Below are 129,727 nucleotides of genomic sequence, written 5' to 3' on the forward strand. Positions count from 1 at the left end.
GATTCTAAATAGTCATTAGATAAAACTAACCATAGTGCAGTAAGAGCAAAGAAACCAAAAGAAGAATAAACGTGAAACTGAAAGGGAAGCACTAGATCACTTAAAAAAGAGAGACAAAACACTAAAAAATCTGTGCTTTGAAATCTCCTTGCTTTGTGTTGTTCCAAAGGGAAAAGAACATCTACTACACGCATAGCAGCCACTGAATACTAAATACCTACACAGCTTAAAACAAGATTCAAACCCAAATTCAATCTGACTCATCTCTGTGTTAGCGTGGTTTCATACTCGGTTCGTCCTCACCCGAAGAACTACCGATTTCTAAAGCAGAGAAGGAGGAGGTGAGGATAAAGGGAAATGTAAAATAGTAAATGTTTCAATAAGAGATTGAATTACTTGAGGAGCTGAACTTGCGGTGACACCCCTGCGTTTGCTTTTCCAACTTCCCCAAAGGAAAGAATTTTGCAAGGAGGAGCTGAAGTCACGGAGGCTGGAAGGGTTTTAAAATGTATGCATGAAGCCAGAAAAAGGAGAATTACAGAAATTAACAGAGCGCCCTGGCTCCTTTATTGCAACAAAGGGACAAAGTAGGATATTTTGGGGATGAACAATGCAGATGGAGACATCATCGTGCAGAACACTGGAGGTAATTTCGCTTGAAAGATGGAGACAACCCATTGTAATTAAACAAAGACAAGAGTAATGCAGCCCCAGCAATGACCTAGGTAGGTGGTTTGGACAATTGCCTTTGGATTTGGCTGCTGCCTTTGGGCTTAACTGGAGGTAAAAAGCACGTGGGGATGATGTTAATTAGCACCATACTGCTGGAGATTTGGTCATGTTTCACACTAACCACTTAAAAACCAGCGGGAGGCCAAATTTTGAAACCACATCAAAATTAAATTCCCACTGGATTAGCTGTTCAGATCAAAGACAACGAAGGTCAGAACTCAGGGGTTTAAAAGGAGGAAAACTATTATTTTTTTTAATCACCAAGAAATAATCCTTTCGAGACAAATATGTAGGACATGATGTTTTCTTTCCTCATAAGCGTTTTTTTGGAAGAGGGAAGAATAATCACCGTGGTGGATTAGAACAAAAATCTCTAGGATTGCCAATTTTTAATTTTTTTAATATTTTTTTTTTTTAATATAGCCCTCCCACTGATCCAAAAGAGTAAGATCCAGTCATTTCTAGGGCAGCCATAAGGAATACCCGCATGGTGGAAGTTCTTTGCCAGCTTCTGGAGCCTTCATCTGTTCGTTTCCTTCTCAAGGGTGGACCTGCTCTGGCAGGGGGTTGGACTAGATGATCTCCAGAAGTCCCTTCCACCCCATATCATTCTGTGATTCTGTGAAAAACACGCTCAGGATTCAAAACAAGCCCAACAAATCCTTCCATATTTATCCAGGCACAAGCTCCCATTCGCATCAGAGCAGCTTTTTTGGAGAAAGAACATTTCAAAAAACAGATTTCAAAAATTGGCCAACTTTCCAAACTGCACAAACCCTCCACGAAGCCACCCTTGGCCTCAAGCTTTCAAAGGAATCGATGGACAGATCACAACACACGTGCCTTTACCTTCTGCTGGGTCCTCGGTGGTGGTGTTTGGGGTTTTTTTTCTGAAATACTTACACTCTTACAATGTGTTTTAAATAAAAAACTTGCTCAATAGGGGTGGTTTTAGTCGCTGCGATGTGATACGGAGGCAAGAAAACAAGCCCAGCATCGCTCGTTGCCCCGTTAGAAAATATAGCACAGGAGGCAGTGAAAAACGACCAGTCATTTCTTGTCTCCCAAGCTGATACATATCTTATTTATTCTTTCTCGTAATGTGTGAATGCTGTGCCGTGCCCTATTTTGTCTTCTGCCTCAAAATGTAAATTTCTGCAGCCCATCTCTCTAATTCCAAACTGCTCCAGGCAGGGGAATTTAAAACTGCTTTTAATAAAACCAACTACAGATGCTGCAATGAGATTCCTTTCCCCACGTTTGAAATCTCTATTTTTTTAATAGTATTCTGTGGTTCTGTCATTGCTGTGAACTTTCCCATTAAAGCAGGATCTGGAAAGATCCAATAAATGACCCAATAAATAACAGGCTCTGTGCATATCTATTCACCCCTCCACATGCCCAAACACGCACACGCGCCTCCCACCCCAACAATTATTTATATTAACTGCTGTTTCTTTTCCTTTCAGAAGATGCAATGTAATACCCTTTGGTTTGTGTGCTCGAGCTCAAAGCCTTTCCACCAGCCGAAATCTACAACTCATCTCTCACAAAATAAGTTTTCATTTAACATTCCACAAACCTCCATGGACAAGAAGTTGGGTTGTATTCCCTAATTTTTCTCTTTCCCTCTTCCATAAATCCTATAATGTTCAGAAGTTCAGAGGTGTCCTGCTGGGTCAGTGTGCTCAAAAGGCACTCAGTTACACTGAGTTACACTCAGTTTTATAATTATGATATGCAAAATGCTCTTGAAAAGCTTAGTTCTGACATTCTGACAATTACCCACCAACCTCTAACAAACTTGACAACAGCAACTCAAAATAACCCCCCCCACCCATCACACAACCCTTTGATCACATTTATAGAAGTGGTCTGGAAGAACCAGAGGAGTTGCAAAAGAGGAGTTTTGGGGGCTGACCTGCTGGAGAGCAGCTCTGAGGAACAAGACCTGGGAGTCCTGGTGGCCAACAGGATGCCCATGAGCCAGCAACGTGTCCTGGTGGCCAAGAAGGCCAATGGCATCCTGGGGGGCATCAGGAAGAGTGGGACCAGCAGGTGGAGAGAGGTCATCCTGCCCCTCTGCTCTGCCCTGGGAGCCCTGTGGAAAGTCCCATCCTCCAAAAAAACCTTAGAGGGATTTACTGCCAAACTGAGAAAGAGAAGTCAAGGCACCCCTAAATATCTATCACATTTCTCCCAGGCAAAATCCTACGAAGGAAGCACCAAAACACTAAATTTATCCACCGTGGAGACCTACAGTATATTAATAACACGTTATGCACATTGCCAGCATCACACTTTAAAGCACAGAAGAGCCTATGGAAATTACTAATTCCTGAATATCTGGAAAACGAGGGTTTGAATCCAAAACTCCAACACAGATTTGCAAAGAGAATGAGAGGGTTCAGATCTTGCTGTGTAGCACTCACCCGGTATCTAAATTACTACTTGCAGGTCTCCTTCTGAATGTTGTTTCACCTCTGTACCTCTTGAGGATGGTTCAATTTTAATCAGATTTTTCCCCAGCAAGTATCGAAATGGGTTAAAAAGCCCAAAACCAAACCCCACAGAACCAACAGTGCCACAAGCTCATGAGAGCTCCCAGTTTGGAAACTCGATTTCCAGCTGGGATGCTCTGAAATGGGAAAAGAGAGCGGGTAATCGAGGTGGTGCTTTCTCTGCTCTCCCAGCATCTTCTCCCCAGCCCAGCCTGCAAAGTATTTTGAGTTTCAAATCCAGAAGCAACACTCACCTGAGTTTTTTAGTCAAGAAGATGACAAAGGGATAGGATTTTTTTGAGATGGGGTTCGTTCTGAGGCAGAATGAATCCGAGTCGATGCAACAATCATCGCTTTGGGGAAAATTCTGATGAAGAAGGGTGGCAATCACATATTTAAACACAAGCACCATCTCTAACATCCCAAATTATTTGAAATGAGGGCAGATATCACACAGGACCTCTGGGAAACCCATCTTGACCTGGAGCAAGAGCTGGCAGGCAGGTTTGTAACATGAAATCCCCTCCTGCCCTTACTGCAACGCAGCGCCAGGAGCCACTGCACCAGCTTGTCAGGAGCCCTTCCCATTCAAAAAAAAAAACAAAACCAAAAAAAAAACCAAAACAAAACAAAAAGTGAGAAAACTCTCCAGAAAATAATTTTCCTGCATCTTTGTTATTGCAGAAGATTTTTATTTTTTTTTTCAGGTCTAATAAACCCACAAATAATTAACGTGACCTTATAATTCTGATTTTAGAAAAGAGTCATTCTCTTTTTTTTTGGAAAGGTTAAGGACTTGCTAATTAGGTTTAATTTTCTTCTGAAAGGCTGAGGTTCTTGACATTACAAAAAAATAAAGGGTTTCTTTATGAACTTTTCAAGTATTGTTTTTGACATCCAGATCCTATAAAGTTTTGTATTTATATGCCCACATAGCATTGCAATCATTTGTGTAAAAATCACAGAATGGTTTGGGTTGGAAGGGACCTTAAAGACCATCTGGTCCCACCCCCTGCCCTGGGCAGGGACACCTCCCACCAGAGCAGGTTGCTCCAAGCCCCCTCCAACCTGGCCTTGAACCCCTCCAGGGATGGGGCAGCCACAGCTTCTATGGGCAAGAGCAAAGAGCTAAAATGCTGATTTTTAAGGGAAAGTCTATAATAACTCCTCCCATTTCCTATATCCAATATGATAAGAGTACTAAATCTAAATCTGAACATCGAGGTCCTGCTTGCTCCAATTCACTACTCGATGGACACTGCGGAGTCAAGAAGACCTGTGAAACGGAGTCTTTTGTGGAGTCTCCATCTCTGGAGACATTCCAAACCCACCTGGAGGTGTGCATCCTGCTCTGGGTGGCCCTGCTTTGGCAGGGGGTTGGACTAGATGATCTCCAGAGGTCCCTTCCAACCCCGAATCATTCTGTGAAATATTCACAGAATCACAGAATCTTCTAGGTTGGAAGGGACCTTAAAGATCATCTTGTCCAACCGTCAAATCACAGAATGGTTTGGGTTGGAAGGGACCTTAAAGACCATCTGGTCCCACCCCCTGCCCTGGGCAGGGACACCTCCCACCAGAGCAGGTTGCTCCAAGCCCCCTCCAACCTGGCCTTGAACCCCTCCAGGGATGGGGCAGCCACAGCTTCTATGGGCAAGAGCAAAGAGCTAAAATGCTGATTTTTAAGGGAAAGTCTATAATAACTCCTCCCATTTCCTATATCCAATATGATAAGAGTATTAAATCTAAATATCGAGGTCCTGCTTGCTCCGATTCACTGCTTGATGGACACTGTGGAGTCAAGAAGTCCTGTGAAATGGAGTCTTTTGTGGAGTCTCCATCTCTGGAGACATTCCAACCCCACCTGGAGGTGTGCATCCTGCTCTGGGTGGCCCTGCTTTGGCAGGGGGTTGGACTAGATGATCTCCAGAGGTCGTCTAGCACTCCTCATCTAAACTTTTCCTCCTTTCTCCCCGCTTTCATATAATAATATTCTGTGAAATATTATTGGAGTCTAGCACTCCTCAGCTAAACTTTTCCTCCTTTCTCCCCGCTTTCATTTTGCTTTGAATGCAGATGAAGCCAAGTTAACAGTCTGCTGCCCCGTGTTAAAAAAAAACACCACAACAAAACAAAAAAGATATACAGCCAACGAGACGGTCGACATTGGATTCAATGATGCATTTGAAGATAATGTGGCACAACAAAGACACAAAGCAGCCTTAACTACAAACGCTGAATAAATATCGTTTCGGCTTTTAAGAAGAACTTGCCAGGGCCAAAGGCAAATGCAAAAAGGCTGCTGTGTGAAAGGGGAAGGGAAAAGAGAAAAGCAGGAAAAAAAAAGGGAAAAGAGACTACACTGGATTGTGGTTTCCTCTGAAAAAGAGCTTTTATCCGAGAGCCCCTCACAAAGATGCTCTTATCGCACACGTATTTAAGCTGCTCAGAGTTTTTATCCCTCTCTTTTGAAGATAAAGATTCAAACCTTGCAGGTCTCACACAAACACGGCTCCCGCTGATTTCAGTGGATATTTTGGCTGTGTAAAACCATAGGGAAGCGGTGTCATCTCTCTGGGATGACTTCCTTGGAATATCATCTCTTTTCAGGAGTCAGCCAAACCATTTCCAAACCACTGGGAAGGGTGGAGGCTCACTGGGAGCCAGAGGAACCTGGACATCCCCTGTGCTAACCCGGCCGTGGTTCCAGTGGTGCTGAGCCCGGGGTGGGTTTTGGGACAAGGTTCATAATTCCTAATGATATTTGGGGAGAAGAAAAGCTCTGACACCTTGTAAAGTGACTAATCAATCAGGATGTGAAGGCTCTTAAATAGAGAGAACTCGGAATAAAAAACAGTAGAGAAAAAAAAGATGTGAACTGGCTTTGCTAAAAGTCAAGTGTGATACAGAAAGCTGGTTTTCTTGGTAAAAGCTACACCATCCATCTCAAAATCATTGATTTTTCGCTTTACAAGTCGAAAAAATAAAACAAAATCCAAACCTTCGCTGGGAAAATGCTAAATCTCTTCATATTTATGGGTCGGTAGGAAGAGCTCTTCCACTGGAGCCACCAGAGCAAGGTGTGGGTAAATCAACAGATACATCTAGGAGAGCATCTCAGGCGTTGAAAATATCTCATATTTTGACTCAGATGAATCACTTTTAGTTCCCCAAATAATTTTATCTATTCGTTTCATTTGCAAAAAAGCTTGGCCAAAATATCTCATTTTTTGACTCAGATGAATCACGTTTAGTTCCCCAAATAATTTTCTATTCGTTTCATTTGCAAAAAAGCTTGGCTTTGAAATACCTATTCCTAAACAAAGCGTTTCATTTCATTTTGCTTTTTTTTTTTTCCAGGAGGAAAAAAAAAAAAAAAAAAGCCCAAATTGTTCTGTTTTTAATGAAAGCACCATTATTGAATAGATGCAATCATCGCAGCTGTCTGTGACAACGTGGCATGAAAACAGACGGGAGGTAAGGCGCGCTCTGTTCCAGCTCCACCTGCCAAATCCCTTTATAAATATGGATTATAACATCAACCCAAATTGTATTTTACGTGAATTTATAAATCCTAAATGGCACAAATGTATTTACCTGGAAATAATATGGTTCTTAGACAAGACTGTGCGTCCTGCCACGGCTTGGGCTCTCTCCTAGATGATCTGAAGCTCCTCCATCCCCAACACAGATGTACCCACCATCCTGCAAACCCCACCCTTAGCACTGATTTTATGCAACAGATACTCAGAAAAAGTCTTCTTTTTTTTCCAGTAGCACCTACAGCATCAAAAGGGAAACTCCCAGCTCGTTTCCAAACACAACTCAACAGGTAATTCGTGCTCACGTTTGAAAACCCTTCTATTTATCCACAGAAATATTAGAAGAAGGACGTAAGCAAGGACAAGTTGTCCCCATTAAGCATCAAGTGATGGCCTCCAGGTCAGATATTGCTTCAAGTTGTGAATTATCTAAGTGTGTTGGGTTTTTTAAGAAAATCCAAAACAATGGTGCAGTGTAAAAATTGGCCCGGAACAATTTTGCTTTAACCCTTTCTCCAACGGGGTCGTTTTTCTTTTCACTCCCTTTCTACTGACACAATTAATGGGAAATCAGAAGGGGGGGGGGGAAAAAAGAAGAATGGTTTGTGATAAACAAGCTGCTTGTAGAGCGGAGGAGGAGGAAAGAGAGTGGGGAAATCATTAAAATCTTTAGTGTTTACTGAAAAGTGAATGTGGAAGCTATTTCTGGCCCACGGATCTCGTCAACAATCTCCACTACCGTCGGCCACGCTCCTTCTCTTGAAATGTCATCCTTCCTGGTGGTTTCCATGACTCTGCTCTCGCCCAGATCCCACTATCTTTCTAATTATTCCCTAACTGCAGCTTTCAGAGGCTTCTCCTAACCTTCCTGCCACACGCCAGCTTGGCCCCGACAGCCCCATTTGCATAATGCTTCACACCGGGGCATCAACGCAACCTCCAGCTCCTGCCCGGGGCTCAAAGATCACATCTCCCTGCTCCTCAGACAGCTGCTGTCTGCTAAAGAAAACCACCAACTTCTTTCATCATTGTGTCGGTGGAGAATAGTTATTCCAGCACCCACACTCACTAAATCAGTAGCATCTTAAACTTCTCAAAGGACATCAGGTTTTTTTACATGGGGAGAAAGCAGGGAGTAGTGGTTTCTCCAAGGTCTCTCAAGAAATGTTCTGTGCAGGTGGGCACCAAAAAGAATCATAGAATGGTTCAGGTTGGAAGGGATCTTAAATGTCATCCAATTCCAACCCCATTGCCCTGGGCAGGGACACCTCCCACCAGCCCAGGTTGCTCCAAGCCCCCTCCAACCTGGCCTTGAACCCCTCCAGGGATGGGGCAGCCACAGCTTCTCTGGGCAACCTGGGCCAGGCTCTCACCACCCTCCCAGCAAAGTTGTTCTTCCCCACATCTCATCTCCATCTCTCCTCTTTCAAGGTCAAACCCTTCCTCCCCATCTCTCCTGGAGCCCCTTGAGGGACTGGAAGAGGCTCTAAGGTCTCCCTGGAGCCTCGGTCATCAGGTGCCACAGACCCCACGTTAACTTCATCAACTCGCAGCTCTGAGACTCCTCCATTTGAAACAAAAAATATCACCTGAAATTAATACAATTTTATTATGCACCTATTAATAAATGATTAATTTTCAGACTTCAAACAGATCCCGTTTTGTGGAGACCTACATTTTGAGCAGCTCGGCGCAGCAGAAGTCCAACTGATATTTTGTACAATAAGCAATTTCTAAAAGGCAGGTTCAAAAGTTAAACGTAAAGAAATTAAAATTAGCCTATGAAAAAAGAGCCCAGCTCCCAGCGCTGTAAAAGACTGTGCTAATTGCATTCTGGTTAAACAGGACTGCAGACACACAATTTTCTAAGCCAAATTTGGGGGAAAATGTGATAGAACCATGGAATTGCCCAGGTTGGAAGGGACCTTTCAGAGTCCAACCATCAACCCAACGCTGACAAAGCCACCACAAACCCATGTCACTCAGCACCACATCTGCCCAGCTTTGAAATACCTCAAGGGATGGTGACTCCACCACTGGCAGCCTCTTCCAAAGCTTGGTGACCCCCACGCTGTTCTTGACACAGGCCAGGATGCTGGTGGCCTTCTTGGCCACCTGGGCACGCTGCTGGCTCATGTTCAGCCAACAGTCGACCAACACCCCCAGGTCCTTTCCCACCAGGCAGCTCCAGCCACTCTGCCCCAGGCCTGGAGGCTCCATGGAGTTGGTGTGACCCAAGGGCAGGACCCAACACTTGGCCTTGATGAACCTCATCCCATTGGCCTCAGCCCATCCATCCAGCCTGTCCAGATCCCTCTGCAAAGCCTTCCTACCCTCCAGCAGATCAACACTCCCACCCAACTTGGTGTCCTCCGCGAACTTTCCGAGGGTGCACTCCATCCCCTCATCCAGATCATTGATAAAGCTGTTAAAGATCATGAATAAAGATTATTTATGCATATTAAATTAAACCACCAAACCATAAAGAGCTCCAGCAGTTTTTAAATATCATTTCAACTCCATTTTACAAACCTCGGCGTTCCTTCGGAAGATATTACGTCCTCCACGAAAACAAATTCAAGTTCACCATTTCTTCTCTTCCGTATAAAAAAGGTGGTTAAAACCAGCCACGGTTGTATCTTAATTGGCCTACGGCTATGCTTTAATTAGAGAAGTGGTGACAAAACGGCGCTCACAAGCCCCGTGCTGTGCATATCTAATACCCCTCCAAGGTTTAAAAGGGAGTGAAAAAAATAATAATTAAATAGTTTTGAAGGACACGGATGGCTGACATCTAACTAAAGTCAAAGTTATTTCAAGTAGTTCAAAATCTGAACGTGTTTTTATTATTTTTACCCTGATGGGCAGCGGTGGTTTCAGATACCTGTAGCTGCTGCAGCTGAGAAAAAAGCTGAGGGTTTGCTGGGGCGATGCGGTCGCTCTCTTCAACATCTAATATTCAGTAAAATTGGTATTTCCCAGAAATATGAAGTGCCTGTGAGTCTCCCAGAGTCCAGCCCCGTGCCTATAACCAGATTTTGCCCCGCAATATGGAATTACAAGAAGAACAAAAGGGATTTTGCTCTTGGAACCATATATCTAAATATACTTATGAAAAAGGAACTCGTGTTGAACATCTCCCTTGGGCAGCGGGGGAAAAAAAAATTAAATAATAATAATAATAAAGAAACCCTGTTATTTCAAAAGCTGCAATTATTTAGCAGTCGTAGAGAGTTCCGGGCCAGCTTGTTTCCGCGGTTCCTATGAAGGATGATGCAGCCGGTGTCTAAATTGAGTTGGCTCTTTCCCCCGGCACCACAAAGTGTTTGTCTCCGCTGATAAATGTCCATATTAACCCAGCCACCTCCTAGGAAGCCTGTTCTCCACTCGGTTCAATATTTTCTACTTAAACTCATCGGAATCATTTGCTCAAAAAGGGCTTGGGAGAACCTCTCCCTCCCAACTGGAATATACATAATTCACCGCCGGAATTTCATAGTCTCCAAGTCCCAAGGGGTTTTTAACAGATCACCCCCTTCCACAAGAGGTAAATACTTCCCCCCCCAGTACCACCGAGGCCAACAGAAAAGATTTTTAGAAACCTGAAGAATAACAAAAAGATGGAAAAAGTCACTGGAACAGCCCTAGGTACGTTCGTTACGAATTAACGGGCAGTTTTCACTCTGGGAAACTCTCCTGCCTTCTTTCTTTCATAATTGAATTTTGGCAGCTGCATTAATTCCTGTTAACTACGTGCTTTAATGGGAACGACTCCCTAACTGAGTGCACTTCCCCATTCATTGAGTTGAGGACCTTTTCCAACCATTAATCAAACCGGTGGCCAAATCGTTCGGAATCGACCCGGAGCCAGAAGGCAAAGGGAACCAAAAAAAAAAAGAAAAGAAAAGAAAAAAGGTGTATTGAAGGCTGCCATTCATCTCCTGTGATAAATAGGGAGCGCAGAGAAACTCTGCCCTAAAGATGTGACATTTCAGGAGCACAAAAAAAACCAAAGAAAGAGATTTTTGCCTTCCATCAACAGAAAAACTCTACGAACGGTGATAAACATCAAGCTGGAAGGGAACCTGAGAACCCACAGCCCACATGGCAGCATCTGCTTCCATCTACATGTGCAATCACAGAATCACAGAATCTTCTAGGTTGGAAGGGACCTTAAAGATCATCTTGTCCAACCGTCAACCCAACTGACAAAAATAGACACCCACACAACAAACAAGGAGCATCATCACTAAACCAGACCTCCCAGCACTACATCAACCCGTCTTTTGAACACCTCCAGGGATGGGGCCTCAACCACCTCCCTGGGCAGCCCATACCAATGGCTGAGAACCCTTTCAGTGACAAAATTGTTCCTAATATCCAGCCTGAACCTCCCCTGGTGTAACTTGAGGCCATTTCCTCTCGTCCTGTCACCTGTGACTTGAGAAAAGAGACCGACCCCCACCTCTCTACACCCTCCTTTCAGGTAGTTGGAGAGAGCAATAAGGTCTCCCCTCAGCCTCCCCTTCTCCAGGCTGAATAACCCCAACTCCCTCAGCCTCTCCTCATAAGACTTATTCTCCAGACCCCTCACCATCTTTGTCGCCCTTCTCTGGACCCGCTCCAGCACCTCAATGTCTTTTTTATGGTAGGGGGCCCAAAACTGGACACAGCACTCGAGGTGAGGCCTCACCAGTGCCCAGTACAGGGGGACAATCACCTCTCGGGGCCTACTCACCACGCTGTTCCTGACACAGGCCAGGATGCAAGGGCAAAAGAAACCACTTCTCTCGTTCCAATATATATTCACATCATTCTCAATTTAGAGTACAGGAGATAAAAGGTTGTCCCTCAGAAATAACCCACCTCTAGGCTCCTCTCTCCACCGAGACCGAGAAGCTACAAAGTCAGAGCTGAGCAGCCAAGGGTCAGGTTAAGTATTGGGAACCGGTGCTCTCCGAGGAAGCTTTCTGCTTATAACGTATTTTTTCTTAAAAAAAAAAAAAAACTTTGTTGTTTTTTCTTTTTTAAAACAAGCTGTTTAAAGTATACTTAGGCATCTGTTGTTTTTATTTTGCAAATCCAGCCAGCAATATGGGGAAACTCACATTTCATTCGCATCCTCTTTACTTCTTTTCGATTTTTTTTGGAAAATATAGACCATCCTCTCCTTATGGAAAACAGCTCAGTGCTAAACCGTGCTTATATAATAATTATATGAGATTATATGAGAATATATATTATGTATATTATGAGATGTCCCCAGAAACAGCTGAATGCTACAGGTGGATGCCATTGCTGAGGAGCTGCAGAGGGAAAGAAAATACATTTCTTTTCTGCATTTCATTACTTTTTGTCTTAATCTTGTTTAATGCTCAGAAAAGAGACACCTAATTAATACTTAAAGACTAAAATGCAGTAATTAGTGCTACGCAACAATTGCACCGTTATGAAGGAATAAGGCTAGTGCTTTTGAAAAAAAAAGGGTATTTATAAAGAAAATATGTTGGTTTTTTTTAATACCAGTATACATCAGAAGTTGGTGAAACAGCAGCTTCTGGTATCACAAGTGGCTCAGTCCCATCACTGAAGCGTTTCCTAATCGCTCTAATTTAAAAAACCCACATCCTCCACTTCATGCATCAAAAGTCTTCCCTAAAACACCATTTCAAAGGAGATATTTGGGGGAGAAAGTCCAAAAAACGCACTGGACCTACAACTGATTCTCAAAATGGGCACTTCAGCTCCCAAACCTCAGCGAAGGTCAAGTTGACCCACAAGTGCCAACCCAAAGACTTTTCATTGAGTCCCCATTAACAGTGACTTCTGCACACCCGATTCACGGCTCCTCTTCGTGTAACTCAACTCAAGGTCAAATTTAACAAACCAACCAAGAAGCAAGCAAGCAAATGGAAAAAATAATAAATATTTCAAGGTCTCCAAAGGGTAGGAAGCTTCTCAGTGTCGCTGTGGGTCAGAATTGGCTCCCAAAGTTAATTAGGCACTTTTTCCACAGCGAGAACAGTCAACCATTGGAATAATCTCCCCAGGAAAGTGGTGGATTTCCAAACATTGAACACTTTTAAGATGCAGCTGGACAAGGCCATCTTGTCTAGACCATGCTTTTGCCAAGAAAGGTTGGACCAGATGATCATAGAGAGTGGTTTGAATTGGAAGAGACCTTAAAGACCATCCAGTTCCAACCCCCTGCCCTGGGCAGAGACACCTCCCACCAGACCAAGCCCCCTCCAACCTGCCCTTGAACCCCTCCAGGGATGGGGCAGCCACAGCTTCTCTGGGCAACCTGGGCCAGGCTCTCACCACCCTCCCACCAAACAAGTTCTTCCCCACATCTCATCTCCATCTCCCCTCTTTCAGTGTCAAACCCTTCCCCCTCATCCTACTTTTTCATTGAGTCCCCGTCAACAGTGACTTCTGCACATCCGATTCGCGGCTCCTCTTCGTGTAACTCAACTCAAGGTCAAATTTAACAAACCAACCAAGAAGCAAGCAAGCAAACGGAAAAAATAATAAATATTTCAAGGTCTCCAAAGGGTAAGAAGCTTCTCAGTGTCGCTGTGGGTCAGAATTGGCTCCCAAAGTTAATTAGGCACTTGTTCCACAGCAAGAACAGTCAACCATTGGAATAATCTCCCCAGGAAAGTGGTGGATTTCCAAACATTGAACACTTTTAAGATGCAGCTGGACAAGGCCATCTTGTCTAGACCATGCTTTTGCCAAGAAAGGTTGGACCAGATGATCATAGAGAGTGGTTTGAATTGGAAGAGACCTTAAAGACCATCCAGTTCCAACCCCCTGCCCTGGGCAGAGACACCTCCCACCAGACCAAGCCCCCTCCAACCTGCCCTTGAACCCCTCCAGGGATGGGGCAGCCACAGCTTCTCTGGGCAACCTGGGCCAGGCTCTCACCACCCTCCCACCAAACAAGTTCTTCCCCACATCTCATCTCCATCTCCCCTCTTTCAGTGTCAAACCCTTCCCCCTCATCCTATGGCTCCCCTCCCTGATCCAGAGTCCCTCCCCATCTCTCCTGGAGCCCCTTGAGGGTCTGGAAGGGGCTCTAAGGTCTCCCTGGAGCCTTCTCTTCTCCAGGCTGAACCCCCCCAACTCACTCAGCCTGTCCTCACAGCAGACAGGGTCCATCCATGGATCATGTCCGTGGCCTCCTCTGGCCCCATTCCAACAGGTCCGTGTTCTTCCTTAAGGATCCTAAATGATCCTTGAGGTCCCTTCCAACCTGGTGTTCTATGATTCTAAACCCCATTCCATTTATGTCCAGAAGCAAAAGTCCATCTTAAATATATGCCAAGCCCTACAGAGCCTAGACCTCCACTAGAAAACTTCACTCAGAGCTGACTGAAGGTATCTGGGGTGACAAAGCGTGGCTGGTGGGATGGGGAACCTCTCCCTTGGTCCCATCCTCATGGGACCATGGTTCAAGAGTGACACTAACAGGACTGTGCACGGGAGGAGATCAGTTTGTGGTGGCCCTCCACGTGAACGTACCACCACGCATGACGCTTCTGGCACCAGCAAAGCTCCCTCTTGGTGTTCGTGGTGGCTCTCCACGTGAACGTACCACCATGCATGATGGTTCTGGCACCAGCAAAGCTCCATTGCAAGACAGAAAAGAAATTCTATATAAAATTAAAAAGAATATAAAATTCAAAGTTCAAAAATCAGCCTATGGATAGATCTGGTGGCGTTTGCTTTCCAACATTCCTTCTCCTGTGGCTTCAAAAGGGGGTTTGTAGGACTATTTTTCCCCCCCTTAAACATAAACCTCTAGATCAGAGCCAGACACAGCAATTTTCTCTCTGATCAGCCAAGTGCGCGTCGCTATCGCAGAGCTTGTTAGGTGTATTTATTTTTAATAGGATTGAATTTAAACACCATTATCAGAAAACAGCAACACTGGAGTTTCACTCAAGTGCTTTTTTACAAGTGGCAGGTGCTGAATAAGGATTTGATCCTCGGGATGCACTGACAGGAATTACAGTCCCGGAATGGCCTGAATTAGGCACTCGACTCCCATTCCAGCGGCGGCAATAAAAATTAGCCGACTTGTCCTTCAATGGCAGAGCCATTACTGGGATGAGCTTCCCTTTATCTGCCAGTCGGCGGTCACCTCGTTATTCACAGCCTCCATTAAGGGGAAATTGCTCAGAACAAATTCTTCAGAGGGCTCAGAAAGCAAAAGAAGATCTGGAAGAAAAACCTATATGGAAATTCTCAAAGCTGCATTGCCAGCAGGTCCAGAGAGGTCATTCTTCCACTTTACTCTGCTCTGGTGAGACCTCACCTGGAGTATTGTGTGCAGGTCTGGAGCTCTCAATAGAAGAAGGACATGGACCTGATGGAGAGGGTCCAGAGGAGGGCCACGAGGATGATCAGGGGGATAGAGCACCTCTGCTACAAGGACAGGCTGAGGGAGCTGGGGTTGTTCAGCCTGAATCACAGAATCTTCTAGGTTGGAAGGGAAATACACACAAAAAAAAATATAAAAAATTTATATATACAAAGGATTAACCCTGAAGTACACGCACTTATATAGAAAGTTAACCCTAAGTTCACACACAAATATATAAAAATATATATATACACACACGTTTTCTACCTATCTATAAAAACACACACAGAGAGAAGAAAATCTATTGAAATCCTGTTTTCTACAGTGCTTGTATCCATTAAACCCATCCCAAAGCTTGACTCAATCTCCAAATCTGTCGTGCCCAAAGCTATACCCTGATAGGGAGCCCCACAGATTAATATATCCCCGTTTATAAATGCAAAATAAATAATTTAATGGGCTTTAAATATGCAGCAGAAGTGCCTGCTCAAATATTTCATCTGTCTCGAGGGCTTTCGGTCCTGACATGAGGTTCTTGACTCATTGAAGGTGCCGGATGAGCCAGTGGTTCTGCTCGGTTGAACTGCTTTTTGTAGTTTAAGATTCTATTTATTTTTTTGAAAAATAAAAAGCATCAGAATGTCAAGCATCTTCAAACATAAAAGGAAAAAACTGCAAAAAATTGCTGCAGAACTCCTCCGAGCCCAATATTTACGCTGACTCAGCAAGCCTGCAGAAGCGCCGGGCGTTTAGCCACGCAGATGCTATCGTGTAGCCATCTTCAAGCCTCCTAATTAATAAATTACTCTTTCTCATCAGTCCCAGAGAGGAAAGCCCTTTCCCCCAACCATCCTTTCAAACTCTTGCCACCCTTGTGTCGAAACTCGATGATTGGAAGAGAGTTGGAAGGGTCCTTCCAACTCTAACCATTCTATAATTCTATTTTTTTCCCTGCTAGTTATGTTTTTTCGCTGCTAGTGCTATCATTTTTAATTTCTTAAGTATAATTAAAACCTTGAAGGCAGGAGTTAAGGTTTTGGGATCAGGCATGAGGTAACCCCAAACCATTTGACTTGTATTTAGGACCACGCAACCGCCCCATGCTCTCACCAACGCGACGGCGGGTCACAGATTTCCAAGGGAAATGTTTCACCTTCACTTGCATAAAATTCATTTTAAATACTCTCCAAATCTATTTTTCCTGGACATAAACTACAACTGGCTTCTGCGAAGCCATTGACTGCTATTGATTAGGTAATACATTTTTTAAATCCTCTAAATAAAGGGGAGTGAACACAAGAAAGAGTTATCGATCCATCCGGTCCAACACCTTCATCTACAAAAGCCCGATGACTTCAGCAGGTGAACCTGGTGTTTCCAACAGGGTTTGGGCTGCCTGGCCCACATCAATACCCTGAAGAAGAAGTCTCTTCAAAAAGCTTCATTTAAATATTTGACTTTCAGGTTTTCAGGAAGCATTTTCTCCCATCTCAGTGAGAAAGTGGTATCTCAGCTCCATCAACCTTCTGGGAAAGGGTCTAAAACCACCATGTTTTTGTATAAAAACACCATGGGTTTATGTTCTGGGAATAACCCCCTGCACCAGGACAGGTTGGGGGTGACCTGCTGGAGAGCAGCTCTGAGGAACAAGACCTGGGAGTCCTGGTGGACAACAGGATGTCCATGAGGCAGCAATGGGCCCTGGTGGCCAAGAAGGCCAATGGTATCATGGGAGGCATCAAGAAGAGTGGAACCAGCAGGTGGAGGGAGGTCATCCTGCCCCTCTGCTCTGCCCTGGGGAGGCCCCAGCTGGAGCACTGGGTCCAGTTCTGGGCTCCCCAGTTCCAGAAGGACAGGGAACTGCTGGAGAGGGGACAGCAGAGGGCTACAAAGATGAGGAGGGGCCTGGAGCATCTCTCTGATGAGGAAAGGCTGAGGGACTTGGGGCTTTTGAGTCTGGAGAAGAGAAGGCTGAGGGGGGATCTGATCAAGGTCTATAAATACTTGAAGGTTGGGTGTCAGGAGGATGGGGCCAGGCTTTTTTCAGTGGTGCCCAGGGACAGGACAAGAGGAAATGGGCACAAACTTGACCATCAGAAGTTCCACCTCAACATGAGGAGGAACTTCTTCACCTAGAGGGTGGCAGAGCCCTGGAAGAAGCTGCCCAGAGAAGTGGTGGAGTCTCCTTCTCTGGAGACATCAGAGCTGCTGCCATGTCCATCCACTGAAGACCTGACTGGTTCAAATAGTGGAGAATCTTCTGTATTTTGGAAATGATTTTCCAAGAACGAGGTGCGTTTAGAAGCCACTTATCTCACACGGTCTCCCCTTCGATGGAGCTTTTCCTTCACGGTGGCAAACAAAACTAGTCCTTAAACCACTTCTTATTAAAAACTCTCGGGTAAAAGACATTTGCATAGAAAAAAAACAACCAACAAACGCTTCCAAATTACAGTTTGGCAACAACAACAACAGAACTTATACATATGGATGGGTGGCAAAAGTCAGCAACAGTGAGTTTTCTGCCTACGTTGTCTTTCAGATCCAGGTTTTTGGGTTTTTTTTGCTTTTTCCTACTGCTTTCTCTTACTTTAAGCCTAAAAGTCTCTCAAACCAGCATTCCTGGTTTGAAATCTGTTCCCCTCTCTGTTCCTCCTCAAAAGACATTTTAGAAAAAGGAAAATAAAAATAAAAGGAAAATAAAAATATGTGACCTCAATCTTAATTTGTTTAAGAATAACCGCTCGATTCAAAGGCATAAGGGGATGGAAACCTTTTTTTCTGGATTTAGGTCACTTTCAGGACATTTAGGGCGTTGGGATAGGGGAGGTTCTCTGCTAATTAAACTAAGCAGACTTTGAGTCTCAATTAAAACATGAAATAAAAAAAGCTATATAAAAAAACCCCTCAGAAGCCAAAAGGGAACAAGCCCAAAATACACTTCGGAAAGCGAGAAAATATTTAGAAAATAATTCTATTTGACACATTTAATCATCTTCAAACATTTCTTTTAACACTAAATTCTCGACGGAGCAAGTAGATTAATTACATAAATGGTAACCAGGGTAATCTGCACTGATTTACATAACAACCAGGGTAATCTGCACCGATTTATATAGCAACCAGGTAATCTGCACTGATATATACAGTAACCAGGGTAATCTACGCCCATTTATAGAGTAACCAGGTAATCTGCAGTGAATTATATAGCAACCAGGGTAATCCACGCTGAATTATGAAGAAAAAAAGGGTAATCTGTGCCCATTTATAGAGTAACCAGGTAATCTGCACTGATAAACCAGGGTAATCTGCACCAATTGATATAGTAACCAGGGTAATCTGCACTGAATTAGAGTAACAAGGGTAATCTGCACTGATTTATATGGTACCCAGGGTAATCTGCTCCAATTTATATAGCAACTGGATAATCTGCATGGAATTATATAACAACCAGGATAATCTGCTCTGATTTATATAGCAACAAGGGTAATCTGCACCGATTTATATAGAAACCAGAGTAATCTGCACCGATTTGCACAGCAACCAGGGTAATCTGCACTGAATTATACAGTAACCAAGGTAATCTGCACCAATTTATATAGTAACCAGGTAATCTGCACTGATATATACAGTAGCCAGAGTAATCTGCACCAATTAATACAGCAACTGGATCATCTGCACTGAATTATATAGCAACCAAGGTAATCCACACTGAATTATAAAGGAAAAAAGGGTAATCTGCACCAATTTACAGAGTAACCAGGGAACCAGCACTGATAAACCAGGGTAATCTGCACTGATTGACATAATAACCAGGGTAATCTGCATTGATTTATGCAGCAACCAGGGTAATCTGCGCCGATTTACATAGTAAGGAGGGTAATCTGCACTGAATTTTACAGTAACCAAGGTAATCTGCACGGAATTATAGAGTAACAAGGGTAATCTGTACTGATTTACATAGTAATCAGGGTAATGTGCACCAATTTATATAGCAACTGGATAATCCGCATTGAATTATATAGCAACCAGGATAATCTGCTCCGATTTATATAGCAACAAGGGTAATCTGCACCCATTTACATAGAAACCAGAGTAATCTGCGTTGAATTACATAGTAACGAGTGTAATCTGCACTGAATTATACAGTAACCGAGGTAATCTGTACCAATTTATATAGTAACCCGGTAATCTACACTGATTTACATAGTAACCAGGGTAATCTGCTCCAATTTATATAGTAACCAGTGTAATCTGCACCAATTTATATAGCAACTGGATAATCTGCACTGAATTATATAGCAACCAGGATAATCTGCTCTGATTTATATAGCAACAAGGCTAATCTGCACCCATTTATATAGAATCCAGAATAATCTGCGCCAATTTACATAGCAACCAGGGTAATCTGCACGGAATTATATAGTAACCAAGATAATCTGCACTGATATATATAGTAACCAGGTAATCTGCACTGATATATACAGTAACCAGGGTCATCTGCACCAATTAATACAGCAACTGGGTAATCTGCACTGGATTATATAGCAACCAGGGTAATCCACGCTGAATTATAAAGGAAAATGGTAATCTGCGCCCATTTATAGAGTAACCAGGGAATCTGCACTGATAAACCAGGGTAATTCGCATTGATTTATGCAGCAACCAGGGTAATCCACGCTGAATTATAAAGGAAAATGGTAATCTGCGCCCATTTATAGAGTAACCAGGGAATCTGCACTGATAAACCAGGGTAATTCGCATTGATTTATGCAGCAACCAGGGTAATCCACGCTGAATTATAAAGGAAAATGGTAATCTGCGCCCATTTATAGAGTAACCAGGGAATCTGCACTGATAAACCAGGGTAATTCGCATTGATTTATGCAGCAACCAGGGTAATCCACGCTGAATTATAAAGGAAAATGGTAATCTGCGCCCATTTATAGAGTAACCAGGGAATCTGCACTGATAAACCAGGGTAATTCGCATTGATTTATGCAGCAACCAGGGTAATCCACGCTGAATTATAAAGGAAAAAAGGGTAATCTGCACCAATTTATACAGCAACTGGATAATCTGCATTGAATTATATAGCAACCAGGATAATCTGCACTGAATTATACAGAAACCAAGGTAATCTGCACCGATTTATATAGTAACCAGGTAATCTGCACTGATTTATACAGCAACCAGGGTAATCTGCACGAATTAATACAGCAACTGGGTAATCTGCAGTGAATTATATAGCCACCAGGGTAATCCACGCCGAATTATAAAGCAAAAAGGCTAATCTGCTCCAATTTATATAGCAACCAGGGTAATCTGCACCTGACCTCTTCATTTTCATTACACAGGAAGACGTGGCTAAAACACTGCCAAAAGGCCAGGAGAAACAATTAAAATTTATCGAAATATATTACCTTTTCTGGCAAATTCACCTCTTGCAATTTCAGGCGGGTGCCCGACACAGGAGGGGTTATTTTTAGCTCTTTTAAGAGAACTCCCAGGAACTCCATTGTGAAATATTCTCCCTTTCTTGCAAACAGGCTCATTATTTAAAAGATCAAAAGCATCTCGGAACCACGTGCTGTAACTACCTTTGATCTGATGTCGTCTACTCAACCCTTCAGAGGAGATCATTATGGGGCTGTTCAATTTTTGTTGGGCTCTGACTGCAAAAAGCTCACTTACCCATCCCCCCTTCACCCCACGGATACATTAACAATTAAAGGATTACATCAAAATTCCAAAAAATGGGAGGTTTGCAACAAAAAGCTGACAAGAAAGTCAGAGTTTGGTAAATCAACGAGCGTATGGGCTCTGTGGAAACTCAGAAATATCTGCATTTGTAGAATGAAAATTAAAAATATCAATTAACTATCCTCTTTAGGAGAATTAATTATTCTTATTAATTTGGAGAATTCTCTTTATGGCCACCTTCTCCTCAAGACCAACATCTTCCATCTTTCCTATGGGTCTGATTTCACCCTTGGCACTCTCTTGGTGTTGTCTTCTCCTCTTAGAGATTTTCATCACCCTTCCAGCCAAAGGTAGATGGGTTACAGACTGAACACAAACAGGAATATACTTTTAAAAGGTACATAAAGAACTCAGATTCTAAAATTCCTCTTAATCTTCCTGGGACCTACATGGTCAGAAATTATCTAGGCCCTAATCCAGTGGCTCTTACCCAGGGATATCGCAATCTATTTTTGGGGGGAAATATTAATCTGATTTATTTCTACTTCTCCGACAGCAATTATTCACCCACCACACACAAGATTTAAAAAAATCAACGTATTTCAAGATTTCGGGAAGGCAAATAAAATATGCTGCCCAACAACTCACCTGCCTTTCCAATATTTGATCCCTTACAATGAAAACAATTTCATAATCAACCAAAAAATCAACGTATTTCAGGAAAGCAAATAAAATATTCTGCCCAACAACTCACCTGCCTTTTCAATATTTGATCCCTTACAAAGAAAACAATTCCATAATCAACCAACTCCCACAATTATAAAACCACCTTTTTTTTTCATTTTTACCCCGTAAAACAATATGTTTCATTAATGCACCTAAAGAAAGCCAACTGAACCCTCCATCACTGCTAATTATTATCTTTTATTACGGCTTGATAAAAGGATATTGTTATACAAGCACCCAATATCCTGTGATGCAAATTAAGGCTCTGTTCACTAATGAAGGTATTTTTTAACGCAGGAGCTTTAAAGCCAGAATGTAAAATGAACAACACAGGGAAATATATTAATATTTGACTGAGTATTAACCACGTCCTTCTTTAGATCTCTCTGAATAACGCTAACGTTCTCCGCTGTTCTTCTTAAAAATAAAGTAAAAAAAGGGAAAAAAAAGGCAACTACTGAATTTATACGTATTTTGGATTCCATTAATGTTTGCCATCGGGAAGGAATTGGGGGGGAAAGCAGGATTTAAGAGGGGGAAAAGCAGGATTTAAGAGGGGGAACCCTCCGAGCGTCGCTGCTGAGCGAGGACTTCCATAAATTTACTTGGATTTTTTGATAATTGGGCGAGAGGGTGCTAAATACATTGATTTTTCTTTTCTTCTCTTACCATATCGACTTCTCATGAATTAAAAAAAAAAATAAATACATCCAAAAGTAGCTACAAAACAGATTTTCAACCTCTTGCCCTCACGGGGCACAACGGGGACACCCCCTTTTCCCCTTCCTGAGGTCATATTTTGGGCGTTACAACGGGGACATCTGCTTTTCCCCTTCCTGAAGTCGTATTTTTGGCGTTACAACGGGGTGCCCCCGTTGTAACGCCAAAAATACGACTTCAGGAAGGGGAAAAGCAGCAAAGTGAGTGATTCTTGTACTCACCCATCACCGAGAGCTCCGCCGAGCCACTGCTGTTCTCATTTTTGTAGGTGACCACGCAGGTGTACGTCCCCGAATCGTCGTCGGTCACGTTGGATATCAACAAGTTGCTGCCGGCCAGTAAGGAATATTTTCTGGACCTGGATGAGTTATTGCAGCAGAGAAGAGAAGAGAAACATTATTATAGAATCATAGGATTGTCCAGGTTGGAAGAGACCTTTCAGATCATCAAGTCCAACCATCAACCCACCACTAACCCATATCCCTCAGCACCACATCTGCCCAACTTTTAAATCCCTCCAGAGATGGTGACTCCACCACTTCCCTGGGCAGCCTCTTCCAAGGCTTGACAACCTTTTCCATGAAGAAATTGTTCCCAATCTCCATCTTAAACCTTTCCTGGCTAAAAACCGCAGCGAGAGCTGCTCCCCATCTCTATTTTCTCTTCTTCCTTCCCCAAAATTGCATGCAGAGACAATTGTTGGAGTGAAATATTTATATTCCTATTAATAAACATTTCTATTAATTATTATATTATAGATATATATCATTTTTTCCCCTCTTCTCTTATTCTGCCTCTTTCTAAAAGATATTATATATATATAATTTTTTCCCTCTTCTCTTATTCTGCCTCTTTCTAGAAAGTCCTAGAAGAACCTTACATAGATGACCATCACGAGGCGGAAAATCTCATGGCCTCCAAATCCCCCCCCTGAATTTAAAGCATTATTTGGTGGTTTAGAGGTATTTTTCCTAAGGAAATATAGCGTTGGCCATGCCACCCACGAAGGTCTGAGCTACCTGAGGGGGAGGACTTCATCTCCTCGCAGCCACGTGAAGGTGGGAGGTGGGTACCCCGAAACGCAGCACTCCAGAACGGCGTCCTTCCCTTCCATGGCCACCACGTTGGACGGGCGTTGGAGGAAAAACTGCTGCCTGTGCAAACCTGGATCTACGAGAGCAAAAAGGAGCCAGTCATCATCCATTTCAACCAACAAAACAAAACAAAACATCCTTTTTTGGTGGGGATGGGGAAATAGAAAAGGACTGATCAATAAGGGACCCCGGAGAGCGCAGCTTTCACAGATTCTTACTGATGGCTAAAAGAGAAAAAAATCACAGCAGAGAAATATAAAAAGTGTATCAAATGGCAATCGCGGAGCCGCTTACAGATCGAACCCAAGGGAGCAATTTGAGGGTTGAAAAAATACCAGCTTTTGGGGAAAAAGTGAGAAAGGGCTGTTTATAGCCTGGTATTAAAGTCAGGTCTTGGAAAGCCAGAGGAAAAAGAGGAGAAGGCGAGGAGAGAGAGAGAGATACACAATGAGGTGAAGAGCTGGATTAACGACGGTATTTTGGAGTCACAAGAGGTGAGTTCATAAATATGGCAGGTGAGAGAAGACAAGGAAAGCTTCAAGTCTGGAAAGCACAGACAGCAAAGAACAAAATAACTTGAAAAATCGAAATTGGGAAGGAATAAGTAGAAAGATGAGCACTCCTTTGCCTGACTGAAGGTGTCCTGCTTCAGGATGGGCTAAATCTCCGCCGCTGACTGCCATGAGGGCATCACCACCTGACCTTCAGGTGACGACCTACACCCAAATCCCACCTCTTGCATCTGAAATGCCAGCAAACAGAGCCCAGAAAACCAGTTGGGCTTGTTTTTTAACTATTCCTTCTCTTGAAAATGACTTCATTTTCTTCTCCCAGATGTTGAACCCAAACGTGCTGGAGCGCGGCCATTAAACACGACGCCTCGTTTCCCAACACAAACATCCAAATTCCATAGTAGAAAAGGGGTGAGTTGTTGGAGGATGAAAACAGCTGTGCAAAACCAGAAAGCAAATCACAAACTAAAAATAATATCCAGATTTTAATATGGGAGAGTCTCCTTTCCCTTCAAAAGCACTCAGTTCTGGAATCACAAAGAGGTCGTCTCCGATTAAAATAACGATCCTGGTTAGGATAGAAGCTGGCAGAAGCAGTAAAAAGCAGAGCAATAAAAATATAAGGGGAATGACATCCATGAAGATTAAATTTCGAGTTCGAAAAGGGAGATGATTGATAATTGAAAGCGAAGGCTTTAGGAGAATACATTTGGCTGAAAGGGTTCTTCAAATACATCCAAAATAAATGGCATTTCGGAGCTGAATCGTAGACGAAGTTGCAAAAATCCTAACGCACAGAAATATCTGGTTTTGGGCTCAAATTTATCTGATAAAACTCCTTGCTGTTGCACCAGTGCAACCAGTTATTTCCAGCTGAGAAATAAAAAGAGATCAGTCCAGCAAATTAGATGTTTTACATTAGGAAGGAAAAATGAATGAGCTGATTTTAAGACCAAAAGGCCGTTAAATCTTGTTTCTTGTCTAAGCCAGGACCCAGAATCACACCCACCCGGAGCTCAAAAGCCTGTCTCCATGAAGTGCGTCCTTCAAGAAGACACCCCGTGATTATGAAGAGATCCAAGGTCTCGTTAAGCCCTTCTCCACTTGATTAAAGAGCACTTGGTGTGTTCTCCCCGACAAGGTACTTGTACACCATAATGGAGTCCACATAATCAACCAACTATGGGCCAGCTTCAGCAGATGAGACATTCTTTGCATGAAGCCCCAGCTCCGTTGGAGTCACCGACTTCATTTCAGCTGTGATTTCATCTCTTACACAGCAACGTGGTCTTTGGGGCTTAAACTCACAGGTCACATCCGCGGGGAGGTGATGGGACATCTCTTGGTCTTCTCCAGGTTTAGCTTTTCAAGGAAACTCCTCAAGTGGGTCCATGTGGAGCGAGATGTTCCCACCTTCATACTATTGACCCCCTCACCATCTGCATCCTATGGTGCTATGTTGACTTCCCACGGAATCACAGGATGATGTGGGGTTGGAAGGGACCTCTGGAGATCATCTAGTCCAACCCCCTGCCAAAGCAGGTCCACCCAGAGCAGGTCCCACAGGAAGGTGTCCAGGTGGGGTTGGAATGTCTCCAGAGAAGGAGACTCCACCACCTCCCTGGGCAGCCTCTTCCAGGGCTCTGCCACCCTCACAGCAAAGAAGTTCCTCCTCATCTTGAGGTGGAACTTCTGATGTTCAACTTTGTGCCCGTTCCCTGTTGTCCTGAACCCATCGCGTTGTCGGCTTTTGTCGATTCTATTTTACATAATAACGTCCAAGAATGAACAGATTCGTTCTCGAATCCAATTATAAAGCAGTGAGCTGGAAGAAGTTATTTTCCCCAAACAAAGCAAAACCTCTCCTTTTGTATTTAGCATTTTTCTCGAGCGCAGTAACGACGTCCGGCTACACACGTCTTTTCCCTTCCTCGTTAAGTCAATGACACGTAGTTGAAATGCAAAAACCACAAATAGGATTTGCAAACGAGTAGATGATTTCGATGCTCCCCATTACGCTGATATCTGAGAATTCTTTACTATTTGCAAAAAAATACATACTTTCACAAAGCCTTATTAGGATGAGTCTTTTCATCTCCTTTTTAGAGATACTCAAGGAGTAATTGAGATATTTTGTGATTTAACTAAGGACATCTATCTATTCTGCAGCAGGGAAAGGTCCCAAATTAGGTTTTTCTCATTCTTATGTTCAAGGCAGAGCTTCTGGCACATTTTACCAGCAAATTTTATAATCAATCCCCGATCGTTTTGGCAACAAGCCCTCAGATTTGGGTCGATGGGCATCGATAAGAGCTGGGGATGCGTTTATTCTCCCACCAAGCGGAACTCAAGATGATGCCATTCATTTCCATCTTCCCAAAAAAATGAAGTTTGCTGGGATTCAGCCCTACAGACCCAGCTCTTGGGCTCTCGAGGAGAAAAACTTGGCTTAATCCCAACGAGAAAGCCAGGGTTGTGCGTGACGGCGTTAAGTCCGTCATTAAAACGATACCCATCTCTCAAAATACAGAATTCATTAAAATATATAACCTGGTTGTAGTTACAACTTTGGGATTTTGCTTTTTTTTTTTTTTGTCCTAGCATTTTTCTGCTTCAGCCCTTCCATCCTCCTCCTCCTCCCCAAAACCTGGAGCCCAGAGCTCTGGGCCACGACGGGACCAGGAGCATCTAAATAATAAGGACACGCAACGATCGGAACGTCGGCACCGATACACGTCGGGGACGTGAGGATCATTCTTCTTCCTGTACTAACTTCAAAAGACATTAAGGAAAGTGCAAGGAAAACTGTGCCAAGTCGCTGCTGGAACGTGAGACTATACATCAGGGGTCCTCCTTCCAGCTTTAACGATGATTTCTTGCGAGATGCTCCGTTTCCTCATCCATAATGAAGACAAAAATATTTACAACCCTTTACCTTGTTCTTTGAGATAAGATTTATTACTGCGGGGGGAGAGGAGGGACACTGCTGGTTTGGATTTACAAGGCAAAAACGAGGATGCTTTTTCTCTAAGCATTAAAGTTTCAGAGGCAAAATTGAAATAGAACGAGGAATTGCTCCACAGCTACATTATCCCCTCCCCTGAAAATTGAGAGAAAGCAGCAAGGCAAGAAATCCTCCCCAAAATCTACTATAACGATACCAATCATCGTCAAAATTATGTTGGCATCCTCTGTTTTCATACACGGGTATTAATTGGTTTAATTGTATGGTCCCATCCTATTCTTTGGTGTCTTGAAGATGCCTTCTGTGTCTTGAAGACGCCTTCTGTGTCTTGAAGACCCTCAAGGGTTGGGTGGTTCGTTCCACACCGCTGGAAGCTTCAGTATTCAAAATTTATAGGCAGGAGTTAATGGTCCTGAGAATTTCTCAGCTCCGTTTTTATTTGGATATAATGACCTGAAAACATCTGGGTTTGGACAAGCTTTTTAAGCCACTCCTGTCAAGATTGTACTAAATTGTTTATTTTTTTTTTTATATATATATAAAAATACCACATTATACATACAAGCACGTAGATCTTCAAACATTAGTTGGGCTTATTTTTAACTCTTCTGCCTTGTAATTACTGAAACAAGTTCTACCACTTTCACCCGTTCATAATAAATATTATTTCTGAAAAAAACTGTACCCTGAACTTTACAAATTCTTGACATCTTCCATGTCTCTGATTCCTGGTTTTTAATTCATAATGACTATTATCGGATCCCTTGCTCCAATTTTTACATCTTCTTTCTCATTTCTTTCTAATCAAACTGCTGGGGAGGGGGGGGTTTCAATTACGTATTCCCTTTTCTTTTAGTGTTATATTATTTTCTGTATATATAAAATGTATTTGCAATTCCATTTGATTAATTTCCCTTAAATTCTCTCGCTGCTGCCTTGAGTCCCACGCAAGGGAATTGTCTTCTGCTTTAAGAGACAACTTCATGAACCATAGTAGTGAGGAGACAGTTGGGGTTGGCTTTTTTCCTCACAAAGTGGGTTGAAGGCAGGAGAGGAAAGCGACGTCTTTCATGGAATTAAAGAAAATCAAATCAACTGAACAAATGAACAAGAGTCCCCCCAAAAAAACCAAAGCAAAAACTACAAGTTTATAAAATACCAAACCTGGATGCAACCTCCAGTTGCGTGCATCATCTCTGATGTTTAGGATCTATAATAGTTCTTGGTTCACTGGTAATTGATGATGATGATGATACAATACTCCATATTAAAGCTCTATTTCCACTATTTAGCATAAAACATCTCAAAGCGGGAACGCAAAGCTTGTTCCAACACCACAAAGTCCCTTTTGGTTTGAAATTCTGCATCAACTGCATTTTGAGAGTAGAATTGGTGATAAACTTCATGTGAACTACACCCTGTTCTTCTCTCCAACCCCAAATTTGCAAATGGGTTGGAAGGGACTTCAAAGACCATCCAGTTCCATCCTGGGACACCTCCCACCAGACCAGGTTGCTCCAAGCCCCCTCCAACCTGGCCTTGAACCCCTCCAGGGATGGGGCAGCCACAGCTTCTCTGGGCAACCTGGGCCAGGCTCTCACCACCCTCATCATGTTCTTAAGGTCCTTGTTCTCAACTCAATCTACGCTCCAAATCCAAGTACTAAAACCAATCCCCGAAAGTCTTCTGCATATTTAATAAAGGCAAACCCTAACGTGGCCACCAGCCAGGGCGTGCAGAGCACACAGCTCTTCTTCAGTAGATATTAATTAATTTCTCTAGTGATTGCATTGATTTTGAGACCAGCCTCATGCTAGGAGGACACACTGTATGTCCGTCCATCCATCATCCATCTTGATTCCCAACCAGAGAAGCTGCTCTAACGTAGGAAAACTGACATTTCTATTATTATGCAAGAGATTACTTCAGCACTAATCAGATTTATCGAGGGGAGAGAGGCAACACACGGCTCATTCCGCAGGATTACTAATAAGCATTTTAAATTTAACATTTTTTTTTTGTTAAAAAAGGTCAGACTAGAGCTGGCTTATCAAGTGACCTCAGCAACGGTAGTTGGTTGGGATAAACCCCTTGTGTAATGAGGAATTTACCTTCTGAGGATACTCATGGGCAGATGATGGCACGTCTACACGCCCTCATGCTGCTGGGCCTTGTCTTCAAATTTGACTTTAATAAATAACACCTTCACAAATTCTATTTACCAAACAAGAAAATATCTTTTTTCCCCCCAATCCATCCAAATATCACCCATAATTAAATAAAATAATAATAATTAATCAGAGTAATTACACTATTGCTAAGTAACAGAGCATGATGGCATCTTGGGGGGCATCAGGAAGAGTGTGAGGTGGAGGGAGGTCATCCTGCCCCTCTGCTCTGCCCTGGGGAAGCCCCAGCTGGAGGACTGGGACCAGTTCTGGGCTCCCCAGTTCCAGAAGGACAGGAAACTGGTGGAGCATCTTCTACTTATTCAAAAGCTAAAACTTCATGCCCACCTTTTAGACACATTAAGCACCTACAAACCAACTCTTTGGTTGTTGGGGTTGAAGGCTCAACTATTCCTTCATTTCCACGGCAAGTTCATCTACAGCCTTGGGTCTGAAAGGGTGAATTCTACATTTTTTTATCCAGGAAACCAGCAATTCCTTCATCCAAATACTTTCTTTTTCTAACCTTTATTTTTCCTGTTGGATGCTGAATTTTTATGCCTATCAGGAGGAGATACAGATATCTCCAGACCCGCCGTAACGTCAAATCAAATATTTAAGCCGCAGGCGCTTGGACTAAACAAACCTAAATGACAAAAGATGTTTATCCCTCGTTCTTGCTTTCTCTTTGGAAGCCGTAGAGAAGATCAGACATTATTTGCTGGGGATGGTGGTCAGTTTGGCCACAAATCCTCCCAGATAAGCTGCGTGTTCAAACAAATCACTGTAAAAACAGCAGCACTTGAAAAATCGAGAATTATGACATACTACCTGCGCTTTTTTTTTATTCTTTTATTTTGTTGCTTATTCCTTTGAATAGGATTTAAGACTTTTTCTTGGGTTTTTTTTTTTTTTCTCCTCCCTAACCAGGGGAAAAAGGCCAACGAGAGTTTTCTGCCTTCACTAATTACGGAAGAGGAGAGCAGCAACTGAAAACACATTTCTACCAACGAGCTGAAAACAGGAGAGGCAGAATTAGCAGGCGAGTATCAGATAGCTCCAAACCATCAAAGCGTGCACAGGAGAACAAAACCTCCCAAGAGGCTCAATAAGATCTGAATTTCTGTTTCAGGAGCACCACTCAGTTCTTATAAGAGCTGCTGTCTGCTCGCATTATTCAGAAATGAGACCTTGTGCTGCCTTGCCCTAAGCCAAAGTCGGACGGACTCCGCTCGTTCCTTGTTATCTATTTTCCTCATTATTTGCTCCAGTGTTTTCCCTGGTAGAAAAATTGGAACGTGGTAGGGAAAAGAGAAATTCATTCCCCTCTCTCCTAGAGACAGCCCGAGAGAGGCCATTTAGCCAGGATGTTAACGACCAAAACTTGGGAAAAAGGAAAAAAACATCAATCCGGCCTCAAACCATCAGAAATGTAGACAAATGGCAAATTAACAACGCTCTGAGGAGCTGAGAGAAATCTCCCAGCTCTGCCTAAAATACAAACTTTTGGGATTTTCTTGATTTTAATCAAGACATCTAAAAAAATATGTGATTTTTCCCCCCCATGGCTCTCATTGTCATTAATAAGAGACCCTGGCCCAGGTTGCCCAGAGAAGCTGTGGCTGCCCCATCCCTGGAGGGGTTCAAGGCCAGGTTGGAGGGGGCTTGGAGCAACCTGGTGTGGTGGGAGGTGTCCCTGCCCAGGGCAGGGGGTTGGAAGGAGATGGTCTTGAAGGTCCCTTCCAACCCAAACAATTCTATGATTCTATAAATGCAATATCGTAGCACCACACAATGCCTAAGGACAGCACAGGGCTCTAAGGATCACGATGATCCTGGAAGCCCCCAGGAGCAACCAACCTTGGGCAACCCATTAGATAAACCAACACCCGGGGAACAGGTCCATGCTACAGAGGTGGGGCACAAACTCCAGTCCCCAAAAAGGTAGGGAAAAACCCATAGGTGATGTGGTCTTCCTCTGTTGATGGGTTTTTTGGCTGTTATTTTGCTTTGCAGCTCCATAAAGGATCAATACCTACTCCTACAGGTAGCGAGGACACGGCTTCGGTTCATAATCCTGGCTTTAGAGGTTGTGGGGGTTTAGTTTGTCTCTTCTGGCATCAAATCACAAACGTAGAAGGAACTGTAATCCCCCAAATTCCACTGCAATAAAACCCAGAGCTATGATAAAGCACTCCTAGAAGTGAGGATGAACTCATCAAGTTGGAACACGGACACTTCCCCAGGACTGATCCCAGATTTCCTCATTTCTGTAGCATTTAGACCATCTCAGAAGTCTGAGAGTCCTGCTCAGTCACCTCTCGGGGAGAAATCACGCAAAAACAACATTTGTCTAGAAAATCCACATCTAAAAATTTTCTAAGACGACAATATCTCGGTCCCATTTAATGAGTGGTTAAATGTCAGCGTGTAGAACTAGAAGGGAAGGAGAATTTTCAGCAACACCTTTTTCAAACCATTCTTCTGGTACCGTAACTGAAGTAGGAAACCATCAATTTAACCGATGAGTGGATGAGGAGGAAGAGCAAGATGCTCACTTGGCACTGAATTTAGGAACATTCCCTGTCACAGCTGAACTGTGTCAGATCCCAAACTGAGCTCTGGGCAGATGACACCAGGCATGGAAGTATCCAAGCAACCTAACTTTGAGTAGGTCACATTCAGCAGCTAGTCCCACCAGATCGCTTTTCCAATCAAGGGAGCGAGAGGAGCTCTTCCAGAGGTGCTCCAAGATGGGAAGTACTTCTCTCTCTCAGTTGACTGTGTAGAAGAGACCAGCTTCCTAAAGATCTAAATTTGGGACTTGAAGTTAGGCAGCGTGAATAACTTCCTACGGTGTCAACCTTTGCATCCAACTTCTTCTAAAGGTCTCCAGGTTCTTCCACGTGAAGAAGAACTTGGAAGCTTGTAGAAATAACAGGAAAGGAAGTGGGATAGATCAACCTAGCTGCCCCAGGAGGAGTGACTACTCCCCGTTGACTGTGTAGAAGACACCAGCTTCCTACCTACAGATCTAAATTTGGGACTTGAAGTTAGGCAGCATGAATAACTTCCTACGGTGTCAACTCCTCACCTTTCCATCCAACTTCTTCTAAAGGTCTCCAGGTTCTTCCACGTGAAGAAGAACTTGGAAGCTTGTAGAAATAACAGGAAAGGAAGTGGGATAGATCAACCTAGCTGCCCCAGGAGGAGTGACTGCTCTTCAGAGGACCAAAGGACGTGACCAGACGTGACAGAAAGGTGGTGTAGAAGGATCTAGAGATCTTACCTGCCAACACTCTGACTTCGGCATCGTTCCCAGTTCTCGAACTGGCTGGATTTTTCGCCAGGCACCTGTAGATCCCGCTGTCCCCGTGTTGAACCCTGCTGATCTGTAGAGCTCCGGAGGGCAGGACGGCCACCCGCGGGTCACCGGGGCTGGGGGACAAGTCCTCCTGGTTTCGTTGCCAGTGGACCACGGGCATGGGCTCCCCAACAACTTCACACTTGAGCAGGATCGTGTCTCCGGCAAAGGCCGTGACAGAGTCTGTCTGGGAAAGAAACCTCAGTGGACCTGCAAAAACAAGCAAATAATAAAAAAAACAATTATAGAGTTGCTGAAAATTGAATTTGGACACTGTTTCCATGCTGATTTGGAATTTGTTAACAATCCTGAGGAAATAAGTAAATAAATTAATAAATCGAAACACAAGGACCACGTCCTTCCTGAGAGACAGGAGAAACACCTGGTCAGGACAGGACATGGTCTGCAAAATTCAAAGTACAAGTGAAAGATGATGTCCAGATTGCAGACTTTATCAAAGAAGAGGAAAGGAAAAAAATCAGCCCTATTTCCAGGCAAGCATGAGAAGGACAAATCAAGAAGACAGGCTGAAGCAACTCCTTGAGATGGTACAGACGTATTTTGGGGACCTTCTCTGGCTCTAGTCCTGGCCAGTCCCCTAGAAACAACCCCACCGGCCCCTACGTTCACCTTACCAGTAAATACCATCACTCAGAAGGGTGTGCAAACATTCACCAAGTGGTGACAGAGTGAAAAACTTACAAGAAGACACTGAAAGCCACCAAAATTATGTAGGAACCAAGCACCTTCTACATTACATCAGCCAGGCTTTCAAGAAGGACCTCTCAGTAGGGGCTATTAATGAGCTGAGGAAGCCAAGAATAAAGCCCTCAACTTTCCAGACACTAAAATGCCACCCAAATATTCAGAGTATTGGGGAATGCTCGTGTATTGGACAAGACACTTGAGTGGGAGCCCCACATTCATTCCCTGGATCAAGCACCTATTTTCTGGTGTGATTTTGGCCCCCCAATCTCTTGTCTCTCTTCTCCTCCAACACCTTGCTCCCGTCTCCTGGAGCATCTCCAAGGATGAGGTCTCTCCCAACCCACGAGTTGAAGCAGGGAAACTCTTTAGCAAGACAAACCAGCCCAGCAAAGGCTTCCTAAAGGCATTTCCACCCGTGAAAAGAGCCGATGTTGTGTGGGATGGGGTGTTTCCTAATTATTGTCTTCATCCATCATCCCTGGAGTGAAGAAAAGGTGGTCCTTCCCAACACCCTCCACCCAGGGAGGATGCTACTTTCCAGCCAAGCTACTGGCACAGACGCCCAAGGAACAGCTTTTTCACCCCCAGCAAAGCTGGTGCAGGCTAGAAAAGAGAAGCCTTCAACACTTCAATTAAAAAAAAAAAGAAATATATATATTTAATTGAAGATAAACGCAGTGCGAACCGTGATGGAAAGCTGTTGAAAACTACAGACTTTTCCAGGAGGAAAAAGAGCTAAATCTGACATTTTACTGTAAAATCCAGGACTAAAACAAATTGCCATAAAGGGACTTTGCTTTTCTTCCTCGAAAATCCATGTAATAATCCCAACAGCTTCCTCCTTAGGCAAGGAAAATAGTGATAAGTATTAGTTCTAGTGCAGACTGACCATGAGCACAGTACCCAGCTGGAGCTCTGGGACCAGTTCTGGGCTCCCCAGTTCCAGAAGGACAGGGAACTGCTGGAGAGGGGACAGCAGAGGGCTACAAAGATGAGGAGGGGCCTGGAGCATCTCTCTGATGAAGAAAGGCTGAGGGACTTCTTGGGTCTTTAAGTCTGGAGAAGAGAAGACTGAGGGGGGATCTGATCAACATCAATAAAGACTTGAAGGGTGGGTGTCAGGAGGATGGGGCTGGTCTTTCTTGGTGGTGCCCAGGGACAGGACAAGAGGAAATGGGCACAAACTTGAATAAAAGAAGTTCCATCTCAACAGGAGGAGGAACTTCTTGACTTGGAGGGTGGCAGAGCCCTGGCAGAGGCTGCCCAGAGAGGTGGTGGAGTCTCCTTCTCTGGAGAAATTCCAACCCCACCTGGACACGTTCCTGCGGGACCTGCTCTGGGTGGCCCTGCTTTGGCAGGGGGGTTGGACTAGATGTTCTCCAGAGGTTCCTTCCATATCATCCTGTGATTCTGTGACCTAATCCTAATGTAGATTCACGGCACGACTTCTTATTTCTCTCGACATCCCCCTGCCCCATCTCTCTTCCTGTGGATCTCCCAACCCTTTTTCTTTGAAAGCTTAAAAAAAAAGGTCATAAAATCTATACATAACAGATCGGGATGTTCCAAAAACCCTTTTGTTGTGCTCCCAAGGAAAAGACACTACCCACCTTTTCCCATGGTTACCTTCAAAACTCATCCATTTGTCCTCAAGACCATAATATATTTGAGATTTTAAAAATACCACTGGGGCTTTATGGGTCTCTTGGCTTACGCCCATGTATTTTAAATATGTTTTTTGGAAGCTACACGCAGATGTTTGGGTTGTCAGGACCCAGCTTGAGGGAACAGACCACCAAATACATTCTGAGAAAGTGACTTTCCAAGAGGAGACTCTGGAATTAAACATTGCAGATCCACGGCGATGGCTAAAAAGGGGGTGCAAGACACCCCCTCCCCTGCATTAAACCCAAAAACCTCGTTAGGAAACTTAATTGGAAGCCGTCCCCGACACCGATTTACCACGTAGCCTATCAGGATGCCCATCTCTCCTTCCAGAAGACCCAATTATTAAGCAATTAAAGTTCACTTAATCAAAAAAAAAAGAGCTTATCATTTGGGGGACAGACCTCAGGGTCTGCAACACGTTTAGCTATTAAATATTCAGCAATTTAGCAGCGCTCAGTACAATCCCCCGGAGAAGAAAAGCTTTAAATGCTTTGTTTGTTTCAAATTAAAGGCTGCAAGGTTACTTAACACCAAGACAAGACCTTTTTCTTAGTTTTTTATTTTTTTTTTCCCCCACATTCAATTCACATAATAGCTGAAGGGCAAGAAAGCAAGGTAATGAAAAAGAGTGATTTCCTTCTGCTTCCTTGGGAAAATAGGAAAGGGAGCGGGCACGGGTGAGTGAATTTGGAAATGTAAATATTTTAGAAACTGCTGTCTAATTCTCTTGTCCACGGGCTGGTTTCCAAAAAAGTGCTATACTTTAGTTACTCTCTATATTCAGCAGGAGCATCGGAATGAGACCGACAGGTTCCACCAAATCATCCAAGAAGAGACGTGAAGCTCGGGTTCCTTCCCAAAAAAACAGGAGCTAAAAAACCTCTTCCCCTTCTTGTTGCAAACCCCATCTTAAGGGAGAGGAAAAAATACAGCTTCCAGGAGCTGGGTGCTCAGATTTTTGATTTAGAAGGAACTAATTGGGGAATAAAACAAGTTACCAATGTGGATTTAGCAATATTTTAAAAAGTATTGGTAGTATAAGGTACCAGTGCCAGCCCAACCAGAAGGATTTTAATATTCCAATAAAATGAATATTAATATGAGATTTTATGCCTTTGCATTTTTTTTTTTAATATATGAAATGTGGGCAATTAAGGTTTATAGAGATGGAATTGCCACGGAGGGCACCTCGGTGCCAAGTGAAGGAGAGGAAGGTGCCTCCTCGTCCAAGAAGCCAAGGATGGAAACCTGGTGTTTCAAGAGCAGATGAGGCCAGAAGATGACACGTTAAATAATTATAGGTCTATTTACTATTAGCTATTTCTAACAGGGGAAAAATTCAACTGCTCCTCAAACTTCTGTCTGATACTGGAAATACAGGAGTGGGGCTTCCCTCCAGACCAGTAGAGAGGAATCCCCTCTTGCCTTCACCTGGTGGGGAACCCATGGGGATTACCAACATTAGGTGATTACATGTTAAATTGGATTGATATTCAGATGGGATTAATCAATTAAGAGCTCGATCTCTCTTTATCTTAAATTATTTTTTAAATACAAACCACACCTCAGATGGGATTAATCAATTAAGAGCTCATGAGTGCTACAAACAAGGCAGGATCTCTCCTTTTCTTAAATTATTTTTTAAATACAAACCACACACAATATTCTGACTACACAGAGTGTATTTACATCCCATCAAACTTCACCTAGAGTATCCCAGGTCATATATATCAAAGAATCATAGAATGGGTTGAGTTGGAAGGAAATATTTACATCCCATCAAACTTCACCCAGAGTTTCCCAGGTCACTTAGATATCAAAGAATCATAAAATGGGTTGAGTTGGAAGGATCTTAAAGATCATCCAGTTCCAACCCCCTGCCATGATCAGGGACACCTCCCACCAGCCCAGGTTGCTCCAAGCCCCCTCCAACCTGGCCTTGAACCCCTCCAGGGATGGGGCAGCCACAGCTTCTCTGGCCAACCTGGGCCAGGCTCTCACCACCCTCACACCAAACAAGTTCTTCTTGAGATCTTCTCTAACTCTCCCCTCTCCCAGTTTGAAGCCATTCCCTCTCATCCTGTCACCACATGCCTTTGTAAAAAGTCCCTCTCCAGCTTCCTTGTAGGATACTGGAAGGCTGCCATCATGCAATCAACCACATCCTAAACTTCTCCGTCAAAAAATAAGACATTAAAAAATAACTGGAAATCCTTGGAAATTATCCATCCTTGGAAATAAACTTCTACAACTCGAATTTGCCATATTCTCTTTTCTCGGGTCTCAGGTGTTAGTTCTGTAGAAGCCCAACAGTCACCCACCATGGAAACCCTGTGGAGATACCAAAATGGAGGTGTCTCTGCCGCCCAACATCCAGCACCATCAGCCCAAGGGAGAACAAACATGGGTTTTAAGGTCTAGAAGTTTGATTTAAGAAGTCAGGCTTCAACAAGGATGACTCTGCTCTCCAACCCCAGCTGCAGGAGATAAGGATCGGCGTGGGCTTGGCATTCCAATTGTCTACTGAGATCCAAGTCATTACTTAACGGACCATGGTGGCAGGAGAGTCCAAATAGCTCCAGATTAACCAAAGTACGGCTAGTTAGAGAGTTATGTACACAATTATTTCAATTAATTACTGTAGGAGTGTGTGTCTAGATAAAAACCCGAGTGCTTCACCGCCTTTAATTTATATTCTTATGTAAACAAGAGATAATATCATTTCCATTTCCCAGATGGGGAACTGAGGCTCTAAAATACAGGTCTAAATAGTGAAAGGCATCAACGCCTTTCAACGACGATCATCTCCAGATGGTCCCTTCCAACCCCACATCAGTCTGACCCCCCAAAGAGAAACACAGCTCAGGGAGTAGCCAAGGGGAAAGGGAAAGTTAAGTTTTTGCTGAGTTTGCAGTTTTTCAGCGGCAAGGAAAAAATACCCTCGTTAGGGAATGAGCTTAAAGAACAATTCCAGCCTGTGGGCTCCACCAAAAAGGGGTTGCAAAGCTACCTCCAGTGAAGAAAACTTAAGGACCACCCCCACCAGGTATCCTAAAAACAAAAATACAAGGGCAGAGCTTAAACAGCCCCCATTGTGTTTCATATTAATTGAATGAGCGTTAAAAAATAATAGTAATATCCACTTCTCAAGCTTTTCTGCTGCCCTCTTCGCCGGTGTCGCATCACTTTTGGATGAAGGAGCAACTCATCCCAGGAGAATGGAAGAGGCTTAGATGTTTTCAGCCAGATTCATCCCAAAATCCCTCCAAACAAAGGGTCTGGCTTCCTTTCAGGAGATCCAAACCATGGAAGCTTTTTAAGCCTGCACGTTTAATGGAGACACAATTATTTCTGCCACCGGTAGTTAACTTTCCATTATCACCCTGGAAAAATGCATCTTCCTTGCTGGGAAGTCTCAGCCCAGCCCTTCCCAGCTCCAGCAGGAAGGTGGAAAAGGGGCAAATCCCTGCACTTCTCTCTCTCTTTCTGGGAGGAGGATAATTTAGTTGACCTCAAATAATAGCACAGCTCCGGAGGGAGTCTCTCTACTGGGTCAGCTTATGCCAAAGTCAAAGAAACAAGGCACAGATTTTATAGTCGACTGTAAAAGCAACAATATCTGTATAAATAGATATAAAAAAGAGGATTCAGGGGAGAGTTTAGGCTCAAACACTTAATGGTGAGTTGCAACCCTGATGCTATTTCGCCATGGAAGTGTCCCAGATCCTTGAGCATCCTCACCTTTTGAGGAGGTTTTAATCCCAAGAGTTAACTGTTAAATCAGGAAAGCCACCATGTCTTCTCTTAAAGCACACGGAGAGGAAGGGTCACAGATATGGGGTTGGAAGGGACCTCTGGAGATCATCTCCTCCGACCCCCTGCCAAAGCAGGTGCGCCCACAGCAGGTCCCACAGGAATGTGTCCAGGTGGGGTTGGAATGTCTCCAGAGAAGGAGACTCCACCACCTCTCTGGGCAGCCTCTGCCAGGGATCTGCCACCCTCAAAGTGAAGAAGTTCCTCCTCATGTTGAGATGGAACATCTTATGGTCAAGTTTCTGCCTGTTCCCTCTTGTCCTGTCACTGGGCACCACCAGAAAAGACCAGCCCCATCCTCCTGACACCCACCCTTCAAGTATTTATGGACCTTGATCAGATCCCCCCTCAGCCTTCTCTTCTCCAGACTCAAAAGACCCAAGTCCCTCAGCCTTTCCTCCTAAGAAAGATGGTCCAGGCCCCTCAGCATCTTTGTAGCCCTCTGCTGTCCCCTCTCCAGCACTTCCCTCTCCTTCTGGAACTGGGGAGCCCAGAACTGGACCCAGTGCTCCAGCTGGGGCCTCCCCAGGGCAGAGCAGAGGGGCAGGATGACCTCTCTCCACCTGCTGTCCATGCTCTCTTATTGTCCCACATGAGACCACTGGCCTTCTTGGCCACAAGGGCCCATTGCTGGCTCATGGGCATCCTGTTGTCCATCCGGACTCCCAGGTCTTTCTCCTCAGAGCTGCTCTCCAGCAGGTCACCCTGGTTCCACTCTTCCTGATGCCCCCCCAGGATGCCATTGGCCTTCTTGGCCACAAGGGCACATTGCTCTCAGAAGAAACTCCTCCTCAATCAGCCCTACCCTCACATGGACACCTTCACAGAAGTGCTGTTGAACTCACCGAGGAGGAGACAGAAACCATAACCATGTAGGAACAAAATTCCCCATTTTCAAGTAGAGGGACACACCGGGGTCTCCTCCAGCCCAGCAATTTTCTCTCCCAGCAGGTACAGTCCATTACTACTATCACAGCACCAATTCTTGGCAGCAATCTAATTCCAACCACCAAGGGCTCGCTGAAGGAAGATGATGCCTCCTACCTATCACAGGAAATAAATGAACTTATTATTCTGAAAAAAAAAAAAATAAGACTTTTCCCTAACCTGTGTTACCCGTGTCAGTTCAGATTATCAAAAAGGCAAGAATTTTAAAACCTAATTTACTTGTCACCTTTTCCACGGCGCGCTTGTTGGCTTCGCTCGGCGTAACTCATGGAAACAATCTATTTTTTCCATCCACATATTTATGCTGGAGGGGGATTTTCATCAAGGATTCAATGCCTCCGTGGTCACTTCTACTTAGTCTCCGCAGATCTTTCGCCCTGATTTCAAGCACGAGCAGAAAGATGTAATGCCTGAACGTCCCACACATGCAGGATACGTGGAGAACAACAAAAAATTTCAATTTTGAGCAAATCATTCAAGTACAACCCTCCAGATTGCTTATCTCTTCGTTCGACATGTTCGTTGGCGTTTCAGAGTTGATGAGAACCAAACCTGTCATTCTTCAAGGCGACGACTTGAAACTATGACCTTCTTATAGCCACAGGGAGAACATGAATCTCCAGAGCTCCACACCTATAGCTCCCTATGGCTGGTGAGGCAACGGGGTCCATCTAGTTCCCCTATCACTATTTTTAAAACATACAGCTTAAGGGTGTCTCCCTAAGAAGGGGGAAAAAATCATAGGATCACAGAATAGTTTGGGTTGGAAGGGACCTTAAAGACCAGGGATAGGACAAGAGGTGCCCAGGGACAGGACAAGAGGAAATGGGCAAAAACCTCAATATAAGAAGTTCCACCTCAACACAAGGAGGAACTTCTCTCCTGTGAGGGTGGCAGAGCCCTGGAAGAGGCTGCCCAGAGAGGTGGTGGAGTCTCCTCTGGAGACATTCCAACCCCACCTGGACACGTTCCTGTGGGACCTGCTCTGGGTGGCCCTGCTTTGTCAAGGGGTTGGAGTAGATGTTCTCCAGAGGTCCCTTCCAACCCCATTATCATTCTGTGACCACCTAGTTCCAACCCCCTGCCCTGGGCAAGGACACCTCCCACCAGACCAGGCTCCTCAAAGTCCTGTCCATCCTGACCTTGAATTTTTCTAGGAATGGGGCATCTCCCACCTCTCTGGGCAACCTCAGAGGTGTCTCACCACCCTCACAGTGTAGAATTCCTTCCTTCTATCGAGCCTGAAAGCACAGGAGATGTTGCAAGCACCAAGACTGCTAATATTTATTAAGAAACCTACATGAAATACTGAATTTTTAGGAGAGTAACTCCATGTCACTCACGATCCACCTACGTCAGGAGAAGAAATACTACCCTAAGCTTTTATCATCCACCGACAAGCCCACCCACTGCTTTGCCCCCGTTAATACGCAAATCAGAGGGTGTAAATCTCTTCATCTCTCTGTCGGCCGCTGGTGCCAGCGCTGGTGGCCTGCAGCCAGCCAGGAGAACAGGCTCCCCGCCAGTGGCCAAGGAAAGCATCAAATCTGCTCCTCAAACAGGAAAAAAAGCAAGAAGAAAACAGGCCCTTTTTGTTTTTATGGCGCTGAAGAATTTTAAAAAAAGGACCGTATTTCAAAATCGCTAATTAAAACAATAAAAAAAAGAAGGAGGCTCTCTCTGGGAGTTCACTGGTGCTACCATCGTTTAGTCCCTTCTATTTAAAGCCCTCTTGGACTGGTGACTTTGCTTTCATAAAGCAGCATGAAGATGCCCTGAACGGACCGGTGACCTCCTGATGTGACAGCCCACAAATGGAACGTGATGGTTTTGTGACTTGCCCCGTTGAAGCTGCTTGGGCACCACCTTGAAAAGACCTTCAAATTAATTAGGCGGAACTCCAGCCACACCTCCCGATAAATGAAGAGTCTTCAAGGAGGACAGAGGCATCCCTGGCACTGGAAGAAGGAAGAAGCCACCGTGGAGACGCTCCTGGCTCCAACGAGCAGGTGGCCCTCCTGGGCCACCACCGAGTCAAGTGGCACCATGGGACAAGAGCAGCCAGAGCCAAAACCCCATGGAATCGGCACCCAATGCACACCCAAACCATTATCCAAGAGAAGCTTGCACAGCACGACTGGTTACCCCAGAAGACCCAGTAAGGGTATGGTGTAGGGGAGGACTTTGTAGAGTAGGGTAGATGGTTGGACTCGATGATCCCAAGGGTCTCTTCCAACCTGAATGATTCTATGATGGTCAACCTCTTCAGAGAAAGGAGGGGTAGAACTCTGCTGCCATGAATGACAGAGACAAAGACAATAATTAGGTACGTCCATTTCTCCTCCCCTAACCCACCTCATGGACTATCCTTCTACAAGCTTTGAAGATGTAGAAATTACTACTAATAGCACAACTCCCAGCAAAAAGCTTCTTCTCTGCTCCCTCCTCCACTTTGATCCATAAAAGATCAAATCAAGCTCAAGGCCTCAGCCCTCGAGTTCAAGGCACTTAACGCCACGTGGTTAAATATCTATTTAAAGAAGATCGATTCAGACCTCTCCATTCTCAAACACCACTCATCTTCAGCAGACGGTCATCTCTCCTGTGCTGGAGACCAGCCCTTCTCAAGGATCAGGACAGACCGTGGGGCAAAAAGAAGAAAGATTCATCAGAGATTTCAGAAGCTTCAGATGGGAACACCAGGGGCAATTTATTTTAACTCATGGAGTGCAAGCGTAGGGAATCTCCAACATGCAGGGCACAGCGTAAGTGTGAGAGGTCTGTGTGGACCTTCCCTAAAAGCCTGAATGGACAGACAGGACAAGAGGTAACGAGCACAAACCTGAACATAAGAAGTTCCACCTAAACATGAGGAGGAACTTCTTTCCTGGGAGGTTGGCAGAGCCCTGGAAGAGGCTGATGAAGAGGGAGATTGAGATGAGATCTGGGGAAGAACTTCTCTGCTGGGAGGGTGGTGAGAGCCTGGCCCAGGTTGCCCAGAGAAGCTGTGGCTGCCCCATCCCTGGAGGGGTTCAAGGCCACGTTGGAGGAGGCTTGGAGCAACCTGGTCTGGTGGGAGGTGTCCCTGACCAGAACAGGGGGTTGGAACTAGATGGTCTTGAAGGTCCTTTCCAAGCATATGCTGTGCTGCCAGTTCAGGTCATACCTGAGCCCAGCTCTGTGTCCTAATTTGCCACACATCAGCCACTAGGTCTTGGACCATGGTAGCTTCTACCTCAAACTTCAGCTCTTCAGGAAGCTGGAGTAGAGGAGAGCTCATCTTCTGCTCCCTATCAGCTGTGGGATGGTATAAAACAGCCTCTTCACCTCCTCCCACCCTTCCTGGGCTCTAAGTTCCTTGCCCCTATCTGTGCAAAGACCATCTGCTTCAAGCACGATTGAAGTTGGCTTGTTTGATGGTGGCAGAAGGACAAATGGTTCCTACCACCAGGTTGCCCTTTCTTGTTGGAGCAGCGAGTGAAAGCCCTGGAGATGCAGTGCCTTGAAGACAAGCAATAGACTTTTTAGCAAGAGCCTGGGAAAAAATAAAATCTTTGGAAACAGAGTTAGGAAAAAATAAAGTATTAAAATTATACCAGGAGAAACCATCTAACACCAATTCATAAACTGCAGAATAATCCAGTCCCCGATGCTTTCCTGCAGGCTTTATCTTCTGCTGGCATGTGTCCTCACACAGAGCATCTTCTCCCTGGGAAAAGCCACTGGCTACTCTTCAAGGTCTCAGAATCACAGAATCTTCTAGGTTGGAAGGGACCTTCAAGATCATCTTGTCCAACCGTCAACCTAACTTTGACAAAAATAGACACCCACACAACAAACAAGAAGCATCATCACTAAACCAGACCTCCCAGCACTACATCAACCTGTCTTTTGAACACCTCCAGGGATGGTGCCTCAACCACCTCCCCGGGCAGCCCATTCCAATGTATGCAAGGAGTCAAATCCCGCTTTATTTAGGGACATATTCTCCATGACCTAAGTGCTACTGACTTTAAAGAGATGCTCCTTTCCATCACGGTCTGGTTTCTTGCCCGTAGCACCGACAAAACCTCTGCTGATAAAAATGGTCTGTTCTGACAGGGCTTAGCCCTTCTCTGAAAGAAGAAAAAGAAGAAGATAAGGATGATAACGGCAAGAACGTCGCTGGAAACCGGAATCTATTAAAATAAAACAACCTGCTAGCTCCATCCGGGTTGAATCTTGGCTAAATCAGTGGTAGCCTTCAGCATTGATAAGGAACTGGAATATTTTAGAGGCGTAGCATCTCCCCCACTTCAACTTTGCTTTTCATCAGAGGTGACATCCAACCCAACTGCCCCAGCGTTGACGTTTTTGGCACCGTTATCCTCATTTCCCCTCTTGACGGCCCCTCTTCTCCCAAGTCACAGGTGACAGGACAAGAGGAGGTTCAGGCTGGATATTAGGAAACATTTTTTCACTGAAAGGGTTCTCAGCCATTGGAATGGGCTGCCCAGGGAGGTGGTTGAGGCACCATCCCTGGAGGTGTTCAAAAGACGGGTTGATGTGGTGCTGGGAGGTATGGTTTAGTGATGATGATGCTCCTTGTTTGTTGTGTGGGTGTCTATTTTTGTCAGTTAGGTTGACGGTTGGACAAGATGATCTTGAAGGTCCCTTCCAACCTAGAAGATTCTGTGATTCTGTAGAGAGAACACTATATGCTCCGTGTCCATATTTCCCTGCTCCGTATGACGGGGTGAGACAAGGATGAATCGCCGTGGTACTAGAGGTTCTTAGCTCAAAAATAAAGGAAGGTGACCCCAAACACAGCTTGAGTCAATTCAGAGGAGAAAATGGTAAAACATGGGAAAAGCAGGTTTTTTCCCCTCCCTTCCCCAAGCGGGAACGGCACCATTTGGGAAGGAGCTGCTCCAAAATGAGCCTTCTGACATCAAAAAGGATGTGAAGTGCAAATAAGAGAGAGAAAACGGGATAAAAGTAGTTAAAAGGCACCTTTACAGCTCCTGCACGGCGCAGTCACACAAAGCTATTTATCCACTCATCTCACAATAATTGATAAAGTGTTAATTGACTCGCCGAGCTCCGCGATTTCCCCCTGGGAGAAAAAGGAAAAACACGATTTCTATCACGCGATTTCTCACATGGTCGGTGGCCATTCTGCAGAGGACAGGCCTGGATGGAGATGAGGTCCCATCGGCTCCTCCTGGCCACCACCTCACAGGCAGGTCAGGAGCTGCAAGGCCAACACTACTGAGCCCTGCCATGTGATTTATTCCAAGACAGAGACCTGGAGTGTGTCCCCAGAACCCCTCTCAACATCACAAGTCTACAAGCACCAACTCCAGACGCACCAGAAGGCAAGATCTGGACATGCTGGAGAAGAACCAAGTGAAGTTCTACCAAGTCTAGGGTGCTGCACCTGGAGAGGAAGAACCTCCTGCACCAGGACAGGTTGGGGGTGAACACCAGAAGGCAAGATCTGGACAGGCTGGAGAGGAACCAAGTGAAGTTCTACCAAGTGTAGGGTGCTGCACCTGGGGAGGAAGAACCCCCTGCACCAGGACAGGTTGGGGATGACCTACTGGAGAGCAGCTCTGAGGAGAAAGACCTAGGAGTCCTGGTGGACAACAGGATGAGCCAACAATGTGGTCTTGTGGCCAAGAAGGCCAATGGCATCCTGGGGGGCATCAGGAAGAGTGAGACAAGCAGGTGGAGGGAGGTCATCCTGCCCCTCTGCTCTGCCCTGAGGTGGACCCAGCTGGAGCACTGGGACCAGTTGTGAGCTCCCCAGTTCCAGAAGGACAGGGAACTGCTGGAGAGGGGACAGCAGAGGGCTACAGAGATGGTAAGGGGCCTGGAGCATCTCTCTGCTGAGGAAAGGCTGAGGGACTTGGGTCTTTTGAGTCTGGAGAAGAGAAGGCTGAGGGGGGATCTGATCAAGTCACTCCTCTGTGTTTCCTTTTCTCCCCCTGGGATGAAGGACAGGAACCTCGCTGATAAAACATTGTGCCACCTCCTGATGAAAGGCATTTCCCAAGATTCAGGGGATCCTATTTCCACCCCAAAACCACAGGACGAAAAAGAAAAAATCAACATTTTTCTACTCAAGACGCTTAACTCTGGGGGTACCAGTCACCGCCGAACAACGCTGCCTATTGTGCAACAATTTAATTGCAATTAAAAGCCAGAAACACGCTGCTCGGGTCGTGCTGTTCGTTGGCACCTGCCAGAAGGCAGAAATCCCCCCGTTCCAGGAACGCCAGAGTGATGGGCACAGAGAAGGGGGAAGTTTCCTTCCAATTTGCCCTTGGCACGAATCCCACCCCGGCCGGAGGCGAGAGAGGACGCGCTCGACCACAGGGAAACTTCAGGACCAAGGGAATCCAGAGCAACAACACCCCCCGATGCCTCTCCCTTTAATTTTATCTTTATCATCTTGCAGGAAATTAAATTCGCCTTGACAGTTTCAATCACATTTTGCGTTCGCTCACCTCCATCCTCATCTTAAAAACCCCCAAAAAAGATGTGCAAAAGAAGCACTCCCTGGCTCCGGAGAACACGATGGATAAACATAATTCTATACCCCAACCTCCAAAAGTAGCTTTTTTTTTTTTTTTAAATTGGAAATGCTCTTTTGCCATGAATATGAAACATAGCCACAGGTTTGAGTTCAGAAAGGGAAGAATTATGATGATGCTGTACTAATGCCAGATCAAATAGACGTGTTATTGCAAGGTTTGGCAGATAAAGGTTTCTAGTTCAGAAAACACAGAGTTATAACTAATGAAAAGAAAAAGCAAGCTGCAAAACCTTGCTCCAGAACTTCAGGTGTCCATAACTCAGAGTAAACACCTTGGACCTGGGCGTCCTGGTGGCCAACAGGATGCCCATGAGCCAGCAATGGGACCTTGTGGCCAAGAAGGCCAATGGCATCCTGAGGGGCATCAGGAAAACTGGGACCAGCAGGTGGAGGGAGGTCATCCTGCCCCTCTGCTCTGCCCTGGGGAGGCCCCAGCTGGAGCACTGGGACCAGTTCTGGGCTCCCCAGTTCCAGAAGGACAGGGAACTGCTGGAGAGGGGACAGCAGAGGGCTACAGAGATCATGAGGGAACACAAACATTTCTCTGATGGGGAAAGGCTGAGGGACTTGAGTCTTTTGAGTACTAGAATATCTCTCTGATAAGGAAAGGTGAGGGACTTGGGTCTTCTGAGTCTTTTGGAGAAGACTGAGGGGGGATCTGATCAAGGCCCATAAATACTTCAAGGGTGGGTGTCAGGAGGATGGGGCCAGGCTTTTTCCAGTGGTGCCCAGGGACAGGACAAGAAGGAACGGTCACAAACTTGACCATAAGAAGTTCCACCTCAACCTGAGGAGGAACTTCTTTCCTCTGAGGGTGTCAGAGCCCTGGCAGAGGCTGCCCAGAGAGGTGGTGGAGTCTCCTTCTCTGGAGACATTCCAACCTCACCTGGACACGTTCCTGTGGGATGTGCTTTGACAGGGAGTTGGGTTCCCAACCCCTTCCCCATCACTAACCTCAAAGTCAGGTACATACACCCTCTTGCCTTTACCACAGCAGAGCTGCTTATTGTCAAATTAGCTTTAAATCAACCAAATTGTTCAAAAGTCACCATTAATAAAGGGAAGAACAGATCTGGAACGTCTGTTCCTTAGGAAAAGGTAAAAGAAGGAATAGATGCTATTCAGCATCTACCAGCATCATCTTCACCTTCAAATTCCCTAATCTCTTTCTGCATTTCACCAGAAAATACCACCACATCACCACACTTCACACCCAAATCACACTTCAGAAGACTCAGCTGATTCTTCCCTGCAAGAAAAAAAACCTAAAATACTAAAATTTCTCTTTATTTCTTCCCAATATATTTCATCTATCTCGCAACTTATTCAATTACGTGCTCCTTTAGAGCAAGGATTTAGTTATTTACGCTCGATGTTGAGTTCTTTAACTGCAAGATTATTATTATTATTATTTTCTTATTGGTACTTATTTGGCTCATTAGAGCTCTAATCACTTTTCTTTGTCTTGGGGAGAGCTGATAACCTTTTTAATGACTTTTCTAGGAGTTATTTATTACTCTGCTTTTAAGACAGGACTTTCTTCCCCCCGGGAAGGTGGACACAGAGCACCTTGGACACCCAAGAAGGTTCCACAGCTCTCAACATCCCCTAGGACAAGGGGTTCCATGGGGAACCAAAGCATCCAGAGGCACGACGTGCCCCTAAATCCCCAACCAGGCTGTTGGGGAAGGAGCTTGCAAACAAACTGCATCTCATCACGCCTGGTGATCGCTCAGGACGTCAACCCTACGTCATATTTGTGGCTCCATAAGACTACAATATTTGATTTTAATTATACAATATTTCACCAAAGCATCTAGAGAGGAACCCATCTAACTCCATCCAGCTTATATCTTCTTAATGCTCCAGCCCTATCAGCACCAGGACACTCACAGAATCCTGCCTGAAGGCTTTTGATATTTTAAGAGGCAGCAAATCACGTACCCGAGTCGTCGCAGGAGTACATAGCGTTAAGATTACCATCTCTATTATTTCCAAAACAAATCCAGGAAAAACCACAGAGTAATTTGGTTAGCGTGCTTCTCATTCTCATATTTTCTAAGAGAAGTCACTAAAACCCCCTTTTACAGCTCCATCTGTATCAATAACACATCTGTACATCACCCAGCACCAAAACTTTGCAGGGAAATTTGCTTTATTTCTTTTGCCCAAGCACTGTTTATGTCCCTATAGCTACTTCCAGCAGAACATGGATTTTTTTTCCCTCCACTTCTCACAAAACTTTTAATTTAAATCAACGTTCCGAAGAAAGAAAAACCCAGAGAATGTATTATTCTCCTCCTGAAGTGGTTCATAGTCTGAGTTTTTAATAAGAGAACAAGGAGGCAACTGCTCAAAGGGAATAGTTCCCAATGTCCTTTCACTGAACACAATTTAATCCCTTCTGTGGTCCCACAGAAGTCACCGCAGCGAGGATTAATACTTGGTGGAAATCAAGGTGGCAGAATATCTGGAGAAACGTAGTAAATGCCTGCTTTATTCTTCTGCAGACAATTTATTTTCTGTAAACCGATAATAGAAAAGAAGCCCTCAGCAGTGGAAGCTGGGCAGGAGGGGTTGGAGTAGACAAAAGCTCGACATGGATTATAAAGTAGATTTTATTCCTCGTTGACCACTCGTGGGCTGAAGATGCATTTACCTTCTGTAAATGGCTGTGCGAGACCTGGACAGGCTGGAGAGTTGGGCAGAGAGGAACCTGGTGAACCTCAACCAAGGCAAGTGTAGGGTGCTGCACCTGGGGAGGAATAACCCCATGGACCAGGACAGGTTGGGGGTGACCTGCTGGAGAACAGCTCTGAGGAGAAAGACCTGGGAGTCCTGGTGGACAACAGGATGCCCGTGAGCCAGCAATGGGCCCTTGTGGCCAAGAAAGCCAACGGCATCACACTCATCCTCAAGAACAGTGGAACCAGCAAGTGGAGGGAGGTCATCCTGCCCCTCTGCTCTGCCCTGGGGAGGCCCCAGCTGGAGCACTGGGTCCAGTTCTGGGCTCCCCAGTTCCAGAAGGACAGGGAACTGCTGGAGAGGGGACAGCAGAGGCTGCAAAGATGATGAGGGACCTGGAGCATCTCTCTGATGAGGAAAGGCTGAGGGACTTGGGGCTTTTGAGTCTGGAGAATAGAAGGCTGAGGGGGGATCTGATCAAGGTCTATAAATACTTGAAGGGTGGGTGTCAGGAGGATGGGGCCAGGCTTCTTTCAGTGGTGCCCAGGAACAGGACAAGAGGGAACGGGCACAAACTTGACCATAAGAAGTTCCACCTCAACACGAGGAGGAACTTCTTTTGTGTGAGGGTGGCAGAGCCCTGGCAGAGGCTGCCCAGAGAGATGGTGGAGTCTCCTTCTCTGGAGACATTCCAACCCTAGATCATCTCCAGAGGTCCCTTCCAACCCCATAGCATTCTGTGATTCTGCCCCAGGGACAATTTTAGCAACTGGTGATCCAGGAAGGATTGGGGACTGACGGTGAAGACACCAAACTCACATCTTCATTAGCTTCTCTCCACCGGTGACATCCCCAGAAACCCCGTGGGACATGACTCCCACTAGAATCACTGACAACATCATCCCAGACTAGTTTTACACAATCACTTCTTCATCCCTTAACATAACATTTAACTCCCTTTTTTCTTTTAATAAGAAACCAAACAGCTTATTCATTAACATTAACGACTCTTCCAAGCTAATTAAGATGAAACTTCCCCCTTGTCATCCCCCAAGCGATCAAACCGTCACTTGCTTTTCAAACAAATCTGCACTGAAGGCAAAAATAAAAGCCAACTCAAGTTAAATAGAAAAAAAAAAAAGGAAAAAAGGGAGGGTCCACGTTAGCAATTTAAAGCACCTGAAATCGTTCAAATATTTAACATATGGACAAGTATGAGAAGACAAGATGGTCAGGGATTTAAAGGCAGGGAAAGAACCATGAGAATGAAAATTTGAGTCAAAATAGTTGTTGTCATCACAGATGGACAAGAAAAACTTGAAATTTTAATCAGGTTGTGGATACCAGAGGGTGCCAGCATCATGAGCTTGCGGGTACACAAGCATCTCAGGGGCCACCAAGGAAAAGGTCTGCTCCACTGCTGGAGGTGATACTGGGACTGCCACATCTTGAGCCATGAAGATGATGGGAGGGCTGGAGCCCCTCTGCTGGGAGGACAGGCTGAGAGAGTTGGGGGGGTTCAGCCTGGAGAAGAGAAGGCTCCAGGGGGACCTTCGAGCCCCTTCCAGTACCTCAAGGGGCTCCAGGAGAGATGGGGAGGGACTCTGGATCAGGGAGAGGAGCGTCCCCAGATGGTCTTTACGGTCCCTTCCAACCCAAACCATTTTGTGATTCTATTAACTGCATCAGCCTTTGGGTTCCCAGCTGATTTTCCTCCGTAGTGTTCCTCTCCCAACCCAAAAAAATCTCACAGATGTGCTCCTTCAAGAACATTATTTACTGTTTTCTCCTTCACCCCCTCTGACAACACCAACAAATGTATTTACTTCCCCAACCAAACACAGATGTCACATTAGAAAGGCAGCGTGTGAACAAAGTCACTCTGCAAACAGAGATATTAATCACCACGAGTAGTTTGGAAACAGAGAAATAAGTAAAACGACATGGATGAAGACTGAGCCACTTCGAACTACCCAAAGAAAATTGTCGGAAAGCTTGAGCATTTTTAACAGCATCTAAATTTCTTCTCTCTCTCCTTTTTTTTGGTTTTTAATGTTAAATTTGACACTGGAAACTCATTTTATGCTAAAACACCATCCTACCAACCCTCGCCATTCCAGTACCCAGCAATTTCATGGAACATTGAAAGGAGGTTCATATTTTCTGTAAACAGCCTTTCCCCCTGTATTTATTAAATGGCTATTTTCAGGCTGTTACAGAGAACACCTGAGCTTTGCGTGCTGAAAGCACCGAGCTCGTTTCTCCCTTCAAAGATAATTTGGGGGGGCTCGTGGGTACTGTGGAAACAAGTCACCCAGAAGCCTTTTCGTAAGAAAAAGGGGAGAATTTAATTTGGAAAGATACGACCACGAAGCAGAAGTTAAATTGCATCTTCTAAGGCAAGACATTTGGTCCCAGAGACGAACGTCGACTCCGTACCTGGCTGAGGGCCCAGTGCTTACTCTGTGCCTCATAATTTTAATAGGATGCATCAAGTCCTAATTTTTATCAAGATGTGAACTCGGGCTGAACTTCAGTTAGCAAATTCCACAAGTTTTACTGTACCCAAGGGAGGGGAGCTGGTTTTGACACGAGGATCCTTGGAGGTTTTTCCTGGCACGTATCCACACCCGTCCTGCTCGGTATCAAAATCATCTGTTTACTCTCATTAATCGATAATTTATTGCCCGTGAATTAGGCAAAATAAAGCAGTATCTTCCTAAAGTCATCCTAATGAAGTGACCTCTCTTGAAAGACCTTTGCTAAAAAAAAGATTGCTGAAAGTCTACTCTTGCAGCCTTAAAATCATCGTTAGACTGTGAATAAGCAGTTAAAATATTACTAGGAATCTCATTTCAAAACAGATTTTCAAGTTATAGACTACTTATGGTTAGGAGTTATGGAAGTGATAAGTACCTAAATTAATTAACTGCCCTCCCCAAGAACTGGGAGTACCTCCAGATCTCCCAAAGAATCACGGCTGCGCTTCTGGAGAAAATACAACCTAAAATCCTTCCCCCATGAATAAATCTCAGAGATGCCTTCTCATAATTTCAGTTTAAACACAGAAATAAATCCCAGGCACAATCATCTCACATCACTATTAAGTGACTGGAACTTTGAACCTCAACAGCTAAATAAAATACAGGTGGGGAAGAGCATCCCAAACCAGATCCAGCAGAGCCCCGGGGGATCCAGGAACCATGGAGGTGGGTACCCTACATGGGGAAGTGGTTGGGACTAGGAAAGGGACTACTGGGAATTAAATTTAAATTTGATTTGTTTCAGTTTAACAGTGGAGGTCACAAAGGTCCCCTCTAACTGGGGACCACCTCTACTGTGGTCTCATAAAGGTTGGTAACTATAAAGGTAAGTATGGTGGTCACCATAAAGGCAGCAGGGACCGACACGGGTGGCAGTGGCAGGAGCACATCAAGAATCATAGGGGTTGGAAGGGACCTCTGGAGATCATCTCCTCCAACCCCCTGCCAAAGCAGGGCCACCCAGAGCAGGTCGCACAGGAACCCATCCAGGTGGGGTTGGAATGTCTCCAGAGAAGGAGACTCCACCACCTCTCTGGGCAGCCTCTGCCAGGGCTCTGCCACCCTCACAGGAAAGAAGTTCCTCCTCACGTTGAGATGGAACTTCTTATGGTCAAGTTTGTGCCCATTGCTCCTTGTCCTGTTGCTGGGCTCCACTGGGAAATGCTTGACCCCATCTTCTTGCCACCAGCTCCTTAGCTATTGCTCAACATCCCTCCCCTCAGTGGGAGGTTGGGTACCACTTGCTTTGGGCACTCAACATGGGGGACCAATAAACGAAAAAATAATGAAAATATAACACTTTAAAAAAGGAAAGAAAGAGAGGAAAGGAGCAAAAAGGAATGGAAAGGAACAGAGAGAACTTCCCTCTCCCTAATCAAGGTATAACAGCACCATTTATGAGCCGACGCACAAAAAAAATATATATATACTCTATCACCTATAATGCTGTGGGTGATTTCAACTCATTTAGATTTAAGCATATTTTCTTTTGTTCAATCATTAGGAAAATGTTTGCACGGGGCTGCTTCATGCTTCTGGTTCCCAGATTTAAGAACTGTATCTCCGACGGCGTCGGCGAGCGCGCAATTTATCTCCGGGGCGAGCAGAAGGAAGGGGGTATCAGAGTATTTAGTAAAAAACACGTAAAGAACCAGACAGCAAAGTCCTGGAGTTAGATTTGAAGTTCAACCAGCAGGTACAGGAGCATATTTAGCCCCAAGCTCCTCCAAGGACAAAGAAAAACCCAAAAATCAGGTGCTCGGCAACAGGATCGCTCAAAGTCTTAAGCTCCGACGGAATAAAACTTAAACCAATAAGATGCTAAACAAAATAATCTAATGTCTCGTTTGCATTTGGGAGGGGAGGTAAGATGCTTGAGCCCCTCAAGCCACTATTTTCCCCTTATTTGGTCCCAGAGACGAACGTCGACTCCGTACCTGGCTGAGGGCCCAGTGCTTACTCTGTGCCTCATAATTTTAATAGGATGCATCAAGTCCTAATTTTTATCAAGATGTGAACTCGGGCTGAACTTCAGTTAGCAAATTCCACAAGTTTTACTGTACCCAAGGGAGGGGAGCTGGTTTTGACACGAGGATCCTTGGAGGTTTTTCCTGGCACGTATCCACACCCGTCCTGCTCGGTATCAAAATCATCTGTTTACTCTCATTAATCGATAATTTATTGCCCGTGAATTAGGCAAAATAAAGCAGTATCTTCCTAAAGTCATCCTAATGAAGTGACCTCTCTTGAAAGACCTTTGCTAAAAAAAAGATTGCTGAAAATCTACTCTTGCAGCCTTAAAATCATCGTTAGACTGTGAATAAGCAGTTAAAATATTACTAGGAATCTCATTTCAAAACAGATTTTCAAGTTATAGACTACTTATGGTTAGGAGTTATGGAAGTGATAAGTACCTAAATTAATTAACTGCCCTCCCCAAGAACTGGGAGTACCTCCAGATCTCCCAAAGAATCACGGCTGCGCTTCTGGAGAAAATACAACCTAAAATCCTTCCCCCATGAATAAATCTCAGAGATGCCTTCTCATAATTTCAGTTTAAACACAGAAATAAATCCCAGGCACAATCATCTCACATCACTATTAAGTGACTGGAACTTTGAACCTCAACAGCTAAATAAAATACAGGTGGGGAAGAGCATCCCAAACCAGATCCAGCAGAGCCCCGGGGGATCCAGGAACCATGGAGGTGGGTACCCTACATGGGGAAGTGGTTGGGACTAGGAAAGGGACTACTGGGAATTAAATTTAAATTTGATTTTGTTTCAGTTTAACAGTGGAGGTCACAAAGGTCCCCTCTAACTGGGGACCACCTCTACTGTGGTCTCATAAAGGTTGGTAACTATAAAGGTAAATATGGTGGTCACCATAAAGGCAGCAGGGACCGACACGGGTGGCAGTGGCAGGAGCACATCAAGAATCATAGGGGTTGGAAGGGACCTCTGGAGATCATCTAGTCCAACCCCCTGCCAAAGCAGGGCCACCCAGAGCAGGTCCCACAGGAACCCATCTAGGTGGGGTTTGAAGGTCTCCAGAGAAGGAGACTCCACCACCTCTCTGGGCAGCCTCTGCCAGGGCTCTGACACCCTCACAGGAAAGAAGTTCCTCCTCACGTTGAGATGGAACTTCTTATGGTCAAGTTTGTGCCCATTGCTCCTTGTCCTGTCACTGGGCTCCACTGGGAAGAGCTTGACCCCATCCTCTTGCCACCAGCTCCTTAGCTATTGCTCAACATCCCTCCCCTCTGCGGGAGGTTGGGTACCACTTGCTTTGGGCACTCAACATGGTGGACCCCTATGCCCATACACGAAAAAATAATGAAAATATAACGCTTTAAAAAAGGAAGGAAAGAGAGGAAAGGAGCAAAAAGGAATGGAAAAGAAGAGAGAGGACTTTCCTCTCTCTAATCAAGGTATAACAGCACCATTTATGAGCCGACGCACAAAAAAAATATATATATATACTCTATCACCTATAATGCTGTGGGTGATTTCAACTCATTTAGATTTAAGCATATTTTCTTTTGTTCAATCATTAGGAAAATGTTTGCACGGGGCTGCTTCATGCTTCTGGTTCCCAGATTTAAGAACTGTATCTCCGACGGCGTCGGCGAGCGCGCAATTTATCTCCGGGGCGAGCAGAAGGAAGGGGGTATCAGAGTATTTAGTAAAAAACACGTTGGGCTCCACTGGGAAATGCTTGACCCCATCTTCTTGCCACCAGCTCCTTAGCTATTGCTCAAGCTTGACCCCATCCTCTTGCCACCAGCTCCTTAGCTATTGCTCAACATCCCTCCCCTCAGTGGGAGGTTGGGTACCACTTGCTTTGGGCACTCAACATGGGGGACCAATAAACGAAAAAATAATGAAAATATAACACTTTAAAAAAGGAAAGAAAGAGAGGAAAGGAGCAAAAAGGAATGGAAAGGAACAGAGAGAACTTCCCTCTCCCTAATCAAGGTATAACAGCACCATTTATGAGCCGACAACATCCCTCCCCTCAGTGGGAGGTTGGGTACCACTTGCTTTGGGCACTCAACATGGTGGACCCCTATGCCCATACACGAAAAAATAATGAAAATATAACGCTTTAAAAAAGGAAGGAAAGAGAGGAAAGGAGCAAAAAGGAATGGAAAAGAAGAGAGAGGACTTTCCTCTCTCTAATCAAGGTATAACAGCACCATTTATGAGCCGACGCACAAAAAAAATATATATATATACTCTATCACCTATAATGCTGTGGGTGATTTCAACTCATTTAGATTTAAGCATATTTTCTTTTGTTCAATCATTAGGAAAATGTTTGCACGGGGCTGCTTCATGCTTCTGGTTCCCAGATTTAAGAACTGTATCTCCGACGGCGTCGGCGAGCGCGCAATTTATCTCCGGGGCGAGCAGAAGGAAGGGGGTATCAGAGTATTTAGTAAAAAACACGTAAAGAACCAGACAGCAAAGTCCTGGAGTTAGATTTGAAGTTCAACCAGCAGGTACAGGAGCATATTTAGCCCCAAGCTCCTCCAAGGACAAAGAAAAACCCAAAAATCAGGGGCTCGGCAACAGGATCGCTCAAAGTCTTAAGCTCCGACGGAATAAAACTTAAACCAATAAGATGCTAAACAAAATAATCTAATGTCTCGTTTGCATTTGGGAGGGGAGGTAAGATGCTTGAGCCCCTCAAGCCACTATTTTCCCCTTGCTTAAAAAACAACAATTAAAAAAACACTGAGAAAAGCCGCTTACAAAGCGCGTCAGCCTACACGGGTATTTGATTAGCGAAGCTGGAAACCAGCAGATAAATCAAACAACTAGAACCTCCAATTATTTATTCCTTTCTTTTTCCCCCCACCATTTTACTGCTGGAATTCAGAGAAGCCAAAAGAACTTGCGGGTTTGACATATTTTCTTCGCATTTTCATTTTTTTGGATAAAATCTCAATCAAATTCCTTACCGTGGCTCTTACCCGAGTGTATTTTCTGGCCCCAGTAAACTTCAGTCACCATTAAAAGCAACAAGAGGAAGACACATAGAATGATATTTTTAATTTGCTTCTCAAGATCGTTATATTAATATAATATTTAAATTATGAAAGGAAATATAAGTGCTGAAAGGAAATATAAGTGCACAGACAAATATACACACAGAGTCTCAAATTGGTTAGAGACCAGTATAACCGATACCTAACTGGGATATCCAACCAGCACTCCCTTGGGGCTGACTGGTGGCAGATCTCATGGAAGAATCCCCTCTATACATCTAAAATTGGGATTTTTTTTTAAGGTTTCAGCAGCTTTTAGGAGCCACCCAGTCATTTTAATCTTATTTATACTCCAGTTGACACCAGCAGAAAAACACGGGCATATTTATGGGAACTCTTAGCTTTCTGTACTTTCTGAATTAGTGAAGATTTCATTAGAAAAATCAGTCTGATTACAGAAAATCAGTACTAATTCTCTTGGAGATCGGGTCCCAAGATGACAAACCCTCCACTTTTTGTTCAGAGCCTGAAACTGAAGCAGCAGCATCGTCCCTTCCCCTCTAACAACTTGCCCAGCATCACCGAGGGCCAAATTTTCCAAATTAAAAGGCAACCCTGAGATTAAAAATTCTAATATTTCTATCCATTCAGACCCAAAAAGCCTTTAGAGGGAATAACGCCGCGTTGGAAACAAGCACAAGGGGAAATGAAGAGCCAGATGCTGCACGAGGCGCCTCTGAGAATAAATAGTCGAATAAAAAAATACCTGCTCGGAGAATTAATTTGGAATCAAGCTTTAAAGTAACAAGCAGCATCCAAAAGTGATTGGGTATAAAAAGGGCTTGTATGAGCCTATAAGTTTCCTTCGGTTTCATGAGGATGATATATATTATGTCAGCTATCTTAGGGCTGCTCCCCATCAGAGCTTCATAAATAAATTGATTTCTTCCAGCTTCGATGAATCACGCCGCGGCAATCTGAGGGATGAGAGAGCACGGGGTTCATAAAACTATTCTTTTAATAAAGTATAAAGTAGGTATATTAAAAGCAGCTGAAAGCTGAAAATTAAGTAAGTTGGTGAAAAAACAAGGAGAACTTGGAAAGAAGGGAAGATTTTTCATGGCTAACTTGGACTGGAGAAAAATGCTGTTGGCTCTGGGGGACCCAAGTGAAGGTGACCATGGAAGGTATGGCTGGAGAAGAAGGGACTGGGGTGGAGATAAGGAGTTTAAGAGCAAAATGGAATGGTAAAAAGATCTGGAGGAAAAAGCAGGAGGAGATATATATATATATGGATATAGGGAGCCAAAGCTGCGTTGAAGATGACCCCTTGGTGCCGTTTACAGCGACAGAGCAGATGACCGTGGCTGGTGGGTCAAATAATGGACCAATATATCAAAGAAAACCAGGAATTTGGTCTCTTCAGAATAATTCAGCACTAATCCAGCAGGTAAAATAGATCTTTCCTACTCACCATGGGTCTCATAGGTTTGTATCTATATAAGGGGAGACCTTAGAGCCCCTTCCAGTCCCTCAAGGGGCTCCAGGAGAGATAGACTCTTGATCAGGGATTGGATCCATAGAACAAGGTGGAACAGTTTATAAACTGAAAGAAGTGAGATGGAGATGAGATAATTGGAAGAAATTCTTCACTGGGAGGGTGGTGAGAGCCTGGCCCAGGTTGGCCAGAGAAGCTGTGGCTGCCCCATCCCTGGAGGGGTTCAAGGTCAGGTTGGAGGGGGCTTGGAGCAACCTGGGCTGGTGGGAGGTGTCCCTGCCCAGGGCAGGGAGGTTGGAACTGGATGGTCTTGAAGGTCCCTTCCAACCCAACGCTTCAGTTTTCACAGTTTCAGTTTATGAATGAGCTTGAAATTAAAAGTAATTCATGCTGGAAAGACTTCCTTCTATGCTGTGTTAAAAAAAAAAAAAAAAAAAAAGGGAAAAAAAAAAAAGTTTTCCGTTTTAATAAGGAATGCTGAATTGCTGTGTTAAAAAAAAAAAAAAAAAAAAGGGAAAAATAAAGAAGTTTCTCAGCTTAATAAGCTGGATTTTGAAAGTTTTAATTGCGTGGCTGTGTTTTTTTCCACCAGATGGTATGTATTCAACACTTAGGGCTTTTTTTCAAGTCTATATTTGTGTGACAGCGTGATTTATTCTTTATTTTAAACACAGAAGTATGTTTTCCCTATGGCACCCCAGCGTTTTGGTCCAACTTTTCTTGAAGTGACACAACAATTCCGCTCTAAAACATGGGGCATCAAGACCATCTTCCAGGCACCTACTCAAATACGAAGAACACGCAGCAGATGAGTGTAAAATTCATCAGCGAGAGGTATTACAGATGGTTAGAAGCATCTGGTTCAGCTGCAAGACTCCAAAGAGTCTGAGAGCTGATTAACTATTCATTAAAGAGATGTTAACCAGCCATTTAACCCTTTGTGAAGCACGGATGGAGAGAAAGTCCTCGTTAAGCGTCACCGGCTTCGCAGGGAGGTTGTTTCCAACGTGAACAGGTATTTCTGTGTGCACCCTGGGACCCACCTCATGAAGAAATGCCCAAAAGGGAACTGAAGAGAGGAGGATTAAGAGATTAAAATGTCCTAATGGACATTAAACAAGTTCGGATGTTCTCTCACCTACCTACTGGGAATTGACTTGGCATCTTCCATTAAAGGTTGCCATTAAGACCTCACCTTCTGCTCCCAAGAGTTTAAGGCTGGTCTCTCCGACCCCAGCAGCATCACAAAGATAATACAGGTGAATTATTTCTTCCAACGTATTAAACACCAAAAAAAGACTTTTTTCCAGCATCCTGCCAGCTTCTCTTGCCGTCAAAACCTTTCTTCAAAAGCATCTTTAGCGCCAGCAATGAGGCAAACTTCACTGGTGGTCAAGGTCCACTGTGGTCCACTTTTTCCAGTCCACACTGGGGAGGACACGATTAGATGAGCTCGTGTGTGTCACACTGCAGTGATTTATGCAGGTACGTGCCTTCCTGGGCTGAATCAGAGGGTGGCAGTTTAACCTCACCCCAGAAAAAGGACTAAATTCACCTCCTGACAAGTTCTCTCTTATCCCAAAAGGACAGAGGACACGAGACAGCATTTTGTTGCAATAGATTGTTTTATCAGAGAAGCCACGTTTTTGGAATGACACTTCTATCCTGGCAAAGGTTTTGATGGAGAAGACCCTCCTCACCTTCCCCCTTTGAAGTGCACTGACCCAGGAGGTACCAAAGCCGGGCTATGGTCCAGGAGATGTCATTCTGGCACAACTCCTATTCTTGAAAAAAACGTATTTTAATACATATTTGGTTGTTTCTGAATAAAAAAAAAGAGATTCTAAAAACTTTCAAGCTGTAGGAAAAAGCACCAAAGTCTTCCTGCTGTCCAGGAGGGCTCTGAACATCCAACTTCTCTCTCCCCCTCAAGAACGTGCTCAACCTGAGCCCACCACGTCCCAAGTGACCCTACGATAACGACGCAGCACAGGCAGGGCTGAAAAAAAAAATAAAAAAAAAAATTCCCCAAAACAACAATTTCAGGAAGGGATGTCCAGGTTTTGCTTCCAAATAAATAAATACTAACTAAAGACAATGTGTTTCCTTCATTTGTTTCCAAATCTATCAGGCTACGGAATTAATCCTCGAGCAATCGGTCGCAAATTATTCCACTTCAACTACTCAAAATAGATATTTTGGAAAACTTTCCAACGGCCAAGACAGCAGTGGGGTGGGTTGAGCCCAAATCTTCCAGCCAACATCCCACCAGCTAATGACTGTGTGGGACTAAAACAACAATTTCAGGAAGGGATGTCCAGGTTTTGCTTCCAAATAAATAAATACTAACTAAAGACAATGTGTTTCCTTCATTTGTTTCCAAATCTATCAGGCTATGGAATTAATCCTTGAACAATTGGTCGCAAATTATTCCACTTCAACTACTCAAAATAGATATTTTGGAAAACTTTCCAACGGCCAAGACAGCAGTGGGGTGGGTTGAGCCCAAATCTTCCAGCCAACATCCCACCAGCTAATGACTGTGTGGGACTACTGGATGTCACTGGTGATAGCTTTACAACTCATCGCTAATTAGCGCTGGAGAGAAAAGGTTCCACCACCCAACCTTCACTTGAGAGAAGTCTTGGCCTTTTTTGGCATCTTTTAGCTGTTGGGAGGCTGTTTCCTCCACTGTTTATTGCCGGTAAAGCCTGACATAAGCACACACACACTGAGCCACCCCTAATTAAAGAATTACTTCTGCCTCAGTAAATTGTCTCCAAAAATCTGCTTCGTCTTCCAAACGTGCAGAGACAGCACATATGTGTTTTCATAAGCCGAGCGCTGCACTTGATAATACACTCCAAAAAGACTTCCCTACATCTGATTTCTGTTCCTCAAGATTTTAATCTGGCAAACTTCAAGAAGAAAAAAAAATACAAACCAGAAGAACTGTTTTTTCACATACTAAACCACAATCTGGTGAGGAATCACAAAGTACAGGTTAAGCCTCTGCTAGGATACAGCTGGTAGCAAAAGAGCAGATGTTTTCAGGTAAACACCACGTGGATATTTGATATTACAGAATCACAGAGTGATATAGGGTTGGAAGGGACCTCTGGAGATGATCCAGTCCAGCCCCCTGCCAAAGCAGGGCCACCCAGAGCAGGTCCCACAGGAACCCGTCCAGGTGAGGTTTGAAGGTCTCCGGAGAAGGAGACTCCACCACCTCCCTGGGCAGCCTCTGCCAGGGCTCTGCCACCCTCACAGGAAAGAAGTTCCTCCTCATGTTGAGATGGAACTTCTTATGGTCAAGTTTGTGCCCATTCCCTCTTGTCCTGTCATGGGGCACCACCAAGAAAGACCAGCCCCATCCCTCTTGGCACCCACCCTTGAAGTATTATAGGCCTTGATCAGATCCCCCCCGAGTCTGCTCTTCTCCAGCCTCAAAAGACCCAAGTCCCTCAGCCTTTCCTCAGCAGAGAGATGCTCCAGGCCCCTCAGCATCTTTGTAGCCCTCTGCTGTCCCCTCTCCAGCAGTTCCCTGTCCTTCTGGAACTGGGGAGCCCAGCACTGGACCCAGTGCTCCAGCTGGGGCCTCCCCAGGGCAGAGCAGAGGGGCAGGATGACCTCCCTCCACCTGCAGGTCCCACTCTTCCTGATGCCCCCCAGGATGCCCTTGGCCTTCTTGGCCACCAGGGCACATATTGAATCAGAGAATAAATAAGACATTGCTTTCATGGAAAACCCGGCAGCAAGAAATACACATCCTTGCACATGCACAAACCCCAAACATCCCATTTTTAACCAATATCTGACTCATTTCCCTTCTCCCTTCCCAAAAGCCTTTGGAGATGTTGGCCACTTGCAACAGGCCTGAATTACAGAGCTCCAAGAAAACAGACCCAAAAAGTTTGAGGAACAAGAGCTTCCTAGACCAAAACAAACACCGCATCAAGCTGGAGAAGCTGCTGTTTGAGGTAACACCACACAAACACATGGGCCAGGTCCCATCCACATACCTGGGAGCACCCACAGAAGATGGTGACTGTGGCCCGGCGCAAAAGTGACCTCCAGATAGGCTGGTGGTGAGGCACAGGGGATGTACGCTCTGCAGAGGAGTCTTTCCTACTACTCTTCCCATCAATTCCAAAGGTAAGTAAGAAGCATGATCAAAAACCAGGAAAAAGAGCGATACAGGCTACAAAGGAGTGGGACAGCCTGGACCACTGAAGCAGAGAGTTGGACACAGCCAGGGAAGCAGGATGGTCCTGTGTCGGTTCTTGATAATGCCGTAAGTCAAAGAGCAACTACAGCATGCCCCATAGTACTGCATCCAACTCTGAAGCCACCAACATCAGAAGGACATGGACCTGTTGGAGTGGGGACAGAGGAGGCCATGGAGATGATCCATCTCACTTCTCTCCACAGTCCTTCCACACAATATTTAGGCCACATTTGAGTGCTTAAAAAGCAGATTTTTCAAGCAAAGTAACTCGCAGGCCCACCTCTACCTCACCCACACCTGCCTCCAACTGAAAAAACCCACTACAGTGATACCTCACAGCTTCTCAGCTGTCACAATGAGCTAAAATAAAAGTAAAAAATAAAATAAAAACAGGGGTTTTTTTCCCTTTACCTTGTGTTTTGGCAGGCGATGCGAAGGCCCAGTCGACAGCCTCTCCCCTGTGAGCGCTGTGGAGCAGCCATGACGCAGCCACTCTTTTCCTCTCACAAACCAGCCCAACTGCGGCTGAGGGGTCATTAAGGAGCTCTGGCTCGTTAAGGCTGAGAGGAGGGGCTTGAAATGGCACCAGGTGAGGGCCTTCCTGGCAGGGAGGGGCCTGATTGCCCTGAGCAGCCTCACCTGGGCCTGACTCCCTCAGCCCCTCCCAGCTGGGGTGGCCATGGACTCCAGGAAGGCCCCATGGGCCAAGGCCTCATGGGCCCCAGAGGCTCATGGCCACAAACCCTGAGGGGGGACACAGGTCCCTCACCCTGCAGGGTGCCACCACAAGCTCCACTGACATTTGCTGTGTCCTGGCAGGCACTGAGGTGACACCCCCAAACACACACGCCACCTTCACTCATTGGCATCTATTGTGTTGTTTGTTTTGTTTTTTTTTTTAAAAAAAAAGAGATGTTGGGGGCCACCAACAGCAGAAGGACCTGGATCTGTTGGAGAGGGGCTCAGAGGAGGCCATGGAGATGATCCGTGGATGGAGCCCCTCTGCTGTGAGGACAGGCTGAGAGAGTTGGGGGGTTCAGCCTGGAGAAGAGAAGGCTCCGGGGAGACCTTAGAGCCCCTTCCAGACCCTCAAGGGGCTCCAAGAAAGCTGGGGAGGGACTCTGGATCAGGGAGGGGAGCCATAGGATGAGGGGGAAGGGTTTGACACTGAAAGAGGGGAGATGGAGATGAGATGTGGGGAAGATCTCCTTTGGTGTGAGGGTGGTGAGAGCCTGGCCCAGGTTGTCCAGAGAAGCTGTGGCTGCCCCATCCCTGGAGGGGTTCAAGGCCAGGTTGGATGGGGCTTGGAGCAACCTGGTCTGGTGGGAGGTGTCCCTGCAGAGAGCAGCCCAGCTGTCAGATCATAACGTGGATCTCCAATATTTATGTCCCACTTGAAGCACCACGTGTGTGTATATATACACATGGAGATACATCTATGTGTATATGTCATCATCAAGAGATAAAATTCAGAATCCATTTCCAGAGCACTGGTTTGAGCTGGACCACTGTAGTTTACCCCACGCATTTTGGTCCGATCTGATGGGGAACAGATTTTTTGACAGTGGAAAAAGAGGAGACAAGGCTCCAAGAGCTAAACTGATAGCCCCTGGAGAAGAGTGGGAAGAGGAGGAGGAGGAGAAGGAGGAGGATCTTCGAGACCAAAACAACAGGCTGCAAAAACCCAGTTATTTGTGCAACCCTCCTGTGATGTGGCGGGTCAAGCAAGACTGCATTTGTAAAGGTCACTGCAAAGAGAAAGGAGCAACGATCAGGATTCGGATGATGCTGCAGGGAAAAGAGAGACTTTGAAGAATAACATAGTTAAGGCAAGGAAAGAATTCAGACCTTTACATGAAAGGGATACGGTCAAGCATTTTGCTTAGATGACAAGCTTAAAATAGGAAAATAATTTCACCGAAGTCGAAACAGTCACCAACCCTGAGAGAACGGGCACACGGGGCACCGACCCTGCGGTGATGGGTTCAGCTGATGAGTAAAGGGCAAAGAGAGGGATGAAAATCCCATCGACGAAACCAAGAGAGCAAAGGGCAGGGGAAGAGATGGAGCCGTCAGCTTCCCACGTGTGAAGAATCCCAGTTATACCATTCACACACAGAAAAAGCCAAAAAAAATTATATATTGGAGAAGTAAGATGTTAAAGCGCGTTATGTGATACCCACATGAAAGCTTCAGCATCCTCCTCACTGTTAAACAGTATTAAAAATAGGGGAAAAGAGTCCTAAAATGACATTTTCCTATTTATATGTGACAACCACCTCTCCTTTTTGCCCCAAAAACCCCACTTTTCTTTCCCACTCAGGGTGTACATTAGTCCCAATTCTACCATCAAACATGATTTTTTTAACCTAAGAACACTCGTTGTGTATTTTCTTTAATATGCTCATAATAACTGATAACTGATAAATATGGACGAGAACAGCGAGATCTTTTCACCCAAGGGATAAATTATGCTTAAGGAAAATATGGAAAATATTATGCCTAAGGATAACACATTTTTTGTTTGTTTTCAACCTCAGAAACAATTAAACTTGAAGCTCATTGTGTGGCTAATCGCAATTATTTCGAGATCATCGGAAAATTAACCTACGAACTCCCCATTTCTCCAGCAATTTTATCAGAAAACACCCACTCGGCCCCACAGATTAAAAAAAAACCCACAGAATTTAAATTCTGGTCACTCCTTACTTTCCTCTAATGCAGGCAATTACTATCTAAACCGACTATTATTTTTATTTCAGAAATTAATATTCAATTCCACATATGAAAGAAGGATATAGGCTTAACCTACGATGGTACAATTTTAGGCTGCGTTCCAGTTCCTCACCTCCAAGCATTGCTTGAATATTCAGAAGTTTGGAAATTTTTGAGATTTGGAATTTGGAAATTGGATTTTTGGAAAATTCCAATATTTCTTGGAAATTTATTTCGGATTTATGTAAGAAATTTATTAGTTTTACAGGAGGCTGAACATCCATATGAGTAAAATATCATAGAATCGTTTAGGATGGAAAAGGTCTTTAAGATCGTCAAGACCATATATATAATTATATATAGTTCATATATATGATGATAATAAATATTTGAGGTTTTAAGTATCCTTTGCATATAGGGACTATCTTATCCAAAAATAAAATATAATTTTATTTTAATGCTTGTAAATAATGAATGTATTTAGATTTAGTAGAATGAGATTCCCCACTTGAAACAAACACTCATTTCTCGATGAGAAAAGGCTGACCATTTAGTTGAGTTTTGGCTTCCAAAACTCATGTTTCTCTTCCTCCAAAGGTAGAAAACATGATGCCCAGTCGCTCTAAAATCAACATTCTCCTCTACTATAGCCCAGCTCAACCTTGAACCACGTCGCTTGCCTAGAAACCTCCTATATTAAAGAAAAAAAAAAGCCTCTTCAAGTATTTAACTACTGAACATTTGGTTAAGTATCCTTTTCATATAGGGACTATCTCATCCAAAAATAAAATATAATTTTATTTTGATGCTTGTAAATAATGAATATATTTAGATTTAGTAGAATGAGATTCCCACTTGAAACAAACACTCATTTCTCGATGAGAAAAGGCTGACCATTTAGTTGAGTTTTGGCTTCCAAAACTCATGTTTCTCTTCCTCCAAAGGTAGAAAACATGATGCCCAGTCGCTCTAAAATCAACATTCTCCTCTACTATAGCCCAGCTCAACCTTGAACCACGTCGCTTGCCTAGAAACCTCCTATATTAAAGAAAAAAAAAAGCCTCTTCAAGTATTTAACTACTGAACATTTGTGCTTTGAGTTGGGTTGTTTTTTTAAACAGCACTTAAATACTACTCTTATTCCAATTTGCAACATCAAAAAAACCCCGACAGCCTCAAACTGTGATACATTTCACCTGCTCGGAGATCAGACGGCGACGTTTCTTTTTGACAGGAAATTAAAATGCAACGTGGCTTTTACCTTTTAATTTATTCTTTCGCTCGGGCGAAGCCAGGATGGTTTTGGGGATGTATTATTTCTTCCCAGAATGAAGGCGCAGCTGATTGCAACCTTTTTTTCCTTTCCTGAATGCCGCATTGTGAAGAACATAAAGATTCTCCACCAGGCAAGGAGGAGACTAAGTTTTCAGAGAGATGAAAAATATGACAGAAAAAAACAAATATCCCTCAGTTTTCAGGCAAAGCAATTAAAGCAATGAACCTGCCATGGAACTTTCACTGCAATTTATGTTTGCTGGCAGTTTTAATATTTTCTCTTTAACATCATCATGGGCTTTGGGAAACACCAGTCTTCAAAGATGATGAACATCTGTCTTCCCAGGATGCCCATGAGCCAGCAATGGGCCCTGGTGGCCAAGAAGGCCAATGGCATCCTGGGGGGCATCAGGAAGAGTGGGACCAGTGGGTGGAGGGAGGTCATCCTGCCCCTCTGCTCTGCCCTGGGGAGGCCCCAGCTGGAGCACTGGGTCCAGTTCTGGGCTCCCCAGTTCCAGAAGGACAGGGAACTGCTGGAGAGGGGACAGCAGAGGGCTACAGAGATGCTGAGGGGCCTGGAGCACCTTTCTTAGGAGGAAAGGCTGAGGGACTTGGGTCTTTTGAGTCTGGAGAAGGGAAGACTTAGTTAGAATTACAGAATCATAGAACGGGTTGGGTTGGAAGGAATAGTTAGAATTACAGAATCATAAAACGAGTTGGGTTGGAAGGGACCTTAAAGACCATCTGGTTCCAACCCCCTGCCCTGGGCAGGGACACCTCCCACCAGACCAGGTTGCTCCAAGCCCCCTCCAACCTGGCCTTGAACCCCTCCAGGGATGGGGCAGCCACAGCTTCTCTGGGCAACCTGGGCCAGGCTCTCACAACCCTCCCAGTGAAGAAGTTCTTCCCCACATCTCATCTCCATCTCCCCTCTTTCAGTGTCAAACCCTTCCTCCTCGTCCTTTGGCTCCCCTCCCTGATCAAGAGTTCCCCCCCCCATCTTTCCTGGAGCCCCCTGAGGGACTGGAAGGAGCTCTAAGGTCTCCCTGGAGCCTTCTCTTCTCCAGGCTGAACCCCCCCAGCTCTCTCAGCCTGTAAATTAGCGATAAAAATAATTAGATTCAATTTCTGAGAGTGTGATGGCAACTGTTTGTATGTTTTCCCCCCACTCCTCATTCCCAACTACTCCAACGTTTCATCCCGTTGCTAGAAATCTCCTTTTATAAAACATACTCTTTTCCTACTCAAAGCAACAAGTTTGCTCAATGGGTTCTTCCAAACAGACGAGAATTCTCCTGAATTGGCTTTTTTGTTGTTGTTTTCTAATTGATCTGATTGTGCATATACATAAATTCCTCAACTCTTTCTTTAGACCACTTGGGTTGCTCCTCTGCCATCAGAGGACCGCAGCTCATATCTTCTCTCCATTGGGGTTGGTGGCACCATCTCTCCCCAGACCCAGTTATGGACTTAGGGGCCACCAAACACCAAGGGGCCACGAGTCACTTCCCAACCACAACATCCAGGGGAGAGTTTTAAGCAATACAAAGCATTAGTGGCCATGGCAACCATCACGCAACGACCTTCGGGCTATTTTATTACAGCCTCAATCGATATTTCTGCCTTGGGAGGAAAAACTGGGGCAGTCCCCCGTTGGCCTTAGAAGATGCATCTAAGAGGGGAATATTATGATTTATTATATTTTTTTATTTTATTTTTTTTCATACTAAGGAAGATTAGAAATAGTTGTTATGTAACAGGATGAGCCTTTAGTCGCTAATGGAAAAAAAAAATATAAAAATACAAAATAAATCAAATTCTTCAACTTGCACCTCCGTTAAAACCCAAAACCGAGCAAAGGTTGGGGGATAAGCAACTTGTTTGTGTCGGGAGTTTGTCAAATTACACAGTGCCCCGGGATTATTACGGAGCTTGTCAAAACTACTCCGGCGGCAGAAGGGGAGGATTAATGGCGGGGAATTGACTTCCTCCTACTGATTTTAATGAAAAGTCAGATTTCTGAGACAACCTTATAATAACGCTCCCAACTTCTCCCCGCAGCCTGGAGCTGTTTTCCACCCTCCTTCCCTCCCTCTCTTTTTCTCCCCTCTCTGTTCCTAAGCTGATATCAGGGCTTTGATGTGCCTTTTTTACTGCTGGAACTGGTCCGGCCCCGCCGCACGACGTTACCGTTGCCAGCCCATAAATACCACCGTGTTGGGTTGATCAAAGTGTGGGGCTGTCATCTCCTTCTGACAATAAAAAATCAACCCAAGCAAGCAGCCGTTTCCCCTCGCTCCGCAACATATGTAGGACATGGAAACGCTCAGCTATAAAATTACTCATCTTAAAGACTGTAATAATCAGGCATGGCTGCTACAGATAGCCTGTTATTAGACGTGTGTTTAAAATTCAGATAAGGAAGGGCTTGTTATTACTTTTCCAATCCCACACAGCAGAGTGGTTTCCCCCCAGCAGCGTGAACCCCCCTGTTTTATATGGGGACTCCGCTCCTCCTCCTCCTCCTCCAAGGATATTTATACCAGGGTTAGACTGTCATCTCACCCAGGAGAGAAATGCCTCAGCAGGGATAAGTGGAATGTATTCCCACCTTCCCCGCTCCCTTTTATCCTTTAATTGCTACTTTTTTTCCATCCTATACGTCTTTACGTATAGATACGCACCCGTCCTCAAAGCTTTATGATGAGTTGCTGTGGTTTCGTTGAGGGTTTTTCGCGTTCTTTGGGTGTTCTTAGCACTAGGTGGACCTAATGTTTAGATTGAACATTAGGAAGGAATTTTTCACTGAAAGAGGGGTCGGGCATTGGAACAGGCTGCCCAGGGAGGTGGTTGAGTCACCATCCCTGGCTGTGTTTAAGGGCCGTTTAGATGCAGTGCTGAGGGACATGGTGTAGGGGAGGACTTTGTAGAGTAGGGTAGATGGTTGGACTCAATGATCCCAAGGGTCTCTTCCAACCTGAAGGATTCTATGATTCTATGACCTGCTTTGGCAGAGGGTTGGACTAGATGATCTCCAAAGGTCCCTTCCAAACACCACGTGACTCTGTTTTCCCTGGTGTGGGGTTGGTTTTTTTTCTAACAGCAAATTTTGGGAAGCTGGCATCAGGTTTCCTCGTGTCCTCCTCGCAGGGTGCATCAGGAGATAATCCAGCAACACGGGCAGAAGAGCTTTTATTCAAATTCAGGTGGATGCTATCACAGACAGAATTAAAAAAAAGCTTCCTCACTTTGAGGATAACTATCCTCATTTTTTGTCATCTATTTTTTTCTTTAAATAAGTGCATTGTCAAATGTGTTTAAGGGCATAGACTGCAAGTACAGACCCTTCAGGCTTGAATTTGTTATCGAGGTGATTTGCAAGTGCAGCTCCACCGAGGGCTGCCCCTCAGGCTTTGCCACCATCAGGACTCCCTCTCCCCTCATCTCTCCTAACAAATTCACTTTCCCTTCTTCTTACTGGGTACGTAACGAGCTGTTTGGGTTTTTTTCCACAAGGAACCTCGGAGCACGCCACGAGGAACCAGCACCTGGTGACACACTGGGGACTTCCAGCTCCACTTTGCCTGGGGTCTGGAAGGGAAGAGCAATCTGGTGATGCTCTACCAGGTTTCACTGTGGGATGAGAAGCCCAGAATCATGGAATTATCCAGGTTGGAAGGGAGCCCAGTGTCACTGTGGGATGCAAAACCCAGAATCATGGAATTATCCAAGTTGGAAGGGACCTTTCAGATCATGGAGTCCAACCATCAACCCAACACTGACATAAACCACCACTAACCCATGTCCCTCAGCACCATGTCTGCCCGGCTTTTAAATACCTTCAGGGATGGTGACTCCACCACTTCCATGGACACCCAGTTCCAAGGCTTGATATGGAACCAGCTGTGAACTCAAAGGTAGCTGGGATTTGGAGGACACACCGTGATAATGATTTCTGCCTCTCCTGTGCTCCTGGCCTCCCAAATTACCCAGCGCTTGATGAAAATTGCCAACTTTTTAAAATAAAACAAACCACTAACCATATTGAGAAATAGTTTTGCACTCAAAGCCATTGCTGAAGAAAGACATACCTCAAGCTTTGAAGGTGTGCACTGAATTTCCCACTTAAAAATATTCTCAAAAATACCCTATTATTTATACTACACAGTGACTCAGGCTTTAACCATGAACCAGAAACATTGGCACAAAGGTGCCAATGCCAAACGTTCATCCCAAAGACAAGGAGAGTTGGTGGCACGTAGGGAAACCTTCTCTGGTGCGCAAAGAGACCCAAGAGGAGACTAAGTGTTTCCGTCAGATTTACCACCCGAAAGAGCTATTTTCTCTCCCAACATGGCTACAGGCTTCTTTTAATCCAGCCCTCATGGTAATTCATGAGGTTTTGCATCTCCTGGGTCAATCAGGAGCTACAAAAAGTCAACTTGTATTCTCTCCTCCTTCTCCATCACCTGTTTTACCAGCCCCAACATCAGAACGCCATTACATGATCAAGTCCCTGCAGATGCCAACCCACCCAGCAAACTCCAAATCTTTTGTCTCTTCATGATGACAACATCAAGTTGCAAATTAAACCCTCCTCTCAGGGACTTGAATTACTCCACCATCTCCACGGTAGTCCTACTGAGCAATACACACCACCACGTCACTACTATTACTATCTTCTATGTGCGTAACACAAAGGACTCCCTCTTTGCTTCACCCTCTTAAAGTACGTAGAAAGAACTTAATGTTCTTTTTTTTGTCACTGAAGATATAACTCCCACTTCACCCTCTTAAAGTATGTAGAAAGGACTGAACATTCTTTTTTTTGTCACTGAAGATATAACTCCCAACTTTCATAAAGAACACGGTTGTTTAGTCAGAAAAGTATCATTTTGACACAATCACTTAATCAGGAAGAAAGATGCACTTTCAAGATATTGCTCTCAAGAAGCATCGATAGAAAGGCTTCCTTTGTTGACATTGTACTACGTGGTTTGCAGAACAGAAAATACAGTCTGTAAACAAATTTCTACCTTTGGCAGCTCTGGTCTAACTTTGGATTTTCTTTTAAGATACTGAAGGCATCGTCCCTTTGCCAGGCTTCTGCCTTCATCAGGTGTTCACACCAAAGGACATCACATCCTGCTTATCTTCAAGGAGAAATTTAAAAAATCCTTTATTTAAGGGATTGATTTTTTAAATCAGGATTTTTTTTTTTCTGGGTAGCATGAAAGGAAGGAAATATCCCTTACAAACAACTCCTTCCATTCTTTTAAAGTCTCCTTTGTCCTACCCCAAGAATTTTTTTAGAATTATAGACACCGAACCAGAAGCGTTTGCTGGGGCAACACAAGTCCATATCCAGAAGATATTTCTTGAGCTAATAAACACAGGCTACTGAAGCATTTCCTATTTATAAAGAATTTATATGGGCACCCCACACCTCCTGGGCTACCCTGGGTTTGTAGCCCATCGGCTCAACCTGGATGGTCGTCTTTTATTTGCCTAAAATTTCTTTGCTGTAACATTTTCCTCAATAAATAGAGCCCATCCTCAATAAATAGAGAAGGAAAACTCGTTTGAAAAGAACTGAAAGTACAAAGTCCTGCCCTGAATCCCATCCCAGAAGCTGCATCTATAAATAATAAAGGATGAACACATGTAAAAACGTTCAAAGCCCAGGCTACAAATTCAGAGGATTAAAAGAAACATTTCAGAGATAGATGAAAAACATGAAAATAGTATGGAAAAAATTCGGGCCAAATTCCTGGCCTCTTCCAATAGCATCAAAACATTTCCTCAATCTCAGAAACTAGCAAGAGGAAAGACAGATTGCAATGGAAATCAACTCATTTCAGCCAGTTGTGGATGCTGCCACTACTGTTTTTCATGAAATAAAACAAAAATTACGTCCATGGAAAAAAAAAATATCTACACCCACAAGCAAAACCAGCTACTCTTTAGTTCTGATCCGAATTTAAAGAAACGGATTCTGGAAACAAGAACTTGAAGGAGATCTTCATTTTCTTTTCTTCTCTCTCAAAATCTATTAATTCTCATCTTAACCAACAACCAGGTAATCCTCTATTTTGAGTTTGGATCCCAGAGAGCTGCCAACTTTCCTGTTTGATTGGATGTTCCTGGAAAAATCCTATATATTTTAAATTTTTAGTTTCTCAATATCTACAAATGTGATCAGACACCACAATTTGTTAATTTATGAACTGTACGTGCTCGCTAGCTGGATAAAGCAAGGCAAAAGAAAGAGTTAAGCAAATTGCTTATGCCCCTATTCTGCCTCCCAAAAAATAACCAAAATATTTCTGTCTTCCACAATTCAGTTCCAAAATCCAGGTCAAATTTGTCAAATTTGCCAGAGAACAGCCTGGAAGTTGTGATTACTCTTCCTTACTCAACAAGTCCATGTCCTTAACCCCTTCATAGAATGGGTTGGGTTGGAAGGGACCTTAAAGACCATCCAAGTCCTACCTCCTGCCCTGGGCAGGGCCACCTCCCACCAGCCTAGGTCCTAAACCTCAATGACTCATTGTCCAGCCTCGAAGCAGTTGTTGATCCCTCCATCCACCTCGACGTGCAAAACCACGCGCCGTGTACCATAAATGTGTCCGAGTTGGCTTTAAATGAGGCAAAGAGGGAAATAAAGTGAGAAAAAGAAACCAGGTTGGAAACCAAAAGATCCCCACTGAACTTTTCGCTTCATTCCTTACTCCATAACCCGAGGCGTGATTCTCTCCCTTGATTTTTCTTCTCCAAGATCCAACGAGTACCCGAAAGTCACTCCCAACGAAAAAGAGACTCAAAAAATGATGTGTTCAAAGTTTCAAAGTTCAAAGTGTCCAAGATCTCAAGCTCTGAGGAAGAGAGACAACATCCCTTTTAAGATTCCTAGTTCATTTAGCTTTAGCCCAACACGTTATTTTCCAAACGTGTGAAATGCTCATTTCTGACCCAAGATCTGGGATGCCAGGCGCCGGCCCAAGTGAGTTTTTAGGACTGAATTAGAAACTCAGGAAAATCGAGTTTATAATGGGAAATGCTGACAGACTCTCAGCTACAGGAACGGCCGTAATAAAGCCAACGCGATCGCTCACCTCCTTTTACCGCATTTTATTGCCGGAGAGAAAATTAAAGAACTTAACAACTCGCTCTCCTCTAAATTGCTTTTCCTTCCCCGGACTTTTCCGCGTGCCCTTTGTGATACCACTTACTTGTCAACATCCTCATTTATGTCTGTGTGGTAAAACACATGTGTTTAGCCCCTTAAATTAGGATTTTTTTTCCTCTCTCTGTAGTGTTTAACTTCCTATCTGGCCACTTTATTCGGAATCTTATTCAAATCAAAAGCAGGCCTATTATGCAAGGCACAAAAGTTCAATTTGAGGAAAATCTGGGCAGGATTTTCTTTTTTGCATGAAAACAACAGCATAATAAATGCTAATCATTATAATCTTTTCAAAGGGAAAGCTTTTCAAGAGGAGTTTTGCATTTCCGAATATAAAACACGCTTCCAATTTACATGCTAAAGGTTCGCCCAGAATCCGAGATTAGAGATGGAAGAGACCTAGATGTCATCCCTTCAATCCCCTGTCAGCGTTGGATTGTATCATCTGCTGGTAAATATGGAATAAGAAGGTTTAAGAATTATACATTTTAGCCTGGTAAACCCATAATCATCCTCCATCAATCACGGCACGCGGAGAAATTTGGAAGCCTCCATCTCTGTACTGCTCACGTCCATCAACTCCTTCCCTCGGTCAGATGGGGGCACCAATTAGGGTAGAGAAACCTGACCCTTTTTAATTAAATGGCTGGGACGATGTGTTTTATGAAATTTGAAGATTGACTCGGCTAATTTAAAAATCTCTCTCTCCCCTCTGGTGACACGGCGGCATCACAACTGACCTACTTCTCATTTGCCCAACAGAAGGTCATCAAGGACAAATGAGAGGGTTGTAAACAGCTCCCCTCATCTTATTAAACATCACTTCAGAAACGCGTATGGATTTCGAGCGAGCAGGGTCAAGAAACCATTAGAAAGGTTAAACTGGAAACAAGAGATGGTCACAAGACTGTTCCAAGCCAGAAAATTAAATTAACCTAAAGAAATCCCTAAAGGTGACTACGTCTTCATTGCTTTTATTAGGGACAAAAATAAGATCAAGAAATAGGAGAAGATCTATTGAAACAAAAAAATGATACAAATCATCAACTACCACCTCCATCATCACGTTTGCTCCATGATTCACGTTGACTTCTCGTGAGCTGCTGTTCTACCAGGGGGAACGTCAGCGCCCGCTCATCCAAAAACCGGGATGAGAAGGATACCCCAGGCAAAACAACGCTTGGACATCTAAAGAACACGCTTACTCAGAACTTGGGCAGCTAAACGAGACAGGGAGGGAGCCAAAATCACTCTGCAGGACCCACTTAAGCAAAAGCAAATTACTTATGCCCCTGTTCTGCCTCCCAAAAAATAACCAAAATATTTCTGTCTTCCACAATTCAGTTCCAAAATCCAGGTCAAATTTGTCAAATTTGCCAGAGAACAGCCTGGAAGTTGTGATTACTCTTCCTTACTCAACAAGTCCATGTCCTTAACCCCTTCATAGAATGGGTTGGGCTGGAAGGGACCTTAAAGACCATCCAAGTCCTACCTTCTGCCCTGGACAAGGCCACCTCCCACCAGCCTAGGTCCTAAACCTCAATGACTCATTGTCCAGCCTCGAAGCAGTTGTTGATCCCTCCATCCACCTCGACGTGCAAAACCACGCGCCGTGTACCATAAATGTGTCCGAGTTGGCTTTAAATGAGGCAAAGAGGGAAATAAAGTGAGAAAAAGAAACCAGGTTGGAAACCAAAAGATCCCCACTGAACTTTTCGCTTCATTCCTTACTCCATAACCCGAGGCGTGATTCTCTCCCTTGATTTTTCTTCTCCAAGATCCAACGAGTAACAAAAAAGAGACTCAAAAAAATGATGTGTCCAAAGTTTTATGCAAGATCTCAAGCTCCAAGGAAGAGCTTTTAAGGGATGTCTTCTTCTTAAGACATCCCTTTTAAGATTCCTAGTTCATTTAGCTTTAGCCCAACACGTTATTTTCCAAACGTGTGAAATGCTCATTTCTGACCCAAGATCTGGGATGCCAGGCGCCGGCCCAAGTGAGTTTTTAGGACTGAATTAGAAACTCAGGAAAATCGAGTTTATAATGGGAAATGCTGACAGACTCTCAGCTACAGGAACGGCCGTAATAAAGCCAACGCGATCGCTCACCTCCTTTTACCGCATTTTATTGCCGGAGAGAAAATTAAAGAACTTAACAACTCCTCTAAATTGCTTTTCCTTCCCCGGACTTTTCCGCGTGCCCTTTGTGATACCACTTACTTGTCAACATCCTCATTTATGTCTGTGTGGTAAAACACATGTGTTTAGCCCCTTAAATTAGGATTTTTTTTCCTCTCTCTGTAGTGTTTAACTTCCTATCTGGCCACTTTATTCGGAATCTTATTCAAATCAAAAGCAGGCCTATTATGCAAGGCACAAAAGTTCAATTTGAGGAAAATCTGGGCAGGATTTTCTTTTTTGCATGAAAACAACAGCATAATAAATGCTAATCATTATAATCTTTTCAAAGGGAAAGCTTTTCAAGAGGAGTTTTGCATTTCCGAATATAAAACACGCTTCCAATTTACATGCTAAAGGTTCGCCCAGAATCCGAGATTAGAGATGGAAGAGACCTAGATGTCATCCCTTCAATCCCCTGTCAGCGTTGGATTGTATCATCTGCTGGTAAATATGGAATAAGAAGGTTTAAGAATTATACATTTTAGCCTGGTAAACCCATAATCATCCTCCATCAATCACGGCACGCGGAGAAATTTGGAAGCCTCCATCTCTGTACTGCTCACGTCCATCAACTCCTTCCCTCGGTCAGATGGGGGCACCAATTAGGGTAGAGAAACCTGACCCTTTTTAATTAAATGGCTGGGACGATGTGTTTTATGAAATTTGAAGATTGACTCGGCTAATTTAAAAATCTCTCTCTCCCCTCTGGTGACACGGCGGCATCACAACTGACCTACTTCTCATTTGCCCAACAGAAGGTCATCAAGGACAAATGAGAGGGTTGTAAACAGCTCCCCTCATCTTATTAAACATCACTTCAGAAACGCGTATGGATTTCGAGCGAGCAGGGTCAAGAAACCATTAGAAAGGTTAAACTGGAAACAAGAGATGGTCACAAGACTGTTCCAAGCCAGAAAATTAAATTAACCTAAAGAAATCCCTAAAGGTGACTACGTCTTCATTGCTTTTATTAGGGACAAAAATAAGATCAAGAAATAGGAGAAGATCTATTGAAACAAAAAAATGATACAAATCATCAACTACCACCTCCATCATCACGTTTGCTCCATGATTCACGTTGACTTCTCGTGAGCTGCTGTTCTACCAGGGGGAACGTCAGCGCCCGCTCATCCAAAAACCGGGATGAGAAGGATACCCCAGGCAAAACAACGCTTGGACATCTAAAGAACACGCTTACTCAGAACTTGGGCAGCTAAACGAGACAGGGAGGGAGCCAAAATCACTCTGCAGGACCCACTTAAGCAAATGAAGCGGTGGAGATGACTAAGCCACCGCCAAAAAATGTACTTTAGTACCTAAAATGACATCGTTGAGTATATCCCAAAGCTTTTCTCCTCCAGCTGACCCAGCTCCCTGAACTTTTAGGAGTTTTAATGCTCCTTGAGATAACCAAAATTCACAGCACTGACATTTCCAGGCACGCAAGGAAACATCTGACGAGTCCAAGGTTGCTCTACAGTCATTTCCATTAAAAAGGGGTCAAAACAGGCCCCATGGTAAGCTCTCGCAAACCGGCCTTTTGGGGGCTGTGTTGCAGTTTCTCCAGATGGATACAGAGATTCTTCTGGAGAATGGGCACAAGGGGGTCACACCCCACCACCAAAACGGGTCTGAAACTCAAGTCTCCCCGTTCGTTTGCACGAATGTCAACGATTTCTTCCTCTAACGAAGCTCTACCAAGACGGATCATTCCACCAATGCCCCAGATGCCTCCATCATCCCAGATGTTTCTTCTGTTTGAAGCACAGAAGAAGTTTCCAGCTCCGGAGCCCCATAAGGGAAGGAGCTGAGACCATAGACACGTTCCTCCTCAGCGGATGTTGGCATTCAACGCGTTGCCTCCTACAAATCTCCCTCTTTGGCACTTAATTCTCCCCGTTCACCGTAAATGACACTCGGGATCCAAAATGCTATTCCAAGAGTTGGGTCCCAAACGTTCAGGCTACGGAAGGTGAGCAATTTCAGTCTTGGTTCACTGTGAACTCCAGGTATTATAGTCAACTACCCCAAAACGACATGCCACCCAGTTGGAAATCTAAGGAGTAAATTATACTGAACTGCTCACGGTTAAGAAAATAACACCTCGCAGCAAGCGTAGCCAAAGGCTTTTTTTTCTGAGGAAATAAGATTATAGAAGAAGAGAGAACTATAAGACAAATACAGCTATTAAATGATCAATTTTTTTTTTCGGCTTTTCTGAAGAAAAAGTGTGATTATTTGTTCTATATTAGATGTATATGCAAGATGTCTATTTTTCCTGCCCTGGGGAGGCCCCAGCTGGAGCACTGGGTCCAGTTCTGGGCTCCCCAGTTCCAGAAGGACAGGGAACTGCTGGAGAGGGGACAGCAGAGGGCTACAAAGATGAGGAGGGGACTAGAACTTCTATCTTAGGAGGAAAGGCTGAGGGACTTGGGGCTTCTGAGTCTGGAGAAGAAAAGACTGAGGGGGAGATCTGATCAAGACCTTGAAATACTCCAAGGATGAGTGTCAGGAGGATGGGGCCAAGCTTTTTTCAGTGGTGCCCAGGGACAGGACAAGAGGAAATGGGCACAAACTTGACCATAAGAAGTTCCATCTCAACATGAGAAGCAACTTCTTCACTTTGAGGGTGGCCAAGCCCTGGCAGAGGCTGCCCAGAGAGGTGGTGGAGTCTCCTTCTCTGGAGACATTCCAACCCCACCTGGATGGGTTCCTGTGGGACCTGCTCTGGGTGGCCCTGCTTTGGCAGAGGGTTGGAGTAGATGATCTCCAGAGGTCCCTTCCAACCCCACAGCATTCTGAGATTGTGTGATTTTAACCCTCAGAAGTAATAATTGCACTGCACATTGCCTGGAAGAACAATTTGAAGAACCTCCTCACAACATACATTGTTAAAATATATACAAATATACTTCACTTCTTTCCGACTGCTAATGACACACACTAATGACAACGCTGTTGGATAAATGTATATAATCTGGAAAACCAACTAAGTAACCATCAAGAGATTTGGGAAGATGATGTATATGTCACTTTAATCAAGTTTTAATCAAGTCTATTTAGTCTAGAAAAAGTATAAGTAGGGATAAGGGGTCTAAGCAAGAGGTTCAACAGATTTTTAACGTGAGTTAGAAAGTAATTAAAGAAATTGTGATTCTTCTCTTCTTTATGGTCGTAAGTAGAAGGATTATATCAGATTCCTTAATATACATGTAGGTTGTATTAAGAGGAAAAAGGTAAATCAATGTCTCCTTCCCACAGGGCTGAGAAGTGAGAGGCCCCCAAGTTCTCACACAAGGGATGGAGCAACCAGACCCCAAGGAACCGCAGAGGCCAAAACGGCCATAACTTTGGGCTGTAATTGCTTCCACGGTCAGAGAGCAACCAAGCAGGAACTTCAGGGCAGCAAATTCAAATGTCAGCATCTAAGAAGGAGCAAGCCTTCATTTTTTCTTTATTGCTTTTTTTTTTAAAAAATAAATAATTTATTCTTTATTTATTTTCCCCAGGCTCATAGGGAATAGAGGAGGAGAACTTGGACATCTGCAAATTCAGGTGTGAGCATTGCGACTTCCAGAGAATAAATAAAAGAGCATAAAGAAATGATAAACCATAATTTTTAAATGAAAAAAAAATAAATTCTTCTTGCCTAAAAGACTAGCAAGTCCAGGCCCTTTGGAAATGGAGATTCTCCAATAATTCCAGCACGGTGGATGGAGCTCCATGGTCCACCTCAGACCCACAGCCTGCCCGGCTGGGAGCAAGAAACCCATCTGGGGCAGGGGATTTGTTCACAGCAGCAAAAGAAAATGTTCCTAAATGAAAAATACCTTCAACAGCCTCAACTTGACAATGACAGGGCCAGGAACTAAATGCAGGTAGGTCCTTCTTCACTCAAGTGACTCCATCAGCTGTTGCCTGTTCTGTCACAGCAGCCTCAGGAACATCAGCAACTTGAAAAATACTTTCATATCAGGAAAAAAAACCCCAAAAAGTTAGTTTATACCCCAAAAGAACTTAGAAGTCAAGTGCTTGGTTTCAGGCTTAGACCATTATACCCTGGCGATGAAGGACAAAATGAGGACACCAGGAAAACTGAGGCTTGATATCCAGAAAACACTTCCTGATGGATCTATGAGACGGTAGGACACGGCCCCAAGGGAGGAGTAGGAGTCTTGGGGACTGTAAAACCAGAGCAGAGGGATGACGAGCAAATTCCATGTAGGAACAATCCTCTCCAGAAGGTAAACTGGGTCGAGGATCTGCCAGTTGACGGCCACCCCCAGTGCTATGATCTATTACACCCCATTATTTTAATTCACTGAGACCGCGTGGCCTCGCTAACCGAGGCCGCTCCTTCTTCAATCCAATCTCCTCCAAGTTCAGGTTAATTAAATCTCTGCCAGGCACTAAAAAAAAAACGGGCCAGGAACTAAATGCAGGTAGGTCCTTCTACACTCAAGTGACTCCATCAGTTATTGCTTGTTCTATCACAGCAGGCTCAGGAACAAAAGCAACTTGAAAAGTACTTACATATCAGGAAAAAAGCCCCCCAAAAGTTAGTTTATACCCCAAAAGAACTTAGAAGTCAAGTACTTGTTTTCAGGCTTAGACCATTAGACCCTGGCGATGAAGGACAAAATGAGGACACCAGGAAAACTGAGGCTTGATATCCAGAAAACACTTCCTGATGGATCTATGAGACGGTAGGACACGGCCCCAAGGGAGGAGTAGGAGTCTTGGGGACTGTAAAACCAGAGCATGAGGAGCAAACACCATGTAGGAACAATCCTCTCCTGAAGGTAAACTGGGTCGAGGATCTGCCAGTTGACGGCCACCCCCAGTGCTATGATCTATTACACCCCATTATTTTAATTCACTGAGACCGCGTGGCCTCGCTAACCGAGGCCGCTCCTTCTTCAATCCAATCTCCTCCAAGTTCAGGTTAATTAAATCTCTGCCAGGCACTAAAAAAAAAACAAAAAACAAAAGCAAAACCTTTTTCCTAGATGAAATTTGCTAATTGAAGCCCAGTTTCTCTGCAGCGCGGGGTTAGGAAGAGCAATCGAAAGACACCAAGCACAACAAAGAGGAGAACTGAAGACCCTCAAGTCTTGGAAGAGGCCACATGTAAAATAGACTAAAAAAACTTGCTTATATCCAAAGATATCTCCTGTTTCCATGTCAAAGTGAAGAGAGATGGATGGCAGGTGAGAGAACAAGGTGAAGCCATGAGACAAGACCACACAACAGAATGAGAATCGCCCCAGAGCTCTTGCTCCAGAATTCATGTGTCTTACTGCTAATTAGGGTGTTAATGAAGGACTGTGGAGTATGGGTAGACATGAAATACGTGCAGTTACAACTTCCAGAAGCACCAGTACTGCAGATGTCCAGCCATCTCCTTGGAGTAACCTTCCCAGCAGAGCTCCAATCCCTGGCTAGATGATACACCAGCTCATGGGTAGGAACTGCCCAAGCCAACTGGAGAATCAAGGAACAGTTTGGGTTGGAAGGGACCTTAAAGATCATCCAGTTCCACCCCTCTTCCCTGGGCAGGGACACCTCCCACCAGACCAGGTGGCTCCAAGCCCCCTCCAACCTGCCCTTCAACCCCTCCAGGGATGGGGCAGCCACAGCTTCTCGGGGCAACCTGGGCCAGGCTCTCACCACCCTCCCAGCCAAGAAGTTCTTCCCCACATCTCATCACCATCTCCATCTACCCTCTTTTAGTTTCGAAGCCTTCCCCTTCATCCTGTGGCTCACCTCCCTGATCAAGAGTCCCTCCCCAGCTCTCCTGGAGCCCCTTGAGGGACTGGAAGAAGCTCCCTGGAGCCTTCTCCAGGTTGAACACCCCCAACTCCCTCAGCCTGTCCTCATAGCAGAGGGGCTCCAGCCCTCACAACATCTCCATGGCCTCCTCTGGACCTGCTCCAACAGCTCCATGTCCTTTTGATGTTGGGGACCCCAGAGCTGGAGGCAGCACTGAAGGGAGGGGTCTCAGAAGATAGCACCGAGCAACTGGAGAAGCAAAACAGGTACAGGGAAAGACTTTCATAGAATCATAGAATGGTTTGGGTTGGAAGGGACCTCAAAGATCATCCAGTTCCAACCCCCCTGCCCTGGGCAGGGGCACCTCCCACTAGAGCAGGTTGCTCAAGACCCCATCCAACCTGGCCTTGAACCCCTCCAGGGATGGGGCAGCCACAACTTCCCTGGGCAACCTGTTCCAGTGTCTCACCACCCTCAGTTTGAGGAGAGGCAGTTAAAAGCATCAATATAAGCTTGAGGAACACCCTTTGCTCAACTAAAAGCGGAAAATAAGCCCATGAAACCCTAAGTTTAGCTCAAAGCATCTGTTCCCCAGCACTGGGTCTCTGCTCAACCCTCACAGGGGAGGAGAGGAGGACGCAGGGCAGAGCCTTGATGGTTATGAATCCAGAAGAACCTTTGCTGCGGTGACAGAACGGGACCGCCCACCGCCTCGGGGGTCCCCCAGGACTCGCCGCATGGATGCGGATGAACCGATAGCATTTTATTTTTGTGTTAAATATAGCCTTAATTATTCCTCCTCCTGACAGAAAGAGTACCCAAGAGCAACGCGCATGGATACACATCAAGAGACGCGCGACTGGAACGGTCCTCGGGAGTCCCCGGCTCCCAAGTCCCTCACTGGAGTTATTTTCAAGTCAACAACAACAATAAAATTAAGAGCTGATGAGAGCATTTCTGCTAATTATTTGTGTTGGCCTTCAGGCACTTGAACGTAAGGTGGAATATTAGCAAAGACATCTTCTTCAGACATGGCCTACTTCTGCGCTCGCTACTGGTGGGACGTTATGGTGGAGCTGTTCCCAGTTCACACTGGTGGGGGGAGCAGATCAATCTTTGTGGGATAAATCCAAGCAAACAAAAAAACCCCAGGAAAACAAATGAAGAGCGGGGAGGCTCTACAGAGTTGGAATAGAAAAACGAGTGAAAGTCAAATTATGTGTTAATTGAACACCGTAGGGGCTGTCACAGACGAGCTTCTCTTCGCCCTCGTCTCCAAGGGACCCCCAAGTCACATTTGAAGAGACTTCACTTCTATATAATTTTTTAGAGCAAAGTAAAATACCTGTTTATGTCACTGTAGTATTTTTGTTACTTTTAAATATTTAAGTAGCGTGTATAAAGTGAAGGTTAAGCAAAACATCTTTTAGTTGTGCCTTATCTAGACTATATTTTCCCCAAAATAATACCCAACATCATGCTCAGCATTCTCTACCTCTTGCCATCTGGGCTCACTCTCTATCCAATTCTTCACCCAACAGGCTCTGATCCCTGGCTCCAAATATTCCAAAGCTTCTTTTTCCTTCCACCTGTTCAGAATGAAGGATTTGCTATTTTTGGTGGTGGGACAGAAGTTGCCTGCCCCGTTTCGCTTGGCTCTAGAAGTCAGTAGATACATATCATGAGAAGTTGCTAATTCTCTTCAAAACCACTTGGTGCTTAGTCATAAATGATTACCAAGAACAGTTGGTCACCAAAAGGAACCAGTTACTTATTCCTGAATATTCACTGGAGAGAATATTCTGGATACAAGTGTTCTGATGGACAATGGTCAATGAAGGATTGTCCAATACAAGGAGGAGTATCTTCCCTTCTTCCACGTCTTAAAGCTACTCCCAAGAAGTAAAACCATCACCTACAGCTCTTGGTCCTGCAATGAGAGATCCCATCTTGATGTACCAGGGGAAAGTCAAGCGACCTCGGGTGGTTGGACTAGATGATCTCCAGAGGTCTTTTCCAACCCCAAACCATTCCATGACCTGCAGCAGGTCTGTATATGAGGCACCTCAAGTTCCACAAGACTAAAGTTGGAGCAAATACATAGAATCACAGAATCTTCTAGGTTGGAAGGGACCTTAAAGATCATCTTGTCCAACCGTCAACCTCACTTTGACAAAAATAGACACCCACACAACAAACAAGGAGCATCATCACTAAACCATACCTCCCAGCACTACATCAACCTGTCTTTTGAACACCTCCAGGGATGGGGCCTCAACCACCTCCCATCCACATGAAGGAATTAAGGATACAACTCAAAGAGAGAGTACATGGTCAAAGCACTAACCACGAACAACGCCGCAAACGACCATTTCAAGGCAAAAAAAAAAAAAAAAAAAAAAATCGGTGATGGTATCAAAAGGGCAACTACCTTATTAAATATGCTAATAATTTTGATTGGGTTTTTAATTTGCTTATCTCCCTACACCCTCATTTACATCATGGGGAAGCAGGTGCATTTTATGACACAAAACAACAATAAAAACTCGACTAAAAGGAAGAGCGGCACGGAAAGAGTTAAATATTTACTTGATTTCCTGCTATTTCCTTTCACACTTCAGACCTGTTGGTTTTGTGGTGGTTTTTTTTTTTAAGTAGAACCTCGCTAATGAGCTTTAATGGTGTGAGAGAGCACACGTCTGTGCACGAGTGGCGCGTGTGGAGCTTCCAAACACCACAAAGGAACATTAGGCAGGGGAGAGCGGGGAGCGAGCGACGGGGGAATCGGCCCTTCCATTAAGCAAAGAAACCATTAAGCGCTAAAAGGTCGACGAGTGATGTAAAAAATGGTCCCACAGGCATATATTATTATGGCACGTAATAAGTTTGGGAAGGAAGTGGAGTTTGGTTTAGGTTTGTTCCCTTATTATTTACACGAAACAGCCTCGAATTTCCTGTGATTAGGAATCGCTAAAAGTAGGAACAACAACAAAAAAAATATGATTAAATCAGCGTCGGCTGATTCTAGTTGTTATCAATCAAGTTATACCCCCCAAAATCTGATTTCTCAAAGTCGTTTCCCTCCTTTATGAAAAAAGAAAGTGATCATAGACCCAGGGAATGAGAATTATGGAAGACTTCAGATCACATTTCCTTTACTCTGTCCAATAAAATAACTCCTAAATTTTAGTATTGCGGATTTCCTGCGTTTATCCCATAATTTCTGAAAAGAAATCTCTCCTTGTGTCACTAAACTATTCCATTTCACCCTTAGTTCATTAAAAACCCCAAATACTGGCAGGCAATAGTATCTAGTATTTGATTTCATACTTTCTGTGTGCACTTAAATAGATCTTTTAGAATTATCAGTGGATTTAGATTTAAAAAAAATTAATTTAGGAAAACAAGGAAGCTGTAACAGTAATTGGGATGAAAATTTCTCCACATCCACAAGATTTTAACCTCGGGTTCAACAGCTGCCCTGGGAAGGAGTCTCCTGGTACTTGAAGCCTGGTAGATCTGTTACAGAAAGGGCAAACCAGAATAAGGTGCAATCACAATAAATATAGGACCGTTTTTTTTTAATTCCAGTTATCTTCTCTCTTTAGAAACTGCTGGTGTTCTGTCTAGACAAGCAAACAGCAAAAGTTTTGATGAATTATTATTATTATTATAAAACATACCCTGGATTTTTTAGGAAACATACCCCTGATGGTGTCCAATACCTTCTAAAAATATCTTTTAAATCATTTAAAGCACTTGAAGAAATAAGAAACAGCAGAACGGACTCCACTTTGTGATCCCAAAGGGACTCAACCCCAATTAGATGGTGTTTTGTTGTGGCATTTTTCTCCCTTCTCCAAAATAACCTCTGATTTGAGCCAGGACTGAACCAACGGCATCATACCCACGGCCCCAGATCCATATGGGTTAAGGAAGACAAACACATGGTTTAGAAACTGCTGGTGTTCTGTCTAGACAAGCAAACAGCAAAAGTTTTGATGAATTATTATTATTATTATAAAACATACCCTGGATTTTTTAGGAAACATACCCCTGATGGTGTCCAATACCTTCTAAAAATATCTTTTAAATCATTTAAAGCACTTGAAGAAATAAGAAACAGCAGAACGGACTCCACTTTGTGATCCCAAAGGGACTCAACCCCAATTAGATGGTGTTTTGTTGTGGCATTTTTCTCCCTTCTCCAAAATAACCTCTGATTTGAGCCAGGACTCAACCAACAGCATCATACCCACAGCCCCAAGTCCATATGGGTTAAGGAAGACAAACACATGGAAGAAATAAAAAAATGTAATGAAAAGGCACTTAAATGTCCAAATGCTACGACTCACGACTCAATTTACTGCCAAGAATATTTAAGGTGAACTGTACAGTTACACACTGTTCCTACAGTCTCTAGACATCAACTGTTGGTGGTCACCAAAGCCAGGACATTGGTCAACATCAATCTATAGCTGTGTGTAGCTTATCTACTGTTTGGTTGGGTTGATTTTTTTAAAAGAAAAAAAATAGATTATAAACATTTCCAGCGTAAATAGTTCTCTAGTTATAAATTATTATGACCACACACAGAAATTCTCATCGTGCCAGAGAGCTGGTCTTCACCAAGGGGCTGGATGCTGAAGGGTGGAATTTCACAGAATCATAGAATCATAAAATGGTTTGGGTTGGAAGGGACCTCAAAGATCACCCAGTTCCAACCCCCCTGCCCTGGGCAAGGACACCTCCCACTAGAGCAGGTTGCTCAAGGTCCCATCCAGCCTGGCCTCGAACCCCTCCAGGGATGGGGCATCCATAACTTCCCTGGGCAACCTGTTCCAGTGTCTCACCACCCTCAGAGTCAAAAATTTCTTCCTGAGATCTAATCTCAATCTTTTTTCTTCCAATTTCAAACCGTTTCCCCTTGTCCTATCATTCCCCTTCCTGGCAAAGAGTCCCTCCCCAGCTCTTCTATTCTTCTATTTCCCTCTAAAAGAACCTTGGATTCCACTTTTTAATCATCCTCTGCAAGAGTGACATTTCAGAGGAACACTAAAGCCAATACCTTTGAAGGACTGACCCTGCAACAGTCCATAAATAGAGATACAACACAGGGTAGTGGGATTTCTAGCTGAAATCCTACCGATTACTAAAAATACCAATAATCAGCAGTCTGTTAAATTGGGAGGTTTAATAGGAGGCTGGAGAAGGAAGCAGCTCTTAGTTTCTCTCCGGTGCTCTCATTTCCATCTCAGCCAGGAAAGCTTTTACGGCTGGAGCACGGCGGGGCCGTGAGGACCATGGAGAAGTTCTTAGACACGGTGTTCTTCTCCCCCATCCCCAGCGACTGCTTAAAACCCTTTTTCATTTGCTCCCTTTTCTTCAGTGAAAGCACTTTAAGCCATGAAATCACAAGGGGAAGGGCTTGAAAAGGGCAATATACTTTGAGTACCCCCGAGCAGACCGTTCCACGTGGAGTTGATGGTTACCTTTTAGCAGTGACTGCCTTTATTGACTCTTAATGCTTTAAAAAGAGCAACGAGACCACGTTGGGAGTCTTTACTGCAAGAAAGATATATGCCCCCTTATGCAACAGCAGCAGTTTGGCAATTGTAACCTCCAAAAGACATCAAATGTTGATGTATTCGACGTTGCCAAACAGCACGGGAAGGACTTAAAACGCCGTGAACAGCCCCATAGTTTAGAAGTGACACTACCCGAGATTAGATTGTAATTCAGGGAATGAATCTCTTCCTAAAACCTGCCTGAAATATTAAAGCTCGGGATCCTTTCCTTGAAAACCCTCCTCTCTGGAAAAGGGAGGCTTTTTCGGAACACGGGGAGTTTTATTTCCTTCGCCAAGCGATGATTAACACAACATGCTGGAGTGAGAGACCTTCATTTCTCCTCTTGCCCTCTTTTCCCCTACTCTCTCCTGTTTCCATCTGCCAGTGCCTTAAGTCAATGATGTTCTGCCAACATTGCACGGTGACTCCCTCAGAAGAAAAAAAAAAAAAAACAACAAAAAACAACAAAAAAAACCCCAACAACAACAACAACCAACCCAGTGGAATTCTGCTCGCTCAGGAACACGTGTCCTTCAGAGACCAAAATACTTCTACTTGAAGATTGAAGAACTTGGTGCTGCTTTTAAATGCCATACACCTTGTATTCCACCTTACAAATCGAACCGTTTTCACACAGTGAGGGGAAAAAAAAGTAAGAAAATCAAAATCAACAAGGTCAGAAGGCACCTACGGAGATCATCTAGTCCATTTGTTGCTCCTTTTAAATGCCATACACCTTATATTCCACCTTATAAATCGAACCGTTTTCACACAGTGAGGGAAAAAAAAATAAGAAAATAAAAATCAACAAGAGCAGAAGGCACCTACGGAGATCATCTAGTCCAGCAGAAAGTAGGGGCAGCTACCAACAGGCTCTGCTGGGTTGTGTCCAACTGGATCTTGACTATCTCCAAGAGGGAGACTCCTCTTTATGGGCAAAATACTTATCTTTAAACTAACATCCAATATCTCAGCGTTGCGCGCATCGTCCCTTGTCCTTCCCACTGATTTTTTCCAATTAAGAACTCTTTATCAGTTCTTCCAGCTTTGGCCAAATTGTTCTTGAACAAGGGTCCTGTCCTCCCCCTCCCAACGTCCCTGTAGGGATACGACCATCAGGACCTTCCTACAAAACACTCAAAATCACAGAGCTGTGCAACAGGGAACGCTCACGTACGTGCGTTCGCTTGAAAAGAATTAATTGGAGTGATTTTATGAGTTAGTGGTTGCCAACCACCAAGATCAAGGCCAAGGAACAACTTCAACTGGCACAAAGCCCTGCTTGGCAAAGCGCAGCTCTGCAGGGTCCCTCCCGGGCCGATTCCGTAACAGAATGGCCAATTTCTTGGCATCTTGGAGGGTCTCCATCGCTTTGGGTGGGAATCACAGCACAGGACAACATACTAAGACTTATTTCCTGTTTTAATTGGGTATAATAAGAAAAACCACCTTTTCTAGCTGGTAGAGAAGAGTTTGGAAGAGGAGAAGTAGAGTTTAAAGGACCTTAAGGCTGGAAAAGGCACCAAAGTTGATGAGGGACACCAGAGAGACCAGCTGAAGCTGCCTGAACCCCCTCCCAGTATAACCAGTGAGAGATTGAGATAACACAGGATGGGAAAAGGCTGTAGGATATTTTATCCTCTTTCCCCAAGGTTACTAAGAAAATCCCAGTGGATGGATCACAGAATCACAGAATCTTAGTGGTTGGAAGGGACCTCTGAGATCATCGAGTCCAACCACAAAAACAAAAACAAAAAAAACCAACAAAAAACACCACACCAAACGCCCACCAAAAACACCGCACCGACCAACTAAACCCCACACTCAACACCTCACCATAAACCAATAACCTTGGGCACTAGAGCATGCCCTGAAGAGCCATGTCTATACGTTTCTTAAATCCCTCCAGGGATGGTGACTCCACCACCTCCCTGGGCAGGCTCTTCCAGTGCCTGACCACCCTCTCAGTAAAGTAATTCTTTCTAATATCTAATCTAAATCTCCCCTGCCCCAACTTCTGACCATTTCCTCTGGTCTTGTCGTTCGTCCTTTGGGAGAAGAGGCCAACACCTGCCTCTCTACACCCTCCTTTCAGGGAGTTGTAGAGGGCAATGAGGTCTCCCCTCAGCCTCCTCTTCTCCAAACTAAACATGCCCAGTTCCCTCAGCCTCTCCTCAGAGGACTTGTTCTCCAGACCCCTCACCAGCTTGGTGGCTCTCCTCTGGACACGCTCCAGCACTTCAATGTCCTTCCTGTGGTGAGGGGCCCAGAACTGAACACAGCACTCGAGGTGAGGCCTCACCAGTGCCCAGTCCAGAGGCACCATCACTGCCCTACTCCTGCTGGCCACGCTGTTCCTGATACGAGCCAGGATGCTGGTGGCCTTCTTGGCCACCTGGGCACACTGCTGCCTCATGTTAAGCCTGCTGTCTACCAACACCCCCAGGTCCTTTTCTTCTGGGCAGCTTTCCAGCCACTCTTCCCCAAGCCTGTAGCGTTGCCTGGGGTTGTTGTGACCAAAATGCAGGACCCAGCACTTGGCCTTATGCTCAACCCTTGTCCAAGAAAGGCAACCAGGTCTAGAGCAATCAGCAATACGCAGTAGTTCCAACCACGAAAAGAGAGCAGAAACCAAAAAAAACCCCAAATTCTTAAACAATGATAATAAAAAAAATAATTTTCTGACCTCTAGCACATTGCAGTGATTTTGAGTTTCTTTGTACCTTTCAGTCGAACCGTTTCCAAATATTTTTTCCCCCCAATAATTAGATTAAGGACTCACGACGTCCTTCCACAGACCAACCAAGAGGCAAAAAAGGCCCCTCATAAAACTTCAAACATCTGACAGACAAAGGTATTTGTTAAGTGAACATGAAGCCCTAAATGTTCTCAGCTGCCTGGTAATAAACTTCTGTTCCTTCTGCCGTTTACCTACACAAGAGCTTATAAAATGAAATACAAAGAGGCTGCTGATTCCAGCAAGCTGCATAATGAGTTCTTGTCTCTGAAAAAAGTTCCTAAACCATCAAAAATTCGTACATTCAGTGCCCTACAGAAGTTTGGCATTGTTTTTTTATTTTTTTGTGATCTTCAATTCATCAGAAAAAGCAGTTAATTCCCAACTTCAGAGGTTTCATCTAGGTTTGAAGACAATAAATACGCGGGGAAATAACTCGCGGCAACAAAGAGGTGATTAGACATATTTAAACAAGAATAATACCTTGTCAGAAAGAAATTACCGTCGCGCAAGTGTCATATCGAGCTTTACTTCTTTTGAAGAGGGGGAAAAAAAGAAAACTCGAAGCACTTCAAGTGCTTTTATGTAGGTTTTTTGCTCTAAAAAAGCAGCTTTTCACAAACTATTTCCAGCAAACCACAAGGTGAGAAGGTTTGTGCCTACCTGCTACCATGACCTTCGCCGTCCGACTGATGATGGCTCCGACGCCTTCTAGGGATGCTTCACATTGGTAGAGACCTTCATCCGGCTTGTGGTGCCTGGAGTGGACGATGTTCTGTATCAAGAGCGACCCGTTGGCCAATTGCTGCCTCCTTTCATCTACTGCCAGGTTTAAGAAGACGGCGTCTTTCTTCCATTTAATAACGGGGGCTCCTCGATCCGATTCTGCGACGCAGTTCAACAGCACGTTGCTTCCTCGCATGGTGACGGCATCTGAAGGCTCCGTCAAGAACCTCAACGATGTAAAAGTCTTGATCTGTGAACCTGGAAGACCAAAAGCATGAGATACAGAATAAATATTGGTCGTACGTTACTATGGAGGAAGAAACATACAATATTACAGATATACAATATTACAGATACAGAAACTCAATGTAGGGAACCCCCAGAGGCACCATAGATATGGCTGGCAAATATTCTAAGAAATTAAGCTATGATTCTCCACTAATTGCAGTTGGTAAACAAGTAGGAGGAGAGCATGGAGGAGTGCAGTCTACCCACCCACCAGGAACAGTGCCAAGACTTGAAACCTGGTGGATCTTCTTCCACCTCATCAAGACCAACCTGCTCTCCCCGCCAAGACCTATAAACATGTGGGAGAAGAGCATGGAGGAGCACAGTCTACCCATCTACCAGGAAAAGTGCCAAGACCTCAAACCTGGTGGATCTTCTTCCACCTCACCAAGACCAACCTGCTCTCCCCGCCAAGACCTCAAACCTGGTGGATCTTCTTCCACCTCACCAAGACCAACCTGTTCTCCCCGCCAGGACCTCAAACCTGGTGGACCTTCTTCCACCTCACCAAGACCAACCTGCTCTCCCCACCAAGACTTCAAACCTCATGGACCTTCTTCTACCTCACCAAGACCAACCTGCTCTCCCCGCCGAGACCTCAAACCTCGTGGATCTTCTTCCACCTCGCCAAGATCTCACACCTGGTGGATCTTCTTCCCCCTCGCCAAGATCTCACACCTGGTGGATCTTCTTCCCCCTCGCCAAGATCTCACACCTGGTGGATCTTCTTCCCCCTCGCCAAGATCTCACACCTGGTGGATCTTCTTCCCCCTCGCCAAGATCTCACACCTGGTGGATCTTCTTCCCCCTCGCCAAGATCTCACACCTGGTGGATCTTCTTCCCCCTCGCCAAGATCTCACACCTGGTGGATCTTCTTCCCCCTCGCCAAGATCTCACACCTGGTGGATCTTCTTCCCCCTCACCAAGCCCAACCTGCTCTCCCCGCCAAGACCTCAAACCTGGTGGATGTTCTTCCATCTCACCAAGACCTCAAACCTGGTGCATCTTCTTCCACCTCGCCAAGATCTCAAACCTGGTGGATCTTCTTCCACCTCACCAAGACCAACCCGCTCTCCCCACACCAAGACCAACTAGCCTGGCCGCTGCTCTCCAGGAGGCAGGAAGAGAAAAAAACCACGAGGATGTCCTTTATGTAGAGAAGAGGCAGGAGAGGCACTCAAAGTGCCAACTCTACCAGCTACACACCATCCCTGAAGCCACTGAGACCCGAGATGTCCACCTGCAGCAAGAACGCCGAGGCCAAATTCTTACATGTAACAGGATGCTAATCAACTTAGTGTAATTAGGAGATAAATCAGACTGTAAAGGGAGAAGGAGATGCCCTCAGAGCACAGCTACAACATAAGGTCTGCTAGAGAGTAGAACAATCATTAACATGCTTGAGAACCTGTAGATGCAACACACCAAAGGGCACAACTCAACATCAACAGTCCTTCTCCTTCACTGCATCAGGTATTTTCTAATAATTTCAGAGTAGTTTCCACTGTATCATAATAAAAACCCAAGTTTCTGCCCCATCACCCGTTGCCCATCCCACCCTCCCTGGGGGGCTGGCACCTCTGAGGGCCTCCAGGTTTGGATCTAGACCTCTGGTTCCCAGAAATATCGGCTGCTCCTCATCCTCCAAACCCTGTCCCAGTGACAGCGCTGCCGTTCTGCCCTCCAGGGCACGAGGAACACTTTGGAAACAGCTGATTATGAACACAAAAACTGGCTCTTTTTTATTCTTCACCATCAAACGAATCCCTTTATCTCGTTAGAGCAAATAAAAACAAAGCCTTATGCGATAAAAAGATTCAAAAAACCTTTTTAGTCCTAAGAAAAAGATGAATTATTTCTATTTTACACCTCAAACCAAAGCTTTCTATGAATAGCAACGCATAAACAACCGCTTGGATTTTTCTTTATAGAAATTAATTTTATTGTCGAGCGCTTGGTTCCACCTCTACACGAACCAAAACAGCCAGGTACCAGATTTTAAGTTGAAACATATGGAGAATAAAAGTTGTGACTTCAAGAAATTAATAAAATTTAACAGAGGAGAAAGCAAGAGCTGGAAGCCTTAACTTGTAGAGCGTTTCAGGCACAAGAGCATCATAAGAACTTAGAAAAACTTAGAAAATATTTTCTTTTTTTCCCATTTTCTGATAACACAAGTAGTTAAATCCCAATTTGTTTTTCATTTATCTTAAGGCTCCCATTTCAATTACTGGAAGAAGTAGAGCAGAATTAGGTCCAAAAGCCCCACGTTGGCCCAGGGCAACGTTGCCATAAAACACGGCTAACAGTAAAAAGTTATATTTACAATGCATAAAACCATAATTATTTTCAAAACCATGTGTTCCCTTTTCCTTCCCCTTTCTCCCAAAGGCAAGTGTGTTCTGTTTGCAACTCCCAGCTCCTCGTTGGGCACTTTATTTATGCCACCACGGTTGAAGGCAGCTGTTGATGACAGCGTGTTAATGATTTTATGTGGCTATTATGGCAAGTAAATAATCCCCTTCTGCAGGAGGAAATGGGGTGACGACAGCTTCCACTGCAACAAATGCAGAAATTCCAGAAGTCAAACAAAGATTAACTTTCTTTTCATGCAATTACCCTTGCAGTTTGGTTGCAATTTCGGCTATTCGCGTCCTTCGCAAAAGGCATATTTAACCTAAATTGCTTTACGACAGAGGAGCCCAACAGCTTGAATAACCTGGAAAGCTTTCTGAATGGGAGGGAAGGAAAAAAAATATATAAATAAATAAAATCTTCTCAGAAATATTATTTCTGGAGGTACAAGTAATGGCGACATCTTAAAAAGGGAAGAAAATGACCAGGTATTTTCAGAAGAGATTACGCGGAAGGATAAAAATCTAATGGCTGTGTCTTTGTAGGATGGAGGTGGGAAAGGGAGAGAAGTATTGGAAAATCCTATTAGTATTTATTTGCATATTTTCATATTTACTCTTCTACCTCAGTCTGGAAATCCATGTCACACCTGAAGTTGGGGCAACCTGGAGAGCTTTCCCGTAACGTCGTCATCTCATCGCCCCCTTGACTTCCCCAAAGTTTTCTCCCCAATTTCTACTTCAAGCAGCAAAACACTGAACCTGATGCCTCTAGACCAGGTTGATAAGGAGGGATGTGCTACACTTAACCATAAATTTATTTCAATACCTGAAAAAAACCCAAGGGATTTCATGATATAACCAGGATAAACAAAGTGCCTTTTTTGGATTAAGGGAGAGAGAAATCCCAGGCTTGACCAGATCCCACCACATCCTTCCCTGTGCCTAAAATTAAGGATTCTCACCTCAAAAGAAATCCAAAATATCCACATAGAGAATTAAGAAAGCTTTGAAACTTTATTCACACTCAGAAACCAGACTGAGCTGACGTGGGGTTATGTAGCAGATTGAACGTTCTCCAACCAGGCTGATGGAAATTCCACCTCTTCAAGTGGCTGTAAGATACAGCCCAGTTTCTAGAAGACCAGGAGCAACCTTTCCAGGCTGAAAAAATCAGGCTTCTGAAGGAGAGCCATCTCTCCAGCTGCCTATTGCACAGCCTTTCAACAGCTGGAAACATAAAAATGATGAAAACAAAAGAAAAAAAAGGGTTATTTAACATCTCTCCCACTCTTCGAGCAGCTTCCTTGAGGTTGAGCGGTCCAGTTGGTGTCCCATAGCTGGAAGAGCTACAAGGTTTTTGTCAACGCTCTTCATTTTTCATCTTACTCTCAATCCTTCAGAGCTCTGAGACATTCAACAGCTTAAAAAAAAAAAGGCTACGGTGATTAACAGTCACCAAGTCATGGAGAACACCCTCATTAATGGTTATACCCAGCCCTGGTTTGATGCTCCCTGGTATGATTTCCAAAAAAACAGCCCTTCTGGCTTTCTTCTGTCACCTGCATCCCAGTGAGGACATCCTTGGGACACCCTGCCTTCCCTGGGACTTGTTTCCAGGCTTTAAAAGTCACAACAGGAGAGGGAAGTGCTGTTACAGCTGCTTTATCCATCAAAGAAAAGACATTGACACACTCACAAGCATCATTTGAGGTCCAGCACCCCCATATATTTGAAGAAAACAGACTTGAAGGACATTAAGAGTCCTCCAAACCCAAGGCTGCTGAAACCCGTGGGGTCAGGGCATCTTTGGGCTTCCTTTTTCCTCTCCGTCTACGGCTCCAAGCACAGATTTATGAGCTCCAGGGCTTAACTACAAACTTAGTAAAAGATGAAATGCCTCCACCCCCTCCACAAAGCCACCCTTTCTCTCAGCTATTCCGAGCACATCCACATCATCAAACGAGCCCGGAGCGCCCGCTCGAAGATCTGAAGCTCCGAGGTCAAGGAGAACGCTCTTGGCAAGAGCCCAAACGTTCCTTTAGCCAAATATTAAAAAAAAAGAGAAGAAAAAGGGAAGCTTAAAGACCCCATTCCTCCATCCCCTCGCTGCTTGAGCAACCGAGACATTACCCTACGCGATGACCTGCTTTGTGATACCGGGATGACAACTAATGGGTTCCTCTCCCTGCCAGGTAACATCACAGCAGCTTCAAGGTTATCGTTCTCCAGGCCGCGGATGGAATTAACATTTCAAAAGCTCATCTCTTGATGTGCCCTTCTTAATCAGTCCCTCGCTTTGAATCCTCTGCCTTTGCAAAGTCTAAGCTGCCAGGGTGGGTTGGTGGGGTTTTCTCTGTCCCCCCCCCAACTCCTTCTTGTTCTGCATCAGTTGCTTCCATTATAGAGAGGGAAGAGATGTCACAGTTAAAACAGCTTTTGACTGGGCCACCCCTGGTGCTTTCTTCTTCTTTTTCAAATAAACATTGAGAAATAAGACTTTTATCACAACCAAGTGTATTTATGGACCCTCAGAATATCCATTTTCTCAGAGGGTTCTCCCCCAACCCCCTTCATCTACACACCCTGCATCAATTACCTTAATGGCCAGGCTAATAAGCATTAATTTACATGCTCAGGTAACGCAGAATATACAGCAAAACTTTATTTACTTGCACAAAAGATGCTAAAAAGGAGCTTAATATATATTAAAAGGAAAGCTCTTGTTAGACAGTCGCTATTACAACTTATGCGTTGAAGTTCATCCAGTTCCACATTTCATCTCAGCCTCTATGAAATTTTGAAACAATTCTAGCCTCGCGCCCGCAGTTGATGTTCAGATGTGGAAAGAAAAATTCCCCCTCCAAGAAACGCACAATGTAACACACGAGGGTGTATTATGTGGAAGCATCATTCAATTTTTATATATAAAAAAAGAACTATATACTTTTTATAGAAAACTTTATATAAAACTTTCTCAAGTGTTCCAAATCACTGAATTTTTAAATGGTGTTATCACAGGATTTTGGACTGTACTGAGGCAGAATTTTTACAGAATCCCAGAATGATATGGGGTTGGAAGGGACCTCTGGAGATCATCTACTCCAACCCCCTGCCAAAGCAGGCCCATCCAGAGCAGGTCCCACAGGAACGTGTCCAGGTGGGGTTGGAATGTCTCCAGAGAAGGAGACTCCACCACCTCTCTGGGCAGCCTCTGCCAGGGCTCTGCCACCCTCACAGGAAAGAAGTTCCTCCTCACGTTGAGATGGAACTTCTGATGGTCAAGTTTGTGCCCATTTCCTCTTGTCCTGTCCCTGGGCACCACGGAAAAAAGACTGGCCCCAACCTCCTTGAAGTATTTATAGGCCTTGATCAGATCCCCCCTCAGTCTTCTCTTCTCCAGACTCAAAAGACCCAAGTCCCTCAGCCTTTTCCTCATCAGAGAGATGCTCCAGACCCTTGATCATCTTTGTAGCCCTCTGCTGTCCCCTCTCAGAGATCAGCCCGGGGCAGCCGTAGAGCTCTTCTCCAATTTAGCTGGTTATTCCAAATATCATTGCTGGGGAAGGAGTCAAAGGGGTCCAATCAATAAGTAGTACTTGTGAAGACCTCAGTAGTCAGAGGGGTAGAGGAGAGGAGCTCTTATGATCTCTCTTATGCCATCAGTGCTCGTTTAACATCCACGTAGAATGGTTAGAGTTGGAAGGGACCTTAAAGATCATCTACTTCCAGCCCTCTTGCCCTGGGTAGAGACACCTCCCACTAGACCAGGTTCCTCAAAGCCTAGACCAGAAGAAAATGCAGAAGAGACTACCCAAGAAGTGTCTGGCCATGGGTACGGGACTAAATAAAGCAAAGATAAGTTGATTTGGGGTATATAACTAGACACAGAAAATAAAACCACTGAAACTATTAGACTGTTACAGCTGCTTTATCCATCAAAGAAAAGACATTGACACACTCACAAGCATCATTTGAGGTCCAGCACCCCCATATATTTGAAGAAAACAGACTTGAAGGACATTAAGAGTCCTCCAAACCCAAGGCTGCTGAAACCCGTGGGGTCAGGGCATCTTTGGGCTTCCTTTTTCCTCTCCGTCTACGGCTCCAAGCACAGATTTATGAGCTCCAGGGCTTAACTACAAACTTAGTAAAAGATGAAATGCCTCCACCCCCTCCACAAAGCCACCCTTTCTCTCAGCTATTCCGAGCACATCCACATCATCAAACGAGCCCGGAGCGCCCGCTCGAAGATCTGAAGCTCCGAGGTCAAGGAGAACGCTCTTGGCAAGAGCCCAAACGTTCCTTTAGCCAAATATTAAAAAAAAAGAGAAGAAAAAGGGAAGCTTAAAGACCCCATTCCTCCATCCCCTCGCTGCTTGAGCAACCGAGACATTACCCTACGCGATGACCTGCTTTGTGATACCGGGATGACAACTAATGGGTTCCTCTCCCTGCCAGGTAACATCACAGCAGCTTCAAGGTTATCGTTCTCCAGGCCGCGGATGGAATTAACATTTCAAAAGCTCATCTCTTGATGTGCCCTTCTTAATCAGTCCCTCGCTTTGAATCCTCTGCCTTTGCAAAGTCTAAGCTGCCAGGGTGGGTTGGTGGGGTTTTCTCTGTCCCCCCCCCAACTCCTTCTTGTTCTGCATCAGTTGCTTCCATTATAGAGAGGGAAGAGATGTCACAGTTAAAACAGCTTTTGACTGGGCCACCCCTGGTGCTTTCTTCTTCTTTTTCAAATAAACATTGAGAAATAAGACTTTTATCACAACCAAGTGTATTTATGGACCCTCAGAATATCCATTTTCTCAGAGGGTTCTCCCCCAACCCCCTTCATCTACACACCCTGCATCAATTACCTTAATGGCCAGGCTAATAAGCATTAATTTACATGCTCAGGTAACGCAGAATATACAGCAAAACTTTATTTACTTGCACAAAAGATGCTAAAAAGGAGCTTAATATATATTAAAAGGAAAGCTCTTGTTAGACAGTCGCTATTACAACTTATGATGTGCCTTCTGGGGGCTTGAATATTTCATCTCAGCCTCTATGAAATTTTGAAACAATTCTAGCCTCGCGCCCGCAGTTGATGTTCAGATGTGGAAAGAAAAATTCCCCCTCCAAGAAACGCACAATGTAACACACGAGGGTGTATTATGTGGAAGCATCATTCAATTTTTATATATAAAAAAAGAACTATATACTTTTTATAGAAAACTTTATATAAAACTTTCTCAAGTGTTCCAAATCACTGAATTTTTAAATGGTGTTATCACAGGATTTTGGACTGTACTGAGGCAGAATTTTTACAGAATCCCAGAATGATATGGGGTTGGAAGGGACCTCTGGAGATCATCTACTCCAACCCCCTGCCAAAGCAGGCCCATCCAGAGCAGGTCCCACAGGAACGTGTCCAGGTGGGGTTGGAATGTCTCCAGAGAAGGAGACTCCACCACCTCTCTGGGCAGCCTCTGCCAGGGCTCTGCCACCCTCACAGGAAAGAAGTTCCTCCTCACGTTGAGATGGAACTTCTGATGGTCAAGTTTGTGCCCATTTCCTCTTGTCCTGTCCCTGGGCACCACGGAAAAAAGACTGGCCCCAACCTCCTTGAAGTATTTATAGGCCTTGATCAGATCCCCCCTCAGTCTTCTCTTCTCCAGACTCAAAAGACCCAAGTCCCTCAGCCTTTTCCTCATCAGAGAGATGCTCCAGACCCTTGATCATCTTTGTAGCCCTCTGCTGTCCCCTCTCAGAGATCAGCCCGGGGCAGCCGTAGAGCTCTTCTCCAATTTAGCTGGTTATTCCAAATATCATTGCTGGGGAAGGAGTCAAAGGGGTCCAATCAATAAGTAGTACTTGTGAAGACCTCAGTAGTCAGAGGGGTAGAGGAGAGGAGCTCTTATGATCTCTCTTATGCCATCAGTGCTCGTTTAACATCCACGTAGAATGGTTAGAGTTGGAAGGGACCTTAAAGATCATCTACTTCCAGCCCTCTTGCCCTGGGTAGAGACACCTCCCACTAGACCAGGTTCCTCAAAGCCTAGACCAGAAGAAAATGCAGAAGAGACTACCCAAGAAGTGTCTGGCCATGGGTACGGGACTAAATAAAGCAAAGATAAGTTGATTTGGGGTATATAACTAGACACAGAAAATAAAACCACTGAAACTATTAGCTTAAGTTATTATTAGATAAAAACTGCATGGGGTGGGGATGAGGTGCCCTGGGTAGAGACACCTCCCATGAGACCAGGTTCCTCAAAGCCTAGACCAGAAGAAAATGCAGAAGAGACTACCCAAGAAGTGTCTGGCCATGGGTACGGGACTAAATAAAGCAAAGATAAGTTGATTTGGGGTATATAACTAGACACAGAAAATAAAACCACTGAAACTATTAGATTAAATTGTTATTAGATTAAATCACCTAGATAAAAACTGCATGGGGTGGGGATGAGGGGATGAAGGCAGAGCAGAAAGGAACACCAAGAAAGAAGAGGAATCCCCCAGGGTAGTAGCGGTGAAGGAACAGCCAAGACACAGGGAGAAAAAAAAAAAGAAGAAAGAAATCAATGCACTGAATCCAAGCCAAGCAGAAAAAGGGCTAAAAGGGGAGAGTTGAGTAGAATATAAACAAGAAAAGGCTCATGGATCTGGCCAGATGCAGGGTTTGACCAGTCATCGTAGAAGAAACGGGACTGGAAGAGGGAGCCAGGAGCTGACAAAAATAGACATTTTGCGGCGAGACAAAAGGGCAAAGGAGGGAAATAGCTGGAGAGGGAAAGGACACGGGAAGGTGGGTAGAGGAGAAAGAAAGAAATCAGGTGAGAGGAGGGAAAAATAAAGAAGAGGATGCAAAGATAATGAAGAGCAAGAGATATCGAGCTCAAACATCACAAGAACACATCAGTGGCTGATAGGGGAAAAGCAGAAGGAGCAAAATAAAAAGACAAAATTTCCTTTTTTTGAGACGGCGATGTATTTAGGGGAAAAAAAAAGAGAAGAAGCAGCAGCAGGAGTGAAGAGGATGGGGAAAAAAATACACCCCAGATGATATGAATGTGCTGAATTTCAGAGCCTTATGGCCAAGAAGGGTCTTATAGCACAAATAAGAGCTGCCAGAACGCACGTGGGGATAAAACTGCTCCTCAGGAAGACAAAACATTTAGACAGGGGGTTTTTTTTTGTTTTCCTATTTGTCCCATTTCTTAAATGCATTCCTCCTTCCTTGCAGGCCATTTAGTAAGGCAATAAATTAATTTGTACTTTGGAGTGAACTCTTTAATCCTTTTTGTTCTCTCCCCTCCCCGTCCAAATGCATCCGGCTGAATTTGCATGCATTAGCATAATGAAACATTAATTACATGGCGTTTTGGATGGGACAGGCATAGAGCTTCAATCAATCTCAATAACTCCCATCAGGAAGGTAAAAAACCACTGGCCAGGCTTATCAGGATGGGATAATAGACACAAACACATCAACAGGGCCTGTTGCAGTTGTGATTTAAACCCAGCATCCAAACCCCCCAAAACCACTCAGAAAAGGACAAAAAAAGTCATAAATATCAATTATGTTAATGACACGCAGACAAATCGCTTTCTCCCGGTTTTGTTGAGGAACTAGAGCTGTGTTTGAGCTGAAGGATGGGCGGCAGAGATCTGGCACGGCCCACCCCGGGGGGTGGGTTATCTCCTTCAACATATTGGGTGACACAGCTGCCAAAAATATTGTGTGTGCACACCCTCCAGCAGCAAACTCCAGTGACTTCACAGAGGCTGAACTTCCCCAACCATAGAATGGGTTGGGTTGGAAGGGACGTTGAAGTTCATCCAGTTCCACCAACCTGCCCTGGGCAGGGACACCTCCCACCAGACCAGGTTGCTCCAAGCCCCCTCCAACCTGGCCTTCAACCCCTCCAGGGATGGGGCAGCCACAGCTTCTCGGGGCAACCTGGGCCAGGCTCTCACCACCCTCACACCAAAGAAGTTCTTCCCCACATCTCATCTCAATCTCCCTTCTTTCAGCGTCTCCCCCCTCCTATGGCTCCCCTCCCTGATCCAGAGTCCCTCCCCATCTCTCCTGGAGCCCCTTGAGGGACTGGAAGGGGCTCTAAGGTCTCCCTGGAGTCTTCTCTTCTCCAGGCTGAACCCCCCCAACTTTCCCAGCAGAGGGGCTCCACCCATGGATCATCTCCATGGCCTCCTCTGGCCCCTCTCCAACAGGTCCATGTCCTTCCTGTGCTGGTTATCATCTTATCTGCAGCCTTCTCAAGCCCCTTCAACATCTCGCATGCCACCACTGGGTCTTGTGTCATCGGGTGCCCTGGCCTGTGGGCAGAGAGGGACCACCCATGGCCCCACAACCAAAAAGACCTCAAGCTCCAACAGGGGAGGGTTAGATTGAACATTAGGAAAGAATTTTTCACTGAAAGAGTGGTCGGGCATTGGAACAGGCTGCCCAGGGAGGGGGTGGAGTCACCATCCCTGGATGTGTTTAAGGGCCGTTTAGATGCAGTGCTGAGGGACATGGTGTAGGGGAGGACTTTGTAGAGTAGGGGAGATGGTTGGACTCGATGATCCCAAGGGTCTCTTCCAACCTAGACCATTCTATGATTCTAAATGGGCATCTCCTTGGCCATACCCAAGTCTGACACATCCATAAGAAGAGCTCAGTTCTCTCCTCCTCCCATTACCGTCCACGCAATATCTTAATTATTACATTCTCTCTATTCCCATTTACAAAAACAGGGAAAAGACAGGTTTTTTTGGTTTCTCCTTCAATCCTCAAAATTAAAATTCGCCCACTTCTATTTAGTAAAAGGCTTCTGGGAACAGCAGGCCCGTGTTCATTAAGGAAACAAAGTGCCCTGCTACAATAATCTATGTGAACGTTAAAGAAACAAATGGGGACTTCACCGTAGATGTAGAGCCCTTCCCTCTTGGCACAATGAAAGCACACAGCAATGCTGATGGACCACGTGCCCTGAATGCATCATCTCAGCTTTTTGAGCAACCCCAAAGAATTAAGAGATATATATATTTTTTAAAAAAAAGTCTAATCTGAGCATAATCTGAGCCATAAAACATCCGACAGCAATCGAGAGCGCTGGGGTGAGGGATAACCAATGAATACCTAACTGCTCCCATCACACTCCCTTAATGCATCAGCCTTTCCAGCAGGGGAAAAAAAAACCAAAAAACCCTCCACTATGTTTTGTTTCATAATAAATCACAGTTTCCTTGGTTTACTTGCCTTTAACTCCCTGTCTCTCAACTACAGTAAGAGAAAAATTGAAAGGCCAGACCAGATGACCTCCTGAGGTCCCATCAAACTATTTTACGATTCCTACAACAGCTAAAAAAGAAAAGGAAAAAAACCAGCATCCCCCCCAAACCCTTAGAAGAATCCAAACCTCAAAAAATATATTAAAAAGAAGACAAAAAAAATCACTGGCTAAAAAATGAACCTCTCCTTTGGGAGTTAGTCACGCATCACAAGCCCCAGGAAAATGGATTTGTCTCCAACTGAGCACCTTAAAATTTAAGCACAGCCCTATACCCCATTCTTTTTAGTCTTGCCCCAGAGACCCCATTTTAATTTTGTTTGTTTATTAATAAATAAAACTTGAGCTCTTCATCTTCTAGAGGAGATCAAGCCCTGGACACATGCTGTATTTCAACGGTAGCAAAGGGCATGAAGGAAACCCCCAGGTAAGGTTTACTGCTCCCTCTCCTCCTTAATGTATATATCTCCTGATGGACAGTCATGACCTGACTCAAAGGACACTTTCTCCTCTTTATTCTGCTCTGAGCTACTTGTCCTCCAAAGGGCAAAGAGTCTCAGGCTGTCTCCAACCACAAGTTTTTCTGCTGTGCTTTACTCATCTCTTTTCCTCTTCCCATCTCTCTTTATGAAAGTGGGGATGCTCCTTCCAAGCTTTTCCAGGAATACTCTCCTCAAACCCCTCAAGAGCCAGATCATTTTTCTGTCCCTCTCTAACCACAGCCAAAGGAATCAGACCATACTCTTTCAGGTCCCCCTACCACCCAAGTGCTGAGTAAGCAATGAATGACCCCAGATGTAGTTAAGATGTCAAGTCAAGGCACCGCCAAGTATCCACCCCAGCATCTTGGTGTAGGAAGAAGCACACAGGGAGTCCTTCTGCTGGGATCAGTGGTCACTTGGCCATGCAACAAGTAGGATTTCTTGCACCCAACTTCCCTGGCTACTTGCACAAAGATGCTCAATTGGAGTCCCAACACTTCAGGAGGAACTGCATTGATTTATGCCCAATTCCTGCTGCAGGTCTGCTGAAGAAAACACCTCACCGGCAAATCACGGCAGAGTCACTCTGACCAAGACAGAGTGTCCTCTTGTCTTTGGGCAAGTTGGGCCAAAAACTGAGGTTCACTGAGGCTCAAAATGCCCAGAAGGCATATGCTGTGCAGTTTTGGTTTAACCACGGAGACCTTTCTCTTGTCTCACTGACGTGCTTCTGTAGTGACTAAACAGAGATAAGTCTGTAAGTCTGGAAGACCCTTGGACAAAGTTCTTCAGGTAAGTCTTGGAGACCCTTGGGCAAAGTTCCTCAGGTAAGTCTTGGAGACCCTTGGACAAAGTTCACTTCCAATTCTCAACACATGCTTTAAGAACAATCAGGTAAGAGGAGCAACACAACACCAGTTGGAAGAGAGGTCCTTCACCCAAATAACCATCACAGAATCACTACGCAAAAAATCTCAGTCGTTAAATACATCTTTTGAGACTCGGAAAAGCTTCTAAGTCGGAGCTCAAAATCCCATCACTCCTATTAAAATATTGTGCACTAATAGTCATTTCCACTCCATTTTAAAAGCGGAGCAAATAAATCCAAAACTCGTGCCCTATTCCCAGGCGGAGAAGTTTCCTCATAATAATGTTATTTTGAGAAGTTTGCCAGCTCCAAGGGAAAACAGAAGGAGCGGTCTGGAGCTCAAAATCCAATCACTCTTATTAAAACATTGTGCGCTAATAGTCATTTCCACTCCATTTTAAAAGCGGAGCAAATAAATCCAAAACTCGTGCCCTATTCCCAGTCGGAGAAGTTTCCTCATAATAATGTTATTTTGAGAAGTTTGCCAGCTCCAAGGGAAAACAGAAGGAGCGGTCCGACGTTATATTACTCACTTGAACGAGTTTCCAAATTGAAAATGGCCAAGATTGCAAATACCGACTTGTAACTACACGGGAAGCCATTGGAAATCATTTCCGATCGGAATATTGCCATACGGTCCCCTTGATTTCCATGAAGGAAACCTACTCATGTGGATAATGCTATGCAGATGGGGCAGTGGCTTTGGGGCCTTTTGCCAAGGCCCTGCCTGCTCTCGGCCACCCCTGCAACTAAGTGCCTTTGGATTAGAAGTAGAAAAAAAAATAAAGTAAATAGAGTCTAGAGACCAAAATTATTTACATCCTAAAGCTACGGGCTCAGATTTAACGTTGTAATCATACGTCGGGCCTGTTTTCTCCAGTTCAGGTTCTGGAAAAATCCAAAATCAAGTGTCTGATTGGGGGTTTTGGGTATTTTTTTTGTTTTATCGATGAAATAAAAAGCGGGATCCAAATAGATTTAAAAAAATAAGAAAATCAAGGCTTGGAAACCAAAAACACAAAACCAAAACTGCTGGAATGGACAGAACCCCGAGGTGAAGCCCACGTCAGGATAGATGGTGTGTGTCCTCCAGGGAAAACCAGGAGTTGCTAAACCCATCCAGTAGAAGCACTGCAGCCCAAGAGAACACCAAAATGTTTAGAAATTAAGTGATTTCTTTCCCAGCTCTCCCATCTGGCCTCATATCACTCTTCCCTTTACATGAGGAAGTTGACTTGTGTGAAAAATGTCCCTCTGACCCCACGGGAGAAGGTTTCCCCCAACTCTCCTACAGATTAGGATGGCTCTTTATACTCTTTATACCATCTTCATACTCTTTATACCATCTTCAATGATGGTAGAAACCCTTCTGTGGTTTAATAAATTCTAGGAGGTCTTGAAGCACACAACAACCAAGAGCCAGGCTCTGCCTCCCCTCACCCAACCCCACCCTCAAACCACTTCTCTTACTTTATACACCAATTTCTACGCGTTTTTTTGGCCGTAAAAGCTGTGTAATTGGTTTCTGCACCCCAGACAAATCTTGGCCATGCTACAGAAAGCCAGGTTGGCACGTCCTCCAGGCAAACTCCCTCTACCAGCCGGGACAAGCCAGGTTTTATTTAACATTTCTCTTTGGTGCCTTCCAGCTCTCCCTCCACCTGATTCGAGCCGGGCAAAGGTTCAATTCACACAATTTCAGGGAAAAAAAATGAAAAAATAACCAAAACCACGAGCTACAAGAGAGGCAGGCGATAGGAGAAGGAAATATTTGTTGGAGAAGTTGTGAAAAATGTAATTACAAACTTGGAGAGCCACGTTGAGGAGGGGAAGCCCCCCCCCCCCGGGCGTTGTTTCGTAACCTTGGCCATCGATAACAGCTTCTTTGAAATGCAAATTGGGGAATGGGCCCACGAGGTGGTATCTCCAGACCCTGGCAGTCCGCGAACAGTGCCCCATTGTAGCCCGCGCTGGGACGACACACAATGGGGACCTTATTCCCCCTCCAGCTCCCAGAGAAAGCTCCTGCAGCCGAGCCAAAGCCACCAGCTTTCCCCCTGAATACCAATAACCCACAGGGCTTTTCTCCACCTCAAGTTTCCCAAAAGTTTTCCCCAACAACCTCCCTTTAGAAAGGTGGGTTTTGTTGGCCAGGTTCTCCACGACCCACCACGCTGGGATGACCAGGGATGGCTTTTTTTTAGGCTAAACCAGCTAAAATGTCAATGCCAAATCAAGGTGCAGAGTGCGACCCTGTAACTTCTCAAATTATCTACTTTGATTTACGCTAATGATGCTAATTAATGAAATTAAAGCCCACTAGTCTGCTAGAGCAGACAATATCCCATTCCACACAGGGATTTTGTGTGTCTGATGGCACAACTTGGGCATTAAAAACCTCCTTTTAGAAACAAGACACACCTTCCTCCCACTAAAGGGTCTTCCTTTCCCAGTAGGAAAGCAGAAATCCATGAATATTGGGGTAACACCGCGCTGAAGATCCATCAAGGCTCAGAAATGCTGAAGAAGGTGATGAGCACGACACCTAAAAATCAACACGACCCTCATAATCTTGAAGAAGCAGAAAAATATTTCACACTTGTCAGAACAACAACAACAAAACCAGATTAAAACCAGATTAAAACCAGAAAAGTAGGTGAACCCAAGAGCATTCGGCTCCCTGAGGGCAGTAGACCCCCAGGGATGTCTTCTCCTTTGCCAGGGCACCATCATTAATCATCTAAAGTCGTTTTGAACTTGATGCCCGAACTAAAAGCAGAAGAACAAAAGAGATTTAGACTATTATGTTTTTTTAAAATCACAGCTCTAACCTGATTTTAGACACTATGGTCATTTCCTTCACTAAATTATCAGTCCATGGGTATTCCTTCTCTTTTCTGCATCACAAGAACCACCTCCGAGCAGCGGGAGGAGAAGACATCAGAGTCCTCACCACCACAGCTCAGTCAGGTTCCTCTGGTTTGGGTTTTTTCAGCATTAAGGCAAAAAAAAAAAGAGCAAATACCAAACATCCCATGAGCCTGTTCTTAAAGAGCATCGTCACTTTAAAAGTTCCATCTTTAATTAATTAATTTAAATGTTGTAATTTATTTTCCCCTCTTGTTTTTTAACTTCTCAACAGCTTTCTCAAAGCCCTTGGAGACTTGGTTGCCCCTATTCATTGCCCTCTATATGTAAATAAAATCATTAAAATACCAACCATCTCTGGCTTCCTATGGAAAAGGGAAAACGGGAGACACAAAATATAAAAACTCGATAATATTCTAACAAAACCCACATAAATAAAAATCCCTTGCTGTGCTAAGAATAAAGGTTAGGCCCAATCATTTTAATTTAAATTACTGGCACTTGTGTAGATAAACACTATTTGGTAATTTCTCTTAAGTACTAAAGGGGTTTTCACTCCCAAATGGCCCATTTCTACCAATTATGTCAATTAATTAGGGAGGAAAAAAAAAATAAAAAGGGATGGAATAGAGGTGCTTTGGTTTCTCCAGGAACAAAGATGGGAAGAATGGAAAGCCATTTACATTAATAAATATCCATCAAAACTCAGCCACCGATGAGCAGTTACAGCCCAGATGGCTCCCAACCAGCCCCACCAAAACCAGTCTGCGCAGGAAAGAATTCCCAGTTCTGGGTCAAATAAAAAAAATTAAAAATTAAAAAAATAGTACGAAGAGGAAATTTTATTATTTTTTCCCCCCAATTTGACCATCTCTAATGATTTCCATCATGATTTCGCCCTCGCTGTGAGAAGGGCACTCGCTTCAACGCCAGCAAATATCGTGCCTCATATTTTAACTTATTTAGTGATTAAATTAGGAAAAGAAAAATAACCAAACTATTAATAACAGTTGTCCCTCTACAATTAAGTAGAAGCATTCAATTCTGTAAGCAAATTTCAGGTAAGGCTTCGTTAGAAATACAAACGTTATCACTGTAATAATCAATAAAATTATGTTCCAATTATACTCTGTCCCAAAATGTATATTTTTAATTATGCACAATAATTACCAGCGAAGTGCAGCAAGTGCTACCAGGGCAAGTGTCTCCTGGCCAAATTTTTAAGCTGGTCAAGCTTTTTCTGCAGAACACGGTGACCATAGCATGGAGTTGGCCACCCAGCTGAGAGAGGACCATGCCTTGGTGGTGTGTTTGTTCTTCAACCCAACACTATTTTATTTTTCTTTTTTTTTTTAAGCTCTTTCACACAGTGTGGATCTCTAAGCCCATAAAGGTTTCACCACACCTACCCCTGAAGGTCACCTGAGCAAGGCAGAGGGTTGAGATGCTCTGATGCAAGCACCAGGAGGTGGTTGGACACCAAAGGACGCCACATTGACACACACACATGGGTTCAACGTCACCCAGAGCTGCCCAGGGCCACACCAAGTTAGAAGCCTCCATGGAGGCTGCAACAGTCTTGGGGACAACTTTGCACAAAACTACTGGAAAGAGTCCAGTGGAGGCTACAAAGATGATCAAGGGATTGGAGCATCTCTCTGACGAGGAAAGGCTGAGAGACCTGGGGCTGTTCAGCCTGGAGAAGAGAAGAATGAGAGGGGACCTCATCAATGCTGAGCAATATCTAAAGGGTGGGGGGCAAGAGGACGAGGCCAGACTCTTCTCAGTGGTGCCCAGGGACAGGACAAGAGGGAACGGGCACAAACACAAACATAAGAAGTTCCACCTAAACATGAGGAGGAACTTCTTTCCTCTGAGGGGGGCAGAGCCCTGGCAGAGGCTGCCCAGAGAGGTGGTGGAGTCTCCTGCTCTGGAGACATTCAAAACCCACCTGGATGGGTTCCTGTGCAACCTGCTCTGGGTGGACTGGATGATCTCCAGAGGTCCCTTCCAACCTCATAGAATTCTGTGAACCTGAGACAAAGTAGACAGAGCAGCCCAACCTATGAGATGCCACCTCAAGGTGGCCTGTGGCAGGGGAGAAGCCCCACAAACCCTTGAGTTTGGCAACCAAAAGAGAAGCGACTCAACCTAATTTCCTCCAAAGAGTAGGCTGCTGGCAACAGATGGTAGAGGATACCAAATACTGGGGTATATTTTAATTTCACATATTCCTGAAGCCACTGAACCACGTGTGGAACATGGACACAACCCATTTGAGATGACACCTTCAAACAAGAGTTGGTTCCGGCTCCCTAAAGCAGAGCTGATGGCAAGGGGGAAAAAAAAATTAAATAATAATGTTCCCCACTCTTTAGAAAAATGCCATGAAAACTATAGATGCTATTTCAAAAGAAATTTTAAAAAATTAAGCTTATGTAATTATACAGCTTATCTATCATCAAAAATTACAGCAATTTCTAGGCAAAGCTTCGTCACATGCGACAAAACAAGTGTCTGTGTTCTCCAGCTTAATTGCTGTGTTTTTATAAAAAGAAAAAAAAAAAAACCAACCTCAGTTTTCATGCAAGAATATTGTTTCCCAGATCCCTTTTGAAACACCCACATGAAATAGAAATATATTATGGGTACAGACAGCTTGGAAAGAGTCCGGAATGTCATTCTGCAGTGACTAAAGGTATTTAGTTCCTCAGTTTTATGTTTCCACACAAATATTTTTTCCAGAATATTTTTTCAGCAGAGATGCCATCCATTTCAAACTAAATTTGAAACAATCACCATCTACAACTGATTTTTTTTTTTTATTTTAAATTTTTTATAACCAAATCCAGCATCAGGGTGTGAGTACACATTCCAATGAATCCCAAGAGAATTTAATCCATTCAAGCTTTGCATTTTTTCCTCCAACTATGGGTTTTAGTCCCATTTACTGAAAATCTGACCTAACTTCCAGGCAAAAACCTTGATTCAGAGTCAGACTCATGATTCTTTCGTAAAGTCAGTGAAATTAAAAAGTTACCCCGTATCTTCAATTTGGATGCATCTTCTGCTTTTCCTCCCTCCTCTAGTATTCTCTGGATTGTTTCATACTCATTTCAGCTGTTGTAAAATGCTATAATTAAAAAGGCTAGTGAAAAATATTTAATTATTGACTTATCCTGCAGGTTTTAAAGCTTTCTTTTTTTTAAAATCACCTACAAGCAACCAGCAGAAGTCAGGCAGACCACTATGAGTTGGATACTGAAGAACAAACCACTCTATTTTGACGTGCCCACTTGTGTATTGATAGTCCTGTCTGTATCCAAACCTCCAGGAGCTCCTAAAAATCCCTCTGGGCAGCTGGTTTTCCAAACCAGGTGATTACAACGAGCCCATTTGGCCACCAGCCCTGGAAGAGCTGGATGAGGAGGTGTTTGATGCCTCCTCCAGAGGATGGATGACCCATCTGTTCCCGCTCCGGCTCCGCCGGAGACCCTTGGATGACGCAAGAGTTGACTCCAACCTCATCCATCCTTCACACCTCCCATCTGCCCAGCAGGATGGCCATTTGGAGCCCACAGGTGATGAAGCAGCTACAAGTGATAAATCTGTGTATTTTTCCAAGCAAAAAGGAACAGCATCACTGCCCCTATTGTAATGCGACTGCACTCGGAGCAAAGCAACGTTTTAAGTAATAAAATATACCTAGAGACAATCAAATCTGCAGTTCTACAATATCCGAAAGCAAGAGCAAAAAGCAGTTTGAAGTCCAACTTCAAAAGGAACACGCTAATCTGCCTTGTCACCAAATTCTGTAGAAACGCCTATAGTTATTAGGAAAAAAAAAAAAAGCTCTGAATATTAAGAAAAAAACGCTAGGAAAAACAAGGGAGAAAAAAAACATTAATTCTGAAGAGTTGCTGTAAAAAAAAAAAAAAGCTCTGAAAATTAAGAAAAAACGCCAGGAAAAACAAGGGGAAAAAAAAACATTAATTCTGAAGAGTTGCTGTTGAGCGTATCGCATCACATCTGGACCACAAAAAATATATTTATGGTTGTGGTTGTTTTATGATTTAGCTACAACTGGCTATAAATATGCAGATGCACATGTTCAATACAGTTGAGGCAGAGGCACGTTTTTACCACTTCGACAGCTGCGGTTTTAAACCTTCCCCAGTGCCATCCCTTGTAATCAAACTGGGTCCCCAGGGGGCAAGGAGACATGGAGCTTTTTGGTCTCTCGTGATTTGGGATGGGGACAATCTGTGTTTTACAAACATTACGTTCTAAAACACTCGGATTTGGTCATATCTTTCCATCATAGGGTTATTCATCTTGCTCGAAGCAAAAATACAAGCAGGAAATCAGGCTGGGCAGAGAATGGATGGAGAGCAAGCCCTGAGGAGAAGAACTTCGGGGTGTTGGTGGATCAGAAGTCCAGCTCTGGGGCCACCAACAGCAGAAGGACATGGACCTGGTGGAGCGGGGCCTAGAGGAGGCCATGGAGATGATCCATGGATGGAGCCCCTCTGCTGGGAGGACAGGATGAGAGAGTTGGGGGGGCTTAAGCCTGGAGAAGAGAAGGTTCCAGGGAGACCTTCAAGACCCTTCCAGTTCCTCAAGGGACTCCAGGAAAGCTCAGGAGGGATGCCATAGGACAAAGGGGAAGGGTTTTAAACTGAAAGAGGGGAGATGGAGATGAGATGTGGGGAAGAACTTCTTTGCTGTGAGGGTGGTGAGAGCCTGGAACAGGTTGCCCAGAGAAGCTGTGGCTGCCCCATCCCTGGAGGGGTTCAAGGCCAGGATGGAAGGGGCTTGGAGAAACCTGGTCTGGTGGGAGGTGTCCCTGCCCAGGGCATGGGGTGGAACTGGATGGTCTTTAAGGTCCCTTCCAACCCAAACCATTCTGTGATTTTACGATAACCAGCACAGGGAGGTCATGGACCTGTTGGAGAGGGGCCAGAGGAGGCCATGGAGATGATCCATGGGTGGAGCCCCTCTGCTGGGAGAGTTAGTGGGGTTCAGCCTGGAGAAGAAAAGGCTCCAGGGAGACCTTCAAGACCCTTCCAGTCCCTCAAGGGGCTCCAGGAAAGCTGGGGAGGGACTCCCTGATCATGGAGGGGAGCCATGGGACAAGGGGGAAGGGTTTGACACTGAAAGAGGGGAGATGGAGCTGAGATGTGGGGAAGAACTTCTCTGGTGTGAGGGTGGTGAGAGCCTGGCCCAGGTTGCCCAGAGAAGCTGGGGCTGCCCCATCCCTGAAGGGGTTCAAGGCCAGGTTGGAGGGGGCTTGGAGCAACGTGGTGTGGTGGGAGGTGTCCCTGCCCAGGGCAGGGGGTTGGAACGGGATGGTCTTTAAGGTCCATTCCAACTCTAAAAAAATATTCATAGAATGGTTAAAGTCAAAGCTATTGGGATTTCACAGCAGCACCCCCAAGCATTTCAAGGAGCCATCAAGGTGCCAGGTCACCCCGTGGAGACGCAGGATGAACCCAAGGCTGAGGTTCTTCCTCAGCTCCCACAGCGGGGGCTTTGAGCATCCTTAAGCATTATTTTGCACGGATGTACAAAAGCCTGCTTTGGCAGACGTCTCAAATCTTAAGCCCCAGGATATTTCTCTCCAAAACTTCGGATCTATTTCTTGTTTATTTCCCGCCTCGCTATTGTTAATTTTTTTTCTTCCCCCCCTCCAGCATTCAAGGTACTTTAGAGCACATAATTCACCAACGCCCTTCATTCCCATCTCTGCTAGAGCCCATCTATTCAATCCTTAGATGTACAAGCATTGAAGGAAGATGTTAAGTAATAAAGCAGCCTTGTCACTGCCAGGAACTTTTCAGGAGTCGGGGCTGATATGTTTTTTATTTTTTTTTTATAAGAAGGACACGATATAGATCAGAAGGAACGGCCGGAGTCTGGGATTAGATATTTCACTGCTGGCTCCTTTGAATAGCCAGACACTGAATTAAAAGCCAGAGCAGCACAGACTGAAGACATTATCTAACCCAAACCCACTATCTGCCTTTGTACTAAATCCCATTTCAAAATTACTATCAGCCTTTACGCTTAAATCCCATTTTAAAAGCGTTTAGAGCTGAAAATTTAAAATATATCGCAGTCATACAGCAGCTATTAGGAAGGCCTGCTATCCAGTGTTAATAAACTCAAGAATAAAAATGTATTAATATGCAGTGAATTTTTAATTATGAAATGCAATTACAGGTCATTTGTTTGCTTTTCATCACGCTGAGTAATTGGCTCCCTTGCTTCCCGCTGATGTATTTATTGTTCTTTAGAAAAATAGCTTTAATATACGGCGATGTTTTTATACCTGCTTCACACCTACGTGGCCATCTGCAAAAAAAGGCAGAGGGCAGCAGTGATTTGGGCTCGTTGGGAAATGAAGCCACACCATCTGGCCATGCTTGACACCCACTTCCAGCAGGTAGGACGGGAGGAACGGGGCTCCCAGCATCTGCTGTGATTTAGGGAGGCAACTTGTAAGGACAGCGGGAAGGCAGGATTTACAGCAGGGTTTGAAAAGCAGCCAGCAAAAAGCAGAGATACCCACAGGCTGCAGCTCTCCACGAAGACAAGCTGCAATTTATAACCTTTAAGGCCATGAAGCCCTGGAATACCTCGATATAATACTCAAAACCCCGCGCTCGTCAAATATGGAGATTTAATTCTGTCGCTAAACCTGTAATGTTTCTGTAGCGAGACCAAAAATCAAGCCTTTCTGAGGTTGTGAAATCATAAAATTGCCCAGGCCGGAAGGGACCTCCAAAGGCCATCTAGTCCGACCCCCCCGCAGTCAGCAGGGACACCCCCAACTAGACCAGGTTGCCCAGGGCCTTGTCGAGCCTCTCCTTGAATATCTCCAGGGATGGGGCCTCAACCACCTCCCTGGGCAACCTGTTCCAGTGCTCCACCACCCTCCCAGTGAAGAACCCTCTCCTCATCTCCAGTCTAAAGCTGTTCCCCTCCAGCTTGAAGCCATTGCCCCTCGTCCTGTCACTGCAGGCCTTTCTAAACAGGTTCTCCCCAGCCTTCCTGTAGGCTCCCTTCAGGTACTATTAGGTCTCCCCGGAGCCTCCTCTTCTTCAGGCTGAACAAAACGCATCTTTTGATGCAGCCCAGGATGGGATTGGCCTTCTGGGCTGCAGCTGCCCACTGCCTGCTCATGTCCAGCTTCTCCTCCACCAGCACCCCCAAGTCCCTTTCCTCAGGGCTGCTTTCTAATCCCTCACCCCCCAGTCTGTACTGATGGTGAGGATTGTTCCGGCCCAGGTGCAGAACCTTCCATTTGCTCTTGTTGAACCTCATGAGGTTCACCTGGGCCCACCTCTCCAGCCTCTCCAGGTCCTTCTGGATGACATCCCATCCCTCTGGTGTATGGACACCACCACACAGCTTGGTATCGTCTGCAAACTTGCTGATGGTGCCTTTAATCTCCCTGTCTATATCATTGATAAAAATGTTAAACAGTATTGGCCCCAGCACGGACCCTTGAGGAACACCACTTGTGACTGGTTTCCATCTGGACTTGGAGCCATTGAGTACCACCCTCTGGATGCGACCATCTAGCCAGTTCCTTATCCACTGAACAGTCCACCCCTCAGCACAGAAAGGACATGGACCTGTTGGAGCAGGTCTAGAGGAGGTCTAGGGAGATGATCAGAGGGTTGGGCGCCTCTCCTGTGAAGACAGGCTGAAAGAGTTTGAATTGTTCAGTCTGGAGAAGGCTCTGGGGAGACCTTATAGTGGCCTTCCAGTATCTGAAGGAGGCCTACAAGAAAGCTGGCAAGGGACTTTTTACACCCCCAAGTCCCTTTCCTCAGGGCTGCTTTCTAATACCTCACCCCCCAGTCTGTACTGATGGTGAGGATTGTTCCAGCCCAGGTGCAGAACCAGAAATCCAGACAGGGCTGCATGGGAATCTGCTTCTGAGACACATCCCGGAGCCCCCAGATAATGAAGCATCCTGCCAAATGGTGTCAACCACTGAACCTCTGGATCTCTATCACCGTTGCTTAAAGAAGAGAGATGTGAGAAATCTGAACCCAGCAGCCCTAGGAGAGACAGGAGATGACGGAGGAGAGACATCTCTAGGGCAGGAACAGCAAATGAAGTGCCAGAAGTGGTCACTTAACAAATGAGAAGTTGTCAAGCGAAACAATTCTTCAGATCTTTTCAGCAAAAATGTTCTTAAATTACAGCTTGAGATCTGGAGAGTAAGCCAACTGCTTTCAACTACACCAAGGGGTTTAGAAAGGACTAATTAAGAGGTCCACTTAAATAAATAGGTAGATAAACGAAGAAGCATGAAGACAATCTTTTGGGCTTCTGTGGAAGCCACCCCAGATACAGGATGGGATGGCAGTTGTCCACCCCAAAACCATCTCTCTGGAAGTATAAATCAGACTTTCCCAGCTCAGCTTTCCATGACCTCCAAGGTACCAGAGAGGACTCTCATCCCAAACTGGAAAGATTTTAGTTCAATGATATCATCCTTCTTTCTTCCCTCAATAATTAACACCAAATGAATTACAGAACAGAACATCTCCAGGATACTCTAAGAACAGCGTTTGCTGATTGACAAAAATGAAAGAAATCTGGGAATATAGACTGATAATTCACATGTTTTTATTCACTATATTTCTGCCATCTAGGGAGATGATCAGAGGGTTGGGCGCCTCTCCTGTGAAGACAGGCTGAAAGAGTTTGAATTGTTCAGTCTGGAGAAGGCTCTGGGGAGACCTTATAGTGGCCTTCCAGTATCTGAAGGAGGCCTACAAGAAAGCTGGCAAGGGACTTTTTACACCCCCAAGTCCCTTTCCTCAGGGCTGCTTTCTAATACCTCACCCCCCAGTCTGTACTGATGGTGAGGATTGTTCCAGCCCAGGTGCAGAACCAGAAATCCAGACAGGGCTGCATGGGAATCTGCTTCTGAGACACATCCCGGAGCCCCCAGATAATGAAGCATCCTGCCAAATGGTGTCAACCACTGAACCTCTGGATCTCTATCACCGTTGCTTAAAGAAGAGAGATGTGAGAAATCTGAACCCAGCAGCCCTAGGAGAGACAGGAGATGACGGAGGAGAGACATCTCCAGGGCAGGAACAGCAAATGAAGTGCCAGAAGTGGTCACTTAACAAATGAGAAGTTGTCAAGCGAAACAATTCTTCAGATCTTTTCAGCAAAAATGTTCTTAAATTACAGCTTGAGATCTGGAGAGTAAGCCAACTGCTTTCAACTACACCAAGGGGTTTAGAAAGGACTAATTAAGAGGTCCACTTAAATAAATAGGTAGATAAACGAAGAAGCATGAAGACAATCTTTTGGGCTTCTGTGGAAGCCACCCCAGATACAGGATGGGATGGCAGTTGTCCACCCCAAAACCATCTCTCTGGAAGTATAAATCAGACTTTCCCAGCTCAGCTTTCCATGACCTCCAAGGTACCAGAGAGGACTCTCATCCCAAACTGGAAAGATGTTAGTTCCATGACATCATCCTTCTTTCTTCCCTCGATAATTAACACCAAATGAATTACGGAGCGGAACATCACCAGGATATTCTAAGAACAGCATTTGCTGATTGACAAAAATGAAAGAAATCTGGGAATATAGACTGATAATTCACATGTTTTTATTCACTATATTTCTGCCAGCTTTTAGCTTCCAACGGTCAAGAATATTTAAAAAAAATAAATCACTGCAATGTGATCATCAAAGGAGATTTGAATTAAAAGTCAAGGCAGGACCCTAACTTTATTTCTGCCCTCCACGTACAGCGAGAGCTTGAGATCTGGATCTCCACAGCCCCAGAGCAAAAATGCCACTCCAAAGCCTGCATTTTCTTGGAAAATATAACATTAAATGGCCATTGTCATCCTTTAAAGACGTGTAATATGTGGCAATTGACATATAACCCTTCTTTGGAAATCCCTACACTCAGCACTTCTGCAAAAGGCAGCTTTAGTGCCTCCAAAGGCAAATAAAAAAGCAGATTGCTTTGAAATAACATAATTTCCTTTTGTTTTTAAAAAAAGAGAACAGTTCTCTATTACAGGGCTAGAGCCTTGACATTAAGTCCCTATTAGCATTGCCTGAGGGGTTTGGAGGGTTTTTTTTCTGCTGTATTCTATAAAACTGACAATAAACACATAGTTCTTAAACTGCCCTTAGTTCTCTTAATTAAGCGGAGTGAAAATACAGGGTTTGCCGAGGCAACTAGTGTCAAAATAAACCCAAATAACATTAAGGATATATGTAAGAACACACTAAATGCTACACATCCTAGAGGACGGGCGTTGGAGAAAGCTGATTTTGCTGGGAAGACATTCTCTCTTTGTAATTAGAGGTGTTGAAAACTCCAGCAGCCGGTTGAGTGACAAGTCCCTTTCTTACAAACCAGGTTATTATTCACCACTCAAATCCGCTCGTAAAATGCCAGTCAAAGGAGATTCATCTGCCCTCACAATAATTTGTCTAATAATTTGTAACTTTCCCCCCCGAATATCAAACTTCCCGTGTGTCGCAGCGCATCCGAAAAGATGAGGAGCTTGGCAGGTGCCAGGTTGGAGCTAAAAATGAAGTGGAAGTGATGCTTACAGTGTGTGATACTATTTAAGAGCAAAAAAAAACCCCATCCATCAAAACAAGATATGGCACAGGAGGAATAAACCCTCCCCACCTTCCTCGTGAAGCTAAAAAACATCTCCCCAGAAGAGCGGAGTTGGGACCAGCACCCCCTTTCTGGTTTCTCTACCCACCCCAGTAGGTACAGAATCATAGAATGGTTTGGGTTGGAAGGGACCTCAAAGATCATCGAGTTCCAACCCCCTGCCCTGGGCAGGGACACCTCTCACTAGAGCAGGTTGCTCAAGGCCCCATCCAACCTGGCCTTGAACCCCTCCAGGGATGGGGCAGCCACAACTTCCCTGGGCAACCTGTTCCAGTGTCTCACCACCCTCATCGTAAACAATTTCTTCCATGAAAGCTTCAAGATCCTAACTACCAACCTGGGGTGCTTCCACCTTGTCCCCTGCTAATCACAGAATCATAGAATGGTTTGGGTTGGAAGGGACCTCAAAGATCATCGAGTTCCAACCCCCCTGCCCTGGGCAGGGACACCTCCCACCACACCAGGTTACTCCAAGCCCCCTCCAACCTGGCCTTGAACCCCTCCAGGGATGGGGCAGCCACAACTTCCCTGGGCAACCTGTTCCAGTGTCTCACCACCCTCATTGTAAAAAATTTCTTCCTGAAAGCTTCAAGATCCAAAGTACCAACCTGGGATGCTTCCACCTTGTCCCCTGCTAATCATAGAATCATAGAATGGTTTGGGTTGGAAGGGACTCCAGGTGAGGTCTCACCAGAGCAGAGTAAAGTGGCAGAATCCCCTCTCTGGACCTGCTGGCAACGCATCTTTTGATGCAGCCCAGGATGGGATTGGCCTTCTGGGCTGCAGCTGCCCACTGCCTGCTCATGTCCAGCTTCTCCTCCACCAGCACCCCCAAGTCCCTTTCCTCAGGGCTGCTTTCTAATCCCTCACCCCCCAGTCTGTACTGATGGTGAGGATTGTTCCGGCCCAGGTGCAGAACCTTCCATTTGCTCTTGTTGAACCTCATGAGGTTCACCTGGGCCCACCTCTCCAGCCTCTCCAGGTCCTTCTGGATGACATCCCATCCCTCTGGTGTATGGACACCACCACACAGCTTGGTATCGTCTGCAAACTTGCTGATGGTGCCTTTAATCTCCCTGTCTATATCATTGATAAAAATGTTAAACAGTATTGGCCCCAGCACGGACCCTTGAGGAACACCACTTGTGACTGGTTTCCATCTGGACTTGGAGCCATTGAGTACCACCCTCTGGATGCGACCATCTAGCCAGTTCCTTATCCACTGAACAGTCCACCCCTCAGCACAGAAAGGACATGGACCTGTTGGAGCAGGTCTAGAGGAGGTCTAGGGAGATGATCAGAGGGTTGGGCGCCTCTCCTGTGAAGACAGGCTGAAAGAGTTTGAATTGTTCAGTCTGGAGAAGGCTCTGGGGAGACCTTATAGTGGCCTTCCAGTATCTGAAGGAGGCCTACAAGAAAGCTGGCAAGGGACTTTTTACACCCCCAAGTCCCTTTCCTCAGGGCTGCTTTCTAATACCTCACCCCCCAGTCTGTACTGATGGTGAGGATTGTTCCAGCCCAGGTGCAGAACCAGAAATCCAGACAGGGCTGCATGGGAATCTGCTTCTGAGACACATCCCGGAGCCCCCAGATAATGAAGCATCCTGCCAAATGGTGTCAACCACTGAACCTCTGGATCTCTATCACCGTTGCTTAAAGAAGAGAGATGTGAGAAATCTGAACCCAGCAGCCCTAGGAGAGACAGGAGATGACGGAGGAGAGACATCTCCAGGGCAGGAACAGCAAATGAAGTGCCAGAAGTGGTCACTTAACAAATGAGAAGTTGTCAAGCGAAACAATTCTTCAGATCTTTTCAGCAAAAATGTTCTTAAATTACAGCTTGAGATCTGGAGAGTAAGCCAACTGCTTTCAACTACACCAAGGGGTTTAGAAAGGACTAATTAAGAGGTCCACTTAAATAAATAGGTAGATAAACGAAGAAGCATGAAGACAATCTTTTGGGCTTCTGTGGAAGCCACCCCAGATACAGGATGGGATGGCAGTTGTCCACCCCAAAACCATCTCTCTGGAAGTATAAATCAGACTTTCCCAGCTCAGCTTTCCATGACCTCCAAGGTACCAGAGAGGACTCTCATCCCAAACTGGAAAGATGTTAGTTCCATGACATCATCCTTCTTTCTTCCCTCGATAATTAACACCAAATGAATTACGGAGCGGAACATCACCAGGATATTCTAAGAACAGCATTTGCTGATTGACAAAAATGAAAGAAATCTGGGAATATAGACTGATAATTCACATGTTTTTATTCACTATATTTCTGCCAGCTTTTAGCTTCCAACGGTCAAGAATATTTAAAAAAAATAAATCACTGCAATGTGATCATCAAAGGAGATTTGAATTAAAAGTCAAGGCAGGACCCTAACTTTATTTCTGCCCTCCACGTACAGCGAGAGCTTGAGATCTGGATCTCCACAGCCCCAGAGCAAAAATGCCACTCCAAAGCCTGCATTTTCTTGGAAAATATAACATTAAATGGCCATTGTCATCCTTTAAAGACGTGTAATATGTGGCAATTGACATATAACCCTTCTTTGGAAATCCCTACACTCAGCACTTCTGCAAAAGGCAGCTTTAGTGCCTCCAAAGGCAAATAAAAAAGCAGATTGCTTTGAAATAACATAATTTCCTTTTGTTTTTAAAAAAAGAGAACAGTTCTCTATTACAGGGCTAGAGCCTTGACATTAAGTCCCTATTAGCATTGCCTGAGGGGTTTGGAGGGTTTTTTTTCTGCTGTATTCTATAAAACTGACAATAAACACATAGTTCTTAAACTGCCCTTAGTTCTCTTAATTAAGCGGAGTGAAAATACAGGGTTTGCCGAGGCAACTAGTGTCAAAATAAACCCAAATAACATTAAGGATATATGTAAGAACACACTAAATGCTACACATCCTAGAGGACGGGCGTTGGAGAAAGCTGATTTTGCTGGGAAGACATTCTCTCTTTGTAATTAGAGGTGTTGAAAACTCCAGCAGCTGGTTGAGTGACAAGTCCCTTTCTTACAAACCAGGTTATTATTCACCACTCAAATCCGCTCGTAAAATGCCAGTCAAAGGAGATTCATCTGCCCTCACAATAATTTGTCTAATAATTTGTAACTTTCCCCCCCGAATATCAAACTTCCCGTGTGTCGCAGCGCATCCGAAAAGATGAGGAGCTTGGCAGGTGCCAGGTTGGAGCTAAAAATGAAGTGGAAGTGATGCTTACAGTGTGTGATACTATTTAAGAGCAAAAAAAAACCCCATCCATCAAAACAAGATACGGCACAGGAGGAATAAACCCTCCCCACCTTCCTCTTGAGACTGAAAAACATCTCCCCAGGAGAGTGGGGTTGGGATCAGCACCCCCTTTTTAGTTTCTCTACCCACCCCAGTAGGCATAGAATCACAGAATGGTTTGGGTTGGAAGGGACCTCAAAGATCATCCAGTTCCAACCCTCCTTCCATGGGCAGGGACACCTGCCACTAGAGCAGGTTGCTCAAAGCCCCATCCAACCTGACCTTGAACACCTCCAGGGATGGGGCATCCACAACTTCCCTGGGCAACCTGTTCCAGTGTCTCACCACCCTCATTGTAAAAAATTTCTTCCTGAAAGCTTCAAGATCCAAAGTACCAACCTGGGATGCTTCCACCTTGTCCCCTGCTAATCATAGAATCATGGAATGGTTTGGGTTGGGTGAAGCTAAAAAACATCTCCCCAGAAGAGCGGAGTTGGGACCAGCACCCCCTTTCTGGTTTCTCTACCCACCCCAGTAGGTACAGAATCATAGAATGGTTTGGGTTGGAAGGGACCTCAAAGATCATCGAGTTCCAACCCCCTGCCCTGGGCAGGGACACCTCTCACTAGAGCAGGTTGCTCAAGGCCCCATCCAACCTGGCCTTGAACCCCTCCAGGGACGGGGCAGCCACAACTTCCCTGGGCAACCTGTTCCAGTGTCTCACCACCCTCATCATAAACAATTTCTTTCATGAAAGCTTCAAGATCCAAACTACCAACCTGGGGTGCTTCCACCTTGTCCCCTGCTAATCATAGAATCATAGAATGGTTTGGGTTGGAAGGGACCTCAAAGATCATCGAGTTCCAACCCCCTGCCCTGGGCAGGGACACCTCTCACTAGAGCAGGTTGCTCAAGGCCCCATCCAACCTGGCCTTGAACCCCTCCAGGGACGGGGCAGCCACAACTTCCCTGGGCAACCTGTTCCAGTGTCTCACCACCCTCATCGTAAAAAATCTTCCCACTACAGCCTGGGGACATGGACTGTCACCTCCACAGGCTCTTGGGAGGGCTCAAACCCAAGCCTTTCTTTGTTCTGGGCTGTCATCTACCCACCTGATTGCTGTAATCCCCCTCCGTAGCCTGAGGGAGAGGAGCCCATCCTCCCTTCACAGGGCTGTCAACAGCAAAACTACTGAAAAATGCATCGAAAAAGATAAAGCACGGGGGAAACAAATAACTGGCAGGTAGTACAACCCAACACCAACCAGCTCCTAAGGAGGGAGAAGGATGCAGCAGCATCCCTAAGGGGAATAAAAGAAAAAACACAACAACAACAACAAAAAAAAATCACACTACAAACGCACCAAAAAAATTGACTTTGCGGTAACGGGCGGAGAAACAGCTACAAAAATCCACTTGTGTTTAAAACATCACTCAGTTCTGGTTTTGTCAGACACACCCAGCCCATAAAAAAAGACTCCAAAGGACGAAAATCCACTTGTGTTTAAAACATCACTCGGTTCTGGTTTTGGCATGAAACGGAGTCAGACGCACCCAGCCCATAAAAAAAGACTCCAAAGAAATAACCTTACACCTGGTCCTATTAAAATTACTATTTTCTGCGCAATGCTTACAATAATTTCCATGGAACCACATCGTATTTTTAATATCAAACTGTATTTTTTGCTTCAGGTTCTGAAATCTTTCTCCAATTGGGGATAACCCATCCAGAAGCAGTCCCATCTGAGCCAAATATCCGTGATAAACACTCCAAAGCAATTAATCAGCTTCCTATTTTTTGGCTGCTAATTTCCAAGAGAAAGGAAGCTCTTGTCTCTTCTCTAATTAGCATGATAATCTGCAGAATTCGGGCATTGCCCCATCCCTGGAGGGGTTCAAGGCCAGGTTGGACGGGGCTTGGAGCAACCTGGTCTTGGTGGGAGGTGTCCCTGCCCAGGGCAGTGGTGGAACAAGATGATCTTCAAGGTCTTTTCCAACCCAAACCCATTCTGTAACTCCAGGAATGCCAGAGAAGGTCCTACCCCTGCCCCAGCTCCAGATGAAGCCCTTCCTGGGGCAGGGAATGCCATAATAATTACCAAAAATGGAGTGAAATGAACCAGTTTCTTCCCTTTTAAGAAAATAACCCAAAAAACACCACACTTGCTAAGATGAGAGATGTCACCAGTCACCACCAAGAGCAAGACAAGGCAGAGGCAACTCCTGAAAAGGTAGCACAGCCAAGAATGGGCACCTCTCAATTACCAGCCAATTAACACAGTTAGAAAGGTACCTACCAAACAACCCCAAAACTGGGGGTTCATCCCACCCAGTTGAGGGTTGTGAGTTTGGTAGAAGCCTAAAAGCTGGAACCAATCTGCATATCAAGGTTTCCCTTAAAAGCAGAAGCTGCAGTAGTTCCCTTACAGGCTCTTTATTCCATCCTTGACTCATCAAATTTGCTGACTGGGCGAATTTACCCCCAATAAGCACAATATCGGTCACGGAATTAACCTACAGAATTTCACAGGAGCTCAACTAACAGGATTTCCTTTAAGTCCTTCTAAAAGCAGGAGAATTTAAGAGAGACTGAGGACCTTCCTATAGGCTAGGCAAGGCTGCTGGCACTTTTTTGGGGGAAGAACGTCTTAAATTCTGGAAAATGGTCCTATATATCTACAGAAAGGCTCTTATTTATGGAGAACCACTGCAGAGCTTCTCCCATTGGGGGAAAAATAGCAATTAAAAAAGCAAGACCCAACTATCAGCAGGTAACCCAGTACCTTATTAAGCAAGGAGACCTCTTCCTAACGAACAGCTAATTGTCTAAGCCTGATGGACCTGCTTGGTGGACAGCACACGTGGGGTTCCAAAGCAGAAGGGGTGATGTCACCTCAGAAGGGGGTGAAGCCACCCATATCCATCCTGGGGGCTGAGGTGGGTGGCAAATAATTCAGCTCCGGTGTACGAGGGACTCCACTGAAGTGTGGAACAGCAGCAAATCAAAGGTGGCTTTCAAAGAGGCAAAACCTTGCAGAGGAACGTGCTCAAATTGAACGATCAAAGGCACCAGACAAAAAGAAAAGGAGATGGATTTTATGGTTTCCTTTGCCCCCGTAGTGCAAGGAATCATTATTGCCTTATCAGCCAGCCAGTGCCCGAGACTCCCCAGAGCTCAAGTATCACTTCATCCAACTCTTCAAATGCCAGGAGATTCCCCACTTGCCTTCCTCAAGGAGCTTCAGGAAGCTGGGGATTTATCGAGTCCCATTTAGCAACACCTTCACCTCAACGCTGGTCCTCCCAAGCATCCCCATCGCTGCTGCTCCCCCAACATCATCCGTGCTCTGCTGGAATCCCCAGGACCAAGAGCTCCTCTGCAGGAGGTGGGTTTTGATCCCACCCAGGCCCAGGTGGCTGGGATGACTCCTCTTTGGGGAAAAAAGGTCCAGATTCGGGGCCTAAAGAGCACACCTTCTGATTGGTGACATTAGTCAAGGCACCTTTCTACTTTACTCTCATGAGACCTCATAGAATCATAGAATTGCCCAGGTTGGAAGGGACCTCCAAAGGCCATCTAGTCGACCCCCCCGCAGTCAGCAGGGACACCCCCAACTAGACCAGGTGGCCCAGGGCCTCCTTGAGCCTCAACTTGAATATTTCCAGGGAAGGGGCCTCAACCACCTCCCTGGGCAACCTGTTCCAGTGCTCCACCACCCTCACAGTGAAGAGCCCTCTCCTCATCTCCAGTCTAAAACTGTTCCCCTCCATCCTGGAGTACTGTGTCCAGCTTTGGAGTCCTCAGCACAAGACGAACATGGACCTGTTGGAATAGCTCCAGAGGAGGCTAAAGAAATGCTCCAAGGGTGGGAGCCCCTCTGCTGTGAGGACAGGCTGAGACATGGACCTGCTGGAATAGCTCCAGAGGAGGCCAAAGAAATGCTCCAAGGGCTGGAGCCCCTCTGCTGTGAGGACAGGCTGAGAGAGTTGGGGGGGTTCAGCCTGGAGAAAAGAAGGCTCCAGGGAGACCTTAGAGCCCCTTCCAGTCCCTCAAGGGGCTCCAGGAGAGATGGGGAGGGACTCTGGATCAGGGAGGGGAGCCAGAGGATGAAGGAGAAGGGTTTGACACTGAAAGAGGAGAGATGGAGATGAGATGTGGGGAAGAACTTCTCTGGTGGGAGGGTGGTGAGAGCCTGGCCCAGGTTGCCCAGAGAAGCTGTGGCTGCCCCATCCCTGGAGGGGTTCAAGGCCAGGTTGGAGGGGGCTTGGAGCAACCTGGTCTGGTGGGAGGTGTCCCTCCAGTTGGAACCAGATGGTCTTTAAGGTCCCTTCCAACCCAAACCATTCTATGATTTTATGATAGTAAAGGATCACATCAGACACAACCAAAGTGATTTACTCATTTTGAACCCCAGAGGCAAAATTTGGCTCAGATAAACAAAAGGAGCAGCGGCTCTTGCAGTCCCCATTCATGCAGTAAAGCCAGACGACACCGACTGAGTGTAAAAAAACAGCAAAGTTTTTGATTCATCTAATCAATATTCACTTTCTATTTTCAAAATCGTAGCTCAAGGGAACAAATACGAAATTTTTTGTCATTAGCACTTGAAACAGATACAGCGCCTGCATCTCCCGGAGATTTTTTGTCTTGATGAGCTCTTATTTATCTCAGAGGAATTCTCCAGCCGGTACTTTCTACGGGAAGTCCCACCTTTTAGCTGGCTCATCCCTACAAAAGGGACAAGTTTGAGGAACCCCTGCCAAGGAACTTTGCTTTCCTGCTCCCAACTCGTGTCAGACAAAATGTCAGCGACTCCAGAACCGCTCTTGGCAACGGGCGAAGATGGAAAGCGGCCAAATCCCAGGCAGCTGAAAAAAAAAAACCTGCACAAAAGGAACCGATGGATCCCGTATTGAATCGTGTCAATGATGACATATAATTGTGTCATTACCTAGAGTGAAATTAATGGAAGCGAGCATTCAGGAGGAATAAGAAAAGAATTAGCTCTGAAGGAGGATAATGAAAGATTTAAGTTAAGGAAGAAATCAGTCACATTTTTTTTCCCAATTACATCAAACACACACCATCCAAACCCTGTTTGTCACTTAAGCACGAAGACTTTTTCCCCTTCTTCAAGATTTAAGCCTGAATAACTTGTCTTTACCCCAATTCTCAAATACACACAAACGAATTGGCGGGTGAATGAAAGAAATATCATGGACTCCACAAGAAAAAACAGCATTTTGAGGATCTTTTAGAGCAGAGATTCTATTCAAAATTCAAGTCAAGCATCATGAGGCAAAAGGAATCCCCGAGTATACAAGTGCACATCTTGCACACATCAAAGCCACCCAGTAATTGGTCAACGAGTTGGTTGCGATGCATATTCAAAGAAATAAACCTCTGCTGCTAAGGAAAAGAAATAAGATTTCCAATTTACAACTTGACATCGTTATCACAGAAGGAGCCCCCTTTGCTGGAATGATGCGATTCCTTTATCCTTCTTTGAAATATGTTTGAATGAACCCAAACCAACAGTTTGATTTCAGCTAAAATCGTACTATTGCATAATTTCTTATAGAGAAGTTCAGGTTCGACACATTTTCATTCAAAAGCCCGTGTAAATATAGACAGCTCTACTTCTTAGGACTTATTAATTGCTCGTTATTACTATTGACAAAGCTGAACGCATCCCTCACAACTTCCAAAGCAAAACTAGTGTTATTACTATTATTGACAAAGGTGAACGCATCCCTCACAACTTCCAAAGCAAAACTAGTCGGAAGGACGGGCAGTAATGAGAGGGGGAAAAGATAATCGTAGGGCAGGTGTCTATTTTTGTCAGGTTGACGGTTGGACAAGATGATCTTTGAGGTCCCTTCCAACCTAGAAGATTCTGTGATGCTTCAGGTTGGAAGGGACCTTAAAGATCATCTCCTCCCTGGTGAAAAGTCCCTCCCCATCCCTCCTATAGGGCCCCTTTTCAGCTGATGGATGTGCAGGATATTTTTTTTTAAAATTCACTCAAAAATTGCAAAGTATGGCAATAAAACTATTGTCAGAAAAGTGTGAAAAGCTGTAAAAATTGGGGAAGATATTTTATTGGCTGTTTGCAGTACCGGGTTAGAAAATTGAGTACCTTTGGTGGTATAGAAGATCCTTAAACTTTACTGTTCATCCCCGAGGTTGTCCTTGAATAAAGCAGCTGGTGGCTTTAGGAAATTGAGTACCTTTGGTGATATAGAAGATCCTTAAACTTTACTATTCATGTCCTTGAATAAAGCAGCTGGTGGCTTTAGCTCGCTCTATTATTTTGAGAAATAAAGCCGGCATGTTTGGAAGTCTGCGCGCAGCTCTTAGGGCAGGCTCCAGCTGGCTGGATGTGAAGCGCCTTGGAAGGCCTTCAGATGAGTTCCCCTTGACTTCCTTCTCTTTCAAAGCCAAGCAGAGGAGTTGTGGTGGAACTCCAGAGCCAGCTCCCCGCTGCTCTGAGGAAGCCAAAGGCTCTGAGCAGCCTGACTTGGCCCAGTCAGAGCCCTCGGTGCCAGCTCAGTCTGTAACAGGATTAACTGTCTGAAGGAGAGGACTCAGCTCCATTGAACACGGGCTGGGGAGCTGCTCCTGCCCTTGTCATGAAACCCACAAAAAAGACAGCAAGCAAAACCACACATAGTCCATTTAATATTTCAGCCTGGAGAAGGAGACCTTCAAGGAGCCTTCTAATACCGAAAGGGGACCTATAGGAGAGATGGGGAGGGACTCTGGATCAGGGAGGGGAACCATAGGACAAGGGGGAATGTTTTTTAACAGAAAGAAGGAAGATTGAGATGAGATGTGGGGAAGAACTTCTTTGGTGGGAGGGTGGTGAGAGCCTGGCCCAGGTTGCCCAGAGAAGCTGGGGCTGCCCCATCCCTGGAGGGGTTCAAGGCCAGGTTGGAGGGGGCTTGGAGCAACCTGGTCTGGTGGGAGGTGTCCCTGCCCAGGGCAGGGGGTGGAACTAGATGGTCTTTAAGGTCCCTTCCAACCCAAACCATTCTACAATTCCATGATTTTGATAGGATTGTGTAAATCAATTTATATCTGGAGCTTTTACTAAGCCCTGAAGAAGAACCAGATGAAGTACACAGTTTACACTTGGCACAAGGAGGTAGATTCTTGTATTTGATAGGAATGAAAATATGTGCAAAGTCATCCCCTTTGAAACTGCAGTTTAAAAAAAGAAGTAACAATTTATTATAGACAGCGCTGCTGAAAATGGCACTGAAGTGAGACATAACTAGCTTGGGAACAGCACTGTTTTTCTTGGGTTAGTTTTTATTTGGAAAAAAACCAGTTTTAACAACCCAAAGCCTAACAAACATAGTATTGTATCAAAACTTCATTCACCCATTGCAGAAGTTGGGAGCTACAGAAGTCGGCTGAGATCTTACAGCATTGGGATGTCTCTCAGAACTACGGTACTTCAGAGACAGATGGAGGACACCCAATATTCTCATTTCTGCTCAGATTTCAATAGCTCTTTTCTAAGATCCTTGTATCCCCGACCTCTTGTGCTCCATCCACACGATGGAGCAGTCTCCAAGCACGTAATCTGGATTCCTTCCAGCAGCAGCTCAACCTGAAGCTGTGGCTGGAAGTGTCCAGAAGCCACTGGGTCCAAGCTACAGCTGGTTCCAGGAGAGCCCTCAAAACACGCATCACATGGACACCACCCCCAGCTCCTCAACCTTCCAATGAAGACACAGATACCACCGTCCACCTCGATTATCATCCTGTTTTCCACACTTCTATATCCAGCATCATCCAGGAAAAGAACAGGGTTAATACAGAAAATAGTTAAAAAAAACCACCAACGTTGTTTGGATCTCAGCTTCTCCTTAATTTGGATCCAACTTGATTTCTGGAGAAGGATTTAACTGAACATTGATGGCAGAGCTCATCAGGGAGCTCGTATAAACAGGAAATGAAAAAATTGCAAAAATGGACTCAATCCACCATTAACTCTATCCGAATCGAAAAATATTTTAAATTGGGAGGCAAATCAAAATGCTCTAAATAATTCTGATTTTTCCTTCAAAAAGCAGGACTCCGATTGCTGGGACGCACCTTTTCTCTTCCTTCACTCCCATAAATAATATTCTTTCAAGGGAAATTGGGAAGCCCTGAGGTAAAACTAATATTTTAAAGTTTTAGCCCTGCTGGGTTCCAAAACTTCTCTGCTGACCCTATATTCTTGGGTCTGTATTGATTTTCTTCAATTAAAAATTTATCAGGACTAGGGGAAGTAATAAAGCAGCCAAAATCACTAGGGGAGAACCCAGAAATGAAAAAAATAAGGTTGTTTTAGAGCCTGCAAAAGCGCTTGATGCGTGCAATAGCTAAATACAGGCAACAAAACTGGCCAACCACCAAGAGAAGGAGAAAGGAAAAAGGGGAGGAGGCAGCAGAAGACAATCAATGGGAGTTAGATTTATAGTGAAAAGGTTAATTAAATCTTTTGCTGACTTGTACTTTGGAAGTCACTTTTCCTAATGTAAATATATAAAGTGCCCTTTTCCCGAGACTGAGGGAAAAAAAAAAAAATAAAATCACTCGGTGTGTACAAAACCACCCCACCATAAATCACCCCTTCACTTGCTGAAAGGTAAAGTAGGTGCCACTGTAGAGCAGTTGACCCGCAAATAAATCTCAGCAGTTAAGACGTGTCCCCTTCTTGTCTGGCACTGACTACTGGAGGCGTTTCTTGCCTTTAACCCACACCAGACCTCTCGTACCACGGGATTATGGCTATCAAAAAAGATCTGAGTAGACCCACATGCATCCATCTGTTCAGAGAAAGCAGCCAAGTGACTCCTCCAAAGCGTAAAGAGCAGCGTTTTAGAAACTGAAGGAATAACTTGCATAGCATCATCTTCAAAGGTCAAGAGCAACGCAGCAGGGGCAGCATTTTCACAGGATACGAGCTTGGAAGGGGCTTCTGGAGAACATCTAGTCCAACCCCTTGACAAAGCAGGGCCACCCAGAGCAGGTCCCACAGGAACGTGTCCAGGTGGGGTTGGAATGTCTCCAGAGAAGGAGACTCCACCACCTCTCTGGGCAGCCTCTGCCAGGGCTCTGCCACCCTCACACCAAAGAAGTTCCTCCTCATGTTGAGATGGAACTTCTGATGGTCAAGTTTGTGCCTGTTCCCTCTTGTCCTGTCCCTGGGCACCACTGAAAAAAGCCTGGCCACATCCTCTTGACACCCACCCTTGAAGTTTTTAAAAGGCTTTGATGAGTTCCCCCCTCCGCCTTCTCTTCTCCAGACTCAAAAGACCCAAGAAGTCCCTCAGCCTTTCACAGAATCACAGAATCTTAGTGGTTGGAAGGGACCTCTGAGATCATCAAGTCCAACCACAAAAAAAAAAAAAAAAAAAAAAAACAACA

General features: G+C 44.8%; 1 protein-coding gene across 1 annotated transcript; it reads right to left on the bottom strand.

Annotated features, from left to right (window-relative positions):
* Positions 1 to 22,516: 22,516 nt before the first annotated feature.
* On the bottom strand, positions 22,517 to 90,451 carry LOC106899111 (netrin receptor DCC-like; the record flags this gene model as incomplete). The annotated part of the gene is made up of 4 exons (XM_014960787.1): positions 90,161 to 90,451; positions 32,324 to 32,608; positions 23,315 to 23,465; positions 22,517 to 22,653 (listed from the first exon to the last, which is right to left on the bottom strand). Coding segments are annotated over exons 1-4 (832 nt in total), but the record flags the coding sequence as incomplete, so codon positions are not given.
* Between the last annotated feature and the right edge of the window lie 39,276 nt (positions 90,452 to 129,727).

Source organism: Calidris pugnax, unplaced genomic scaffold (assembly GCF_001431845.1).
Source record: "Calidris pugnax isolate Ruff unplaced genomic scaffold, ASM143184v1 scaffold150, whole genome shotgun sequence".
NCBI classification, from domain to species: domain Eukaryota; kingdom Metazoa; phylum Chordata; class Aves; order Charadriiformes; family Scolopacidae; genus Calidris; species Calidris pugnax.